The 142,890-nt window shown below is 34.1% G+C and overlaps 11 protein-coding genes and 2 long non-coding RNA genes across 26 annotated transcripts; 5 read left to right on the forward strand and 8 right to left on the reverse strand.

Annotated features, from left to right (window-relative positions):
- Nucleotides 1-10,549: 10,549 nt before the first annotated feature.
- On the reverse strand, nt 10,550-15,337 carry LOC134278801 (ATPase family gene 2 protein homolog B-like). Of its 2 annotated transcripts, none has more exons than XM_062761081.1 (9): nt 15,274-15,337; nt 13,580-14,653; nt 13,033-13,236; nt 12,778-12,936; nt 12,306-12,515; nt 11,820-12,011; nt 11,277-11,414; nt 10,851-10,973; nt 10,550-10,696 (listed from the first exon to the last, which is right to left on the reverse strand). In XM_062761081.1, exons 2-9 carry the CDS (start codon nt 14,645-14,647, stop codon nt 10,550-10,552), a joined length of 2,241 nt encoding a protein of 746 aa, XP_062617065.1. In that variant the 5' UTR covers nt 14,648-14,653; nt 15,274-15,337. The 2 variants fall into 2 exon arrangements, with proteins under 2 accessions (XP_062617065.1, XP_062617064.1); XM_062761080.1 differs by lacking the exon at nt 15,274-15,337 and adding an exon at nt 15,025-15,116.
- Nucleotides 15,338-15,563: 226 nt separating this feature from the next.
- On the forward strand, nt 15,564-17,404 carry LOC134278788 (large ribosomal subunit protein mL54-like). The gene is made up of 2 exons (XM_062761072.1): nt 15,564-15,707; nt 17,042-17,404. Exons 1-2 carry the CDS (start codon nt 15,605-15,607, stop codon nt 17,389-17,391), a joined length of 453 nt encoding a protein of 150 aa, XP_062617056.1. The 5' UTR covers nt 15,564-15,604; the 3' UTR covers nt 17,392-17,404.
- A 21,043-nt stretch (nt 17,405-38,447) lies between these two features.
- On the reverse strand, nt 38,448-53,200 carry LOC134278802 (AP-3 complex subunit beta-2-like). The gene is made up of 23 exons (XM_062761082.1): nt 53,011-53,200; nt 52,118-52,193; nt 51,826-51,900; nt 51,253-51,509; nt 50,955-51,021; nt 50,627-50,809; nt 50,184-50,354; nt 49,717-49,814; nt 49,567-49,621; nt 49,258-49,329; nt 49,105-49,167; nt 48,670-48,802; nt 48,376-48,428; nt 42,491-42,658; nt 41,975-42,224; nt 41,521-41,730; nt 40,988-41,271; nt 40,807-40,873; nt 40,527-40,648; nt 40,095-40,283; nt 39,930-39,972; nt 39,606-39,788; nt 38,448-39,124 (listed from the first exon to the last, which is right to left on the reverse strand). Exons 1-23 carry the CDS (start codon nt 53,139-53,141, stop codon nt 38,832-38,834), a joined length of 3,243 nt encoding a protein of 1,080 aa, XP_062617066.1. The 5' UTR covers nt 53,142-53,200; the 3' UTR covers nt 38,448-38,831.
- A 2,002-nt stretch (nt 53,201-55,202) lies between these two features.
- Nucleotides 55,203-66,130, forward strand: LOC134278803 (secretory carrier-associated membrane protein 1-like). Of its 8 annotated transcripts, none has more exons than XM_062761084.1 (10): nt 55,203-55,394; nt 55,765-55,869; nt 55,984-56,034; nt 56,476-56,703; nt 58,168-58,234; nt 59,050-59,178; nt 59,325-59,484; nt 60,583-60,681; nt 61,578-61,719; nt 63,269-66,130. In XM_062761084.1, exons 1-10 carry the CDS (start codon nt 55,338-55,340, stop codon nt 63,431-63,433), a joined length of 1,203 nt encoding a protein of 400 aa, XP_062617068.1. In that variant the 5' UTR covers nt 55,203-55,337; the 3' UTR covers nt 63,434-66,130. The 8 variants fall into 8 exon arrangements, with proteins under 8 accessions (XP_062617068.1, XP_062617070.1, XP_062617067.1 ...); XM_062761086.1 differs by lacking the exon at nt 61,578-61,719 and adding an exon at nt 62,697-62,814; XM_062761083.1 differs by lacking the exon at nt 60,583-60,681 and adding an exon at nt 60,817-60,915.
- Nucleotides 66,131-66,497: 367 nt separating this feature from the next.
- LOC134278805 (high-affinity choline transporter 1-like) lies at nt 66,498-72,325 on the forward strand. Of its 2 annotated transcripts, XM_062761091.1 has the most exons (8): nt 66,499-66,831; nt 68,150-68,257; nt 68,514-68,669; nt 69,254-69,402; nt 70,267-70,413; nt 70,682-70,811; nt 71,058-71,275; nt 71,762-72,325. In XM_062761091.1, exons 1-8 carry the CDS (start codon nt 66,672-66,674, stop codon nt 72,323-72,325), a joined length of 1,632 nt encoding a protein of 543 aa, XP_062617075.1. In that variant the 5' UTR covers nt 66,499-66,671. The 2 variants fall into 2 exon arrangements, with proteins under 2 accessions (XP_062617076.1, XP_062617075.1); XM_062761092.1 differs by lacking the exon at nt 68,514-68,669 and having other exon boundaries at nt 66,498-66,831.
- Nucleotides 72,326-72,343: 18 nt separating this feature from the next.
- LOC134278806 (tRNA (adenine(37)-N6)-methyltransferase-like) lies at nt 72,344-84,302 on the reverse strand. 2 transcript variants are annotated; one of them, XM_062761095.1, is made up of 4 exons: nt 84,171-84,302; nt 74,725-74,903; nt 73,337-73,494; nt 72,344-73,012 (listed from the first exon to the last, which is right to left on the reverse strand). In XM_062761095.1, exons 2-4 carry the CDS (start codon nt 74,868-74,870, stop codon nt 72,375-72,377), a joined length of 942 nt encoding a protein of 313 aa, XP_062617079.1. In that variant the 5' UTR covers nt 74,871-74,903; nt 84,171-84,302; the 3' UTR covers nt 72,344-72,374. The 2 variants fall into 2 exon arrangements, with proteins under 2 accessions (XP_062617079.1, XP_062617078.1); XM_062761094.1 differs by having other exon boundaries at nt 74,725-74,893; nt 84,171-84,296.
- Nucleotides 84,303-88,694: 4,392 nt separating this feature from the next.
- LOC134278821 (uncharacterized) lies at nt 88,695-89,426 on the reverse strand. The gene has a single exon (XM_062761120.1). It carries the CDS (start codon nt 89,424-89,426, stop codon nt 88,695-88,697), a length of 732 nt encoding a protein of 243 aa, XP_062617104.1.
- A 9,413-nt stretch (nt 89,427-98,839) lies between these two features.
- Nucleotides 98,840-99,714, reverse strand: LOC134278790 (uncharacterized). 2 transcript variants are annotated; one of them, XM_062761073.1, is made up of 4 exons: nt 99,637-99,708; nt 99,438-99,545; nt 99,107-99,166; nt 98,840-98,969 (listed from the first exon to the last, which is right to left on the reverse strand). In XM_062761073.1, exons 1-4 carry the CDS (start codon nt 99,676-99,678, stop codon nt 98,874-98,876), a joined length of 306 nt encoding a protein of 101 aa, XP_062617057.1. In that variant the 5' UTR covers nt 99,679-99,708; the 3' UTR covers nt 98,840-98,873. The 2 variants fall into 2 exon arrangements, 1 of the variants encoding a protein (XP_062617057.1); XR_009994523.1 differs by having other exon boundaries at nt 98,845-98,969; nt 99,066-99,166; nt 99,637-99,714.
- A 120-nt stretch (nt 99,715-99,834) lies between these two features.
- LOC134278791 (uncharacterized) lies at nt 99,835-100,356 on the reverse strand. The gene is made up of 3 exons (XR_009994524.1): nt 100,194-100,356; nt 100,025-100,111; nt 99,835-99,900 (listed from the first exon to the last, which is right to left on the reverse strand). It is a non-coding gene; the product is annotated as an uncharacterized LOC134278791 (long non-coding RNA).
- A 215-nt stretch (nt 100,357-100,571) lies between these two features.
- On the reverse strand, nt 100,572-101,143 carry LOC134278792 (uncharacterized). The gene is made up of 3 exons (XR_009994525.1): nt 101,044-101,143; nt 100,805-100,945; nt 100,572-100,659 (listed from the first exon to the last, which is right to left on the reverse strand). It is a non-coding gene; the product is annotated as an uncharacterized LOC134278792 (long non-coding RNA).
- A 3,604-nt stretch (nt 101,144-104,747) lies between these two features.
- On the reverse strand, nt 104,748-110,439 carry LOC134278813 (tRNA (adenine(37)-N6)-methyltransferase-like). Its single transcript, XM_062761111.1, has 4 exons — nt 110,380-110,439; nt 106,305-106,476; nt 105,853-106,010; nt 104,748-105,589 (listed from the first exon to the last, which is right to left on the reverse strand). The coding sequence occupies exons 2-4, from the start codon at nt 106,472-106,474 to the stop codon at nt 104,838-104,840; spliced, it is 1,080 nt and encodes a 359-aa protein (XP_062617095.1). The 5' UTR covers nt 106,475-106,476; nt 110,380-110,439; the 3' UTR covers nt 104,748-104,837.
- Nucleotides 107,151-128,262, forward strand: LOC134278811 (coiled-coil domain-containing protein 87-like). Of its 3 annotated transcripts, none has more exons than XM_062761106.1 (32): nt 107,151-107,302; nt 111,270-111,465; nt 111,617-111,689; nt 111,898-111,950; nt 112,193-112,306; nt 114,310-114,381; nt 114,514-114,610; nt 115,005-115,086; nt 115,333-115,486; nt 115,589-115,660; nt 115,813-115,903; nt 116,033-116,084; nt 116,358-116,400; nt 116,736-116,876; nt 117,136-117,285; nt 117,692-117,792; nt 118,051-118,111; nt 118,233-118,334; nt 118,461-118,577; nt 119,035-119,195; nt 119,288-119,339; nt 120,080-120,265; nt 122,201-122,367; nt 123,595-123,615; nt 125,055-125,179; nt 125,763-125,877; nt 126,190-126,274; nt 126,662-126,793; nt 126,913-127,027; nt 127,390-127,451; nt 127,582-127,662; nt 127,877-128,262. In XM_062761106.1, the coding sequence occupies exons 2-32, from the start codon at nt 111,277-111,279 to the stop codon at nt 128,045-128,047; spliced, it is 3,237 nt and encodes a 1,078-aa protein (XP_062617090.1). In that variant the 5' UTR covers nt 107,151-107,302; nt 111,270-111,276; the 3' UTR covers nt 128,048-128,262. The 3 variants fall into 3 exon arrangements, with proteins under 3 accessions (XP_062617090.1, XP_062617088.1, XP_062617089.1); XM_062761104.1 differs by lacking the exon at nt 107,151-107,302 and adding an exon at nt 110,750-110,870; XM_062761105.1 differs by lacking the exons at nt 107,151-107,302; nt 123,595-123,615 and adding an exon at nt 110,750-110,870.
- A 2,583-nt stretch (nt 128,263-130,845) lies between these two features.
- Nucleotides 130,846-140,669, forward strand: LOC134278793 (aquaporin-10-like). The gene is made up of 8 exons (XM_062761074.1): nt 130,846-131,095; nt 135,480-135,570; nt 135,841-135,967; nt 136,208-136,343; nt 136,739-136,859; nt 138,655-138,872; nt 139,176-139,351; nt 140,259-140,669. Exons 1-8 carry the CDS (start codon nt 131,025-131,027, stop codon nt 140,273-140,275), a joined length of 957 nt encoding a protein of 318 aa, XP_062617058.1. The 5' UTR covers nt 130,846-131,024; the 3' UTR covers nt 140,276-140,669.
- Nucleotides 140,670-142,890: the final 2,221 nt, after the last annotated feature.

Genomic DNA, 142,890 nt, shown 5'->3' on the forward strand with positions numbered 1-142,890 from the left:
TAAAAAATACTTTTAAATTTGTGCAATTTGAAATTTAAAGATACAATAAAAATTCAGATCGTACTCATCATATATTAATATAAATTGTTTACTTATTAAAAATACATATACTTGGTTAATTCTCATTTTCAGGTTTAATATGAAATATACATAGGAAGAGCAAAATCTTTCTCATTCATATAAACACTTACTACCTGTGATAAGAAGAATGTCCTGATTGTTTATTCCAGGCAACATAAGATGGATTTCAATCTGACACGTTTTTCTGAAAAATTGAGTGAACAGTCTTCTTAATGCAGGCATTCTTTGTTACAATATCTCGACTCTGCATGGTCATCAAAACTTTGGACTCTTGTGAATTATTCAACCAATAGAAACATAATTTTGTATTAAAGTAATAAAAGTATAATCAAATATTCTAGGCTTCAGTTATAATTACATTTTTTTTATCAATGTTTGTTTATTCTATCAAATGTTTGTTTATTCTATCAAATGGTGAGATTGTGCAGTATTAAAGGTGCTTAGACACAGATTTGCAGTTAATATTTTCTCAAATTTTCTGTAAAATATCACGACTTATATAACAAGAGGCTCATGAGCCACATCACTTATAATTACCTGAATAGCTTTGACCATGCAGTTCTTTACCAGATTTCCCCCTTGTTATACCTTTTGTGACCCAACCTAATCCCTGTGGTCATAATTTGAACAATTTAAAGTCCACACTACCCCAAAATGATTTTGCATAAGTTTCAGCTATGCTTGTCTAGTACACGTACCAGTAATTCCCAAGAAGAAGATTTTTGAATACATTTTTCTTGTATATTTCAGTGTAAAACTTGGGTTCCCTATTGTGGTCCCAACCTACCCCAGGGGTCATAATTTAAATAATTTAGAATCTATTAGAATCCCAGGATGCTTCTGCATAAGTTTCAACTTTTCTGGCCCAATGGTTTTCTGGAAGAAGATTACGAATGCTGAGGGGAAAATATACACTTGAAAGATTAGAGGGAAAATTGTAACATGTATGCACATCTGACAGGTGTTCAGACTCAGAGCTTCAAACAAGAGGCCCAGGGGCCACAATGCTCACCTGAGAACATCAGCTACTAAAAGTTTACTGGGGGGGGGGGGGGGCTTCAATTTCAACCCCCAGGGAATCATGATTTGAACAAACTAGAATCTACACTACCTGAGGATGATTCCATATAAATATCACTAATCATGGCTTTGAAGTACTTAAAAAGAAGATTTTAAAAGGTTTCCCTATATATTCCTATATAAAACTTTGGTCGGCCATTTTGGCCCTACCCTAGCCCTGAAGGTCATGATTTGAACAAATTTGAATCTACACTACCTGAGGTCAATTCCACATGTGTTTCATCTTTCCTGTCTCAATGGTTCTTGAGAAGAGATTTTGAAAGATTTTTCCTGTATATTCCTATGTAAAACTTCGATCGGCCATTTTGGACCCACCCTACCCCTGAGGGTCATGATTTGAACAAATTTGAATCTACACTACCTGAGGATGATTCCACATGAGTTTCAAAATCTTTCCTGGTAAAGCGGATCTCGAAAAGAAGATTTTTTTAAAATGCCATTAATTTTTCTCTAATTCATAATTATCTCCCCTTGGAAGGTGTGGCACTTTATTTGAACAAACTTGAATCCCCTTTACTCAAGGATACTTTGTAGCAAGTTTGGTTGAAATTTTCCCAGTGGTTCTTTCTAAGAAGATGAAAATGTGAAAAATTTACAACGATGATGACAACAGACAAAGGACAAATTTTGATCAGAAAAGCTCACTTGAGCCTTTGGCTCAGGTGAGCTAACAATCATTCTCAAAACATGTATTTAAAAGAGACAGGATTTTTTGAAGATCTTGAATATTATAGTAAACTTACTGCTTTTGTTATGCTTATCATCTTTACTTTAGGTTTCTGGTCTACTTCTCTCCTTATGCTGCAGTGGCTAAATCAAGCTTAACGTTGCTGAAAGAAGAGAAAGTGTCATAAAAAAGAGGACATCAATTTCATTATAAACAATAGTGTTCCAAGGAACAAATATGTCACATGCTTTTAGCTTCTTTAAAGATTATCTATAAAATCTGAGAGTTGTCAGCTACCGGTATTTTTATGCTACTAGCATATAAGTATACAAAATGCAACCCTCAACTGAATAATTAAGTTGAAATCATCATAAATAGTTATTATTTTACATGTGTTAATAAGTGTTTCAAAGCAATTGTCACATTGAAAGATCCACTTTGTGGGATTCCAACCCAATTAATGTATTTTCATAATGTTTAAGATATCAGTTTGTGTGGCTTACGGAATATCATACAGTTTAAAAGAACAGTTTTATGAGCTCATAAACATGTATAAAATTAATGTTAATTATCAACATCCGTCACTCAATATTCAAAAGTCTTTAGTTAATTTAAATTTTCTGAGGTATCTTTGTAAAGTAGGTCAAAGTTCAAGTCAACAAAATATACAGTACTAGCAAATAAAGGCAACAATGTAAACAAAATATTGTAAATATTAATAAATCTTTGAGTCTGGAATTTTTTAATGACACTTTGATATCAATTTCATCAATACTATTAAGCCAAAAAAGATACCTACCAACCCACCTTGAAAAATGTGTGTCAGAGTACATCAAACAAAAATATTTTAATTATGGCCTACGGTTTTTAAAAACAAGTACTTTAAATGAAAATCTAGGAATTTTAAAATTAAGTTCACATTTAAGCAGTATAGGACTTTACAGAAAAAAATTATGCTGTTCAGGCCATGTGCAGCTTTCAAATAGTCTTGCCCTCTCCCAACTCAGGATTAGCATGATCAGGTTGGTAGGTAGATGAGAAAATTATTCTCAGAAAAATTAATTATAAATTAATAATTTATTCTCCAGAATACAAAAAAACTTAATTGCTTCCTGGAGATTAAAAAAAAGAAGTTTTGAGTCACTAGCCAGTTGGTTGGGACAGGGCAATCAATTTTTTTTTTCGAGATGGCTAGACTGAGAATTTGAACTCTGAATATGTGCATGACAGCTGGTATGAATTACATGTAATGGAAATATATCTGATGTTACATGTATATCTATTATCAATTTTATTTTAAAGTCTGTACTCAGATGAAATGATTCAGCCTATCTTAACTTTTTATGCTGATCAAATTATACAGACATAATCTGACATGTTCTGTTTATTTATTTTTTTTTTCTGTTTTCCTTTCATGAATACTATACATATTATAATTATTTTCTCATTTAAATTGTAAGGTCAAGACAAATCATTATTTTCTGAAAAAGTATGTGCATATTCATCTACCTTATGCCTGGTTCTGCTAATTAAATCATCAATATGCATGCATGTACATAAATGACCATTATAGAACTCAATCCAAAGACTTGATGAAAAAATACATGCACATTTTAATATTGTAAAAAGTTTTGAAAAATAATTCCAAAATGTGTTATCTATTGAAAGCTCTGTTTTGATGTCCCCAGGGTGTTGATACTACACATAAATGAAAAAATAAAAATACACTTTAGATCTGTAGCTTGTTATTTATTTGCCAAATGCATGTACATGAAATGTTATAAATTGAAAATGAAAGTAGGAATAAAATTTTTAAACTCTAGTTACTAGCTATTATTTTCTTTTAGGTATTATTTCATCTAATTGTTTGACCATATTCGTGTTCCTTTATAATCATAGAAACACCCCTTTACATTTTTCAATTTTCACACATGGGCTTACATACAGACCGTTACAGAGCACGAACGGTTGACCATGAGCACTAACAAGAGAGCTGTTGTTTTAATGTCAGCAATATCACGCGTTTTGAAATATATATATTCTTAGCATTTGTAGACACTTCTTTCTTGTGTGTATATAAGCTAGTAAAACAACAACAGCTGCAAAAAATACCATAGAATAAATAAACAACTTACGTAAACACTGGGCCTGGCGAGGCTGCTTGCATCATCATGTCAACAGCCATTATCCACAAGTTGTACTTCGTTAGATTCGGACTATTTTCTCGTAGTTTATAATTAAATTTGTTAAATGCTGTTAAAATTTATTTTAATTCAAAGTAAAAGTTATATTATCAATAAAAGCAATTTAAATTAATTCCTTATATTTTTAACGATTTTTTGGAAATTTACTCTGCAAAGGACGACTACTCCCTTCGAAAACTGGTTCCCGGCCCCGTAATCTAGACGCTAATGGACGAGTTTACCATGTTAAATCTCCGTAGACTTTGAATTTGCCGCCGTGTGTATGCACTGGTTGACCTCGAGGGTTCGGATAAACGGAGGAAGGTTGGAAAAAAATGATCTATCGATCGGAACTGGGTTGAAAGCCAAGGTATTTATATATTTTGAGATATTTTGCGAAAAGTGCTTACAGTAACTTGGTGGGACAGACTATAACATATCAACAGACCTTTGCAGATGTTTTTGTATCATGTTTTTAGCGTAGCATTATTTCACACAGAAACGCGTAACTTTCACATAATGTTAACCCTTTGAGTACTTGTATTTCACAAAAATCCAAGAATCGCTTTTTCTCATCTTTAATAACTTCTCGGGTATATAAAAGTATAGATCATGTAAAATAAATAACACTATAAGACTTTTAATCAATGAAATATACGTGTTAAAACCAAATCCAATCTATAGATCGATTTTTTTTTCGTTTAAGTTGCAGATATCAATTTATTTCTAAAGGCTTTACACCTACTCTTCTATCTCTCAGTTCCCTTTTGAGTAAATATAATATTTTAGAATCGACAATAAAAGTCGGATTCCGGGATAATTTCGCATTCAAATTAGAGAATGAATTAAGAATATTTTTTTTAAAAATATAATCATAACAGACATTACAGATTTACACTACGCTGACAACTTTAAACTATGCATATACTGAAAGCAGTAACCAACGTACTCTTTCATGCAGAAGTGGATATGGAAACTCGAAGTCTAATTATTTTTTTTATGTGAAAAGTGTGGATATAGACGTCTGCGTCGTCATGGATACTACCTCCGCCTTTATCTAGAAAGTTCTATTCCCACTTACAAGTCAGAGTTATCTATCTTTGCTCATTGTCACTACGTAAATAGAGAAAATGAATTTATTGACGGAACCATAAATCTCCAAAAAGCAGAATCCGACTGAATAAATAATATGTTTAGTATTTTTGTAGAATGATTTGTATATATATCGCTGTAATGTATACTGCGTAAAATATTATTTTCTTCAAAGTGCTTAGTTGACACAGAACGGATATTTTTTTTATAGATATGAATTTGTAAATCAAAAACTTTCAATATACAGACTAACACTACACAGCCAAATTTAAATTAATATGCATATAGTGAATTAAGTAACATGCAAAAGAGAGAATATTGAATGTGTAAATATGTTGATCTGGAGAGCGTATACATGTCTCTAACGTCATCAATACTATTTCCGCCTTTATCTCGAAAGTTCTATTCTCATTCACAGGTCAGAGTTATCTTTCTTTGCCCAACTTATACATACTACGTAAATAGAGAAAACTTCGGTACCGAAAATATACAAAATACAGAATCTGATTTAAAAACAAATCATATTTTTAGTATTTGTAGAAAAATGCCTGTTTTACATAAGAATATCTTGAAAAAATATCTAAAAACAAAAAAATCAAAAATTGACCAAACACAAATTCACTTCCGGTTCGGACAGGAAGTACTGGAAACACCCGAACACAACTTCAAAACAAATAGAATATCATGATCTAATACTCCTGTAAATTTCATATCTTTACCTCAAACCGTTTCCGAGAAAACTGCCGGACAAAAGTCCATTTTAAAATTCGAAAATCGGCCATAACTTCGGACCGGAAGTGAATTTTTCAAAAAACGGAATTTTATATAAACTTCATATATCAACCTATTTACATGAGAAAAATTGTGAAAATCTATCCAGCCATCTCTGAGTAATCGCGCTCACAAAATTTGGGAGGAATAATAATAATAATAATAATAATAATAAAAAGAAACAATACAAACACTATAAGTCTTCCGTTGTGAACGGAAGACTTAAAAAGAAACAATACAAACACTATAAGTCTTCCGTTGTGAACGGAAGACTTAACTAGATGCGATCTCGTTGCAAGCAACGAGTAGGTCTTCCGTCCGATATCTGATGGAATAAGACCTGTGTTGGGATAATTCCACTGATAGGATAAAAAATGTCAAAAAGGCACAAAAATTCTTCAAAATATGTTTAGAAACACAAAAAAATGTAGGATCTATCAATTCCAATCAACTTCAGGTTCTACTTTTTCACTTCCGGTGCGACCGTATGTGCTCAAAACTACTTTCAACTCTACATCAAGCATGCAGTAATCATCCCTAAAAGCTTCGATGGAAAATACTCAGTTTTAGACAACTTCCGGTTTGAACGAACCGTTCTTCCGATGGAAATATTAAGATGCTACGCATTCTTTAAATCTCTATAATGAACAATTACATTCATTAGAAAATGAAGAAAAAAATCGCTATACATGAACATTTATTTAAATATCATGTACTTCCGGTTTACAACGGAAGTGTCGACGGAAAAAGTGAACAAATTAAATACAAAGTATGCATATTGTTGGGAACATTATTTTGACCATCTTCTGTTCAATATTGCTTATCAAAATATTCACGCTTTTCGAGATATAAAGCGTCAAAGATTTAGCATTCTAGCCCCCTGTGACCCTTTATTACGTAACATATGATCAAATTTTTAGTAGATATTGTTGCAAATAGTTAAGTTGAATATCTTTGCTTCAGTAATGTATCACAAATTATTATACCTCTGTTTATTTTTTCTATACAAAAATAAGACGAATAAACATGCTATTTTTTCTAAACAGTCTCTACCGTGAAATAGTTTTTGTGCTATTTGCCCATGGTGAATAGTCCTCAAACTATTCAACGGCAGCATTCGATTTCCCTCGCTTTTCATCTCTGAAAAACTTCTGATTTTACATGGATTGTGACGCGTATATATTATGACGTAACAAAAGTTAAGTCAGCACCGGTATAATATGGAATATCATAATTGTGTGTACCCTGGACTTCCAAAAGTTAACAAAAGTTAAGTCGGCATCGGTATAATAAAACACCTATTTACTGACTATTCGGACAATAGCAAGTTTATCGTCCCCCTCGACAGCAAACTATTTCCCTCGGCTGCGCCTCGGGAAATAGTTTGCTGTCTTGGGGAACGATAAACTTGCTATTGTCCTCATAGCCAGTAAATAGGTGTATAATATTGATCATTAAAGAGTTAAAGACGAGAGACTTTTGGCCCCTCTATGCCCCTAATTTGAAGGGCTAACCCCATTTTCTTGATATCAAATTGAAGGTCTTACTATATTGCACATTTTTTATTATATATGTTTTATAACAAAATATTAACCAGTAAAAAGATATAAAAGAAAACGTATCAATTTTTGCGAGATGCGCATGAGCCAATTTTTCGAGCCCGGGCGAGCGTCGATGCCTTTTTACCTGGAAAGCTCTATATGCAAAATGTCACATCTACTATCCTTCCTCTACCTTCACTGAAAATCTCAAGTCGATATCTTTAGTCGTTTAGGAGGAGATCTCAGGACAAGCCGACCCTCTAAAAATCAGAAAATCGACCATATCTCACGACCGGAAGTGACGTTATCAACGACGAAAATTTCCGACAAGGTTCAGATAAATATCTATCAGATTTGAAAGTTTGGTGAATATCAGGCGAGCCGTTTCCGAGAAATCGCGTGCACAAAATCGGTAAGAAAAATAATAATAGGGAAAAAGAAACCGAACGAAAACAATAAGGTCTTCCGTTGGAGACGGAAGACCTTAATAATAAGAAACAGAGTAAAAACAATATGTTCCCCAACTTCGTTTGGGGAACATAATAACTAGTGCTAATTGTAACGGGAACCGTTACAGATGTTCCCCAAACGCTCCCCAACTCCCTTTTGGTGCCATATTCTCTCTAAGCTTCATAAAAAAGTCATCTGTGCATTTCTTACTTTAACAACGTTTTCCCAGATGGATACCAATTATTATATTCAAATTTTAGAATTCATGTGCGTAATGACCATATCATTTTGTCTTCACTATCTATATATTTTAATATACTATACATTAAAATATTTAGTCCAAAAGTATTAAAATAACTCATTCAATTGTATTTTTATATTCACTCGATCCAAATGCACGCACGTGCGTGCACGTGTATGGTGACCATGCCTTCTTGTAGCAGTCCCTTATATCTATCTTTGTTCTAAATCCCATCCTGTTTGGTTGAAAACCAAGGGAGGAATAGCTATTTAAAGTTTCAGCCAATCAGATTGCAGCACACGTGTATACGCTTTATTTCATGAAATTTGTTCTATATCATATTGTAGGATATCCTAATGCATGAGTATGTATTAAATTTCAAAGCATTTCATCAAAAAACAAAGGAGATATAGCCATTTAAAGTTTCAGCCAATCAGATTGCAGCACACGTGCATGCTCTTTATTTCTTGAAATGTTTTGTATATCGTATTACAGGATATCCTAATGTATGACGATGTTTTAAATTTCAAAGCATTTCATCAAAAAACAAAGGAGATATAGCCATTTAAAGTTTCAGCCAATCAGATTGCAGCACACGTGCATGCGCTTTATTTCTTGAAATGTTTTGTATATCGTATTACAGGATATCCTAATGTATGACTATGTTTTAAATTTCAAAGCATTTCGTCAAAAAACCAAGGAGATATAGCCTTTTAAAGTTTCAGCCAATCAGATTGCAGCACACGTGCATGCGCTTTATTTCTTGAAATGTTTTGTATATCGTATTACAGGATATCCTAATGTATGACTATGTTTTAAATTTCAAAGCATTTCGTCAAAAAACCAAGGAGATATAGCCTTTTAAAGTTTCAGCCAATCAGATTGCAGCACAAGTTCATGCGCTTTATTTCTTGAAATGTTCTGCAAATCATATTACAGGATATCCTAATGTACGATTATGTTTTAAATTTCAAAGCATTTCGTCAAGAAACAAAGTAGATATTGCCTTTTAAAGTTTCAGCCAATCAGATTGCAGCACACGTGCATGCACGTGATTTCATGAATATTCTTCTATATCATATTGTAGGATATCTTAATTCGTGACTATATTTAAAATTTCAAAGGATTTCGTCAAAAAACAAAAGAGATATTGAGGTTTTTGTTTCAGCCAATCAGAGCAAAGCACACGTGCATGCGCGTGAGTTTCTTCTAATTTGACAGTGTCATATTATTAACACTATTAATATATACTTATGTAGTGAGTTTGATAGCATTTCATCAAAAAATGTAAAAGTTATGGCCATATTAAGTATACTAGTCATTTTATTCATTTCACGCGCCCGCACGTGCAGGCGTATGCGCGCAAAATGACCTTCGTTCCGCACACGTACACTACACACCTATTAACCCTAAAAAGGTTTTAGCTCAGTTGGGTGAACAGTTTCTGAGAACACTCGCGGACAAAAAAGTACCGGAGAACAAATAAGAAAAAAAATAATAATAATAATAAGAAACCGAGTAAAAACAATATGTTCCCAAACTCCGTTTGGGGAACATAATAATAATAAGAAACAGAGTAAAAACAATATGTTCCCCAACTTCGTTTGGGGAACATAATAAAGGTGATGAACACTTTAGGTCTAATTTTAAATAATGGGGACCAATGACTCATACAAGTTTCATGTACTTGTACTTCTGAAATGAAAGAAAAAGTCTCACATACCCCATGCTCCCCAAACAGTCAAAGTGCTAAAATTCCTGGAAAAAATAAAGGAATCAGAATTTCCTGGTGATATGCACATCTGCACAATGTGTCCTAAATATCTGCAAAGTGTGACGAAATTGTGTGCAGCGGTTTATGAGTAGTTGCACTGACAAACTGTTCATCTCTATATTCAAGATATAGCCAAAAATCTTAGTTGAAAATTGTGGAAATGCCAGGAAATATGAAGAAATCGGAATTTCCTGGTAATATGCACATCTACACAATGTGTCCTAAATACCTTCAAAGTTTGACGAAATTTTGTGCAGCAGTTTATAAGGAGTTGCGCTGACACACTGTCCATCTCTATATTCAAAATATGGCCAAAAATCTAGTGGAAAAGTGTGGAAATTCCCAGAAAAAATAAAGTAATCGGAATTTCCTGGTAATATGCAATCTACACCTTGTGTCCTAAATATCTGCAGAGCTTGACAAAATTGTGTACTGCAGTTTATGAGGAGTTGTGCTGACAAAAAAACAGGACTGACAGACTGACTGACTGACTAACACGCTGACTGACGGACAGTTCAAAAACATTATACCTCATGCAACTTGTTGCGTGGGGTATAATTATGCATCAAGTTAATTAAATTTTAAAATATTTTTTGCATATTAAAGAATGACAAGTACTTTAAAAAGATATTAATTTATTGAGCAAAGAAAATATTCTTTCATGTTTCGTCACAAGACAAAAAGTTTTTTCTCCTGTTTGTATTTTGACAGTAGTGAAAGAGTAATTGAGGGCTTCACTATAGACAAGGCTGTGTCCAGGTGCTCTCCTGTGATGACATCAGACGAAAAGTTCTCTGTCAATGCCAGCAAGGCAGCCTGTCAATAGAAGTCGCAGAATGTTATTGTCTGACGGTGATATTGCAAAAACATTTTGCAACTCAACCAATATTTCTTTCAATCAAATGAGTCTATATTTTATTATAAAAACATTCAAATTCTTTCAGTATCTACACATGTACTTGTAGTATACCTCACGGCAGAGATTTTTTAGATCTGCTCCTGTGTAGTTCTCAGTCTTTGTGGCAAGATCAGTCAAATTGGCATCTTTCACTGGCATGGTTTTTGTGCAGATTTTCAGAATTTCTAGCCTACCCTGTACAGAACAAAATTCAGTTTGAACAACAAAATAACAGTACATGCCTATATAAATACAGATTTAATGTCAATGGGATCTCATTTAAAGAGGGTGCAACACTTTCTGTGATAAAAATTAAATTCCCTTCACCCAATCATCCCTTTTGTCAAGTTTGGTAGAATTTGGCTGAGTGGTTCTTGAGAAAAAGTCGAAAATATGAAAAGTTAACAGACAACAGATAGTCACTTGACACTTTTTCATCAGAAAGGTCACTTGAGCCTCTGGATCAGGTGAGCTGGAAAAAAAACCATGCATCAATACCTGTATATCTGGTGGGGGTACAAACACTGATCTGTCAAATCTGCCTGGTCTGGTAAGAGCCTCATCCAACATGTCCTGTCGATTTGTAGCAGCTACTACCAGTACACTCTTATTAGCTAGGTCTATGACTGATCCATCCTGAAATTTTGTGGTCTTTTAAATACAATGAAACTGTTTATTTTAGTAATTTTTCAGATTTCATAACAAAATAAAATCTCAAAAGTAATTTTTTCACTCTCCTCACTGAGCCATTTGACTAAAAATTGAAAGCCAATATGGAGAATCAAGTTGTAAAAATTAAGTCGCAAAATAGTTGTAGGTCAATCTTTTGTCATCTCTGATTTGACGCTTGTTTTATAAAATCAATATAGAATGCCTGGCATCCATTGCTAAGTAAACTATCAAATTTCCTTGAGAAATAAAGCACACAAAGCATCGTGATTTTTATATCTACAAGCATTCAAGGTATATGTATGCTCATCACTGGGATGTTTTTATCCACCACTAAAATATTCATATCCACTAGAGATGTAAGATTTATACCTCTCCTGTTTGTAAAGAATCTGTTTTCTCATCCAATCTGATTCCAATTCCATCCATCTCATTGAGTAATGTAGACAGTACCCTCTCTTGGACCCCACGTTGTGATGTCCCATCAGACCGCTTGCCAATGATGGAGTCTATCTCATCCAAGAAAATAAGAGAAGGGGCACCAGCACGGGCTCTCTGGAATACCTAAGAGAGAAAATGATCTTTACCTGGTAATTTTCAAACCACTAAAAAATAATGCATGGTTCTTTAAGTGTAACAATTTTTTAAATGCTCTTTAAAGCATCCATGAAATTCACAATTAATAAGAATTTACTTACATTTATTTTATTTGGCAGAAGAATAATTCAGTTCAATTCATTACGGATAAGTCTAACAATTCTAAAATCTTGTATTAAAGGCTAATAGAGCAACCATTCCTGATTCTACAGATGATAAATTGTAGAATCAAGTTATCAAAACACATCTAACTTCTTATACCTCTGAGATGAGTTTCTCCGAGTCCCCAACAAAGGGAGAGAACAGCTGGGCCCCACTAATGGACAGGAATGTGGCATTAGATGAGGTAGCCACTGCCTTGACCAGTGTGGTCTTACAGCATCCTGGGGGCCCATACAATAGAACACCACGTGGGCTTGGTAGGCCCATACGACGAAAAGCTTCTGGGTGTTTAATGGGCCACTCCACTGCCTGAAAAATTTAAAGTCCTGATGAGATCAATAAATGTCATTGCAGTAATGATACATTTAGTTAACATAACGAAGTGAATTAATTTCAATACATGTACTGCAATACTGCTTATCAAACAAATGGAAAAGGAAAGGACTGCAAAATGACCTCTCAGTTTTACTAGTTATTTGACCTGGGAATGGTGACAGATTTACAGAGTTGAATCAAGATAAAAAGAAAAGTCTTGATTTCAAAATAGAATGTATTTCTAGTATATTCGAACCTGCTGAATTTTCAGTTTCACTTCCTCCAGACCTCCGATATCCTCCCAGTGTACAGGGTCAAAATCAGTGGTGCATGGTGACCCCTTCTGGGTGGAGGGCATCACTTTCCTCAGGGCTTCCTTAAAATGTTCTGTTGTTATCAATGGAGTATCCACTACCTAAAAGTAAGATTTCTGAAACTAAATTGATGTCTACAGGAGATCAGTTTTTAAAATCAGATTTTGTTGGCATTTTTAATTCTATTTTGTGGTTACCTTATTATCTGTAGAATCTGACTGAAGAAAGCTCATGGCTCTAAATGCTGCTTCATGGCTGAGAGACATCAGGTCAGCTCCTACATATCCATTGGTCATCTTGGCTATCTCATTTAGATTCAGTCCGGGATCAACTCTTAATCCAGAACACTGGTGTCTCAATATTTCTTTCCTCTGACTAAGTGTAGGAACATTTATCATAATCTAAAAGGTTTAAAAAATATTTCAATTAGAACTTCCATCTAAAAGTATAACTGGTACTGTTTATGGGGAAATTTTTGCCCCCATTTTCTTTTCACCCCTTCCGCCTTTCACGCAGCTGGGCAAATTTAAAATGGTATAAATTTAAAGAAAGCATTTCTTAAATAGAACTGTGACTGGGTGAATTTAAGACAGGCAAACATGTCTCACATTGTGTACAATTACATACTTTATGACAGTTGACTATCATAGTCACAGTTGACTTCATTCAGTTGTACCCTTTGACTTATATGATGACAAACATCCCTTATACATACATGTCTACAAAAATTAATTGACTTCTGACCTCTTTGTCCAGCCTTCCTGGTCGCCTCACACTCGGGTCAAGAGCCGCTGGTCTGTTGGTGGCCCCGATCACAGCTAAGTTTGTACAGTCACTTATTCTGTCTAGGTAATTAAGAAACACGCTAGTTGATCGAGTATTATTGGTATCGTCAGAGTCCCACCTTTTTGGACAAACAGAATCAATCTCATCCAGGAAAATAACACAAGGGCCCTCCTCACTCATGAGGAAGGCTTTCTCAAATACACTTTTTATATTCTCCTCTGTTTCCCCTGGACGTGATCCAAACACTTCTGGTCCATTAATGGAGATTAGGAAAGCATTACATTTGTTACAGATGTGTTTGACAAGGGAAGTCTTCCCTGTTCCTGGTGGGCCCCGAAGAAGAACTCCCCTGGGGAGCCTCAAGATGTTGTTTACATTAGATTTTACACTAAATGATGCAGAGAGAAATTCCATCAACTCTTCCTCAACTTTATCTAAGCCTCCTAAAGGAGTAGTCTGAGCAATAGTTTGTTTTTGCATGTAATGTTCTCTACTCTGTATATCATTCACAGTTATAGTCGTGGCATTGTCAACAATACAATAATCCTGATCAGATACACTGTCTATCATAATAATGGAAATCCCATGTAATTTTGCCAGCATACAAGTCTCCTTGTCCACAACAGCCTTAGAAGATACACAGGTTTTATATAACAGACCCCTACAGATATCCTCCAATTTACTTGCACACTCTGTCTTCATTTTCCTGTAAACTTTAACTTCTTGTGCCTTTGTCACTACAATACTCACACTAACACCTTTACCTAGTACAACATCCAGTTGTTTAATCGTACAGGACTTCCCTGTCTTCCCTTCAGTTGGCCTTGTCACTGCAGTGCCCACTTCTATCCCAGTTCCTGATAAGTGAGGCATAGACCAAACTTGACAAATGTATTCAGTGTTCTCCAGTGAAATGGCTGCAAAAGATCCTGGCTTAATCCCAAGTTGTTTGAGAGTAGGTATGTCAACTTTACATTTCTGTGTTGTAATGTCTGTATTTTTCCTCACCAACTGCTTATGCTCCATTGTTTCCTGAATACCAAAGAAGATATTCAAATTAAAATCAAGATATTTTGTTTAATGATATGTCAATCAGAAGGGTAAAATTGCTATCCGTAAGACTAAGCAGCCATGTTATATTGCATTCGGATTTAATCAGACAGAATGCCTCTTTCACTAGAATTTCAAAGCAAAAATTCAAACTATTTCTTAACAAATCTCAAAAGAGCATGTTTATTACACTGTCCCAAAATTCATTACATTGTAAATAATTTTGCCCAAAAATATTCAAGATGAAACACCTAGATCTAGGGATAGCAACTAAATAAACGGTGAAACAACTGGGACAATCAATTTCAAACAGGAGGGGAGATTTACCCCAGAAGTGAGAACTTTTCACTGACCAGAGATTCCTCTGGCTCTATCCCCCGCTTTCGTATTATGGTATGTGCTCGGGGTGTTAAGTCTGAGGAATTTCGGATCAACTTTACACCTCGGTCACCCAGGGACCTATATAGTATATAGGTCCCTGGGTCACCTAATGATTGTTTACAAACATCTCTCAACAATATAATTTTCAAGAAACAAGATAAAATATGGACTTAAAATAGAACGATCTATAATTTCCTCGAGTATTATATCATGACACCCACCAACGATGGTTTTCTCCTGGTTTTAAATCATGTGGGATGCATTCACATGGGGGCTGACATCTTGAATTTATAACGAGGTTAACGGTGTCAAGTGTAATTTTCTAGTCGTTATCAAATATGAATTTACAACTTCAAGGTGTTTTAACCTAAAATAATTTGACTAGAATTAATATCTTTTATACCGATATATTGTGTTTAAATATTTTCCCTATGTCTTTAAAATTTGTATGAAATCTATACGTCAAAAAATGTAATACAATAATTGTAAATCCAGGATAAACTACATGGGACAAAAACTCATACGACACCGCAATTACCCAAACATCCAAGAATGACACTCAGATTGTCTAAATCGTTTGCTTTTTGTAAAAGTTTTTGTTTTGCGCATAGTAGAACATTTCATATAAGTTCAGTATCATTTGCAAAGAAAGATGGTAAGTAATTTTGTAAATAGCGATATAAATGAATAAAGGTTAACAGTGAAAAAACGTTTACAAGGGGGGGGGGGGGGTGTATAAAACTGATCACTAATGGTTTAATAGTAGTAAATAGCTTTCTAGCTCACCTGAGGGTAAGGCTCAAGAGTCAGCCTTTTGACTGAAGATTGTCTGACATGTGTTGTTTATAAACTTATCACATATTTTACTTCTTCGTAAATAAGAACCACTGAACCAATTTCAACCAGACATGCCAAAAAGCATTCTTGGGTGAGATTGAAATTTAATCAAAGGAATTATGATGCCCTCTTTCAAGGAGAAGACAGTTTAGAATTTGTTTATGTATGTTATCATCATTTAAAAATCTCAAGATCCACTAAACCAGAAAAGATAAACCTTAATGTGAGACTGAGCATCACCATCGTCTCAAGCCACGGTTCGGAGTCCGCATATAGCTCTCTCCTACCCGTGGCTGCTTGATCACAGAAAGTGTCGTAATACTGAATATTTACGCCTCTCTATTGTGACGTCATATTCAGTCAATGACAAGTTTTGTTTCCATCGCAATTGAAATCAACAAATTACATCAGCAGTATTTCGTACACTGTGGTTGGGTATTGAAAGGTCGCATGAAAGGTCAATTTCCGACTATGCTTAACTCGCATTGTTCAATACTTTAATGAGCTACGAGAAAATCTCGTCTCATGCAACCACAGCCAGAATGGGAGAGGATCGTGCATTTTGGCCGTGGTTTGCGACGATGGAGCATCACTAGCCTAGTATTCACTACATGCTGTAGATTCAAAAATACAGGGTACTTATGTCTATATCATATAATAATTATATGACCCAAGGGTAGGATGGGACACAACAGGAGGTCAAATTTTAACATCAATTATATATCTTTGTAAAAACTCTCTTCTCAAGAACAGCAATGCCATTATTAGTCATATTAATAAACTCATAAAAAATGATCAAAGGATTACATATTAAGATTAGGCGGGAAAAGTATCAGCTCTTGAAGAACAGAGGGTCATTTGTTACTCAGGTGAGCATTGTGGCCCATTGGCCTCTGGTATTATTTCCATGTATAGAAGTGCAGATGCTTATGTTCGTTATATATAATTTGCTGAGCTTTACAGCTGTTTATTTTGCACATATTTTATTGACACAGTCTCAGTGGGATTAGACAAGTTTCTATATCTAGGATAGTTTTCTTTATGCAAGTAAATATATATTTTGTTCTTGTTTTTTTTTTCATAATTTGATTTATTAATATGCTTGTACTCAAATGTTGACTGATATTAATTCTTGAAAGTTTTTTTCTCTAGTAAAAGGACTAGCAAAAAAGGTGGACAAATTCTTGGATGCTGAAAAAGACCCTGAAAAACTGTGTAAATATGTATGTGGTGCAAACATAATGAACAAAGGATCTGACCCAGAAATAAAGCCAGACAATGAATATCCAGACTGGCTTTGGAATCTTAAAATAGAAAGAGGTGCTTACGAACATGAACCCGGCACTCATAAGTATTGGAGGCTAGTGCGTAGAAGAAGTATACAACAAATGAATAAAGAGAGGAGAAAAGTGTGGCCAAGCATTGTGTTTATAGCTAGAAGACTGAATTATCATATATTTTACAATTTGATGTCCCTCAGGATAACTTGTTTGCAAAAATAAATTGTGCTTATACCAAGAAGAAAAAACTTTAGTTTTTTTTTAATATTAATACACATTGCAAACAATTCAAGTACATGTCTTATGACACCTTTTGGAACAAGGTTGAATTATACCATAAATCTTGAAATTTTTACGTCAGTTTTATTTTGCGAATTCGGGTCAAAATGCTGTTGATTAATTTTTACATTTCAAAATTTTGCGAATGACCACTGCTTTGTTTACATTTTCTTATTGGTGATTAATTTTTAAGAAAAATATTTTTGCGAATGCAATGCACTAGCAAATTTGCTAAAAATTTATCTACAGCAAAAATTTCCAGATTTACTGTATTACAAATAAAAGCTTTATTTATAATTCAGTCAAAAATGCTAACTTGACCTGAGACTCAGCGAGGTAGTCTCACGTAAAAACAAAATGAGGTTGAAAACACTGATGCATCTTTATGGCAGCATATGGTGAGAGCTGAAGTTTCTCTAATGCATGTCAAACTCAAAAGGTCAAAATTGTTGGTCTTGTCATAAGAAATAAACCTGTGAAATATGACTGTTCGAAAACTAAGGTTAAAGTTTTATTAAAAGTGGGTCAAACTCTCAGGTCATGGTAAAAAGGTCAAGATTAGTTATACCCATTAAAAGATCTTGCCTCAATAAATACACCTGTGAAGTATGAAAGGCCAAGCTTTTAGTGATCAAGTGTTATGACCAAATTTAAAGTTTGGTAATTTTAGATAAAAGTGGGTCACACTACAAGGTCGAGAAGTCAAATTTGGTGGTAACCAAGGAAAGATCTTGTAACCAGGAATACATCTTTTTGATTGTAAAGTTTATTTAAAATACATGAAATAGAATTCTAAGGATAATTACCATTCGCAGTATACCAGGAACAGCCATTATATGCTTATTTTTCATGTTGTTTGCTGATGCTACTTGTAATTTGGGGTCGCCCTATACACTTCACGACCCCTTGCTGCTTTTAAATATGCTAAGATCAACAATAGCCAATTTCAAAATAAACATGTTTAAAATCATGTTTGTTTTCTTTACCTGTACCTTAAACAGATGAAAAAGATAGCAACAGTAAGGTCACCTCATTGACTGGGGTGACCAAATACAGGTAATTCAAAATAAAACTTCTCCTCTGCTTTTAAGGGCTTGGAACCTTCTGCTTTATAAAAAACATGCAAATCCTAAAGGAAGCAATGTTTTTCCAAGCAGGCAGCATTAAAAGCTTTGTGGGGTCAGTGTGGGAGGAAACCGGAGCACCTGGGGAAAACCCACGTGTCTGAGTGGGCGACCCCATACCCTCTTCTAACTCAGACACCCATAACGTTGGTGGACTGGATGTGCTTGTGTGTGCTTTACAGGACTGGCTTTCTGCTTTGTCATCTTTTGTTTACTCCAAAGGAAATGCCTCTACAATACCTTTATTTTCTGTCAATAAATAAGGAAAAAGGTAACCATAAGGACTGAAGAAGTGAAAATGAAAAACAGTCTTAAAAAATGGCATAGTCGAGGGTTCACTTTATCATTCCCATACCTGAAGGCTTTGTCATTCAAAATGTCAAGCACATCCACATAACTTCATCTGCATGAATCTTCTACTGGGAACCGTCATCAAATCATTCAAGTACTCTATAAAAATAGAAAAATAATACTTCTGAATCAGCATCTATAATATATAGTATAAGACAGAAATTAAGAAAGAAAAAGTTGTATCATAGCAAAATATTACATAACCCTAAGATGATATTCTTAGGATGTACTTTTTCAAAAAAGACAGATTATTGATTATATCACATACCTGATGAGTGACAGTTATCCACTGTGAAAAGTCTTGCTATAGGGAAGGTCAGCAATGCATTTATCAGGCTGTCTTTAACAGTTGCTTCTGCAAATTCCTGTCTTGTTGTACATGTAGCTACTCCTTTCCTCGTCTTGAAGGGTCAATATTCATCATTCTTTAATATAGCATTTCCAGTTATTGTTTCCACAAACTTCATGTCTGGCTGTACCTACTCATTTCCATGCAGAATGTGAATGCGGTCAATGTCAATTAGTCTTGCCTTTTCCAGGTTTTTCCAACCTATTCCTGTCTTGCTGTAGCCCTTTATTTCCACTTTTTTGAGGAGTATAGCATTTTTCTAATGATTCCACCAATTGTCTAACAGAAGATAATCATTTCTCCTTATTAGAGGCTAAATATCCATGAGCATTGCTTTTTTGCCAGATGATTTCATTCAATTCCTATAAGGCTACAAATGCTCTTTTCCACACTGATGAAGAATAATCCTTTTAAGTATTCTCCTAATGCAGCATATTAAGTGTCATTTTATAAAATCTGTTTTCAGGGAGAAGGTGAAAGAGGTTATTGATACTGACTCCTTTAGTTTCTGTAAGATATGAACACAATTAAGGTAATAATCTGGTCTAATGAAGTAAAAATGAAGAAAAGAGTCTTAGAGTTATACTTGGATAATTTACTTATTATCATACCTGAAGGCTCTTAAAGTCATTCAAAATGGCAAGCACATCCACATGACTTCATCTGCATCTCCTACTGGGTACTGTCATCCAATCATCAAAGCACACTATAAAATAGAAGTTAATATACTTCAGCATCTATCAGTAAGTTAAACAGAAATTTAGAGAAGCAAAATATTATTTAGCTGTAAGATATTAATCTTTTACTTTACTTCACTTAAAGAAAGATCTTGGATCATTAATTATGTCACATACCTGATCAGTGAGTTTTCCAATGTGATAAGTTCTTGCTGTTGGGAGGGTCAACCTTCACCATTCTTGTCTTTTCCACTTGTTTCCACAAATTCCTGACTGGCTGTAGCTGCCCCTTTCCACATCTGGAAGGTTAAGATCAGTCTTGGCATTTTCAGTTGTTTCCACTTATTCCTTTTCTGGCTGTGCATGCTCATTTCCACATTGTGAAGGGTCAATGTCAATCAGTCTTGTCTTCTCCAGGTTTTACCACAATATCCTGTCTGTAGCTCTTCATTTCCACATCTTGGAAGGTCAATATCCATCAGTCTGTTTTTCCACTTGTTTCCATCAATTCCTGCCTGGCTCTAACTGCTCCTTTCCTCATTTTAGAGGTCAATGTCTATAGGTCAATGCTTTTCCACTGTTTCCACCAATTCCAGCTTGCAGTAGCTCTTTGTCTCCACATCTTGGAGGATTAAGTACCATCAGTATTGAATTTTCTGACTGATTCCACCAATTGTCAAAGAGTAAATATTTCAGTGTTACTTTTTGCCAGATGATCAATTCAATTCCTGTAAGGTTGCAACTATTCTTTTCCACAATATTGAAGGAAAACTTTGTCAACGTTATCCTTTTAAGTCTCCTCCTGTTGCAGTCTGTGTCAATTTTTTTTTCACTTTTCAGGGAGGAGGTGGAAGAGGTCATTGAAATTGACTCCTTTGATTTCTGTAAGATATTGAATAAAATTAGGATAAAAATCTGGTCTATTGAAGTGAAGATGAAGAAACAAGGGTCATAGAGAATGGCTTAATAAGGGCGACTTTCACAATACCTGAGAGATCCTAATCATTCATATTGTCAAGCACACCACATGTATTCCTCTGAATCTCCTACTGGGTAATGTCACCAAATCATCAAGCAAACTATGAAATAGAAGTTAAGATACTTTAGCATTTATCTGTATGCAACAGAAATCAGGAAAAGTAAAATACATGTATTATTTAGCTATAAAATGATAATCTTTTTGCTTTAACACTTTTAAGATTTTGGAACATTTATTATGTTGATTACTTGATCAGTGACAATTATCCACCTTGGTAAGTTTTACTGTTGGGAAGGTCAATAACATCCATCAGTCTTGTCTTTTACAGTTGTTTACATATATTCATATCTGCCAGTAGCTTTTCATTTCCACACCTTGGGGGTCAAAATCCATCAGAATTTCATTTGCCAGTTGTTTCTACCAATACCTGTCTGACTAATGATCATTAGTTAATCCACAATGGGAAGGATCGATGTCAATCAGTCTTGCCCTTTCCAGGTTTTTCCACAAATTCCTGTCTTGCAATAGTTCATTTCCACTTCTTGGGGGTCAATGTCCATCAGTCTGTTTTTCCACTTGTTTCCATCAATTCCTGCCTTATTTGCTGTAAGTGCTCATTTCCACATTTTGGGGGTCAATGTTTATAAGTTTCTGCTTTTCCACTGTTTCCACCAATTCCAGTTTGCAAGAGCTCTTTGTCTCCTTTTCTCGGAGGATTAAGTGCCATCAGTATTGAATTTTCAGAATGATTCCACCAATTTTCTGACTGAAGATGATCATTTCCACATCTTTATGAGAGTAAATATCCATCGGTGTTCCTTTTTGCCAGATGATTCATTTAATTCCTGTAAGGTTTCAAATGCTCTTTTCCACAATATTGAAGGAAAACTTTGTCAACGTTATCAATTTAAATCTCCTCCTGTTGCAATTTGTGTCAATTTTTTTTTCACTTTTCAGGGAGGAGGTGGAAGAGGTCATTGAAATTGACTCCTTTGATTTCTGTAAGATATTGAATAAAATTAGGATAAAAATCTGGTCTATTGAAGTGAAGATGAAGAAACAAGGGTCATACAGAATGGCTTAATAAGGGCAACTTTCACAATACCTGAGAGATCCTCATCATTCATAATGTAAAGCACACCACATGACTTCATCTGAGTCTCCTACAGGGCGCTGTCTCCAAATCACCAAAGCACACCGTGAAATAGAAGTTAATATTCTTCAGGATCTTTCTGTATAAAACAGAATATTAAAAGAATTAAAAGTAAAAAATATTTACCTCTAATAATTAATTATTTGCTTTAATAATAAAAAAGATTTTGGATCATTATAATTACTTCGAATACCTGATTAGTGAAAGTTTTCCATTGTATAAGTCTTGTTGTTTGGAAGCCTGTCAACATCCATCAATCTGGTCTTTTCCAGTTGTCTCCACCAAGTCCTTTTGGCTGCAGGTGTTATTTCCACACCTTGGAATGTTAACACATCCACCAGCCTTGCCTTCTCCAGTTGTTTCCACCAAGTCCTCAGACCCCATGACCATAAACTGAGAGTAGGCTTGGGTCAAAATCTTATTTTCAATATCTTGAGTGTATCTCATGTATTCACTTAAAAATTTGCAGTATTGAATATGCATTTAACTTCAAACATATATTTTTGTTTCATAATCAAACTTATTCAAAAAGTTTATTTGGTTTAAAAGTTTATTCTCAGTTTATGGTCTTGGGTGTGTGTTGAGAGGAGCTGCTGTTTCCACATCTTAGAAGATGATTGTCCATCTGGTCTGCCTCAAAATCCAGAAGCCTTGCCTCCTTCAGTTGAATCCACCAAGTCCTCTTGGGTGTGGCTGCTGTTTCCAAATCTTGGAGGATCATTGTCAATCAGTTTTTGCCTTCTGCAAACGTTTTCACTATGTCCTCTAGGATGCGACTGGCATTTCTACATGTTGTTAAATCATTGTCTATCAGTTTTGCCTCCTGCAGCTGTTGGTTGCAGTTGCACTTTCTCAGAGTCAATATCCATTAACTTGTAAGTAATATCTTCCATGCTTCCAGGGCTCCTTTTGATTTGCCAGGTAGATCTTTAAGTGCCTTTTTTAGTCTCTTCTCCTAGGAAAAAGTATTATGCATACAGACAAATCTTAATGAAAAATCAACATAAAGGATAAAAAGTTAATTTATCATTCTATGTAACTGATCTAAGGTCGCAAAAAACATTTCTCTGATTAAGTGCAATTGCCATGAATTGAGCTTGAAACAGACTGGAACACAAGACAGTCTTTGATAAGAATGAAAGGACAGGGTATGATTCTTTGTTGTTTTATATAATTTATTAAAATGCCATTAAAATTTGCAATAATTATAAGATAGGTTATAAGAATGTAAAAAATAAGAAATTCTGTAATTCTAATGAAATTTCATCAGATTTCTGAGATGTCAATACATGTACATTTTGATACATTTGATAGCACTGTGAACGAAATGCATAAATCTGATTGACAGGCTTAAAAAGTAAATTGACTTTGAAATACAATTAAGTATTTTTCAACCAATTTCATAACACTTGATTTGTAGTTAAAATACATTGATTTATTCCACATTGTAGTTATAATCATAAACTTCTGTATTTTTATTATTCATTTGACACTAATTCAGAGTTAGTGTCTCATCTCATGATTCATTGCCTCTCAAAATCATAAGACAGCTAGTCAATTAAGTAATTATCAAATAAGTATTTTATTATTATGCAAAAGACCCCTAGTATATAGATAAACATCCTATTTACTGGAAGCCGCATGTTACACCAGAAGCTAATTAAATGTTCAGGTAAAGGTGTCAGTTATGTAATGCTTGCATACACATAGCCATTTTGAGATGAAGACAGTAAATTTCAATATATTATGCATGGGGGAAGGGAGTCTTTGATTTTTACTTTGAGTGATTAAGGGTTTTGAGAGAAAGAGAATCTTTGAGATCAAGAGTAAATTTGAGCATAAATTTATATTAATATATGGAAAAAATAGGGACTGCAGACTTCAAGAAGTCAGAGTTCAAGCCATCAAAAGTTACATGTTATTAAATTTATTTTCATAACAATTTACCTGTTCATGATGAAGAGATTACTTGCTAACTCCTCTTTAACATAAATAATAAGCTAAAAGGCACAAAGGGTAGAGCTTCAAAGTCCCTATTCCACCATCTCCAATGATGAAGAGCCAGCCAAATCCAAGTCCTAATTCCACTATCTCCAGCTATGAAGTGCCATCAGCTTCCAAGTCCTCATTCTACCATCTCCAACGTTGAAGTCCCGGCAAAGAGAGAACAGAGAAGATTAGACAAAGAAAAAACAACAGAACAAAACCAACCAACAAACAAACAAAACATAACTATTACAAAAGATGTGATGAGAGGAGGGGAGGGGAGGGAAATGTTAGTACTTAGTAGGAGTGCAAAAATAATAATGAAACGATCTTACCTCTTCTCTTCTTTCATGACTAACAAATACCTCCATTCCAGCGTTGTTGGCATGCTGTTCCAATCCATATGCCCAGCCAACTCCAAGTCCTTATGTCCACCATCTCCAACGTTGAAGTCCCAGCAAAGAGAGAACAGAGAAGATTAGACAAAGAAAAACAACAGAACAAAACCAACCAGCAAACAGACAAAACATAACGATTACAAAAGACATGATGAGAGGAGGGGAGGGGAGGGGAGGGGAGGGAATTGTTAGTACTTAGTAGGAGTGCAAAAATAATAATGAAACGATCTTACCTCTTCTCTTCTTAAATGACTAACAAATACCTCCATTCCAGCGTTGTTGGCATGCTGTTCCAATCCCATATGCCCAGCCAACTCCAAGTCCTTATTCCACCAACTCCAATGTTGAAGTCCCAGCAAAGAGAGAACAGAGAAGATTAGACAAAGAAAAAACAACAGAACAAAACCAACCAACAAACAGACAAAACATAACTATTATAAAAGACGTGATGAGAGGAGGGGAGGGGAGGGAAAATGTTAGTACTTAGTAGGAGTGCAGAAATAATAATGAAACGATCTTACCTCTTCTCCTCTTTAATGACTAACAAATACCTCCATTCCAGCGTTGTTGGCATGCTGTTCCAATCCTATATGCCCAGCCTTCTCCATGTCCTCATTCCACCATCTCCAATGTTGAAGTCCCGGCAAAGAGAGAACAGAGAAGATTAGACAAAGAAAAAACAACAGAACAAAACCAACCAACAAACAGACAAAACATAACTATTACAAAAGACGTGATGAGAGGAGGGGAGGGGTGGGGAGGGAATTGTTAGTACTTAGTAGGAGTGCAAAAATAATAATGAAACGATCTTACCTCTTCTCTTCTTTTCTTTAATGACTAACAAATACCTCAATTCCAGCGTTGTTGGCATGCTGTTCCAATCCCATATGCCCAGCCAACTCCAAGTTCTCATTCCACCATTTCCAATGTTGAAGTCCCGGCAAAGAGAGAACAGAGAAGATTAGACAAAGAAAAAACAACAGAACAAAACCAACCAACAAACAGACAAAAGATAACGATTACAAAAGACATGATGAGAGGAGGGGAGGGAATTGTTAGTACTTAGTAGGAGTGCAAAAATAATAATGAAACGATCTTACCTCTTCTCTCCTTTAATGACTAACAAATACCTCCATTCCAGCATTGTTGGCATGCTGTTCCAATCCCATATGCCCAGCCAACTCCAAGTCCTCATTCCACCAACTCCAACAATGAAAAGCCAGCCAACTCCAATTTCCACCAACTCCAATGTTGAATATATGGCAAAGAGAGAACAGAGAAGATTAGACAAAGAAAAAAACAACAGAACAAAACCAACCAACAAACAAACAAAACATAACTATTATAAAAGACGTGATGAGAGGAGGGGAGGGGAGGGAAATGTTAGTACTTAGTAGGAGTGCAGAAATAATAATGAAACGATCTAACCTCTTCTCCTCTTTGATGACTAACAAATACCTCCATTCCAGTGTTGTTGGCATGCTGTTCCAATCCCATATGCCCAGCCTTCTCCAAGTCCTCATTCAACCATCTCCAACGTTGAAGTCCCGGCAAAGAGAGAACAGAGAAGATTAGACAAAGAAAAAACAACAGAACAAACCCAACCAACAAACAAACAAAACATAACTATTACAAAAGACGTGATGAGAGGAGGGGAGGGGAAGGAAATGTTAGTACTTAGTAGGAGTGCAAAAATAATAATGAAACGATCTTACCTCTTCTCTTCTTTAATGACTAACAAATACCTCCATTCCAGCGTTGTTGGCATGCTGTTCCAATCCCATATGCCCAGCCTTCTCCAAGTCCTCATTCCACCATTTCCAACGTTGAAGTCCCGGCAAAGAGAGAACAGAGAAGATTAGACAAAGAAAAAACAACAGAACAAAACCAACCAACAAATAGACAAAACATAACGATTACAAAAGACGTGATGAGAGGATGGGAGGGGAGGGGAGGGAATTGTTAGTACTTAGTAGGAGTGCAAAAATAATAATGAAACGATCTTACCTCTTCTCTTCTTAAATGACTAACAAATACCTCCATTCCAGCGTTGTTGGCATGCTGTTCCAATCCCATATGCCCAGCCTTCTCCAAGTCCTCATTCCACCATTTCCAATGTTGAAGTCCCGGCAAAGAGAGAACAGAGAAGATTAGACAAAGAAAAAACAACAGAACAAAACCAACCAACAAACAGACAAAACATAACTATTATAAAAGATGTGATGAGAGGAGGGGAGGGGAGGGAAATGTTAGTACTTAGTAGGAGTGCAAAAATAATAATGAAATGATCTTACCTCTTCTCTTCTTTAATGACTAACAAATACCTCCATTCCAGCGTTGTTGGCATGCTGTTCCAATCCCATATGCCCAGCCTTCTCCAAGTCCTCATTCCACCATTTCCAACGTTGAAGTCCCGGCAAAGAGAGAACAGAGAAGATTAGACAAAGAAAAAACAACAGAACAAAACCAACCAACAATCACACAAAACATAACTATTACAAAAGATGTGATGAGAGAAGGGGAGGGGAGGGAAATGTTAGTACTTAGTAGGAGTGCAAAAATAATAATGAAACGATCTTACCTCTTCTCTTCTTTAATGACTAACAAATACCTCCATTCCAGCGTTGTTGGCATGCTGTTCCAATCCCATATGCCCAGCCTTCTCCAAGTCCTCATTCCACCATCTCCAACGTTGAAGTCCCGGCAAAGAGAGAACAGAGAAGATTAGACAAAGAAAAAACAACAGAACAAAACCAACCAACAAACAGACAAAACATTAATATTATAAAAGACGTAATGAGAGGAGGGGAGGGGAGGGGAGGGAATTGTTAGTACTTAGTAGGAGTGCAAAAATAATAGTGAAACAATCTTACCTCTTCTCTCCTTTAATGACTAACAAATACTTCCATTCCAGCGTTGTTGGCATGCTGTTCCAATCCCATATGCCCAGCCAACTCCAAGTCCTCATTCCACCAACTCCAACAATGAAAAGCCAGCCAACTCCAAGTCCTTATTCCACCAACTCCAATGTTGAAGTCCCGGCAAAGAGAGAACAGAGAAGATTAGACAAAGAAAAAACAACAGAACAAAACCAACCAACAAACAGACAAAACATAACTATTATAAAAGACGTGATGAGAGGAGGGGAGGGGAGGGAAATGCTAGTACTTAGTAGGAGTGCAGAAATAATAATGAAACGATCTTACCTCTTCTCCTCTTTAATGACTAACAAATACCTCCATTCCAGTGTTGTTGGCATGCTGTTCCAATCCCATATGCCCAGCCTTCTCCAAGTCCTCATTCAACCATCTCCAACGTTGAAGTCCCGACAAAGAGAGAACAGAGAAGATTAGACAAAGAAAAAACAACAGAACAAAACCAACCAACAATCACACAAAACATAACTATTACAAAAGATGTGATGAGAGAAGTGGAGGGGAGGGAATTGTTAGTACTTAGTAGGAGTGCAAAAATAATAATGAAACGATCTTACCTCTTCTCTTCTTTAATGACTAACAAATACCTCCATTCCAGCGTTGTTGGCATGCTGTTCCAATCCCATATCCCCAGCCTTCTCCAAATCCTCATTCCACCATTTCCAACGTTGAAGTCCCGGCAAAGAGAGAACAGAGAAGATTAGACAAAGAAAAAAAAAACAACAGAACAAATAAACAAACAAACAAACTAAACATAACTATTACAAAATATGTGCTGAGAGGAGGGGAGGGGAGGGGAGGGAAATCTTAGTACTTAGTAGGAGTGCCAAAATAATAATGAAACGATGTTATCTTCTCTCCTTTAATGACTAACAAATACTTCCATTCCAGCGTTGTTGGCATGCTGTTCCAATCCCATATGCCCAGCCAACTCCAACAATGAAAAGCCAGCCAACTCCAAGTCCTCATTCCACCATCTCCAACGTTGAAGTCCCGGCAAAGAGAGAACAGAGAAGATTAGACAAAGAAAAAACAACAGAACAAAACCAACCAACAAACAGACAAAACATAACTATTATAAAAGATGTGATGAGAGGAGGGGAGGGGAGGGAAATGTTAGTACTTAGTAGGAGTGCAAAAATAATAATGAAACGATCTTACCTCTCGTCCTCTTTAATGACTAACAAATACCTCCATTCCAGTGTTGTTGGCATGCTGTTCCAATCCCATATGCCCAACCTTCTCCAAGTCCTCATTCAACCATCTCCAACGTTGAAGTCCCGGCAAAGAGAGAACAGAGAAGATTAGACAAAGAAAAAACAACAGAACAAAACCAACCAACAATCACACAAAACATAACTATTACAAAAGATGTGATGAGAGGAGGGGAGGGGAGGGAAATGTTAGTACTTAGTAGGAGTGCAAAAATAATAATGAAACGATCTTACCTCTTCTCTTCTTTAATGACTAACAAATACCTCCATTCCATATGCCCAGCCAACTCCAAGTCCTTATACCACCAACTCCAACGATGAAAAGCCAGCCAACTCCAAGTCCTCATTCCACTATCTCCAACGTTGAAGTCCCGGCAAAGAGAGAACAGAGAAGATTAGACAAAGAAAAAACAACAGAACAAAACCAACCAACAATCAGACAAAACAGAACTATTATAAAAGACGTGATGAGAGGAGGGGAGGGGAGGGGAGGGAATTGTTAGTACTTAGTAGGAGTGCAAAAATAATAATGAAACGATCTTACCTCTTCTCTTCTTTAATGACTAACAAATACCTCCATTCCAGCGTTGTTGGCATGCTGTTCCAATCCCATATGCCCAGCCTTCTCCAAGTCCTCATTCCACCATTTCCAATGTTGAAGTCCCGGCAAAGAGAGAACAGAGAAGATTACACAAAGAAAAAACAACAGAACAAAACCAACCAACAAACAGACAAAACATAACAATTACAAAAGACATGATGAGAGGAGAAGAAGGGAGGGAATTGTTAGTACTTAGTAGGAGTGCAAAAATAATAATGAAACGATCTTACCTCTTCTCTTCTTTAATGACTAACAAATACCTCCATTCCAGCCTTGTTGGCATGCTCTTCCAATCCCATATGCCCAGCCAACTCCAAGTCCTTATTCCACCAACTCCAACGATGAAAAGCCAGCCAACTCCAAGTCATTCCACCAAAGAGAGAACAGAGAAGATTAGACAAAGAAAAAACAACAGAACAAAACCAACCAACAAACAGACAAAACATAACTTTTACAAAAGATGTGATGAGAGGAGGGGAGGGAAGGGAAATATTAGTACTTAGTAGGAGTGCAAAAATAATAATGCAACAATCTTACCTCTTCTCTTCTTTAATGACTAACAAATACCTCCATTCCAGCGTTGTTGGCATGCTCTTCCAATCCCATATGCCCAGCCTTCTCCAAGTCCTCATTCCACCATTTCCAACGTTGAAGTCCCGGCAAAGAGAGAACAGAGAAGATTAGACAAAGAAAAAACAACAGAACAAAACCAACCAACAAACAGAAAAAACATAACTATTACAAAAGATGTGATGAGAGGAGAGGAGAGGAGGGAAATGTTAGTACTTAGAAGGAGTGCAAAAATAATAATGAAACGATCTTACCTCTTCTCTTCTTTAATGACTAATAAATACCTCCATTCCAGCGTTGTTGGCATGCTCTTCCAATCCCATATGCCCAGCCTTCTCCAAGTCCTCATTCCAATGATGAAACGCCAGCCAACTCCAAGTCTTCATTTCACCATCTCCAACGTTGAAGTCCAGGCAAAGAGAGAACAGAGAAGATTAGACAAAGAAAAAATAACAGAACAAAACCAACCAACAAACAAACAAAATATAACTATTATAAAAGATGTGATGAGAGGAGGGGAGGGGAGGGAAATGTTAGTACTTAGTAGGAGTGCAAAAATAATCATGAAACGATCTTACCTCTTCTCTTCTTTAATGACTAACAAATACCTCCATTCCAGCGTTGTTGGCATGCTCTTCCAATCCCATATGCCCAGCCTTCTCCAAGTCCTCATTCCACCATTTCCAACGTTGAAGTCCTGGCAAAGAGAGAACAGAGAAGATTAGACAAAGAAAAAACAACAGAACAAAACCAACCAACAAACAGACTAAACATAACTATTATAAAAGATGTGATGAGAGGAGGGGAGGGGAAGGAAATGTTAGTACTTGGTAGGAGTGCAAAAATAATAATGAAACGATCTTACCTCTTCTCTTCTTTAATGACTAACAAATACCTCCATTCCAGCGTTGTTGGCATGCTGTTCCAATCCAATATGCCCAGCCTCCTTCAAGTCCTTATTCCACTATCTCCAACGATGAAGTGCCAGCTGCCTCCACGTCCTCATTCCACCATCTCCAATAATGTAGTTCTGTCAAAGAGAAAAGATATCAAATGTCAGGAAGGAAATAAAGAATACTTCCTCACAAACCTTCTATTTGACTGAAAGTTTGTTGTAAATTATTTACCGGTACTTAATTTACTTAAATTTTGAATTGACAGATAGATATTGTCATACTAAATTTTACATTTGGAGAATACTCTTGACTTGTGGATTTAGACAAACTAATGATCTAGTATATTATTTCACCACTACCACCAACCCAATATCTGCCAAGGACTGAGTTAAAAAATATTTAAACCATTTAAATTTTTAATCTGGTCACTCATCTACAAATGTAGGTAAGACCTATAATCAGTATTGTGTATCTTTGATGCAACAGCTACATTCAGTCATACAAACTTTAATGGTGTCTTTAAAACTGAAAGTAAAACTGATTTAAGAAAATTGAGGTCAAGGTCAAAGGAAAGGTAAAAAAATATTGATGAAGTTGAACAGCCCTCTTCAGTATGTTTCAGTGTATAAAGTTTGATTACATTATCTTGAATGGTGTCCTTAAAAATGAGCTAAACTTTATTTTATTTTAGAAAACTGAGGTCAAGTTCAAAGAAAAGGTCAAGGGCAATGAAAACACAAAAAGATAAACATGTTTTCAGAGATTATAGAGCTCACCTCAGCAAATTTGTCTATGCAGTTTTGATCTGATAGTCTTGCAGTTACTTTGGTATACATGTAGACCTATCCAAAAACTTAAAACTAGTCGCCCATCAAGAAAATAATGTCATTCAAATCCAGCATCTAGCTGAAGCAAGTTACGAGTTTTCAAAGAATCCCTTGATGCATCATTTTTGCAAGTATGGTTAATATATACCTTATAGTTTCTTGGTGATAGACCTGCACCCATAACTTAAATTTTATGGTCCATTATCTGGAAAAATGTATGTCAAATTCACCATCCAAAGCAAGTCCATTAGTGTGCATCCTTTGATGTATCATCCATGCAAGTTTGCTCAACATATGGCTCATAGTTACTTGGAAATGAAACCTGCACCAAAACATTAACATGTTCAATTATTTGGAAAATGTAGGTCAGATTCACCATTCGAAGCAAATCTGGTAGTGTGCAACCTAAGATGTATCACCCATGCAAGTTTGGTCATTATAGGGCTCATAGTAACTTGGAAAAGAAACTGCACCCAAAACATTAACCTGTTCAATCATCCAGAAAATGTATAGGTCAGATTCAGCATCCAAAGCAAATCTGGTAGTATGCAACCTAAGATGTAACATCCATGCAAGTTTGGTCATTATTGGGGGCATAGTAACTTGGAAAAGAAACCTGCTGTCCAGTCCTATTATGTTAATTCATAATAAAATATTGTTTAAATCGGAAAAGAAACCTGCACCAAAAACATTAACCTGTTCACTCATCCATAAAATTTAATGTAGATTCAGCATATGCAGCAATCCTGGTAGTGTGAATCCTTAGATGCAAGTTTGGTCAACACAGGGCTTATAGTTACTTGGAAATGAGACCTGCACCAAAAATGTTAACCTATTCCATTTAAAACATTAACCTGGTCATTCCTTTGCTGAAACTGCAGCATCTGAAACATTGACTGGTACAATGAAACACATTAGAAGCATCTTCCATGCATGTATCATATAGGACATAGAAGCACAGACACTTGGGGGCTGGACCCCCCCCCCCCCTTTCATATTTTTTCTTTTTATACATGGGGTCGACACCCCTTCTATATTTAATCCACCTCCCAACCCTTTAGAGTTAATTGTCTATACATGTGATAAACTTGCTTGATTAAAATTATTTGTTAGATTGCTGAAAATTCACTCCAAGCTAGTTTATTGCATGCCTGTAGAGGCAACTACAACGGGCTGGGAGATGGATAAAATATAAATATTGGCTACAGAATGTGTCTAGAATTAGTGAGTGAAAGGTAGTTGATTGATCGATGCTGGAAAGGGGAGAAATTTTCACGATAAAGTGCGCAAAAATCTTGTGCCGTAAATTGCACTTTTTTTTCATTACGGAATCTGTAGCGTTGTGGTCAAAACTAATACATGTATATAAAACCATAACGCTAACAGATCTGCAGCTATAAGAACCCATGACCCCCACTGGCCATGAAATTCACAATTTTGGAAGAGGCATCCTAAATATTCAACATCACTTATAATGTATTTGATTAGTTTATTCAATACCCAGGAGCAGAAAATAAGATAGTCAAAAAAATAATGCATTTTCACAATACAATCTATATAACTCCACCCTAGACCTAAGAACCCCTGACCCTGGGGCCATGAAATTCACAATTTTGGAAGAGCTAGGCATCCTTATTCAACAACTCTGTGTATTTGGTTTACTTAGTTTATTTAATGTCCAGGAGCATAAAAGAAGATTTTTAACAACTGTTCCATTTACATATACTCACATTCCAAAAGCAGTTAACAGCAGTTATTCAGCATTCTCAATTTCAGTTCTTTAGCTGCCACAGAGGCTAAAATATATCCATACTAGTTTGGTTCAATTATAGGGCTAACATTGACTTTTCTGGAAAATATCCAGATGGACTAGCTTCTAAAGAGGTTGGGTATAGTGTACATATATCCAGATGCACCATCCATAAAAGTTAAGTCCCAGTTACTGTAGATTCCTAATTAAAAGCGAGAAATTAATTAATGCATGATTTCGCAAGAAGCATTCCTCATGAAATTAAGTTAATGGCTTTTATTTTTATGATGCTAAAATCTCTGGACCAATCATTTACATTCACAAATAATTATTAAATTCTTGTGATTTGACCTTAAAGTGCCATTTCGCGATAACAAGTACTCCCAAAAAATAAAGAATTTACAGTATATTAGGCTTATACTGTCAGTAAAAGCTATAAATTAGAAATGAAGCTAGTGTTTCAAAAACTAACCTGGTTACTCATCTGAGAAATATAGGTCAGATCCAGTGGGAAGCCTGCTAATTTAATGCCCATGCATCGATCCTAATAATAAATTAATCATCCATGTATGTCTGGTACAGATATAGCACTGTAGGTTTTATAGAGCTGCCCCAAAAACTGCTCACTGTAAAATTAGATCAAAGAGTTAAAGTGCTAATGGGAGATGGACCTGTTCAAAAAAATTTAATCTATAGCCACTCATCTGGAAAATAAGGTCAAATCCAGCATTTGATGCAATTTTGATGGTGTTCGTCCCAAAGATCCATCATCCATGGAAGTTTCATCCAGATAGGGCATGTAATTAAATGGGGATGGACTTTATTCTTTCACCAATACCAGTGGGGGGAAGGGGGGTGTTACATGTAGCATAAGCTCATCTTGATTTAATTAATTCATGATGACAAAGCAAGATAATAAAAAGACATTTTTTTAACATATTATTTCAAATCAAGAGATGTACCTGTGGACACAGCAAGTAGTGGTGATTATACTTATTTCAAGCAACTTTTATAATTTCTCATCAATCTGTGGTCAGTATTCATTTTGGGGGGAGAGACTACATGTCCATATTTTCAAATAATTCAGGCCAAGCTTAAAAACTTCTTTGTTTGCAGATGCCGACCTAAAATTTTTAGATTGGGTAGGTGGGTAGGCATTCTTTTTTTTTTGGAAAAAAATGTTTCAGATTTTTGTTAGATAACAAATAATAGAGCATAGAGCTATTTTCATAGGCCTATAAATATGAATAAGCTCATGGCAACTCTTGTTATAAACCACTGATTGATAAAAACAAGTCAAAAATTGAAAATGAAACAGTTTCAATATGCTGGAAATTCGAAAAAAAAAAAAAAATGAATTTACTAGATGCTAAAGAAAAGTTTGGATCGAGTGCATTTTCAGTGGGTCTGTAGGCAACTGCAAACAAACATTTTTTTTATTTTAGGCCTAAAGAGGTTAACTTTCCTTAGCTTTTGAGCACATTTTTGCATGTCTTGGCCTCTATCTAAAAAATTCTATATAATGGTTTAATTCTTACAATAAATTTGGATCCTACAATGTTATTTTAATTTTTTTTTAAAAATTGAAGAAGTCCAGTACTATAAATTTTTTGAGAAATTTTTGATAACCTCATCTCATTATTGCCTTTCCTTTATTATCTCCCCTTAGAAGGGGAACTGGCCACTCATTTGAACGATTATAGTTTAGAACCATGACCCTTTACCCAGAAACATTTTGTGTCAGCTTTGTTTAAACTGCTCTGGTGATTCTTGTGGAAAATTTAAAATACAACAAAGTTTGGAGGTGAAAGGGCAGACAAATAGACAGATAGACAGACAACAGGTGCTCAGAAAAGCTAGCATACTAGTATTTCATCCCAGATGAACAAAAAAGATACTCTTGGGTTTTAGTGCGATATGAAAATAATATATTTTTGGTACTTCTCTGTTGCATCCTGTCTACAATTTCAAAGTATTTGCAATCAAAGTTCTCAAAGTTTTTGGGCTATCTTGAGTAAATGGTTACATCTTAACTGAAATTAATAGGTGTCCTACTTTGGTTCACAGAACACTACAAAATTGTTGATTATTAATACTTTTTCAAGCCTCACTGCATACATGGTGAACAGTACTCTTATCAATGGAAATTTACAATTTTCATTAATAAGTGTTTAAAGACACTGTTTTACATTGAACCTACAATATCTGAGGAAGCTATATTATATATTGATAAGACTAGGGACTAATTTGTTGCTCTTTGGGAGATTTTTTCCTTCACATTCCAATGTAAATCTAACTTCTATTGTCACCCTACCAGGGAGTCAAAATTAAGTTCAAATATGTTATAAAACACTAAATTGTAATTGATATTTTTGATATCAGAGGTTTAAGACAAAGCTTATCTAAAAAAAACTGACAAATATTCATACACAGTAAACTTTAACATGACCTTTAGTCTGCTTTGACCTGTTCGTTGAATGTTACCGTTGAGCCCATTTCAACGTTGGCTAAAAAAATGTTTTAACTTTAAATACAAATTAATTATTTGCAGATATACCTTCATGAGCAGCTCGGTTTTTCTAGAATCAATGAGATGGCGGGAAATGGCTATGCACCCGACCATGGTATCAAAGGTGTGTTTGAGAACACTATTCACGAAACCGGAAGTTCAAGCAATCACGCATGGGCCATGGATCAAAAGATGAAATCAAGCATGAAATTAACACTCAGTGGCGGATCTTGTGAAATGAACCAGACCCCTCGATCAGGATCTTATATCTTGGCCTGGGAAATTGAATTACGGCATTTTATACTTCTTCAGCATGTTCTGTATAAAAACAAAATCAATTGTCAAAGTTGGATCAGTCATGATTTTTTTGTCTAATTCCAGGCCACAGAGGTAAGGTTTGTAAGTTGAAGCAAAATAAATTAAAAAATACGACTTTAAGGTTATTTTTAAACGTTTCAATCTGGCAAGTTTCATTTCACAAATGATAACTAAAATGAAAGAAGTATTTTATTTAAAACACACCTCCATCCTAAAACAGATGGAAGACCTGGCATACCCGTGATTTAAACGCACAAATCTCAAATTAATTACACACACTGGACACGCAGAGAGAGAGAGAGAATACGAGGGGAGGGGGTACATGTATATATATAATTATATATATTAAATTATTGTTGTTATCAAGGTCCATTCATCCGTTCGTCTGTTACACTATCTTCTGCATCAAACCCTTCTTACATTTTTTGAAAGTAGTATTCAACTTATCTTTATGAATGGTGGTGTTCTTCAGATAATTATGTACTGAGGTTTTTGAATTTATTTATTTTTTTTTTTTGAGGTTAATTGAGTGTGCAAGGGGGGGGTAATTTTTTGAGAGAAAAAAAACCCACCTCAAGGGGTTGTAACAAAATTTCACATATCTTTTTAAGGTATTGTCCGGAAACGACAGCTAGTGCATGGGTCTTTTGGGGGACCATAGAGAGTTGTAATATAAACTTTCATTGCAAAGACTCAAAGGCCTCTTGAGATATCATTCGAAAACGAAATAGTTACTTACAGTTATCATTTATAAATTTATGACCTTGACCTTTTAACCTCAAAACTAATAGCTAGGTGACTTCTTTAGGCCATGGGGGGTTGTGATATAAAATTTCATTACATCTTCAGATGTCTCCCGGAAACGATAGTGATACACACAGACAGAAATACAGCTATTAATAAACAGTCAACTGGCAAATCCTAACAAATATCTCCCATTTTTAATGTAAGCGGGGAACACAAATCGAATTAAAAGGTGTTTCCTCTTTTCATGTGGACAAATTTGTATAAATTTTGCTCTAAATGATTTTAAAAAAAGGTCTGCTAATAATCAATGGGCAACAAGTAATACCCATGAGAATTCTAATAGATTGTTGGAAGACCTTGTTGCTGAAAACAGAATCGAAAATTTCAATCAGAAAACCAAGTATCCTGGAGTACTTATGTCTAGAATCAGAATATTTCCAGGCAAAATAATTTGCAGATGACCAATGACAAGGTACATAAAATTATGAACTCAATTATTATTAAATTATTAATCAATTATTATTAAAGAGACAGCTGTCTATGATTTCAAGAAGCCTGAACTTTAATCTATTGTGGCAAATTTTTATATAAAATGTTGTTGAGAAGTTGTTCGTCGTGATTCTGTTGATTTTGAAAAAAAAAAAAATTCAATTTCAATTTTTTTCCCCTTCTGTTCTTTTGAGTTTTAAGGTTACATGCATCCACATCTGATTGGTACCACTTCTCTAATACATAGTTGTACAGTACTTAAGGGGCTCTCCTTCACTGCATGAGGACTTGGTACGAAATTTACTATTAGTGTAGTCTTTTTTTGCATACCAAAATACTTTACCTTATGACTATGACCTTGGCGTTTGACCCAGTTAAAAAAAACGTTATCTTGGTCAAATTTCTGAAAGGTTGGTGTTAGCGCTTACGTATTTCACAAATGTAGTACTTGTGACATATTTTCACTTGGTTGCATCTGTTTTGACCTTTGTCTTTGACCTACTTTAAAGAAACTTTTAACCTTAAATGATGCTAGGACTCTCATATTTGTCTGTGTTTATCTCGTGACAAGATCTTCTCTGGGCAGCCGGCACCATTAAATGACCATTTCACTATGACCTTGATATTTGACTTAGCTAGGGAAGACTTTATCCTTTCACCGTTTTTTCAAATGTTGTTAATAGAGCAGTCACATTTCACAGATGTATAAGACAAGACCTTTCTTTGAGTACCAACATTTTTTATCCTTTGGCCAAGGAGTTTGATTTGAATTTTTAATAAAATAAACTTTAACCTTCATTATAAGCTGCCATAGGGACATCAGTGTTTCTGAAACACATCTTGATTTTGTTTGTTTGCAATCAATGGTGGCTGAATAATTAAAAGACATAAAAGTTCTAGACTTTAACTTAAATATGGTGTAATAAAAAAAAATAAACTCAAATTCTTATAAACATTTTGCAAATACATTTTCACTCTTAGCTATTTTACCATATTTCTATTTATTCAACCAGCTGATTGCAAAGAAATCAAACCATATTTTATAACAAAATTTTCTGTTAATTTCATATTTAGGCCAATAGTTCTCAAGATGTCCATCAATACATGTAATAATAAAACACAACAAATGTCATAAACACTTTATTGTATATGTGCAGTTTATATCATAATACTAACATCGACCACTTGATATAATTTAAAGTTATCAACAATGAAAACATCAGTAAATTGTCTGTATTGTAAGTAGTTAATTAACCGGTTTATGTCAGCATTTCATAAGTACAGTATTAAAGCTGGACTGCATTTAATAAGTAACTGTTAATTGATGAAAGATTCTGTTCTTACTTTATACGAAAAAAAAATCATCTGACTTGAATTTATTCTGCTGAACAGTTATGTATATCCTTACAAGATCTCTGCTTTATTTCTTTCAAATTCAAAATTGTTTCAAGATTCACATAATTTAATAATTTTAACAGATTGTCATTTAAACATCTACCAGAATTTCCTCTAGCTTTGTCCAAGTAAAGATTTGAGGTCTTTCAAAAGCATGGTTCCTATGACCATTTTCTCACAGTTAACAGTAATGTTTGCAGATTCCCCATCAACAGCTACTGACACAAGCACTAACACCCCCTCCGTCATGGTTTTTGCTGCAAATCGATAGACCGTGTCTGTTTCACTTGAAGGAACTTGTAGCATATTAGCTACAGTTATTACACTGGTGACTATTGACTTGGAGTCTGTTTTGTTCTCTGGCAGTTTCACTTTTCCTGTGTTTTCTGTCATTCCTTTCAATTTGCCTGTCGAAAAGAAAAAGTAAAATATGAATATCCATTAATCTTATCAAAATGTAATGTCATAAAACCCTTAAGTAGTTACTTTGCACTCATGAACTACTTTTAGGTCTGTAAACCTCTCACCCCCTTTCCAAGATGCCTTAACTGAACAGGTTAAAAACTAATGGTTCCAGTCCTTGTAGTCCTTATAGTGTGCCATGAATGATTCTTACAAGAAAATTCTATTACTCTCAGGACAATAGATAGATAGGTGCATGGATTGGAAATGAAAACATTTACTACACGAGTAAAAAGACCCAAAAAGACACCAATATAATACTTTATTATATCTTATAAGTAGCAGTTCTTGTGTAAAAAATAGTTATTTTATCACATCCATGTTTTTAAATCACATCATACTGTTATAAAATCATTACCTACATGCTCCTTAATCTAGCTTAGAATCTTTCATTTCATATCGTTCTAGACTTTAACTTGTCCATACCTTGTTGCTGGTTGAAATCTTGAAGCCCCATAGTATGAGGCTGTAGCAATTCTCCCACAGGTGCTGTTATGCTGACATTAAAAGTTTGTTCTAAAGTACAAATCGCAAACTTGGCTGGCTGAGTGGTATCATTGAAATTAATTGCCATCAGTACTGATGTAGACGCCCCAGTCCCTAGGGATGCTACAAAATACAATACAAACACTCCTTACAAATTGCACATATTTTTTAGAGTTATTATTTTTAGAAGGCTAGATTTATCTTATAATAATAAGGGGGCCTGAAAACAGAAAGCTAGATGATTTTCTCTGATAACAAACTTACCTATTTCTGGGAAATCCTGAATTTCCATTCCAGGTTGTAAAGTCTGAAAGAGTACAAGACAAATAAAAATCCTATCAATAAATGTCTTATTTCATACAGCAATTTCAGGATAAAAAAAATTATGTAAATTATACCAATATTTTTTGAAGCCTTATAAACCCTGACCTTTTTACCTATTTTTATGGCTGATAAGGGTTTATCCCCATGGTTTGTTAATGTCAATTCTATGGAAACCATTTTGGGTGAAAAGACAGAAATAGTCCTTGTGAACTTGTAAGTAATCCCCAGTCCATTGCCTGTCATCCTGTTGAGGAGTTCATAGGACTTCAAGGCAATGTTCATGGGCTGAACAAACTGCAAGAGAACAAAACACCATATAAATATACATACGATGTATAGTAAAACATGGTTATAGCAAACAGGCTTATAATGAATGAACTCCTACAGCAAAGTGATTTCATCCCCTGTGACTTTATCATATATCGTAAACTTGATGGATAAAACGAATTATGTTTATAATGAAACAGAAGCATGTTTTACTGTACATGTATGCAAAAGGAAATAAGTACATATATACTTTGTATCAAGAAATCTTACATTAGAGGGGCTGCCAGACTGTGTTGAACTGATGGACAAGTTACTCATGGCACTGGCCATGCTGGGGGTCAGAATATCACCTGGTGTACCCCCACCACTGGTCACTCCATTGGTGGATCCAACTTTTTTCAAAGAAAATCAAGTTTTAATGTCTCTCATATCTAAAGCATAACACTAATTCAGGTTATACAAAAAGTTTTAAAAATCTATAAGTTGGATAGAATAGTAATACTGCACTCAGAGCTAGTTTTAGTCCTTGGATAAAAATAAAATTACTTACACAAATCTAAATCCAAAAGTAAATCTGCGTTATTCTGTGATGCAGTCTCAGTAGCCTTGGTTGTTTTCTGAAAATACAGAGCAGAGTGTGATACATATACCTATAAAAGTCAACTCAATTTTATTAACTAACAGGATTGTATTCATCTTTTCTATTTAAACAAGCCCATTCCTCTACTTGCCTTTTTGCCAGGTTTGGCTTTGGGTGGAGGCTGTTTTTCCTCCTCACTTTCCTCTGAGGAGCTTTCCTCCTCTGAGGACTCCTCCTCCTCTTCCTCCGATTCACTCTTTACAACCTTGGCTGTCTTCTTAGTTACTATATTTTTCTGAGGAACATCCGATTCCTCCGACTCCTCTTCTGACTCCTCACTTTCCTCTGAATCTGATTCCTCTCCACTATCCTCTTCACTTTCCTCTTCCTCATCTTCCTCCTCAGAATCATCACTTTCCTCATCAGAGTCTTCATCTGACATTTAAAATGGTATCTTTTTATCAAATGCATTATCAGACTTACATTTTTTTCACAATTAGTATACAAATCAAAGAATATTCTAATACATTGGTATGTACTTAAATGTTTAATTCCACAAGAAAAAGGTACATACCTTTATGCGTATTATACACAGTATTAAATTTATTGTGATAACTTCATTACAAAGACAGAGATGAAACTATTTTTTTTTAAACAATAATGCAAAACAAAACCTTAACACACCCTCTGAGCTTGATTCTGTTTCTGAGTAGAACCCTTTCTCCTTTGTAGGCTTCTTTCTTTCGGTTTTCCCTTTGACCTCTGGGACGGGAAGTTCCACGTTCCTGACAGAGGCGTCGGGGGCTTCCTCTGGCCACTCTGGTAGGTCTTTGTACCCTGTGGCTCTGTTGTTCAGGATGTGTGACAGTGTTCCCAGCTGATAAACGTCCCTATCTGAAAGAATAATTTTCCCAGTGTAAATATGGCAAAGAAATTTCATTTTGGTTCACAGCTACATGACTGTGTTTTCAATTTTTCAAAGGAAAGTTCATTATTCTAAAAATCTTATACAAATCCTGTAAGAAAACTTTTGACAATGTTCTTGGTAATAAGAAAGCAAAAATGGTTTCGATGACTTCCTTATCACAGAATTTCATAATACAAACACTCAAAAGTGTAAAATTATATTGATGCTTACCTTCAAATTTAGATTGAAGTAAAGGAGCTGGTTTTGTAGCCAGCAGTATTTTCTTGGCATGCTTTGCCAGTGGTCCTTTCTCGGCTGGCATTATCAGCTGTCTCAGAAATCGTGACCGATCCCTGATATCGTAGTTTTGGTCATACTTGGCCAGGTTGAAGATGTACTGACAGAGAAGACGAGTCTGTTTGGAGTTGGTTATACAGAGTTTGGCTGCTAAGTTAAGAATCTGTAATTTGACTATATCCTCCTGCAAAAATTATGTTGAAATATGAATACATATTCAAAAAATTCAAAATATTCAAAAAAAAAATCTTGAAAGCTTCACCATCAGTTTACAATAAGAGATATTTTAAATTTTTTTATATTAAAAATTCCTACAATGTCTTTTTTCAGTTTATTTACAGTACAAAAAAAATTCCTGTCTTGCAAATAACTTTTTTGTCCACAAAAATCATACTGCTCAAGTCCTACTACTTTTAAGTTTTCAACTTTAAATCTACAACATGTATCTACCTCATTAATGAAAGTTTTAGCCATTTTTCTGAGCACATCAGGTGCTATTTTTGGCACCCTCTCACTATATTCTCCAATCAGCCACAGAATACTGGCTCTCGCCATGGGAACGGTAATCTGGTCTGCCATCTTGGCCATGTGTGTTATAATGTCCTTGTGTTCAGAGGACTGAAAAAAATAGTGTGTACATATTTACACTGAACAGCACAAAACTTCAAAGTGTCCATACCACTTAGTCAAGATAAAGGATGGAGGTAACCTCTATTTATTAAAAGTTTCCAATCCAAAGTAATTTTTACATGAAAACTGAGAGTCATACATGGCCTAGCAGTATTATTTTTCCAGGATCAACAATATTTATTTTTTAACCATATCTTTGAGCAAATGGCCTGGAAATCTTGAGTGGTTTGTATGGTGAAAAAGTCTGCATATTGACAAAGTTTTGATCCACATAAAATTGTATACGTATCAAAAATATTGAGTTTTATTCTTGCCCTTTGACAAAGTGATCACAATAATTGTGTCATCCTCTAGCTATTCTATATGTACACATAAAGTATGAAGTACATGTATATAGGATTAACACTTAACAAGTAATACTGCATCGCATATATGTGCATCGATGATATCTGTTACAATTTTCACACAATCTAAAACACAAAAAGGTGTCTTTTTTAACCATCCTCCATATGTGTAGTAAATATGAAGTCTATAACCCCAAAAAAGTACTGAAATTATATTGTAACATGAATCTACTGATATTTAGACAGACCCGGTGATTACTCTAAGGTATTTCAAGTAGTAAATATGAAGTCTATAACCACAAAAAAGTACTGAAATTATATTGTAACATGAATCTACTGATAAGAGGGGTCCTAAGGTATTTCAAATAAATGTACAATGATTTATACAATGAAACTAACTTCTTGTGTATGCAGCAAAAATATACAGAAGAGAGAATAAGATGTGTTTCATATAAGAATACTTTAAACATAATCTTGAACAATTAAAATATGATATATTGCATGCAAACACTTTGCTCCACAATTATTAAGAATGACAACTTGATTGAATTCTTATTTTTGTTGATCTGAACTAAAGCAATTTTCAAGCGTAATTAGAATGAGTTTTAATTCAAAGCAATTTACAATTAAAATCAATGAAAATCTCTCTTAAATACATTATGTATGAACCGGCCTTGCCTTCCTAAATCATCCTGTAAGCATTTAATCTACTGATAATTATATCTACTTAAACATAAGCATGACCTAATTGGGTCTGAGGTATTAATTCCAGTAATGTATATATTAATCAGTATATGTTACAATTTTCAGTATCCATAAATAAAAATGACTTTCATCATAAAAGAAGTGGGAGGAAGCATGCATGATTTTCTACCCCTCAACCACATAGACATATATGTATGTACCGTCTTGTGCTCCTTTTCTTCCGACTAAAAAAATATATATATCATTCAGACTAATGAACCATAATAAATACCAAAAATCTACATGTAAAAAGAAAAAAACGATTTTGCTCTATTCTTTATAATATTCAAGATGAATACAGACCTGCCTACCTCAAATGATTGTAATCCATAGTTTTCTACCAATATGTCCATCAAATTTCACTTTAATACGTAAAGTGTTCTACTTTCAATTCAGAAAATACAAAACAGTAACTAACTGATGTACCCAGTATATACACTTGCCTTAATATGATACTTGACATTGATTCGACAAAACAGGATATCGTCGCAGATAGAAGGGCAATTTTTTTTATCATTACTTTGTTTGGTAATTTTAGTCTTGGCATTTTTACAAATGCTTGTTCTTTGGACAGCTAAAATTGATATAACTGCATGACAATTTTCTATCTCTGAAATGTCTGTACTGCTTTGTTACAACGCGAAATGTAATAAGAACGCGAAATGTAATAAACCTGGATTAATTACATTTTGCGTTATTACAATTTGCGTTGATCTCGACGCAAAATATAATAACGCAAAATGTAACAACACATTTTGGAGAATTATTACATTTCGCGTTATTACATTTTGCGTCGAGATCAACGTTAAATGTAATAACGCAAAATGTAATAACACGATTTTTGGATTATAACATTTTGCGTTGTTACATTTTGCGTCGAGGTTAAGCAAAAGGCAGAAACGCAAAATGTAATAACACATTTTTTCGTCTGCCAGATTGAGTACAATTTTCAGTAGTGCAACCTGGCCCATTCAAAGAAAAAAACAAACGAAAAAAAAGAAAACAAAAAATATTTCAATTTTTTACATTTAATATTTTTTTAATGTATTGATTTAATTAGTAACACGGCGGTTGTGACCGTTCGGCAGGGGATGCTCACTCCTCCATGGCACCTGAACCTCTGATGATTCGGAGGTCCGAGTTTGCTCTGCTCTAATTTTGTATATTGTTTAATGGACGTTGAGATTGAATACTGTTCGTTATTTCCATATCCTTCATGTATTCTAAATCAGTTTAATAAATTTAATGCATTATAATAAAATGTGTTTCAAATTAGAAACGTGCATCTGTGGGCAAGGTTGTTTGAGGTATTGACCTGTGCGCTTTTGCTTTTTTATAGACAATTGCAATGAATTTAAAAAAAAAAATATTCATTTCTACTACCAGGATCTGGTGTAAATGTATAGCGAGAAGGGGTTTATTGACAATAATGATACCATACTGTTCCATGCAAATCTCCAGCATTGCAGACAAGCAAAATCAAAACTCTCTCTCTCTTCATCCTATATTAAAAAGGATTGCTTCTGCATGTTCACAGTAATAACATTATAAACATACGAAGTAAACATCCCCGACTTATCCCTGCCCCTCCGATCCTCGCTTGACACACACACATACACTTCTTTTCATTTGTTAGGTATACGTGCCGAATATGCATATCAAGAGCTTTTAATGAACCTATGGTCAATCTTTGTTAATCAAATATGTTTTATTGGTTAGAAATTTAATAAGACTATTAAAAATATGCCAATCAAAGTTAAATTAATTCCTTTATTATTAAGTACAATGTATTCAATAAATATAGCTAAAATCAGAGTCAGAAAAACGATCCATTTTGATGTAGTTATGTCCAGAAAAAGCCCTAACTTGGATCTCATTGTTTTAGTTCAAACTATATTTACAGCGCATTTTCCATGTTGGTAACATGTATATATTTAAATCAATTTCATAATCTTTTTCTTCAACGCAATCAAAAAATATAAATTATATTTTGTTTTATTACATATTGCTTTAATACATTTTGCGTTGTCTTCAGTGCAAAAATATAATAACGCAAAATGTAACAACGAAAAGGCACGTTATTACATTTTGCGTTGATCTCGACGCAAAATGTAATAACGCAAAATGTAATAATCTAAAAGTTGCGTTATTACATTTTGCGTTATTACATTTTGCGTTGATCTCGACACAAAATGTAATAACGCAAAATGTAATAATCCAGGTTTATTACATTTCGCGTTGTTATTACATTTCGCGTTGTAACACTGCTTTGTTTTTCTTAGCAATAACTTACAAGAGGCCCAGGGGCCACAGCGCTCATCTGAGCACACCGGCTAGGAAAAAGCAAATATCAGATCAGAAATGAAAGTTTACTGAGTTTGGAGGGGGGCTTAAATCTTAACCCCCCAGGGGGTCATGATTTGAACAAACTTGAATCTACACTACCTGAGGATGATTTCATATAAATATCACTAATCATGGCTTTGAAGTACTTGAGAAGGAGATTTTAAAAGATTTTTCCTATATATTCCTATGTAAAACTTTTAACTGCCATTATGGCCCCATCCTAGCCCCGGGGGTCATGATTTGAACAAATTTGAATCTATACTACCTGAGAATGATTTCACATGAGTTTTATCTTTCCTGTCTTAATGGTTCTTGAGAAGAAGATTTTAAAAGATTTTCCCTATATATTCCAATGTAAAACTTTGATCGGCCATTTTGGCCCCACCCTACCCCCAGGGGTCAAGATTTGAATAAACTTGAATCTACACTACCTGAGGATGATTCCACTTGAGTTTCATCTTTCCTGGCCCAGTGGTTATTGAGAAGAAGATTTTTAAAGATTTTTCCTATGCCAACTTTCCCGATTTAGGCGGGATCCTCCCGATTTTACCCTTTCATCCCGCCTTCCCGATCGGGAGAGAAAAATTACCCTAATTTCCCGATTTGAAAAAAAAAAAATCACCTTAAAATTTCAGATTTTAAAAGTTTCCCTACCGCTGAATTTTGACAATCGGGATAACAATGTCAGACTTGTATATTCAATGCACACAGATAAGTTTCATTGTTTATTTAACCAGATGTTAATTACTAATTAGCCACAGGAAATCACTTCACGCATGAACGCACGCAGTTGTCCAGGTACGAGTAGCTTATAGCTTGGGGCAATTTGGGTATTATCTTGTCAGTTTTAAGGGGTATGCAAGGTGAAACACATCTAGATTAACGTGATAACTTTAGTCATTTTATTAAAAACATAAATTAAAGACAATAAAATACTAATTAAACCATAAAATCGGAATCCAAAGAGATCGTTTTTTTTGAAAACGAAAGTAGAAAACTACAAAGCATAGCTGATGATTTTATCTACCTATAATGAAAAATATTTCTAAGTTGCCAATTAAAATATTATGAAAAAATTAAGATGAAACAATCAAGTGTATTTCAATTAGAATTTCTTTTCCCTCCCTTCTCCCAAAAGTAATGTGCATGACTGAAGGAAATACCCAAATGGCAACATCAAGCCTGACGAATTTCATGACTGTAAAAAAAAAAAAATTTTCTTTTACATAGGTGGTATAAATTTCTGTATATTTAATATCTAATTAGAATTTCTAATATATATATAAAAAATCTCAAAAATGTTTCCAGAAACAGGATTTTAAAGTATCAAAACCTCATATTTTTTAGCCTTTGAAAAAATGATTTAAAAGTTGTAAAATTTTCAATTTTTCACTAAATTATGTGTTCTGGTAGAAAAAAATGTCGTTTACATATGTAACTAAATACCCCTTCTTAAGTGAAAGAGGCACCTATTTTAGCAGAAATATTTCAATTTTGGAAAGAAAAGCATTATTTTTGTGTTAAATTAATTCTTAAGTTGTATTGATAAGTAATATCAATATTATAAATTAAAAAAAAAATCATTTCATAATCATTTAATTTCACGACAAAATGTCGCGAATTTAAACTTTGAAAATTGTCGTCACGCGCTAAATCCCCCATGGGAATTTTCAAAAGTTGGCATGTATGTATATATTCCTATGTAAAAATTTGATCGGCCATTTTGGCCCCACCCTACCCCTGGGGGTCATGATTTGAACAAACTTGAATCTACACTACCTGAGGATGATTCAACATGAGTTTCATCTTTCCTGGCCCAGTGGTTCGTGAGAAGAAGATTTTTTTAAAATGCCATTAATTTTTCTCCAATTCATAATTATCTCCCCATAGAAAAGGGTGTGACCCTTTATTTGAACAAACTTAATTCCCCTTCACTCAAGGATACTTTGTGCCAAGTTTGGTTGAAATTGGTCCAGTGGTTCTTGAGAAGAAGATGAAAATGTGAAAAGTTTACAACAACAACGACTACGACAACAACGACAGACAACGGACAAATTTTGATCAGAAAAGCTCACTTGAGCCTTCGGCTCAGGTGAGCTAAAAATTAATATAGTTACTGTGGATATTCCAAAATAGGAGGATTTGGCTTTTAAATCCTAGGACATATTAAATTGAGGAGACAAAAATGGTAAAAACTAAGGATAAATCGGTAAAGTAGGCAGGTCTGCAAATTGACTGCAAATTGCAAATAGACTGTTAAAGCTCTCTCACCTGCATCTGCAGCAACTTCTTGATCACTACAACACTTTCTGCAACAACGCTTTCTGAAGAATAAAATCAAGCTTACAGTTGTACATAACAATAATATCTTGTTACAGAAATGGCAATTAATCTCTCTCCAAAATTTCAATCAAACAGAGAAAAGTTAATAACGTAATCTATAACAATATTTATATATATTTTTTGTCTTGCTTCTGTTATTACAGTGAAATACAAATACATTGAACATGAAGGATAAAGAAATCCTGTTACTCCCTCAATATAGAATCATCCAATAAGCCTTACCATCCCTGTTGGACATTAAGTGGACTAATCCATTGAGGCAGGTATCAGTAACTTCTGCAATATTGCTGGCACATCGGCCAATGGCTTGGATAGTGGCAGCAGCAAACTCCTTGTCAGTACTTGTTACGTAAGTCTAAAATAAGCACAAGATTCAGTTGAAATTAAGATCTGTAAAATTGAAATGTACATGTATGAATTAAATAACTACTTGGAAAATAAAATCATTTTGCTGACTTTCTTCATAAATCACATACTTGCAACATATCTACGACACTTTACCTGACCACAATCAACACTCATCACAGTAAATTTGCATGAACATGTAACTTGTTGGATATTCATGTACATGTACATATAGTTAGAAGGTAAAAACTGAAAGGGATATTCACTAAATGTAGAAAAGAAATTATACAAAAGAAAAAAATGAAATCTGACCTGAAGCTCTCTGAGGATGATTGAAATGTTGGTCTCTGTGGCTAAGCTGGTCAAAATTTCCAGCTGTAAAAATAAAATAAAAAGGGTTTTATACTCCCTTTGTGAATGAAATCTCAGGTGAGCACAGACAATAAATTTTGACTTTTTATTTACCTTGAGCAGTTTAATATGGGTTGGATCACTTGACCTCACATAAAAACTCTTTAGAAATGGTTCAAACATGTCCTAGAATTCAACAACATCAAAATGTAGGTTATCAAATAAATATAAACAGCTAGATGATAAAGCAAAACAGTGAAGACAATCAATAAGTCAATATTTTGATATTTATCATCCTTTTGTAAAATCACAGTATAAGAAAATTCAAGTAAATAAAGACAAAATTTTTCTATACTGCAATGGTCCCATTCAATTTCTACAGCAAATAACATACCATATTGTAAAATATTTGAAAGAGCTTACTTTTCTTGCAACTGTCATTGTGGCAATGTTGCTCAAAACAATATACTGGACCTCCCTGTCAAAAAAGAAAAAAAGAAATGTGTTTAAAAAGATATAGAAAAGCAAGATTTAAGGTTGTGATTCAATAAAGTGATATTGTTGAAATCATACTTGTGTCCCCTTAAAAGACGAATCAATGCCTTGGCAACCACTCCGACCTCTGACCTTGGTGCACAGTGATAGTACAGCTGGGCTACAGACATCACAACCTTAAGAAAATTATATTAATAATACAATTCAGATTATCTTCACACTTTCCAATTACAATGCAAAAAATTTGATGAAGTACAATGCAAGTCATCAAATAGGTTCAATTTTGCTAAGTTTGTAATGATAGGTAAAAGACTTAAGAATAAAAATAGAAATGAAAGAGATAGGAACCATAGACTACATTTCATTTTTTTCACATGGGATTAAGTTAAACTATGAATGCGGTCACATATAAAAGATACCTTAAGTATCCTTAAAGCATCCTTAAAGCAAAAGATGTCATAAAATTGCATTTAAAAAAGCCTGCAGATGGAAAAATTCTGCAGAATTATGACTCGTAACAGTAATTTATTAAGCCAGTGACCTACAGAAGCATTGCGGCTATTGAGTAATGGCTTGGCCTGTCTGAGGAGGAGGCGATGATCGGGGTCCATCATGTAGGGCTTTTTCTTGGGATCTTTTTCATTGTCCTCTTCATCCTTTTTCTCATCCTCATCCTCCTCCGATTCATAAAAATTCTTACTTTCTTCTCCAGTCCCCTGAAAATGAGAAAGGTGTACTTTAATTGTTGAAGTAAAGGCAATGCACAGAAATCATTTGACAGAAAAATTGGGCATTTACAAATTCACAGAGATATTATTCAAGTATACATAATTCTACACAATGTAAATGCAGTTTCTCCACATTTGTGTAGAATTTAACTTTCCCAACACTTGGGAAATTTCTTAACACTTTCCCCACACTTGTAAGAAGTCTTAACAATTTCTCATATTAACGCCCCACTTATACCTAGACTGGATGAAATACATACATCCTGATTGGGCGAGACAAACTGGGTCCTTGCGTAGCGGGTCATCATACCAACAATGACCACCTGACCCCACTCCTCAACATCCACCAACAGGTTGCACAGCTTTCGAAAGTTTTTGTGAATCAGGTCAATCCTCTCTGGACACACCTCCTCAAAGGCCTGAATGGCACTCCCAGCAACAAGCTATAAAAAGAAAGAGCTCAGCTAAATTAACTCAATAAAATGTCTATATATAGTTACATGTATACGCAAGACTTTTAGATTAAAAAATTGTAAATTTGAAACATAATGACATTTCTATACATGCAGATATACATGTAATACTTACTGTTGTTTTGTCTGCCAGTAATTTCTCAATGACCTCCACAAGTTGTTCCTTACTCTCAGGGTCAAGGCTAAATAGAAATTACAGCTTAAAACACATGTACATGTAAGTGTGACTGATTTGCAATATTCAGTGCAGCTAACAATTGTCTAATAAAATACTTAATAAAAAGAATGCTTCCTGAGCTCAAAATGAACCTTTTAAAAAATTCTACTGACAGACTTTCTTAAACCTCACTCTTAATTTACAACAACAAAAAATTATTCATAGAGAAAACTAAGCTAGTAATGCTATCCAGTACCTGTAAAGCTTTGGTATTGCATGGGCTGCTGTCTTTCTGACATATGGCGACATGTCCATTACAGCTTCCTTGATAGCCAGCATCATAATCGGGGAGATCATGAGGACACGAATGCTGGAAAGGACCCTCAAAGCGCTGGCCCTAATCAGCTGATTAGGGTCTTTTAAGGCTCGCTGGAATGTGCTGATGGACAGGAGGGCCAAGTCTTGCTGCTCCTCGGCGTATCTTGTCAGGTAGACATAAACAAGTTTCTTGACCTGCAATAAGAAAAGAGGACCATGGGTCACAATCAACTCTCATCTAAACTATGTTTTCCTTCCTAATAAATGATTTTGTGAATGAATGTCCTTACTGTAGCCCAAAACTAATGCATGTTTGCTATATCTACAGAATATCGACTGATTGCACGTTTAGAAATTTAAGTTTTCTTGATATTAGGGAAATTTGTACATGCATTCATAAAAATTTAAAGAAAATCTCAACAGAACCTTTGTCTAAGGTGAACTGAAAATATGGCTGAAATTTCTTGAAACTAAAATCCTATTTTCATAAAAAATTATCATATTTCCTTACCTCCAAGTTTTTTGAGACTACATTTTTCACTACTGCAGGGAACAAATCTGATGCATCTTTTCCTTTTGCTACCATCTGTCAAAGTATTACATTTAAGAAGTCATACTATTTGGAAAATGAAACCAATAATAGAAATTACTTTTAGGAATAACACCTATGATTGCGACAATTCCCACTGCATGCATTTGACTTTTTGGTAATATAAACATTTCTGTCTTCTGACACATGTCAAATGACCAAAAATATCAAATTAGTCTTACAAAAGATGTAAACATAATGATGTAAACAATACCCCAATGATTCTTTTCATGGCATCTAACTTTAAGTTGTCCTTATTTCCATCTAACATTGCTTTAAGATCTTCATGCCTGAAAAAAAAAACCCCTTATTATATACACTTCATTAACATAGTTTACTGCATGGAGTTGAATGTAGGAGTCAACATTTTCTTCCCATATCCTTCAGTACTACTCTTGTAATATTTGATGTCCATTATATTGTACCAAAAATTGGTTCATTTCTATACCACATCATAGAACAAATTATTTGAAGCAGACAATTTATGACCTTGAGTGACTGGTCCTCTTTGGCATCAGAGGTTCACACACACATATTTATGAATTTCTAAAATTTTATGACTTGATATTTTAGTTGGATTTCAAACTTTTCAGTGGGTAAAAATGATGTTTATATAATGGGAAAAAGTGAATCCGGCAGAGAATTCAGTTGATCGTAACAACTGGTTCAAGGCCTCCAATCACTTTGTGTGGCATTGGTCTGAGTTTCAGAAGAAATCGTCAACACAAAAAAATTAGTCTCGAAAAAGCTCACCAAGATAAGGGATAACTGTGCAAACTCAAAACATTGGATAAATGATTTCAAGTGGTACCAAGAAACCATTTTGGAAATATTTGCTGAATTGGCTTTGAACAATACTTTTAGTAACACTGTTTGTATCTAATGCTGCATTTGTCTCATTAGTCAAACCAATCCATAAATGATTAATCAACATATTTTATCCTTGGTTTTCGACACCATAAATGAGATATTTATAACTAAATACTCTGATTCTCTTGAGTTTGACGTCTAATACTAGGAACAACTGTTAGAAATGCCAGAAGACCAATTAAAGTGACTGTCATGTGAGGCTGACAGTGACAGGTCATGTTTCTGCAATTTCTGTACCGTTTAAAATTCTCATTGAAAAAGCTGTTGCTTGCAGGATCATTAGAAAAATCTCCCTCTCCGCTGCCAGTAGATGGGGGTTTGTCATTACCAAACCCAGTACCACCCAACTGAAAGCTGTTGGACGTCATCTTTCAGAAAGCCGCAGCCGTGGCAGGTGTTCCCAGTTTTTTCAATGGCTTCTGCTACAACTTCCGGTTAAGAGGTGCGCTTGATTTGATGACGACGATTGGCCAGTTCGAGGGTCTTTTTATAGCAATTTTTATCCCCCGTATTACGGTAATTGAAGATTCGGGGATATATTTCTTTGCCCTGTCATTTCGTCTGTCTAACGTTGTAGTTTGATCCACTTTTGCAAAAAATTACCAGACTTTTAAACATGCTTAATCCATGGCCATGGGAATATAGGGGCTTTTCTTCCGGATTGATAAGTAATTTAATAAACTAATAAAACTTTGAATCTGCTTTTTTAAATAAATACACTTAAAAGTGTAAAAATGTTAATGTAAAGATTGTGAAACTTGCAGGCAAGAAAACCACGTTTAAAAAAGACGTACCATACCTATACACATAAACTCTTACTCTACTTTTTTTTTCTTGCCTGAACTTGAGTGTCAGAATCTTTATATGAACAACTTTAAAAGAGTATTTATAGAAGATTAATTTTTTTATTTAATTCATTTTACATTTAACAATCCGGAAGAATGCTATGCTTTTGCATGAACAGTGCGTTGGGGATAGAGCTTCATATTCATTGTGTCAAGACCTTTCAATGCATGGTTAAATTCATTTTTGAGCAGATCACCCTGACCTTGGAGTTTGACCCACTTAAAAAAAATTAAACTTAGACATAACTTTTGAAAGTTAGTACTAGGGCTTTCACATTTACTAGTGACACGAACGTTCCTTAGGATACCAACATTTCACAGGTACTTGTGGACAGGACCCCCCCCCCTGATATTCAACCCCGGGGCTTATTTGACAATTTTTTCACAACTGATATTTAGTACACTTATTCAACATGTTTGCAAAAGGAACAAATCGTCAAAACCCCAAAATAATCGCTCCACAAAAAAATATCCCCCTATACATTATCTCTTATAATGTATGGTATTTTTTTTTTTTTTTTTTTGTGGAGCGATTATTTATTATTATTATTAACAGGTAAATTTTTCTTCATACGGCATTTCATCCCACATACTTGTAGTTTGGCAACCATGATCAGTTCACTGCGTTTACAAATTGAAAATATTTCTAGTACCACAACGTTTACAAATTGAAAATATCTCTAGTACTAGATCATCTGTAATTCCTAACCAGAGGCGGATCCAGGAATCCTGAACTGTTGAAAAGGGGGGACCCGACCAGTTTTGGGTGGGGGTAGGGTCCCAAAGTCACATCCAAATAATTATGTATAGTTTGGACATCATAGGGACTCCGTCCCCTCTGAATCCCCATGATCAGTTCACTGAATCATGGTTGCCAAACTACAAGTATGTGGGATGAAATGCCGTATGAAGAAAAATTTACCTGTCCTGCTTTGCGTTGGTTGCTACACCCCCCCCCCCACACACACACACACACCCCATTTGGGGAAAGGGAATCTATTTGAAACAACATCAAAAGCTCATTTTTCAAGTTAAAGGAAAACAAAGAATAACGCTAGAGTTGTAATAATATTCTTCTCTGGACATTTAACAAAGAAGTTCTTTTCTGTCTTATATATCATGTTGTTGTTTGGAAAAGTATTTTTCAGTTTTCAAGATGTGAGTTTCCTTTGAAACTTTTTTGAATAATTAGAACACGTGAAGTTTGAAAAGCCAGGAACATGGGGAAGAAATATATATTTAGTTATTTACAAAAATATATATAACCCACTCTTTCTCCACTGATGTTCACTAAATATCGACATGTATGCATGGGAGCTTTTAGTTTTGACTGATCAGACTGTTGAGTGTGGCATGACATGGAGAATCCATACGTTTCTGGATAACTAAAAACTTAATCATGATAATGGTGTTTAGCTATTTTTAATTCACATAAAAAAAGAGTGACATAGTGTCATAATCATATTTCTTTGATGAGTAATCAAACGCACCAGGTATTTCTCTAACGTTTTCTTTCCAGTACAATGACAACTCTAGAGATTCACGAATGTATTCAAATGATGTAATTTCATGTGACTTTTCTTATTGCGCATGCTTCATTTATGCGGAAGCCGGGATTCTGCCATATCTCGAAGACCAAGTCATCCCCCAAAACAAAAATTACAACGCATGTCTAAACACTAAGGATAAAACGTCTTTGTTTTCATTAATTTGTGAACCATGTCGGAAATAGATAGCAACCCCTTTGCTGATCCAGAGGCAGCAAATCCTTTTGCGGTAATTTATTCAAATGACATATTGATTATGCTTGAACACGTAATAAACAAAATCATAGATTTTAAAACTCTTTCTGGATAAACTTAAGTATACTTACAATAGTGTGATTATCGACTTCTATATCTATTGGATATATTTATTGGTAACTGCAATAAAGAAACAAAACAATGTCTGGGTTCCTGAATCAATTAACAATAATCAGTGGGCGTGCTTGTAGATTTTAATTTTTATTTAGGCCTATTTATGATAATATTAACAGATTTCCTGCTAGGTAAAAGCATCCTTAATCTCTTTAACTATTGTATTCAATTCAAGCTGTTTATGTGAACTGTTCATCGCAGCGGTTTAATGTAATTTTTGAATTCAAAAGGATCCCTCTGTCCAGCAAGCAAGAGGCGGTCAGCAGACAGGAGCCGGGGCTGTTGATGACTACAATCCATTTGCCGAGGGAAACCAGACAAGACCCACAGCAGGGGTGTGTATTGTTTGATTTGGATTCTGTAGTGGACATGTCTATAAATTAATGCAATTATGTACACATCACTAAATGTCTTTAAAGTGAAAGATTATTTCTTGTTTCTCCTTACAGTCAATGAGTGATGAACCACTAATAAAAGGATCATATAATTCTTACTCTTCGGTATACAATTCAAACACAACCATGGTTTTTCCTTACTTATTTTCTGACTTATTCCATGCAGTTTTTCTTAATTTTTACCTTGTCAATCTCATTCCCAATTAAGTTTTAAAGAAGCTTAAGGAGGAAAATTGTTTTTTCAAAACATTTATTGACTCAACATTGACATTGTTTCAGTCAATACTGTATTAATCAGGAAGTCAGGAAAACCAGTTAACCCAAACTCCACTTTTGTATAGTCTGAAGCAGAAATGTGTTTTTGCTTTTAAAATCTATTACAGACTCTTGCAAAGAACCATACCCATACACACAAACACATAAATTATATCTGATGCACAAAATAGCACTTGCACAGTTAATAAAGTATTTCAACAGTTTTTGAATGAAAAGTCAAACTAGCTGCTTTATTAGTTAACTCATCAGAAGATTTTAATATTTTCCCAGGCAACAATACCACCCCCACAACCAGCTCAGACCCAACCAGCAATAATGCAGCCTTCAAATGAACCTCCTCCTTACACAGAGAGCTCAGCCCAGAGAGTTGACACAGCAGACCTACAGAAAAGACAAGAGGTAATGGGATATGCTTTAAACACTTCAAATGAACCTCCTCCATACTCAGAGGTTTCAGCCCAGAGTGTTGACACAGCAGATTTACAGAAAAGACAAGAGGTAATGGAATATGATTGAACCCCCCCCCCCTAAAAAAAAAATGAATCAAAGCAATAAGGTAAAAGTGGCCATACACACACAAAATTTAAGCAGGTTTTACAATATTCAACATAAAAGCCACGCTCAGATATTTTTGAGAGGAGTTTTCTTAGAATACAATTCATAATCTATATTTTTGAAACAGAATCACAACTTACATTTTAAATTTGTTGGCCCTCTAACATTATGTTTAAATTGACATGTTGAGGCCCTTTTTTCTATGCACTTGGTTAATAAAAATTCAGTCATTTCATATCTTTATCTCAAGAAAGTATAATTTGCAGTCTACTGAATTCCATTTACCCACTAATTTTGACATACATTTGCATTGAATAAAATTCTATCTTTTCCTTCACTTTGAGACTTTAACATATCATAACATTGAAACAGTTTGGTCCAAAAAAGGTTTTATTGGAAGGAAACAGTAAAATTCACTGAATAGTCATTTAATAGTAGAATACGCAGGTTTCGAGATTGTAACTCTACTACGACAGAGGTGCAAAAAGTATCTATTTCAGCATGGAGGTGGGACAGGTTGTTTCTGTAAACAAATGTGTGTAAATAAATGAACGATGTTTATGGCTTTTAAAACTTATTTAATGTTATAGAAAGATAATAATGTTAAGCAGTGATGCATTTGTTGATTTTATCAAGCTCAACTATGTCTATTTACAAATCTACTTTCAATTATAGGGTACTTGAAAACGGAGTAAACTTCGTGGTCTTTATAAAAAAAAAAGGATTTTCTTAATTGTACTAACCTTTTCTAAAAAGGTAGTGGTTTTAGGTTATAATAAGGAAAAGAAACAATTTGTCATATATAGAAAATTCTTTAAAAATCTTCTCAAGAACAGCAAAGCCATAATGTGTACCGTATTTATATGGAGGTCCTCAGGTATAGATTCAAGTTTGTTGAAAAGTCTAACATTCACTGATATTTTCTTTTTTGATTTGATTATTTTGCTTTAAAAAATTACGCCTTTACATTGATTCAGTTATTTTCGAGTTGAAGATTGCATCCTGACAATTATGTAGTTACAATAAACCAGTATATCGATGATGCAGTATATCCAATATATAATTTGCAGTATACTGAATTCCATTCCTATCTAATTTTGACATACATGTGCATTGAATATAACGTAACATAAATTGATACAATTTGATCAAAAAAAGGTGTTATTGGAAGAAAACAGTAAAATTCACTTAAAGTGTCATTTAATAGTAGAATTAAACCATGACTTGGTTTTTGAAAAAATTGAGTAAAAATACATGTATACTCACCATATATGCAATGAGATCCTTTAAGAGTTTATCTCCCTGGAATAAATTAAATTTTGAGTTGGTAAGGTGTTACTGAGTATATATTTGGAGCTCTGAGACATACACCTTGCCATTTTGTAATACATTTGGAATGTTTTGTAGGAATTAGAGAAAAAAGCTGCAGAGCTGCAAAGGAAAGAACAAGAAATGAGAAATATGCAGTACAATGGCAAGTATTAACTGTTTGAAATCATGTTTGGCCCAATACCATATGCCAGTGACTTTTCAGTAGAACCCAGCAAATTACATAGGGCTATTCCAGTAAATAAAACATCTAAAGAAGAACATTTTTATTTTAAAGGAGAGTTGTATCTTGAGAACTATGCTTGTTAAACATCAAAATTTGGACATGTTTCCCCTAAGAAGTAGTTCTCCCTGTAGATTTTTAGGTCACAAGGTCAAAGGTCATATTATTCAAAAAAACCTATAGGAAGATGTCTGTTCAATATTTTGAGGATACCTTGTTTGGCAGTCATTAAACTTGGCACATTAGTTCCTTTTTAAGGAATTAATCCCTACTGAATTTAAGGTCACAAGAACAAAGGTCAAGGTCAAATTATATAAGGAAGATATTGACCTTATCTTTAGAATTGTTTGTTTGATTGACCATAAACATGGTGCGCCGGTTTCTCCCTTGGGAAAAAATAACCCATGTTAAATTTTAGTTTACAAACTCAAAGATCAAAGGTAAACAACATGATTATTAGACACAGAGACTTTGTCAGCTCAGTTTCTTGAGATTTAGTTTCTTTTAAAACATCACTTTTTGTATACTGGTGTTCTATAAGATTTAGCAGTATATTATCCCTAATGATATTGAGTTTTGAAAGAGATCAAATTTAGTATTATATTTGCCCATAACTAGAAGATGAACAGCTATTTTCAATATCATAACAGACATTTGAAATTGAAAGTGTTTCCTATATAAAATTGCTTCATGGGGGCATATGTGTTTGTCAATCATTTCTTGTTTTGACATTCTAGAGCGAGCAAACAACTGGCCACCACTTCCCAAGTTTTGTCCTGTTGGACCCTGTTTCTACCAAGACTTCAATGTAGATATTCCTATGGAATTCCAAAGGACAGTTAAAATTGTATATTATTTATGGTTATGTAAGTTGATTTCAGTGTGTTTATTTTTGGAATATTGTGATAAAAGCTGTTAGTATGAAAGAAATTATTAATTCTACCTGCTAAGGTATATGTACATTCATTGTTTTTTGTCTGTGAAAGGTAACATATTTTTTATTATGTTTCAGTTTACGTAATTGTTCTCTTTCTCAACATCTGGGCCAGTTTGGCGTTTTTCATTGCTGATCCTGATGGAGGAGCCACATTTGGCATGTCAATAGTGTGGTTCGTCCTGTTCACACCTTGTTCATTTATATGTTGGTATAGACCACTGTACAAAGCATTCAGGTAAGAATTGTTTACTTTTCCAAGATTATTCACACATTCATATATTTTCCAAAAAAAAAAACAACAACAGAAATGCACATTCCATATTTCAAAAAGGACTTCTATAAAACTTTTTCTGTTACAAATTGTTTTACAACATAAAATTTACAATATCAGAATTGATTTTTGGGGAATTGGGGTGATAGACATGCTTAGCATGAACTTCAAAGGTAGATTGTACGTGTATTAAGTGATCAATATCTGGCAGGGGAATAAAGTTGATACACAATAACTTTGTGAGCTCAATATTGGGGTTAACTATGTTCACTGACACTAAAACCTGTTATTTTTGTTCCATTTCATCAAAAAAAAAAAATAATAAATTGTGCAAATATCATGTAGAATGAAACAAGAAAACAAAAAATCTGTTTTCATAGCATTATACCTGTATTTGAATGAAAAATTATGAAGTGTAGATATGAAGTAAAAAAGTTATGGAGTTAGTAAAAAAACATAATAAAATTTTCTTGTAAAAATGTCATGATATTAATGAAAAAAAAATGGTGGGGGGGGGGGGGAAGTATAAAATCTGAGTGATATCCATCCCTAGCATAGACCACATATTGTACCACATATACATGTACCACATTTTGGTAAAGGCATTTATCATTTTATATGTATTTTTGAAATTGATTTGTCTTCTAGTATGGGTTCAGTGATATAACTTATACAATGCAACACTCCAAAAATGTTTCAGTGTTGATGGCTTTAAATGTTTCTATATACAATATATCTTGCACTGCTGAAATCTGCATACTTTCCCAAATCCTTCCACCACAATTATCAATTTTTGTCACAATTCATCGAAATACATGTAGCTGCACAATATGAAATCAAAGCATTAATTCTTTCTATCAGTTGTAACTTGGTATGTTTTTGAATTTTTAAGACGTTCACTTTTCCAACTTGGATTTTTTTTTAGTTTGGATGCTAGGAAAGCATACTTTTAAATAAAAACTTGAATATTTTGATATACAAAATTATTTTTGATAATTATTTTTTAATTATTGAAAAACGTTCTCTTTGGAATTTTGCTAAGGCTTTCATTCTGTTTTCCAGATCAGACAGTTCATTCAGCTTTTTTGTATTTTTCTTCAATTTCTTCTTCCAAGCCATTTGTTGTGTAGTCATGTTAATAGGGATAACAGATTTCACAGTGTAAGTATTCCAATTCATCTGAAAGCTCTAGATCCTGCACCCCATCTAGAACCACCCCCCCCCCCCCCATGGTGCAGGATCTAGGGAAAATACTGACCACCACAGTAACCCTTTGTCCTTTGTTTTTATTTTCAGAAGTGACAGCTCCTTCAACTTCTTTGTGTTTTTCTTTATATTTTTTTTCCAATTTATCTGTACGATAATTCAGTGTCTAGGAGTAACGGGCTACACAGTGTAAGTATGAGACTAGCATAGTGTTAAACACATTCAGGATTGTAATTTAATTTGAAAAAAGAGCAATGCAACTCTGAGGGTTTGTATTATTCCACAATAGGAATTCAAACTCCCGAATAAAAAAAAAAAACTGGTTGTTGATTGCTCTCAATAAGGAGTCCTAACTTTTATGAAATGATAAAAGAAATACAATATAAAACTAAATGTGAACAACACCAGGGTCGAAGAGACTTCGGTGAGCATTGTCATTTGTTGCACATAGGTTTGTAATTTGGAAACTGTTATGAGTAAAAAAAAAAAATGTTCATTCTTCTAAATGTGAATATTGAGTGAGAGTCAGTATTTTTTCCCCTTATTAAAACATCAATGCATTTTTTAAATGAATTTTTATTTTATGATTATCATATTACTGTAAACCAACTTTTATTCACAAGCAAGAATTATTTTTTTACTTGCAAATATTCCTTGTCATAAACCAATTATTCACTTACATGTATGTATTTATGTAGAATGTCGCCCCATTTGCCAAAAAAAAAAAATAGTATTTGCAGATGGAGTCCAGATTGAAGAATTGAGAATAAAAGATGTCATGAATAATGATTGGTTTACAGTATATTAATAATGTCCATTTTTGCTTCGCTGACACCTGATTTCAATTTCAGTGGCATCATCAATGGCCTGACCATGACCGGCTACAAAAACGATGGGAAGGGGGTCAGCCACATAGGGGTGGCGCTGGTCATGATATTTATTGGTCTGATGTTTGGCATTCTAGCCTTGTTAGATTTTATCATGCTGGTCAAGGTATAGCATCCCACATCATATGTTTTCTCTTTATTTCTGCATGTTCCTATTATTTTGCTTGAGAGGGCTACTTGTGGAGGTTTGCCTTATTGCAAGAAATAAATAATTTGCAAAGAAATATAACCCTCTACTGCACTCTTGATGTAAAACTGCTTGTATTAAAGAATCGTTATGTGTTAATATTCTCAAATGAATGTTCATGGGTGCATATCATACATATTCAGCCTTGAATTTCTTGATAATAAGAAATCCTAGCTATTTTATTTCTAAAATTTCTATTAGCTTCTTCTGTGGCCCAGTTTATAACTGGCAGCATTATAATGTACTATATTAAGGTTAGCATGTAAATTTATAAAAAGCAGAAACTACTGTAACTATTTCAACAGGTTTGTGTAGTTTTGTTTTAGCACATGTATTAGCATATGAATATATACCAGTATTTATATTTGTATGCACTGGATTAAAAAGAAACGGCTTTAAAGGTGAAAAGATGTTAATTCTGGTTTAAATCAATCAAAAACAAAATTTGTGTATTAGCATATGATAACCCACATTTATTTGAGTTGACCCTGTTAAACAGTATATCATTACTTATTTAAATTTTTTAAAAAACCAAGAAAGTAGATGCATTCATTATTTTCCTAGTACCCGGTAGTTATTATCCCTGCATGTCTCTACATATATCATTATTATTAAGTTATGGGTTGAAGGTGGACAGGAATGGGTTTAACCTTTGTCCTGTGTTTTTGTTCAGCTGCCATTGAATGTTGCCATTGGATGTAATCAGGCTGCCAGCAAATCGGTCAAATGAGGCCATCTGATCTGACAATTAACACTCAGCCAATCAGATTTAAAAAAAAAAAAAAAAAGAAAATCTCAAAAAGGTCAAGATTGTTGGCATCAGTTGGAATCATTTGAAGTGATGTGTTGCCTAGTTTAGTGATTGTACAAATATGTCTTGAATGCCTACTTTGTAGGGGATGGATTAATTCTCTGTCGACTATTGGGAAGAGCACTGGAGCTGGGGCTTTCATGCTCTTCATCTCCCTGTTCTTTTCAGTCTGTGCTGTGGGTATGATAGTCATGTTACTTAAGGTTTGTATCTTAGAGAACAAATTTATGGTTGTGCTACTTGTAATTTAAAGTTAATACATGAAATGGTAAGAAACTATACTACATGTGTAATTGTAATTTAGATTATAAGCATTAGAGAATTCACACAGAGGATAGTTCTGTTGTAGATAGAAGAATTAGGTCCATAGATTTTAGTCTTCAAATAACAATCTGAAATGTAATTGTATTAAAGACAGATTCTTGACCATTATTTAATTAAACTTTTTGGACTCGTACGTATTCCATACTAAACTAACCCTTGATTTTCAAATATGCCTATTAAGATATTTCTCCATTTGCATGCAAAATATTTTTTTGCTTTATTGAAATTGGCTCTTTTTATATTTTATCAACCAAGTTATATTTTTTTTTACATTTCTATGATATTGGAATTTTCCCTTTGATATCTAAGTACAGAGGTACCTTATTTTTTCAGGTGCACAAAATCTATAGGAGCACGGGGGCCAGTTTTGACAAAGCTAAGCAGGAATTCTCCACTGGTGTGATGAAGAATGAGACTGTTCAGGGGGTAGCTGCCAATGCGGCCCAGGGCGCCGTCAAGGGCATGGCCAGTCAGTACGGATCCAACAACAAGTACTGAAGGGACCACGTATGCCCCCCGCCAAGGGACGTGTAGGAATTGTAGGAGATTACATGTAGAGGTGTCAATGGAAGACTCGTTCAACCTGTATGAACTTTATGTGGTAATGAAGTATTTTAAGTTATGAAATTACAATTATTTATATTATGATTTATTGTTGAATGGCAAAGACTTGATGTAGTCACATGTTTGAATGTCTGAGTCATTTTTAGTAGGAGCCTGTGTTTATGTAAGGGAAGTCACCATGTGCTTGTTCAGATAAAGGGAGAAAGTTGTGTATTAATGGATGTTGCTTATGCTTGCACAGATGTAGAAAGAGAGAGAAAGGAGAATAGCTTTAGTTTTATCATTACCATTACATTTTTATGCCCCCCTTCGAAGAAGGGAGGGCATATTGCTTTGCTGCTGTCTGTCGGTCCGTCGGTCTGTCGGTCCGTCGGTCCGTCGGTCTGTCGGTCCATTCAGTTTCCGTTCATTTTCTTCATAACCCTTGCCCATACTGAAATGAAATTTGGTATACAGATATATCACATGAATATCTAGGCCAAGTTCTGTTTTGGGTACGATCGCACCATTTTTGAGAGAGTTATGCCCCTTGGACTTGGAAAAATTTCAATTATTTGCAGTTTCCGCTCATTTTCTTTGCAACCGTTGCACATACTGAATTAAAATTTGGTATACAGATAAATCACGTGAATATCTAGGCCAAGTTCTGTTTTGGGTACGATTGCACCATTTTTGAGAGAGTTATGCCCCTTGGACTTGGAAAAATTTCAATTATTTGCAGTTTCCGCTCATTTTCTTTGCAACCGTTGCACATACTGAAATCAAATTTGGTATACAGATATATCACACTAATATCTAGGCCAAGTTCTGTTTTGGGTACGATTGCACCATTTTTGACAGAGTTATGCCCCTTGGAGTTTGAAAAAATTTCAATTATTTGCAGTTTCCGTTCATTTTCTTTGCAACCGTTGCACATACTGAGATGAAATTTAATATACAGATTAATCAGATGAATATCTAGGTCAAGTTTTGTTTTGGATACAATCGTGCCATTTTTGACAGAGTTATGCCCCCTTGGACTTACAAAAAAATTCAAATTTGGGGGGAGGGGGGCATAAGTGTTTTACAAACATCTCTTGTTTAAAAAGAATTCCAGCACAGATGAATAATTTCACTGATATTGTCATGATTGGGTATTTTGATTAAAGGAATTCCATTTCAAGCAAATGACCATTGATGTAAAAATGTGTAATATCAAGATTGCTTTATCTGCATCATTCAACAGAAAATGACTTCATTCAAATTGTCAGTTTGATTTTATATAAATATTTGTGTAAAATAGAGGTGTGCATATCTATGTTTTTGCCAGCTTATGTAAGCAATACAGTGCTTCATTCCCCTACAAATTCATTGGTTTGTAAAAATGATAGAGAAGTCCAATTGTAATTTAACAATTTGTATGTATATGTTGGTTCTAGTTCCTGGAAAACACTTGAGTGATTGATGAATGCTTAGGTAGGGGTTATCTACATTAACAGTTTACGCTATAGCTAATGGTACATGTATATTTTGTGGGTGGGTATTAAGTCGTAGCATAGTCAAGAAAGTGTGCACTCAACATATTGGAGAAATAATTGTTTCTCTTAGTCATATTTTATCAATTCCATGTTTATAGGATAAAGATATTATATAATAAAAAGCATTTTGCTTATATGAAGTTTATAGTTTAAAAAGGCAAGCTTCTTTTCATGATGTATGTTATTCAAATTATGAAGCCCCAATAATTGCCAAACAATTTGTCAAATATAAATAATCTGATTCATGATTGTGATTCAACAAAATTTGGATAATAAGATGTTACTGTGTATCTGTGTTTGCCATTCTGATTGGGTTTGGTAGATCTTTGCCTGTGTTATTGTTTTCTCCCAGCTCTCGTTGTGCAGGGAAAACTTCAACAATCATATCATCAAGATTCTGTACATAACACATATATTTGTTATACTTTGTTAATGATATTTCTTTTCCTTTTTTTGTCACTTCTCTTCTTTGTTGTACAACTTTTTCATTTCTATTTTCTTACTCCACAAAACAAAGCAATGTTACATTTGATTCATACAGAGATTGAGTTTACTAGTATGCATTACTGACATATTTAATTGATTTAACAATTGTTGTTTATTGGTCACAAAATACTATCATTGAATTTCACTGATTTATGATCACTTTAAAACTTTTTAATTTTGCACTAATTTTGATTAGTCACTTTCCCCTAAAGACATGTTTAAAGAAATAAAATGTGTGTTTGTGTAGAAATTATGACTTGGAATGTGTTTAAAAATTTTTATGTACAGTCTCTATGGCTACTTGGTGTTTAAATGACACATTCTCTGAATTTTACCCAAGTCACTAGTAAGTGCTATGTAGTTTGTTTAAAAATTATATTTGTGTCCATTGAAAGTTTTCAGATTTCTCTAGAATTATGTTAATGAACTAAAATAATGTCAATCCAACCACATTCCAGTAGGAATATATTGTAAATGAAACATGCCTAGTACAAATGACGGGAAAATTTAAATGAGTTTTAGTCAGTCATCAGTAGCTGCATGTAATTGTTGTTGTTTTGTGGGTTAAAACCTGTAAAAGATTTACGTACACTTTCTGTTACTAAGAATAAATATATTTAAAGCTGCACATCTTTTTATGTTTTATTCAGCAGGTGTTTTCAATCTTATGAAACTAGGGGGAGGGGGAGGGGGGCAGGAGAGGAGTTTTGTTTTTGTTGGAACTTGCAGTAATACACAAAACTGGTCCTCATTTGAAGTATACAGTAAACAAAGTGTTTGTTCATTAGTTGGACATGAATCTAGGAACTATTTTACAAATAAGCTGACCAGAAGGTCAAAGGTTGACAAAACGGCCCCAAGTATCATTTTCGTCTACTCATGCATGTCGTTAAGAATTTTGTAACTTGTGGACAGAAATGACAAGGGCATTGTCCGCATTGTCCCAGTCTCTTATCTTATGATAACAGGTTAACAAAAGGCATTTAGATTTACAAGTCCAAAATCACCCGATGGAGTGTACAACAAACAGCCTAATCCTATGTATTACATTACACCTAGCAAAGGTTGATAAAAAAAAATCGCTAGGTAAAATGAGGTCGAAAGGCAGACGACAGTTCTGCATCAAGTTGCCCGCAGAGCAGAAGTAAAACTCTTTTATCAAAATAAACATGGCAGTGTTCATCGCCGGTCTCATTGGTACTATCGTCTTCTATATCGTCATTCTGGTCATTGGACTGATCGCTGGAAGGAAAAAATCGACGAGTTCAGATTCTCAATTTCTTGCCAACAGGGACTTAGGACTTTTTGTCAGCAGCTTTACGCTCTCTGGTAAGTCTTCGCCAAATGAACAGTATTTTTTTTATATAATAAAGATAGCAAAATCGGTCGTGATAATTTGGCGTAAGATGCACAAGAATTTTTGAAAATGCAGACGATTTTATGTGCATCAAAATTGGGTTTGCATATCCTTTGTTAATAAGAAAACAGAAAACCTCCTTTTATGTATGAAAAAAGAAATATTTCAACCCAACCAATATCATTAAAATATCAAATAGCTTAGTATCTTGAGACGCGCTCAAGCTGAAATTGTTCACTGCAGAGGAAGGTGAGAAAAAAGAATATTTAATGAAGTACCAGAAAACGATTTAAAATTCAAGAAGAAACATCGCTAGTACATGTACTTGTAAATTTTGACACTACAAATATTTCTTTTATTAATTAATTTCACTTGACGATGAACGTGTTAAAAACTCAATATAAAAGAAACTAATCACGATATCTTCACCAAAATTCAAACACTAATATTTCATTAAAACATTATCTATGAACCTAGGGTTGGGTATTCGTATCTGATGGACATGTATCTATTTGTTTTTTATGCCCCCGTATAATATTTTCCGCTGTCCTGTCTGTCCACAAAAACTTTGAACTTGATTGGTTAAAGCTATGGCTTTGATATGTAATTTGCGTATTTCTTGTGACGGGGCCCATTTTGGATTACAGTTGTACCAACAAATTTGACCTCTTGACCTTGGATGTTGACCCACTTTTGCAACAATTTACCAAACTTTAATCTTGGTCATAACTTGTAACTGTTAGTACTAGGGCTTCATACTTCAAATCTTTTACTTATTCATTGTGACAAGACCTTTCATTGCTCTTGGCATTTTACCATTTGACCTTGACCTTAAAGTTTGACCTACTACTAAAAAACGTTAACCTTGGCCATAACTTCTGAACAATTGGTACAAAGGCTTTTGTATTTCACATCCTTTGGATACAAACAATCTTAACCATTAACCTACTTTTGAAAAAATTGATTTGTATTGCATTTAATATCATAATTGATTTGTATTTTATGCAACATCATAATTCTTAACTAATTGGTAATTTATAACTCCAATGGAGAAGGGACTGCATTTATTTGTTATAACATTAAGAATCCACTTACACTCCTTTTACGGGGTCAATGAGGTCAATTCTTGGAATAAGGACCAAATCATGCACTAGAGTTACAGTCTCTTCACAGATATATCCGTGTGAATATTATTAAAATGGTTTGGGGGAGGGAATTAAACCAGAAATATTTGATCGAAAAAAAAAATAATTGTAAGCACCAATGGTGAATAATAATTCTTTATTTTAGCTACGATGGTAGGTGGCGCTTATATTAGTGGAACAGCCTCAGAAATCGCAACAAGGGGATTGGTGAACACTGTGGCGCCCATTGGATACAACATCGGAATAGCCATAGGTAATTCGTAATTAATGGAAGATTAGGATAGCTTGTTTTTTTCCTCTTCTTTTTTTTTTTTTTGAGTAAAAGCGTTTTTAAATGGTTTTCTTTTCTTTTTTTTTTTTTTTTTTACAATATTGCTAATTAAACGTATATGATCCTAAAGTTTTTTTTTTTTCAATTTTGATATATATATATGGTGGCTTTTTCACGTATTCTTGATTCAATTTAAAAACTCGCAAATATGACTCGATTCGCTGTTTGTGTTTTGCAGCCGGAGTGGTTTTTGCACCGAAAGTTCGACGGGGGAATTACACCACCATCTTTGATCTTTTCCAGATCAAATTCGGCAAAAGGATGGGAGCCGTTTTGTTCTTCAACGAACTTTTTGCAAACATTTTCTGGGAGGCCGCTATACTTGGAGCATTAGGTTTCAACCATTATAAATTTCCATAATTTCTTGAATCAGAAAATTCTCACTAGACATCAAATAGATTAAATTTCACATGATGCCACCAGTCAACTATTCTGTTAACAACCTTTAAAACCTCCGTAATTGCCTCATTTTAAAAATTGTTAGATTCTTTTCAATGTTATGTGATATATTATGGAGTGTATTGGATGGGGCTAGAACGTTCTCATAAATTAATTTCCTTGCTCCAAAATTTAGACCATTTACATGTACCGTACAAGAGAATTCACATCTAATTTGACAAACGTTTATATGTAAATTGAGAACAATTTTACACGAATTAAATAAAAATTACCCTCACCCCTTTTCCGTATTTCGAACTACTTCGATCAGGGTGGTTCTTTAATGATTTATTTAATAAATTTAGTTTCATGTTTGTTGGAGAATCTCGTTGCTGTCTGTCTCTTTGCTAAAAAGTTATTGCTGTAGCCCCCCACCGCACCCCCTTTACGCTAAGCGCATGGTATTCATCTTTCTCGGGGGAAGCCCTTTAAATACCAGACCAACTATAAAATATACACAATATTTGTTTTTCTTTCCAGGAGCCTCTTTAAAGTCGATTATCGGACTTGATATGAACGTGGCTGTAATATCGTCTGCTTGTGTAGCCGTGGTCTATACTTTCTTCGGTGGACTCTATTCTGTCGCATACACGGACGTGATTCAGCTCATTTTCATTGGAGTTGGTTTGGCAAGTCAAATTATAATATACTTAAAGTGTACAAGAAATATGTAACTAACAAATTTAGTATAGGTATCATATTTTTAACAAGAGGGGAAAAAGATTTATGTTTGTGAAACACTGAAACCCCTGAATAGCAGATTATTGCAAGGGTTGAAGTCTCTCAAATGCATGTCAAACTCCAAAGGTTAAGGTTAAAATTGTTGGTATCCAAAGGAAGGTCTTGCCATAAGGAATGTACCGTGAAATATGAAAGTCCTATTTTTAACTGTTCAAAAGTTACGGTCAAGGTTCAAGTTTTGTTAAAAGTGGGTCAACATCTAAGGTCAAAAATATTTATATCCATTGAAATTAAGGCCTTGTCACAATGAATATACATGTGAAGTATGAAAAGCAAGAGCACCAACTTTTTAAAAGTTATGGCTAAGATTAAGATGTGAAAAATTTTGGTAAAAGGGGCCAAACTTCAAGGTAAAGAGGTCAAATTTGGCGAAACCCAAAGAAAGGTATCATCATATATAAAGAATATAAAAGGAATATATGAAATCCATTGCTCCACCCACTCAAAAGTTATCGTCAAATCTATATACTCCCAAATCTTCAATTACAGGGGCATGAAAACCCATTGGCTAGTTTTATATAATATATAAGCTGTCTGTAATGTAATAAACACATGACATGTTTTATATACAAGTATAGTATGTACATGTAAGTCAAATTAACACTTGACCTGTACTTCGGACGCTAGTTAGAATATAGAGAAATGAATGCATGTACATATAAGGAGTCTTTTTTAAAAAATATTTAACAGAAAATTTATTGACTTTTATTGAATATAAATAATTATTTAAAATCATCATTATTCACATGTAGACAATAGCTTTGCCTTTCGTATTCACGAACGACTCCGTAGACCTGTCTAGAGTTGAGGGCAAATGGCTAGGAACTGTGCCCATAGAACACATAGGAAACTACATCGATACTTTTGCTGTCGTTGTATTTGGTGGAATCCCATGGCAGGTATAGTCTTTTTTAATTAACTCATCATAGGCTGCAAAATTCATCTTGTTTGAATAAAGAGGTTGCCTGAAATATTTCTTTTTAGTAATTTTTTGGAAGTAATTGTGATCTCAAGCGATTTTAAGAAATTCAAAATATATTTGTACCAATTCAAGGTAACTTTGATTTCCCACAGCTTTTACGACCTTTTTGGAAATTTGTAACACTTCTTTAAAAGAGGCAATAACAAACAAGAACATGATAGAAATACCTTTCAATTTTTATACAGTCATATTACCAGCGTGTCTTGGCCTGTAATTCGCCATCTTTGGCCCGGAACGCCACCTTAGTCTCCATCATCTATTCCATGCTTCTGTTTCTCCCACCGGCTTTCTTGGGACTTGCAGGTGCCTCGGCAGGTAGAGTAATAATGACGTCATATTCTTATAATATTATGGAAAAGTATAAATTTCTATTTCAAACATGTATTAATTAAGACAAAGCTTCAGATGAGCATTGAATCCTCGAAAATGAAGTACGTACATGTGAAATAATATTTTTTTTCTATTTGTCTTCATATATAATATTTTCCAAACATACGGGAGTACTCTAGTAGTAGAACAAAAATGCTGAATATCTTTTATTAAGTAAAAAAATCTCAACAGATTGGAATTCCACGAGCTATGAAGGTAATCTCCCACTAAGTGGCACAGACTGGGAGTCCATTCTTCCCATGGTTCTTCAGCATCTTTGTCCCACAGCGGTAGCAGTTATTGCCCTTGGTGCACTCAGTGCTGCTGTCATGTCGTCTGCAGATTCCATTATTTTGGCAGTTGGCAGTGTAGTGGCGAGAAACATTTACCAGAACATTCTGAGACCTAATGTGAGTGAACATGTAATCGAGATATAAAAAGCTAAATTAAATTCAAGCCATTCCCCTCCTTAAAGGACAGAAGTAGTTACTTGAGAAATAATACATGTAATATTATAATTATAAAAAGTCTGTGATTTTTACCTTTAAACGATCGAAAGGTTTCTTTAGTTATCGCATAGATCTGTTCACCTTAGGTCTATGGTTATAGTCAATATCTTAAGTTCATTGCATTAACTAAAAGGAAACTGATCTTTTGTCCTCAGATGAAAGTGTTCGATACAGATAGAATTATATGGAAAGAATGAGGAATAATCCCAGAATAATATCGTCCTCTTTTAAGTGGGTCAGAACTAATATATCACTTCCATGCACCTATAATAATTTATGCTTAAACCATTATATTTTTTAAATTCTTAAATTTAATATAATCGTATGTATAAATTGTTATATCCTACTTATATTTTAAAAGTAACATTAATATTGCTCTGGTTTCAGGCATCAGACAGGGAGGTTGTTTGGGTGTTCCGTATTTGCGTAGTCATTGTTGGCATTCTGGGAACTGTTTTCGCTTTAACAGTACAGAGTGTATACGGCTTACTGATATTATGTGGAGACCTTATGGCGGTGTCACAATTCCCACAGCTGATTTGTGCCCTGTGGTTGGAGGTTGGAAACACCTACGGAAGCCTGGTGGGGCTTATCGTCGGTTTATTACTAAGAGTCCTCGGGGGAGAACAAGTGCTTGGAATCGATGCTGTTATTAAGTATCCGTTTTATGATGTAAAACACAATCAACAAAAATTCCCTTTCAAAGTCGTCGCTATGCTTTGTTCCTTGGGAGCAATAATTCTGACATCTTACGTCACTCATTTCCTTTTTACACGTCATTACCTTTCAAAAAAGTTTGACATTTTCCGTTGCTTTCCTGTTATCGAGAAAGAAATTGGTATCGAACACGAAAACGACTTAATGCTTCAAAACAAAAATAAAAATTCTTACCCAAACCTTGAAAATTCTGATGAAAAGGCTACCCTTACAACGGATCAAAAGTGTAATTAGCAGAGAAAAAAACAACAATTGGTAAAATAAACATTTATGTTTAATGTGCCTATATCAAATGCTTGCCACGGGATATAGGTAATATTCGAAAGACTTCTGCGACGCCATCATAAAACCAACAGGTGACGTGCATTGTGTCAACAGTGAAATAATAAAAATCCTCCTTTTCTTGGTTTCGAACGTGAACTGGGCGCGGATCCTCGCTGAGTATAGAAGCAGTTGTTTCCATGGCTTCTGTGGAAGTTCGAAGGAATTTTAAAGTAAAATCTGGGTCATCTGATTCCCGCGAAAACATATTCAATTGATGTACAGCTCTATCAGTAAAAGAAACTTGGAGTTTCGGAGAAGATGGCTGATCTATCCAATTAGGAGTTCTGACACAAACACCTTTTGGTGAGGTATTTTCCCATTCCTCCTCACATAGACAACCTTCAATACAACTCTCCCGAGATATGTTTTTGTCTTTGCATTTTGTATTGGAAGTCGAACGAGGATTTAATCCCTTCTCATTGTGAATATTTTTTGGATAAATGTTATTATTTAAATATGACTGTCTTCTTTCTATTTCTTTCACATCAGAATTATCTAACAAAGACTGCGGGGTATCGTACTCAGGAATAAAAGGCTTGATGTCCAGTATCGGGGTACCATCTAATAGATCGACTCCATTCAGATACAGAGTTCTGTCTGTAAAATAATATAATTATACAAACGTGCAGTCTGTATATGTTTTAAGTTTACTTTCATGTATTATCATTTTTTAAAAGGACACCCATTGACAGTTGATTAATTGGTGCAAACGTGAATGTTTTATTTCATATTTTATCGATATCGATGATTATGATTTAGCGCACTAAAGACGGTTTCAAATGAACCTGAACAGGGGCCTTTGAATATTAATTCCGCTTATACAAGACTAAGTACTCGTATACAGTATCATTCTATGCTTTTTTCATTTCAAAAGAAAATACACAAATAAAAATGTCTTAAATAGAGTTCCCTGCATTATACCTTGAACGCAATCAAGTTTGGCTAGCGATAGTCCTATTGGATTAGGTCGATGTGGTGATCTGGTTGAGAACAATCCGACCTTTCTGCCATGTAACCTTGGAGGGCTAACCTTAGAACGGACAAATTCTTTTTCGTTCTTATGGAATATAAATATTAACCTGTAATTTAAAAAAATGAAATCTTCTTTAATTATCGACCTATTGATACAAGATAATTTTACAGTGAAAAACCCGGAATAGACCTCAATAGACCTGCAGCACTACTGGTTTGAATTTACAGTAATTAAAGTGATTTTTCTCTATCACTGCCCTAATCATAATAAAATCCAAACTGCATCCAGAAAATCACAAGTAGGGTTTTAAATATTAAAATCAAAAGCCTGAAAGGCTTCAATGGCGTCGAACAAGAAAAACAATTTTTAAAGATCTGCAAATAGGTCAAGTGAGTGACTCCGGTAACATAATAATAAAATTTTAAAAAAAACAGTCTTAACACAAATACAGTATAGGGCCTGATAACGTTGTGTCCTGGTCCGAATGAGTCAGGGTTCGAATTGACCAGACATCGTCAGAAATGTCCATCCTCTATATCAATCTAATTTCTTTTCAGTCAATCGAAGACATACGAAGGGTTTCATAAATTATTTTAATTAATTGCCATTTTCAGAGTGTTGTTCTGTTGTATAGTGATTTCATCTTAACTACATCCATGACTCTAATGTTACAAGTACGATCGACTTACGATAGGGCGCGGTAAACAAATGGAGGAAATGGATAAATACAGTAATACTGGCATTACTGGTCAATATCGTGAGTTGTTCGGCTAAAATTGGATTGAAGATCGTAAAAGTAAAGCTAAGATTAAGAAATTCAATCTTTATAGTCGTGTTGTATTCGTGTTTATTTTGTAATTATTTTACCGTATTTAAGATTATTTGTGTTATAGTAATCGGTCCCTAAATGTGATTCATGTCATTCGACGCACCCTCTCAGTAGAAATTCATCCGCAACAACCATAACGTTTTTCTTGCGTAAAAATTAAACATAATATCGTTGTTTTGTAGTAGTATTAATTGAAAATACAATTGATTTGATTTTATATTCAAGCTATTATTCATAGTGAACGTTTTAAAAGAAATTGGTTTACAGCTGTTGCTATTTTCTATTGCGGATGCATCCACTGACACGTGCGGTCGCGTAAACCTGACTGATCCCTAGATGCCGATCGGGCAAGCCCAACGCCATAAAAAAACCGTTTACGAAGATTTACACTGACTGCATATTTAAAAGTGTCATCGATCGCGTGTTCGAATGCTAAGACACAGCCTTTAATCGAGAAAGATCTTAACAATTACTATGTTTTGTAAAAAAATTAAAGGATGAACATACCAGACATGAGAGAATTTATCCAGACCTTCTAACATATACTGGGGATTGTTGACCTCATGATGGTCCAGTGTCAGTACGCCTCGTGCGTGGTGACAGATCGTGGGCTGGCGCGGGGTCCCTCTCTTGTGGCAGAATAAGGAACTCATATATCCGATCGGCTTTATTTCACCTGCAAAATTCTAAATATAGTCTACAAAAAAGCCATGTGACCCATGTCATGATCGGATAAACGGAAAAAAAACACAGACAAAACGGTGTGAAAATAATTACTTAATAATTTGTATGAAAATTATCGATCAACATTCCACTAACGATAAATTGCATTTGCTCACAAGGTCACTATATTGACATAGCATTTGTAAAATGTTCACTTTAAACAAGACAGCTGATATCCTTGTTTAATCAACTTCTTTATCAGCTCCATGCCTCGTTTTGAACAGTAGTTGTGTGAACGTAAAGCATGCTCTAGCTCATGATACATATGGAGAGATATAACGAACAATAATCAAGCAAAAAAGTCCATGAAACAATACACATTGGGAGCAGGGCAAAAAGTAATTAATATATCTAATCAACAGAAAGATTACTCTAAATACAGGTGATTGTGGTATACTGCTTTTTAAATGAATATGAAACAAGTGCCAGACTCTGTCGTATCTTTTGCAAGTATCTCGATTTCATATACAATAGGAATAAATGAAACACATAGGAATGAAAATGCAAAAATGTTCTGAATTCATTTGATTCGCGCAAAATTTCTACAAAAGATATTTCAATTATTAATGATATTCAGTTGAAATTCGGTATCTCGAATACCATGGATATGTCGAGTTGATTTGAAAATCCCCTTTCGGGTTGTACTTCATTTGTTGATTTTGTAGAATAAATTTATCGATAATTACTGTTCAAATTATCTCATCGACAGGTCCTGTGTTTTCTTCAGCGGTCCGACATCGACTTTTTGTGCCCAGTATGACATAAGAAATGTTAACTGTTTTATTACAGAGTTGTATCGGTAATACTTTTCAAGTTTTGTAAGTAAATGATAATTGTTATTGCTTTAATTTTTTAAAAATTTTAATTAAAAAGCTTTAAAAATGAAATACACAAAATTTATCGCAAGCACTTTCCAAAGTTTTGGTGGCATAAAAAAAGAGAACTATTTTCCCTACCCCGCAAAGGGATGCATCTTCACAAAATGTGGCTTTTATGAGTAAAAAGCGCAATTAGCGCATTAAGTGCCCGCCATAATACGCAAGTTTCGAGATTATATTGAATATTTTTACCTTTGCCATTGCAACCAGTGCCCCAATATGAGTCCGCAACATTATGCATCAGTACCCTTTTGTTTGTGCTAAGAAGGTATTTTTTGAACTCAGCACATTGGTTGAATTTAATAGCCAAAACTTTTAGCATAATTTTGTTTTTGATTGAATGCCAATGAGAGGTGGTATTTACAAGTTTTGAAATTTGTTTACTTATTTTAGCTGTCGGAGCGTTTTGAATTTGGTTTGCCAAATAGGGGTCAGAGTGCTCGACAGCTTTTAAGTACTGATACAAATGTTCCGAACTCTGAAATATAAGACCCTGGTACATTAGAACACATGGATAGAAGTTTGAGAGGATATGGTGCTCTCCCTTGAAGTAGATGGGAGAGCTGGGAGTTGGATTTGGAACAGGAGAGGAGCTTGCAGTTGGATGTTTAATAGATGCTGTGACAGGAGGAGGAGATGCTGAGCGAGGAGGAGGAGAGGGAGGAGAAGCAGTGCGAGGAGGAGGAGAGGGAGGAGATGAACAGAGTAACAAAAGACAAAACAAAAGAACCCCCAATCTTTCTTGGACCTTTATTTATTCATGACAATAGTGACTTTGAGTCATACAGTAATTTCTTCTTTCATTTGAGGACAAAACTTTCAGACACTGATAAGTCAAAATTAATCTTTGGGTCAGATGAAGAAAAGGCACTAGTAAAAGCAATTACTGAATGTTTTCCTGAATCAAACCATCTTTTGTGTAAGAGACATCTTTATCAAAATACAAAACAAAAACTTGTTGATGATAGTGTAGACAAGGCAGACAGACAAAAAATATTGGACCTCATTTTCAGTGATGACGGGTTGATAAATTCTGACGACAGTATTTGTTTTGATCACATTTCGGAGCAAATAGAAGACCTATCAAAGGACCTTTCAGGAAAATTTCTAAAATATTTCAAAAAAATTCAACCAAATCTCAAAGAAAAAGTCAACAACCCCATCAGGCATGACATTGTTGATAAACCGTGGACAAATAATAATTCTGAGTCATTAAATCATGTCTTAAAACAAGCAATTGATTGGAAATCAAAACCACTCCTTGATTTGGTTAATATACTGACAACACTTATAGAATCACAATTTAAGACAGATTATTTTATTAACATATTAAATAATCTCATTTAATTGACGAAAAGTCTTGTTGTTGATATACTTATACTAAGTACGAGTTAATTTGGTCGCAACATTACTTGGTACGACTTATCTAATACAATCAACTTCCGTTTCCGTTGTTGGTAAAATTGAGGAGGACCTGCAAAACAAAATTTTCTATCACAATAATTATCTGCTGCCATCCGAGGTGCTTTCCTAAAAAATGCCACCCGTACGCACACGTACATCGACTAGAGGGAGGAAGGAGTATGCAAGGAGTTTTGTGACACCGTCCAGGGGCAGGGGGAGAAGACGGAGGCGAGAGGGCGAGATGTCGCAGACCACTCGACCACATGGCGATCTGAACGTTGACGACAGCCAAACACCAACGGGGGCCATCATTAATGTGGCCAGTCAGAGTCATAGTCAGAGTCAGAGTCAGCTTGACGTTCAGCCCCTTGAGGAAGCTACTAATCAGGAAATTGTGGGGGAGATTCAGGGATCTGGCGCCGGACGCAGACGCTTGGCCAACTCCAATACCCGTCCAGATTTGGCAGATCTAACCACAGAATCCAGAAAGTTAATTTACAATTCCCTAGCTCCTAGCACACACAAGACTTACCAAACTGCTCTCGAAAAATTCCAAAATTTTGTCAAAATTCATTATAATCAATTAGTTGTAACTTGGCCCATAACAACACCTGTTTTACTTAATTTTATAGCTTATTTGTCAATCCATGAGCATGCCGCTAGCACTGTACAATCGTACGTAAGTGCAGTTGCCTTTTTTCATAAAATTCGAGGGCTCCAGGACCCATCAAACAATTTTCTTGTCAGAAAAGCATTACAGGGTCTAAAGCGCACTAGGGGTACAACACCGGACTTGCGTTGTCCTATTACTTTTTCAATCTTGCGCCACATCATAGCTTCACTACCAACAATTTGTCCACCATATGAAGTTAAGCTGTTTACATGTGCTTTTAGTTTGGCATATACTGCATTACTCAGAGTAGGGGAATGCACGGCCACAGGTTGCAACACTAACTCACATTTTATTCAGTTTCAAGGAATCGAAGTTAAGCATCGCACCAATGAAGTTCGAATAACAATCCCACATTCAAAATCTCAACAAACAAGCGGACAAACTCTCATTCTTCAGGGTCAACCACATTCTCCGATATGTCCAGTTAGATGCATTAGGGAATTTTTAAAAGTCAGACCAACCACACCTGCATCTCATATTTTCTTAGTTCACAGTGACACGGCACCTCTTACTAGGTTTCAGTTTAATGCAGTATTACAAAAAGCTCTCAAAATTTCGGGAACACAAGGATACTTTGGCACACACAGTTTCAGGATTGGGCGGGCTACCGATATGGCACTACAGGGGGTTTCTTACGATGCCATTCAGAAAGCAGGCAGGTGGAGATCACCTGTTTTTCTAAAGTATATTAGGATTCAAAATCAGTAGAACTGTAAAATAATTTTTCAAAAAGTATAACATTCAAATTTTTGCAAGATTACACTAACCCAACCCAAGAATTGTAGGTTCCCCAACACAGATATGGATACTTGGATCTTCCATACCTTATTGGGCTGGACAGTTTGCCAGATCGACTCGCCTCGGAAAAGATCTGGACTTACCGGTTAACATCCTATGGCATGCTAAAAGAGGGATGCAGTGGCACCAATTAGATCCAGAGGTCATGAGACTCCTCAAACACCATGCACCGCCAAATATCCTCATTATCCATTTAGGGTCAAATGACCTTGTTACAGAAGGTTTAACAAGTAAAAAGTTTGTGGAAGAAATAACATGTAGCTTACTTCGATACAATGCACTTTTACCAAAAACAAAATTAGTATGGTCTTCTATTCTTCCTCGCTTATATTGGCATGGTGCACCTTTAAAAAGTGGCCACAAGATTGACAAAAAACGCAGGAAAATAAACAAGCAGGTCAACAAGTTCATTACAGAATTGGGGGGTAGTTTTATTCTGCATGATAATATATCGGTCAACAACATAGGTCTGTTCCGTTACGACGGGACACACCTCTCTGATGAGGGCAATCAGCTGATGTTAAATAACCTTAGGTCGGGTGTGCTTAAAATAATTAATGAGTAAATGATGGGTGGTTTTTGTTGGCATGGGGTATGGAGGAACATTATATCAATGTATGTGGCGGGTCTGGGGGGATATAATTGGGAAGTTTTCAAATTATCTGGCCTTGTGGTTTCCCCCCATCTGCCATTTAAGACAGAGGGTGGTTTGTAAAAAGCAAAATTTACATATGTATGTGTTTGGAAAGTTATAGATTGGGGTCACTCAAGTTCAACAGTCTTGGTGCCCACTCCACCTCTATACACAGGAGGGGAGGCTCAGTCCTGGAGTACATGGTATAGTACTAACAACCAGGTGCAATCACTGGGAAACGGGGTAAACGGATATTTTGAAAACTCTTCCAATCCCAAATGGGTGGTATTTTCATAGTTTGGGATTTTGGTACTGGCGCTCAAAGCCAGGCCACCAGTTTGCCCGTTATACTTGCTAGGTTGGTATACTGGATATCCCCTCGGACCCTGGGTTAACACAATGTGGCCATTTACTTCCATTGTCCATTTTTGTCAAATCGTAAATTGTAATTGTGTGATGTTTTGTCTGTTGATTTAATAAATTTGAAAAAAGAAACATGTGTTGTCACTGTTGTCAGGAGAACAGTTGAGAGAGTAGAGGAAGAACAAAACTCATATGAAATACAAGAGTCTGTGGTGTCAAATGCGTTTATTTTGAATGTTCAATTAAGACAGATTATTTTATTAACATATTAAATAATCTCATTTAATTGACGAAAAGTCTATTGTTGTTGATATGCTTATACTAAGTACGAGTTAATTTGGTCGCAACATTACTTGGTACGACTTATCTAATACAATCAACTTCCGTTTCCGTTGTTGGTAAAATTGAGGAGGACCTGCAAAACAAAATTTTCCCCTCCCACCCTTCCCTATAAAGCAATATATAGATAAATATGGGTAATATAGATATAATTTCAAAATACCCTTAAATTCAATAATCTGCCGTAAGAATTTTATTTTTCAGAAACAACAGACTTCACCTTCAATAGGAGCAGTCCAAGCCGTGTGTGATACAATGGATCGTGGGCGCTTCCCTAAGCAGATGGCTTATTGAGGGATATACATGACTTTAACTGTGAATTATAGACTTCAGGAACTTTTTATTAAAGTTTTACCCTTAATCTCTTCATTCGTCGCATTGTGTTAGGGGGGCGGGTCTGCGGGGATATAATTGGGAAGTTTTCAAATTATCTGGCCTTGTGGTTTCCCCCCATCTGCCATTTAAGACAGAGGGTGGTTTGTAAAAAGCAAAATTTACATATGTATGTGTTTGGAAAGTTATAGATTGGGGTCACTCAAGTTCAACAGTCTTGGTGCCCACTCCACCTCTATACACAGGAGGGGAGGCTCAGTCCTGGAGTACATGGTATAGTACTAACAACCAGGTGCAATCACTGGGAAACGGGGTAAACGGATATTTTGAAAACTCTTCCAATCCCAAATGGGTGGTATTTTCATAGTTTGGGATTTTGGTACTGGCGCTCAAAGCCAGGCCACCAGTTTGCCCGTTATACTTGCTAGGTTGGTATACTGGATATCCCCTCGGACCCTGGGTTAACACAATGTGGCCATTTACTTCCATTGTCCATTTTTGTCAAATCGTAAATTGTAATTGTGTGATGTTTTGTCTGTTGATTTAATAAATTTGAAAAAAGAAACATGTGTTGTCACTGTTGTCAGGAGAACAGTTGAGAGAGTAGAGGAAGAACAAAACTCATATGAAATACAAGAGTCTGTGGTGTCAAATGCGTTTATTTTGAATGTTCAATTAAAGACCTTAGAAAATCACTTGTTGGCGTAGGACAATTAAAACTAGTAGACACACATGAACATTTCAGAGTTTCAAAATCAGTGTGGGTGACCAAAACGACGGACGAACGCGATAGGTTGTACAAAAGATTCAAACTTTTTATTCCGCCAGATAAAACGACGCTTACATCAACTGACGGTACTACCACTATAGTTAGACCACGTACCTTAGGTAAAAAGATTGGACAACAAAAACGTAAAAAAGTGGACAGGACTACAACTTTCAAAAAATCTAAAATACAGTAGATCAAAGGCCAATAATCAGTCAGTTTTAAACCAGGAACCCAAAAATGTTTTTAAAATTGTATAATTATTATTTTTTCTAGAGTAGGGTTAGTATCAGGCAGTATTTCCCCCCCCCCCCCCCCCCCGCCAGACGGGTGCAGACCAGTGAATACTGTTTGGTGTTGTGTTAGGTTAGAACTTAGCATAGGGTTAGTATCAGGCAGTATTCCTCCCCCGCCAGACGGGTGCAGACCAGTGAATACTGTTTGGTGTTGTGTTAGGTTAGAACTTAGAATAGGGTTAGGATCAGGCAGTATTCCTCCCCCACCAGACGGGTGCAGACCAGTGAATACTGTTTGGTGTTGTGTTAGGTTAGAACTTAGCATAGGGTTAGTATCAGGCAGTATTCCTCCCCCGCCAGACGGGTGCAGACCAGTGAATACTGTTTGGTGTTGTGTTAGGTTAGAACTTAGCATAGGGTTAGTATCAGGCAGTATTCCTCCCCCGCCAGATGGGTGCTGACCAGTGAATACTGTTTGGTGTTGTGTTAGGTTAGAACTTAGAATAGGGTTAGTATCAGGCAGTATTCCTCCCCCGCCAGACGGGTGCTGACCAGTGAATACTGTTTGGTGTTGTGTTAGGTTAAGTTAGGTTAGGAACATAATTTTTTTTATAAATGTTGCTAATTGAATTATAAATTCCTTTCTATTAATTTTTTTTATAATTATTAATTTATTGTCAATTACTTTCATTTGGCTGTAATTATGTTTTTACATGAACAAAAGATTGACTAGGAATAATGATAAAGTGTGTTTTTTTTTTAAAGTTTTTAATTTTCTTTTTATCTTTCGGTCATCTTTCGGTCCTTTGGCTTTAATATTTTTGTTTCAAAGTTCAAATCATGGCTCTACAATTAAGGAGGCCTCCACGTGGCTAGAGCTGGGAACATAGGGAAACTATGAATATTATTCAGGTACTAATTGAAAAGGTCTTTATTAATTTATCATTATTATTAGTATCAAAATTATCAAAATTCATATTTTCCTTATGTGTGTGCTAACGTCCTTAAAATGAAATTTATATTTAAAACATATCACCAGGTTTTAAAAAGAAGATCATATTACAAAATCATTTATTTTACAATTCAATAATGAAAGTCAAGAACAATGATCAGTGTATATACACATGCCCTGCCAGAGGGGGGTTGGTCAGACTAGCTGAGAACAGGTGTTTGAACAAAAGGAGTTTATTGTCAACTTGATCCAAGTGTCAACAGCTGTGTATATAGTGCATGTACACACACACACAGGGGTGCCTCTCTATCCCAGTACAAAACAACACAGCTAGCTGATGTTTAAATAATATTCTCACCATATTCTCATAATACCCACTTTACAAGTGCTTAGCAATTATGCACATCTTTTAATTTTTATGAAACTTTTTCATTTCATAAACCTGGATTCTAATAATTTCATTCTAATGGATACATATTGCTTTCTAATATCAATGAATATAATTATTTCTATTGCACACACACACACACAAAAAAAAAAAATAATTAAAAAAAAAAGAACTCCCCCAAATAAAACAGAACCAATAAAAAACAAATCTAAGTAACTGGAAAATAATAATGAATGCATGAATACTGAATTTCAAATTTAAAAAAAAAATAGAAAGACAAAAAAAATTATACCTTAGAAATTAATTAAATTAACAACTTGATTAATTAATTATTTTAACTTAATTATATATTATAAATGATTGGAATTAGAAAAAAGGAACTTTATTAATTGATTAATTGCCTAGTTAAATTCATTAAAAAAATCAATCAATTAGTATTTTCACTGTAATGTCTATCAACAGGTTAAATCACAACGTTTTTATGTAACAGTACACATCATCAGCTATACAAATATTTTCATATTTTCCATAATGATTTTCGATATAAAATTATCTTTGGTATGTACAAACAAGTGTGTATAAAAGTATTCAAGTAGGCAATGAAATATGTTCATATTAAATCATAATTCATATTTTATTTCATTTAGGAAATATGTAAATATTTAATGCTTCGTTTATAGTCTTAACTTTCCTTTCATATTTTTTTTGAACATAAAAATCATATATTATATTATTCACTTTTGATCAAGATTACGCTAATGATTTACTCGAAACGACTTCAGCGATCGCGATTTTAGATCGGGCGTGGTGTACGGTATATGAAGAATAGAAGAAGTGACGCCCGATTTCTGTCGACTCGGAGGTAAGATTGACTATAAAAGTTTACGGATATCAATATCAGTCATTTAAACATCACCATAGGGTTTTATGTACCCCAAATCATTCAATTTTATGGGGCTTCTACCACTTTATTGGGGCTTCTACCCTCCTGTATGGGTATTCTCCAAAAAACGGGGGGCTTCTGGAATTTCCAGTTACCGCTATAATTTAAAGTAGATTTGTAAATATGCATAGTTGAACTTGATAAAATCATCAATTAAATGCATCACTGCTTAATATCATTATCTTTTTATAACATTTAATAAATTTTAAAAGCCATAAATATCGTTCATTTACTTATGCACGTTTGTGTACAGAAACAACCTGTCCCGCCTCCCTGCCGAAATGGATACTTTTTGCGCCTCTATCGTAGGAGAGTTACAATCTCGAAACTGGCGTATTGGGTTTACATTATTTACGAAGGTAGTTCTGAGTTCACAAATCATCAATTTTGAATATAGCTTTAACAATTCTAAAAAATAGAACGTTTAAACTTTGAATGTATTTCACAAGCACTTCTTCTGCACAAATTAGCACATGATCTAAAGACAGTGATCGACATTTTACGTGTATTAGGCCTACCTTACCTAAGCTTTTAGTGAAGTAGAATCGCAGATTATGTTTTCGTAAAGCTATCCATTGCACACACAATTGTCTAACGTCTGTTGTTCTAATTAATGAAACTGAAGACATTCCTTCCTTTTAAATTCATTGAAAACATGTAATCATGTCTTCAAACTTGGACCATGTGTAAAGGTACGGAAGCCTACAATTGTCAATTTTCCATAAAATCGATTCATTCAATATCGTTTTCAAATTATTCTTAGTCTTCTACCAATCACATAGGAAACAAGAACAAATTTTTGCCCCCCCCCCCCCCCCTTTCACGGAAAGAAGGGTATATCATTTGTTGTCTGTCTACTTGTCTGTCCGTGTAGCAATCTTAATTACTGTCTGTTCGCCAAAAACTTGAACCTTGCCCACCTTAACCTTAACCTTGCCCACAACTTTTTTTCTGGGTGGGACTAGGGCTTTCGTATTTCACAGGTGTATAGACGACTTTCACATTCCTCAATAATATGTTGTAAGCGGCCCGTGTCAAAGGTCAATCGGCGTAAAGTCTTTAACCTAAGCGGCCTTATTGCTAAAACAATACTGAGCGGGTATTATTTCGACTTGTTTATTTATCGAATTACTGTATTTTGAGCCATTTTACGTATACACAATTTGATATAGACTTACACTATGGATCCTGGAGATCAGATTTACACCCTGCAAGAATTCCAAACGTGGAAAACGGAAAATTTGAAGGCCTATTTAACCAAGAGGGGTCTGTCTAAAGAAGGTACTAAAGAAGAACTTGTAGCTCTTTGTTTTTCTGCTTCCAAGTTAAATCTACCTATTATTCCAACAGCTCGTGATATTTTAGAACATAATGCTAAGTGCTATGAAAGTATTTTATCTGCTTGTGGAATCCAAGACCCCCTGAAAACATACGAAGGATGGATGGACGAGAAGAGTGCAATAGATAAGTGGCCACCGACATTTTTGTCTGACATTACTCAGTTTTTATTAAAGCATGGAGATGTCTCCCTTACAAATTCACTTCTCAAAGATTACAAGGTTGGCAAAGCATATGAATATTTTACAAGTGGCTGGCTCCAAGAAGTTTTTTATTACCGTTTGACAAGCGAAAAGAAATGCATCTTAAGAGCAAAGTGCACCCTCTCCCAACGAATTCGAGATGATTTACATGACTGCTGGGCAGCAATTTCGGAAGAGGATGGTGAGGTTTTGGGAGCCTACTGTACATGTACTGCAGGGTATGAAAATTTACATTTCAGTTGACTAATTATGTAATGGTCAAATTTGATTTAATAAGATAAAGTGTGTCATACATGTTTTAAATTATATGTTTGACATTGATCAATATTGTAGATTAGGGCAAACATGCAACCATGTTGCTGCATTACTTTTTCGCATCGAGGCTGCTAATCAGTTTGGGCAGACATCATGTACTATGGCCAGATGTGGTTGGGTGCAGCCAAAGGTGATGAAAGATTTGGAGCCACAGAAAATATCAGCCTTATGTACCAGCCTGAAGAAATCTTCTCGAGCTAAATATGGTATATCATTTAAACTATGATTTCATAACATACTTCCATATTGTTGTTTACTTAAATATTCTGTAGTACCGGGGTATTATACAGTGTCCTTGAAATAGGCTACATAAATTTTTTAAAATTTCTTTAGTTGTTTTTTTTTTCATTTCATGTACAACAAAAACACTAATGAAAGGCTAAATATATATCTTTTTTGAAAGAGATTATGAATCAATTTTGTGTTTATTTAAGAAATAAGGTATCATTTTTTGAGTTTTATTGAGATGTAAAACGGGTTGGTCACGTGATCAAATCCCATAAAGCCCGAAGGGCTTTATGGAAGATTTGATCATGTGCCAACCCGTTTTACATCTCAATAAAACTCAAAAAATGATACCTTATTACTTATATTTACATTTGTGACTTATTCATACTTTATATTTGCCTGATTGTTACTTTTAACGTGTAAAATGCGTTAATTTTTCAAACCCAACGGCATGTATGTAATCCACTAAACGCGCGTCGACCCTTTATGACGTCACAGAGAAATTACGTCGAACGTTTATCCAAACGCACATCTATGACCTCTTGACCCCATACCTGTATTTACACAGTTATAAAAACGCTTGCCTTCAGTAGTGTTATATAAAGGAAAACATTTGCAAATGTAAATATATATAATTTAATTTTATAGCTAAAAGCAGACCACTAGTGGCCACTGAAAAGAAAAAGTACAACCCTCTTGAAATTGAGGAGTCCAACACCGCCATACTTGACAGTTTGAGCATTGCACTTCGTGGTGTTGTCCCCGAGGCCTGTTTATTCAAAGGTAAATTATAACTAATCTAACATTATGGACTCTTTATAACAGGGGATTGAGACATATCATAAGTCTGAGTACAGTTGACACCTGAGAGCCCTTGTGCCAAAGGGCAACAACCCTACTCGGACCTGATAATTAGTGATGGTCCCCTTCTGAACAGTCCATGATTGTTTTATTATTATAAAGAATCTTATATTAAGATAGCATAAGATTAGAAAACATTAGTCAAATCATGTTTTCTTCTATCGACTGCTCAAATTCCATACTTTCAAAGTATCTTCAATATAACCATGATAACTTTGTCCTCACTGTTAAAATTAATTGTTTACCAATCCGTAAACAAATTTAATTATGTAATTATAAATATGAGTCATCTTGTTTATGACACCTATTTTAAACTTAGTGAAGACAACAGAGTTGTCATACTAATTGCTCACTTGAGCTATTTTATTGTCATTTGAAGGGAGGCAACACAGGTGTCACCCTGCAGAGCATGAATAAGACTTCACAAATTGTCTCCTCACATTTGACAACCTTTAAACCAATTAGCATGACTGTATAATTCTGAAATGTATTATTACTAATTAATTAATAAAAAAAATCTATATAAGTTATATAACATAGTTATAAAATTTGTAAGATGGAAATACTGTAAAAATGTTTTCACATGTAATGATGTTCGCTGAGTAGTCTGGCACATTACTATGTTGCTTATCGATACTTTCCCGTGAGGTGTTTCCTGGTTTGCCCAGTTTGTTGGCTTGGTACATCATATAATATACAACATATCTAGTTTGACAAGACGTGGATAAATTTTACACCAGTCAAAGACTTATTGTGATTAGTTTTGTTTATTTACTTCAAGGTTTACCTCGGACTGGTGATGTTCCAACTTCAGCTCAGGAAGCAGAGGGAGCCGTAGGATTAAACGAAGAAGATACAGGCCATGAAGACCTTTCTGTTATTGATAAATTTGATCTATCAACCATATCAAAGTCTTATGGTTCTCAAAATACTTGTTATGAATTTTTAAATTTTTTACCAAAAATTGATGATTATGAAATTTCAACTATTGAGAAATTTACTGTTGGACAACATGAAAATGAAAATTGGCACCGCTTGCGTAAAGGACGGATAACTGCTTCTAAATTTTATCAAGTATATACAAAAGTGAACTCTGTTCTGGATGGTCGTAGAAAAGATGTACAAGTAGATTGTTCTTCACTTACCAAGTCTATCATGTGCTATACAAAGATTAATCCCAATATCAAATCTTTAAAATATGGTAGAGAAACTGAGCCATTAGCAATCTGTTCTTATTTAAATACTTATAAAAAACAACATGTCAATGTGTCATCAAGAAAGTGTGGTCTGTTTATAGACAAGAGAAATATTTTTCTTAGTGCTACACCAGATTTACTGGTTTCTTGTTCATGTTGTGGAGATGGTCTTCTTGAAGTTAAGTGTCCTCTTGTACCGGAGTGTAAAAAATGTAAATCTTTTTGTGTTTGTCATCTTCCAGAATATGTAAAAATTTGTAATGATGGTTTTTGTGTTAAAAAAAATCATGCATATTTTACCCAGATTCAGGGTCAGCTAGGCATAACAGGTCGCAATTGGTGTGATTTATATATATACACAAAAAAATGGCCCATTACAATGTAGAATCAAATTTGATCAGGATGCATATTCAAAATTTTTGTTACCAAATTTAGTTATATTTTTCACTGATTACATTGTACCTGAACTATTACAAGGTAAACTTAATGAATGTCAAGAGAATATAGAACCTATGGATGTTGATGTGGGTACAAGTAACAGTTCTCGATATTTTTGTCCAGTGTGTAGAAACATCATAAAAGAAACAGGGTCTATTACATCCTATAGTGACAGAAGCATTGCTTGTGATGAATGCAATTTGTGGTTTCATTTTAAGTGTGTAAATGTAACACAAACAGTACTAAAACAGAAAGATAAGTGGTTTTGTTCGAAATGTTCAACATCCAAGTAAATTATGAGTATTTATTGACGGAGAAAAACTGTTTATTCATAGGGAGTGTTAAATATTATTTCATTGTTAGTTTGTCTGTTTGTTGTTTAATTCATTAAAAAATGTTACTGTGAATTGAAAAAATGTTTTACTTGTTCTTGTAGGTGCTATACATAAAAGAAAATTTTGGAATAATTTATTTGTATTTAGGCAAGGGAGGATACAAGTTGCAAATGCCAGCAACAGTTTTAATTATATCATCTAAATGCTGAAATAAAGTAGCAGGGACTTCATGCTTCAGAATTCTGAAATACTTCATTCTGCGAATGGCTTGCTCAACATATATACGCCTGTTTGCTATTTGCTTTGTTTGCTGTACTTCGTCAGCTGACATTTGGCAAGCTCCTCTACGTCCTGGTGGAACCATCAAATTGGCATGAAGAAGGGTAACCTCTTCTTTGATTTGGAATCCTCTGTCAGCCATGATGACATCATAGGGTTCAATCAAACTGTAGAAACCAGATCTATTTGTGATGTATTTATCGCTGGTTCTACCTCCCCAGCAGTCTGATATAAAATTAATCATCCCGGATGGGTTGATGCTGATCAGAAACTTAGCAGTATGATGGTGTTTATAATCTGACCACGTTTTTGTCTGCACCTCTAGATTTTGCGGTTTCTCTAAAAATACCTCAGTACAGTCAATGATATGGCGCACAGATGAATATTTTTTGCTTCTGAAGGATGGTGGTAGATTTTCACGCACTACTTCTTTGGATGGATTGAACACCAAGGTTCCAAGAAATTTGGATAGAATCTTGATCCATGTAGTGAAGATTTTTGAGATATGGGGAGCACTGATGTTGAATCTTGTAGCTAAGTCTTCATTCAAAAGACCTAATCTTAATTTCATAAGAGTCAATGCCATCTCCTCTTTTAATGACAGAAATCTTCGTGGCCCTGACTTCTTTAAAACCTTGTGTTTAAGGGTGTGGAACACATGCTTAGGACCTCTCCAGTACTTGGTTTTCTTTATCTTTGGCTCAATAACCTTGTAGATGGTGTGAAAAGCACTTAACGAAGGCAAACCAGTATGGAATCTTACAGATTTGTTACTTTTTAAGACTGTGTCTGTAATGGAAAGTGGTTTTTGCTTTAGCTTCTTTTGCTTTATTAACTCAATTTGGAGTTCATTGATTTTTGATTTGAGTGCTGAAATCTCTTTTGATTTTTCAATACATGTGATACAAGGATTTGCATAGTCATGATCAAGTTTGCACACATAAACAGGGTCATCTTGGTTTTCAGATATTTTCCTTTTTTTTTGGTGTTTCTTTACTTAATTCTCTTTTAGTTGGAGGTAAGCGACCCTTGGAGACAATAGATGACATATGCCCCAGATTTATGGTGGGATAAGGATGAAGCAGTGAGGGTGCACCATCAACAAAATGCTTAGAACAAACTCGCGAATTGTCATTTGGTGACCAGATGTTCTTCCCATCTGTTGAGGTCCTGTTTATGTTCTTTCTCCATACAGACCGTGCATGGGGATCGCGAAGTTCAGTTGGAAAGGGAAATAACTGAAAGGGTGGTGCGCATATGCACCTTGATGTGCCAAAATTGCAAAAGTGCATTTCGCAAAACTGTTCTCGCCATTTTTTCAAATGATATCCACTGCTGTTGCAGTCTTTGACACAACAAACTCTCTGGGTCATAATGTTTAAAAACAAACCAAAAATAATTGGAACTCCTAAACTGAAAATTAGAAACTCAACAAAATTTTGCAACATACCCATCACCAAATGCTGAAATTTAAAACAAAATCATAAAGATTTTTCAATATTTAATTTTGACAATGAAAAATTTAAAGAATGTAATTAACATCTTCACTGAAAGTTAGGGGAGAACAGTCCAAGAGCACTCTGCATTGTATATTTGTTTAAACAAGGTATCTTAAATTTGAATCAAATTTTCTTCTTTAATCATTCTTTCTTAAGACTTACTATTCAAATTTAATACTTATGGCAATTACTTATAATTACATGATTAAGACAACATCTCTTTTTGTGTTTGTTTGGTTTGTGTGTGTGTGTTTTTTTTTTTTTTTTTTTTTTTGTTATACTCTGCTTGAAAAGCAGGAGGGTATATAGTAATTGGTATATCCGTCTGTACATCCACCTGTTACACTTTGGGGTACCCATCTCTTATCCGCATCATACCACTGAATGAAATTTTATCAGACTTTCACAGAATCTTTATTATGTTCCCCAAACGGAGTTTGGGAACATATTGTTTTTACTCTGTTTCTTATTATGTTCCCCAAACGGAGTTTGGGAACATATTGTTTTTACTCTGTTTCTTATTATGTTCCCCAAACGAAGTTGGGGAACATATTGTTTTTACTCTGTTTCTTATTATTATTATTATTATTATTATTATTATTATTTTTCTTCTTCCTGGGAAAATTTTGTCCACGAGTGATCTTGTAAACTACACATCCGACTTAGGTGAAACCTTTTTAGGGTTAGTAGGCATGTTATGTAGAGTTGCCAAACAAAGGTCATTTTGCGCGCACGTGCTTGCAAGAGCGCGCACGTGCATTAAGTGAAATTACCAATATAATGGATATTGCCGTAACTTTTCTATTTTTTGATGAAATTTTTTGAAACTCATAATGTAAGGATACATTAGTAGTATAGACAAGATAGCATGGTCAAAATAGCAAGATTTCACGCGCATGCACGTGCGCTTTGCTCTGATTGGCTGAAACTAAAGAATCAATAACTTTCTTGTTTCTTGTCATAATCCTTTGAAATTTTGAAGATAGTCCTACATTATAATGATCTACCGCAAGATATATAAGAATTTTCATGAAAGCATGCGCATGTGCGTGTGCTGCAAGCTGATTGGCTGAAACTTTAAATGGCTATATCTCCTTTGTTTTTTGACGAAATTCTTTGAAATTTAAAATATAGTCATGCATTGGGATATCCTACAAAATGATATAGAAAAAAAATCATGAAATCACGCGCATGCACGTGTGCTGCAATTTGATTGGCTGAAACTTTAAATTGCTATTTCTCCTTTGTTTTTTGACGAAATTCTTTGAAATTTAAAATATAGTCATGCATTAGGATATCCTACAAAATGATATTAAAAAAATCATGAAATTACGCGCATGCACGTGTGCTGCAATCTGATTGGCTGAAACTTTAAATGGCTATAAGTCCCTTGTTTTTCAACCAAACAGGATAGGATTTAGAACATAGATAGATGTAAGGGACTCCTACAAGAAGGTATGATCATGATGCACGTGCACGCACGTGTGTGCATTTGAAACGAGTATATCTAAAAATACTCTTGAAATACAAGATGATATGGTCATAACGCACATGCATTCACATGCGCTTGGGTGCAATGCTAAAAATTGAATATAACTGGTATCCTTCTGGAAAAAACGTTGTAAAATTAAAAAATGCACAGAGTTTGTCTTATTTAATGAAGCTTACAGGGAATATGGCACCGAAATGGAGTTGGGGAGCGTTTGGGGAACATCTGTAACGGTTCCCGTTACAATTAGCACTAGTTATTATTATTATTTTTTTTCTTATTTCTTCTCCGGTACTTTTTTTGTCCGCGAGTGTTCTCAGAAACTGTTCACCCAACTGAGCTAAAACCTTTTTAGGGTTAATAGGTGTGTAGTGTAGGTGTGCGGAACGAAGGTCATTTTGCGCGCATACGCCTGCACGTGCGTGCGCGTGAAATGAGTGAATTGACTGATATAATTAATATAGCTATAACTTTTACATTTTTTGATGAAATGATTTGAAACTCATTATATAAAGATATATTAATACTGTAGATAATGTGACACTGTCAAATTAGCATGAACTCACGCGCATGCACGTGCGCTTCACTCTGATTGGCTGAAACAAAAATCTCAATATCTTTTCTGTTTTTTGACAAAATGCTATGAAATTTAAAACATAGGCATACTTCAGGATGTACTACAATATGACATATAACAATTGTCATGTAAACACGCGCATGCACGTGCGCTGCAATCTGATTGGCTAAAATTTTAAATGGCTATAACTCCCTTGTTTTTCAACCAAACAGAATGGGATTTGGAGCATAGATAGATATAATGGACTTCTACAAGAAGGTATGGTCACCATGCACATTCATACGCGTGCCTGTACGTGCGCTGCAATCTGATTGGCTGAAACTTTAAATAGCTATAACTCCCTTAATTTTCAACCAAACAGGATGAGATTTGGAACATAGATAGATATAATGGTCTTCTACAAGAAGGTATGATCACCATGCACATCAATACACGTGCGTGAATGTACGCTGCAATCTGATTGGCTGAAACTTTAATCAGCTATAACTCCCTTGGTTTTCAACTAAACTGAGTGGGATTTAGAACATAGATAGATGTAATGGACTTCCACAAGTAGGTATGTCACCATGTTCATGTATGCACGTGCGTGCACGTGGAATGAGTAAAATCAAAAATACACTTGAATGAGCGTATTTTTTAATACTTTTGGATTAAATATTTTAATATTTAGTATATCAAAGTATATAGATTGTGTAGATAAGATGATATGGGCATTACGCACACGCATTCACATGCGCAAGCGTGCAAAAATTTGAATGAACTTGGTACCCTTCTGGGTAAACGTTGTTAAAGTCTCAAATCCATAAAGTTTGTCTTATTTAATGAAGCTTACAGGGAATATGGCACCAAAATGGAGATGGGGAGCGTTTGGGGAACATCTGTAACGGTCCCCGTTACAATTAGCACTAGTTATTATTATTATTATTATTTTTCTTCTCGGGAAAATTTTGTCCGCGAATGATCTTGTAAAGTACACATCCGATTAAGGGGAAATCTTTTTAGGGTAAGTAGGCATGTTATGTAGATTTGCGGAACGAAGGTCATTTTGCGCGCACGTGCTTGCAAGAGCGCGCACGTGCAACACGTGAAATGACCAATATACTTGAAATTGCCGTAACTTTTACATTTTTCGATGTAATGCTTTGATATTTAGAATATGTAGACATATTATAAATGTAGATAAGATGACATTGTCAACATGCCATTTTGTGTGCACGTGCTTGCAAGAGCGCGCACGAGCAACACGTGAAATGACCGATTTAATTGATATAGACGTAAATCTTTACTGTTTTGATGAAATGCTTTGAAACTCATAATATAAGGATATAGTAGTAGCATAGACAATATGACATGGGCAAAATAGCAAGATCTCACGCGCATGCACGTGCGCTTCGCTCTGATTGGCTGAAACTAAAGTCTCAATATCTTTCTTGGTTTTTGATGAAATCCTTTGAAATTTTGAACATAGCCATGCATTAGGATATCATACAGCATGATATATAGCAATTATCAAGAAAACACGTGTATGCACGTGTGCTGCAATCTGATTGGCTGAAACTTTAAATAGCTGTAACTCCCTTGGTTTTCAACCAAACAGGATGGGATTTGGAACATAGATAGATATAATAGACTTCTACAAGAAGGTATGGTCACCATGCACATGCATACACGTGCGTGTACGTGTGCTGCAATCTGATTGGCTGAAACTTTAAATAGCTATAAATCCTTTAATTTTCAACCAAACAGGATGAGATTTGGAACATTGATAGATATAATGGACTTCTACAAGAAGGTATGATCACCATGCACATCAAAACACGTGCGTGAACGTACGCTGCAATCTGATTGGCTGAAACTTTAATCAACTAGAACTCCCTTGGTTTTCAACCAAACGGGGTGGGATTTAGAACATAGATAGATGTAATGGACTTCTACAAGAGTATGTTACCATGCTCATGTATGCACGTGCGTGCACGTGAAATGAGTAAAACCAAAAATACACTTGAATGAGCCTATTTTTTAATACTTTTGAATTAAATACTTTAATATTTAGTATATTAAAGTATATAGATAGTGTAGACAAGATGATATGGTCATTACGCACGTACATTCATATGCGCACGCGTGCAATGCTAAAATTTGAATGAACTTGGTACCCTTCTGGGTAAACGTTGTTAAAGTCTCAAATGCATAAAGTTTGTCTTATTTAATGAAGCTTACAGGGAATATGGCACCAAAAGGGAGATGGGGAGCGTTTGGGGAACATCTGTAACGGTCCCCGTTACAATTAGCACTAGTTATTATTATTATTATTATTCCTGGGAAAATTTTGTCCTTGAGTGATCTTGTAAACTACACATCCGACTAAGGTAAAATGTTTTTAGGGTCTATGGACATGTTATGTAGATTTGCCGAACAAAGGTCATTTTGCGCGCACGTGCTTGCAAGAGCGCGCACGTGCAACATGTAAAATGACCGATTTGATTGATATAGGAGTAACTTTTTTAATTTTTGATGAAATGCTTTGAAACTCATAATGTAAGGATATATTAGTAATATAGACAATATGACATGGTCAAAATAGCAAGATCTCACGCGCATGCACGTGCGCTTTGCTCTGATTGGCTGAAACTAAAGTCTCAATATCTTTCTTGTTTTTTGAGGAGATCCTTTGAAATTTTGAACATAGCCATGCATTAGGATATCCTACAACATGATATATAGAAATTATCATGAAAACACGTGCATGCACGTGCGCTGCAATCTGATTGGCTGAAACTTTAAATAGCTATAACTCCCTTGATTTTTAACCAAACAGGATGGGATTTGGAACATAGATATATAAAATGGACTTTTAAAAAAAGGTATGGTCACCATGCACATGCATACACGTTCGTGTACGTGAGCTGCAATCTGATTGGCTGAAACTTTAAAAAGCTATAACTCCCTTGGTTTTCAACCAAACAGGATGGGATTTGGAACATAGATATATTAAATGGACCTCTACAATAAGGTATGGTCACCATGCACATGCATACACGTGCGTGTATGTGAGCTGCAATCTGATTGGCTGAAACTTTAAACAGTTATAACTTCCTTGGTTTTCAACCAAACAGGATGGAATTTGGAACATATATATATATATATATATATATATATATATATATATATATATATATATATATATATATATATATATATATATATAATGGACATCTACAAGAAGGTATGGTCTCCATGCACATGCATACATGTGCGTGTACGTACGCTGCACTCTGATTGGCTGAAACTTTAAACAGTTTTAACTCCCTTGGTTTTCAACCAAACGGGATGGGATTTAGAACATAGATAGATTTAATGAACTTCTGCAAGAAGGTATGGTCACCATGTTCATGTATGCACGTGCGTGCACGTGCAATGGGTAAAATCAGAAATACACTTGAATGAGCGAATTTTTTAATACTTTTGGATTAAATACTTTAATATTTAGTATATTGAAATATATAGATTGTGTAGACAAGATGATATGGTCATTACGTATATGCCTTCACATGTGCACACATGCAATGCTAAAATTTGAATGAGCATGGTACATTTCTGGGTAAACATTGTTAAAATTTCAAATGCATAGAGTTTGTTAATAAATGAAGCTTACAGGGAATATGGCACCAAAAGGGAGTTGGGGAGCGTTTGGGGAACATCTGTAACGGTCCCCGTTACAATTAGCACTAGTTACATATTGCCATTGTAACATCCTATTTTACTTTTTGATCTGACACATTAGTTTGGGTTTCCCACAGCAAACATGGACACTACCATTATATTCTTATGGGAGGCGGGGGCATCATTTAGTGAGCTCATTGCTCACAGTACCTCTAGTTTGTTTTTGTTGTTTTTTTTTTTTTGACACATAAATTTTATCTTAGATATACATCTACATGTACAATATTATGTATATTACTAAATGGGGAACTGCAGGCAGTTGGGATTGTTGTCCATAACTGCATACAGTGTTCTACCTATGAGACGTATGTCTCTTGGTTTAAATAAAATCTTATATCTACTGTAGTATTATAGATCATTAGATCTAAAATACTGCAATTATATAAATATATATGACATATCCGTTGAAAAAACAAAACAAAACATTTTTGTAGGATGAAACAAAGTGATATCAATAATTAAGGCTATGATTAAAAATATTATCCTGTATGAAACGGTATTCATTGATTTTAAATACTAGTTTATAATGTCTCTCGTCATGAGTGTTTACATAGGGAGAAACGCTATGCGACTACATTAATGTCCGATTCGCACGAATTTTGAATGAAAGTAATGGCAATTTATTGTTATTTAATAATTTCAGTAATAAAGAATTTTGATTTTCTTACGTGTATGGATCTTTGCTACAGAATAAAAACAATAAACGTCAGATTGAACGACCCTCTGGACTGATGTATTACATGTAGCCATTTTGTTTCTACTGACGCGATGGCATGTTTACGCCGATTGACCTTTGACCTAAAATGGCGACGGTAATGTGAAAGTCGACTATTCTGTATTTCTTATGACAAGATCTGACCTTGGAGTTTGACACAATTTTACACCAAAATTCAAAACTATTACTTTGGCTATAACGTTTAAATGGTTGGTGCTAGGCCTTTCATACTTATATATACACTAGTATATGTAATCTTTTTGACAAGACTTTCCATTGCATACCAAAAACTTTGACCCTTTGACCCATTTTCTTAAAACTTTAACCCTGGCAATGACTTTTGAACGGTTAGGACTAGGGCTTTCAAACTTCCAATATGTATATTATATATATATGTTCGGAGTTATGGGGGCTTTTTGACCCAACAACCTCTAAATTTAAGAGAAATCCAAATATAACACTAGACAAAATATACCAAAGCTTAGAAGGCGAAATTCTAAATCTTAAATTTTACAAACATTTACTAATGGTTCATGGTAAAAGCAGCAATTTTGCTGTAAGATCTGAGCGTTTGAATTTACATTTTGATGTCATTAAAAATATGTTGTTATACTGGCATAGATTAGAGAATCTAGATGGTGAATTTCCCTTGCTTAGTGAGGCTTTTAACTGCTCTAAAACACTACACCAAAATGGTTTTACTTCATGGTATTCTTGTGTTAACTTCTTACTTAACCATATTGATATTAAAATTAGTGATTTCCTAGGTATGTCAACCCCACAATTTAAAACCAATTTGAAAAGAATATTACTGAATTTCTATAAATTAAAATGGGAAAAAGACAGGAATTTACATAAAGATGGCAAATTGTCTACCTTTACCAGCATAAAGACTAAATTTTGTTTTGAACCTTATCTAGATATTCTTACAAACAATCAACATAGATCAGTTTTAACAAAGTTAAGAATATCGGCTCACAGGCTTAAAATTGAAATTGGACGTTACCAAAAAATACCTAGAGAGGAACGAATTTGTTCACTTTGTCATCACAACGAGATTCAGGATGAAATTCATTTTCTCCTTGTATGTCCTCATCTTAATGTACAAAGACTTGAACTCATAAATATTTGTAAAATTAAATGTAAAAATTTTCAATCTCTATCTTATGATAATCAATTTTATTGGCTCATGACTAATGAAGACCCAGACATCCTTAGATCACTTGCTGCATTCCTTAGTAATTTACCTTAATTGAAGATATTGTGATAAGCATAAAAAATTATATACCTCTTTCCCAGTTTCTTGCCCTTAACTATATATATATATATATATATATATATATATATATATATATATATATATATATATATATATATATATATATATATATATGTATAAATTATATATATTTGTATGTAACTTACAATACAATACATGTATGTATATTCAGTATATCTCTTATATACTTTTTTTTGTTTTTTTTGAACAATTGCTCTTTATTTGTAATATCATCATCATGTTTGTTCTATCATTTGGATCCTCCTCCTTCTATTTGTAAATCTTTTTGCTCCTCCGGGGGCCCAAATTGGATTAATAAAATCTTGTATCTTGTATCTTGTATCTTGTAATCCTTTTGACAAGACTTTTCATTGGATACCAACAACTTCGACCCTTTGACCTTGACCCCAGAGTTTGACCTACCTTAAAAACGCTAACCTTGGTCGTACCTTTGAACAGGTGGGCGGAGCTAGGGTATTATATTTCCCATTTGTATTTCTTGTGAGAAGGCCTTACTTTGGGTATCAACATGACTTGTCTGATTTGCATTTGAAAAAAAAAATCGCTATAAGTTGCCATACACGGGCATCGGTGTTTCACAAACACATCTTGTTAATGTTAAAAGTAATCAATCATAACAAATGCAATACAGAAATACATTTTTATGTTCAATCAAGTGATATGTATTATAAAAAATTAAATAATACTATGAATAATTTAACAATTCTCTGTATATAGTTTGTCTCAGGCATCAACCAAACACACGACGAAAAAATGAAAACTTCGTCTTCTTAGTCTTTTTCTTTGATTTCTTCTCATCTGTAAAATGATCTCGCTTCTCCTTATTCTGAAATAATAAAAGCACATTGTTATAATCTTAATAATTGGTAACAACAAATATTTCAGTCTTAACAAATAGATTGTTTTTCCCGTAACGACATACCATTTATTTTAACATGTCATTTGATATCGAACATAACTTACTTTCTTCTGTAGAAATGGGTGGAGCCTAGATTGGATTTTTGCTATTGTGACACCACTCAACTAAAAATAATACAAAAAAAATTATTCGTTGATTTTTTTTGCAAAAATTCTTGTTATACCATAAGTTTGAAAAGGATTGATTGATAAAACCTTGAAATGAAAATTCCTGCGCGAGAAGATTTCAATTTTAGGCTTATGATTTTTTTTATAAAGTGAAATAGAATTAAAAATGATTCTTTATGGCTGAGGACCGGATATGCTTTACTGGGCACAAGTGACCACTGAAATATCTATCTACTTTGAATATAAATTTATGTATCATGTATATTACCATTTTTTCATCAATCAGAGAATCGCTTCCATTCGTAAACTGCATCATAAGTGTACCCTTCTCCTTGATAGCATTTTTTGAGGTGTCATCTCCATGTGGCTCAGATTTCTAGGGGAAAAGAAAACTTTTTTTTAACAATGAACTTTAAATTTCTGGTAAGACATATTTCAAAGTTTAAGACAATCAGTTCATTATTTACCTTAAAATTAAATCCTTCCAGAACCAAAGGGCTAGCCATCATTTTGATATATGGATTTCTGTCATCTTTGTTCTAAAAATAAGATACAGAAGATTTAAATAAAAAACAATGCTAACAATGAACGGAATATTGATTTTATATACATTGTAAATTCATAAAGTATAGGAAAATGAAATTCAGATTAATATGCGGACTCAACTCCAAGCTTTTGTCATCCCCATGGCAGTGGTCAGTTGTTTCATTCTCGTTCTCATTGTCTTCTTCCTTGAATAAAATCGACAAAATTGTAAACATAGACATAAAACTTCTTAAAGGAAATCTACAAATTTATCCCAGTGTTCATTAGAAAAGCTAAAAAAAAAAAAAACAGATATGTATATACACTTACAACTAATACTTCGAGTTTAAGTTCAGATTTTTGCCGACTCCACTGTCTGTTGAAATAGTAATGCACGGCGTCTTTTGGAGCAAATGGCTGAAAATAAAATATAAGTAAAAATGTGGTCATGATTAACTACAATGTCACCTTATATATGTGTTTTTGTACTTTCAAGTACCTCCAGATATGGTAATTTTATTTCGAGCCATTCCACGAGTTATCTCCCGTCTTTGAATTCTGGCTTTGTTCCAATTTCCCACACCTTTTCAGAATTCTTCACTGCTCCATTAGCATAGTCATCTGTCAAACCTACACTATCTTCCTCTTCAGTTTCTTTTTCCTGTAAAATAAATGAGAGATTTGTTTTTATCACAGGAGTCTGAAGTTTTTATCGTCAAAAAAAAATCCCACCCTCAACTAAAAAAACACTTTAGTTGAGGGTGGGAATTTTTTTCCAGGTTTTTATTTATGTGTAAAAATATTATATATTTCTCTATACTTGTACTAAGAAATAGGCATCGAATAAATTTTCAAATGATAAGAAAATAACTTGCAATTAAAGGTTCCATCTCGGGAAAGTATGATGTGTGTTTGCTCCAGCTCCGAAAAAAGTAGTAATGAACCGCATCACTGTCTTCAAATTCCTTAAAAAAAAATGATATTATATAAATTATGATGTAAATCATGAAATAAAAAAAATAAACGCAATAAAAATCACTCACTCGCTTTAAAATGTAACATTTAATGTTCGTTTTATATAGGTACAATGAAATGTGCATTTTCCTATACCTCTAGATATGGAAGTTGTCGCTCCAACCATTCTAGGTATTCGGTACCGTCTTTGAATTCTGACCAAGTATTGTTTACCCAATCACTTTCTGAGTCTCCCAAACTTCCAAAATATTCCTTACTCTTCTTGTACTTAGGTTCCTGTGAATCATGAAAAAATAAGCAAACCAATAATGAACTGTTAATTATAGAAATAATTTAAATCGAGTGTATATAGTTTAACCAAAATTCTAAATTACCATAATGGTTTCAATGCTCACGACTTCAATGTTTTGCCTCCGTTGTGAAGGATGTTATAATTGTGACGTCATAATACAAAGACGTCACCGTAATTGTGACGTATTTCATTATGACGTCTAAGTATTCTCGGCTGACTCCGCTATGCTCCATTCGCCGAATGCGCTCTTCAGACCTCGAGGCATCGTAGCAAACCACGGCCAAAATGTACGATCCACTCCTATTCTGGAGAGAGCTATATGCGGACTCCGGGCCGTGGTTTGAGACGGTCGATGACCTCGAGGTTATGTTAGAGAAGCGAGTATGCTAATTCTATGCACATTATTTAACCAATCTGTATATTTTATCCATCTCCCAACCCTTTATAATCGTCTCTACAAGTGACAAACTAGCTTGATTAAAATTTTTTGTTAGATTGCTGAAAATTCACTTCAAGCGAGTTTATTGCCTGTAGAGACAACTATAAATGGTTTGGAGGTGGATAAAATATACATATTGGCTACAGAATGTGTCTAGAATTAGGGAGTGAAAGGTAGTTGATTGACCAATGCTGTATAGTGGAGAAATTCTCCCCATAAGTGCTCAAAAAATATTGCGCCGTATATTGCCAGTTTTTAGCCGGGCTTATTGCTCAAAGAGCAGTTGCCGGCTTATGTGATCCTGTTCAAGGCAGGATGTTAACCCAATAGTCGCCATTGTAAAGTTACGTGCAAAAATATAGTTCTTACTCTCAACCGCTTTTGAGATAATACAAACGCTAAACAAAGCAACAAAAATAAAACGAAGTTTCATCTATATAAAATAAACATTTGTAGTAATGACTTTGAAAACTTCATTAGTCAAAGAACATAGTTCATTAGCATAAGGATTTTTGATAATCAGTGTTACCGTAGTTCTCTACACGTACGAGGTAAAGCAGGAGAGGGAACCAGACTGGCCTGTTTGTTTACATTCAGCTGCGGTACCAGGTTAATTCTGATTCTGACAAAATCGGACCGTGGTATTAGGATTGTAAAACTCACTGTCAGTGTCTTATCATTTATATCAGTGATAGTTTTAAAATAATTTTTTCATCAGAATATAAACGTGATTCATGTAAGAAATCCATTCTACTCTGTAAATGAGCCCGGCTCTCTGTACTTCTGAGTACTTTGATTTACATTACAGGGTCTGTAGCGTTATGGTCAAAGACAAATACATAAAAACTTAAACCATAACGCTACAGAACTGCAGCTTTCGCAAAAGCAAGGGGACATTAAATCTCATTCGGCTGTCCGTTAGTCTGTCTAGCAGTCCGTCTGTCCGTCCGTCACAAAAAAACTTTAACCTTGCCCATAACTTTTGATTTAGTGGAGGTATGGCTTTCATATTGCAAATGTTTATTCCTTGTGACAAGACCTTTCTTTGGGTACCACAAAATTTGACCTTTTGACCTTGGAGTTTGACCCACTTTTACACAAAATTTCCAAACTTTTACTTTGGCGATATCTTTTGAATGATAGAAACTAGGACTTTCATATTTCAGATATATATTCTTTGGGGCAAGGCCTTTCATTTGATACCAACAATTTTGACCATTTGACCTTGACCATGGAGATTTCTGCACTTATGAAAAAACTTTAACCTTGAATATAACTTTTGAACGGTAAGGGCTGGGGCTTTCGTACTTCATATATGTAATCCTTGAGAGAAGACCTTTTATTGGATACCAAGAACTTTGACCCTTTGACCTTGACCTACTTTTCAAAAACTTTGATCTTGGTCACAACTTATGAACGGTAGATACTAAGACTTTCATATTTCACATATATATTTTTTGTGGCAAGGCCTTTTAATACCAACAATATTGACCTTTTGTCCTTGACCATGGAGATTTCTGCACTTATGAAAAAACTTTAACCTTGACTATAACTTTTGAACAGTAAGGGCTAGGGCTTTCGTACTTCAAATACCTAATCCTTGTGAGAAGACCTTTCATCGAATACAAAGAACTTTGACCCTTTGACCTTGACTTTGAAGATTGACCTACTTTTTAATAACTTTTATCTTGGCTATAACTATTGAACAGTAAGGGTTAGGGTTTTCATCCTTCACATATATATTACTTGTGACCTTTCTTAAGAAATCAACAACTCAGATCCGTTCACCTTGGAGTTTGACCTACCTTTCAAAAATTTATCCTTGGCCATAACTTTTGAACAGGTGGTGCTAGGGATTTTGTATTTCACAATCGTATTTCTTGTCTGAAAACCCAACTTTGGGTAATATTACATATATTTCATTTGTATTTAAGAAAAGTTAAATCTTCGTTATGTTGCCATACGGGGTCATCAGTGTTTCACAAACACATCTTGTTCCTTATATTGAGAAGAGATAGGGCTTTCGTATTTGACATGTGCATTACCTGTGACAAGATATTTCCGAGCATGCTATAATTTCTTACCCCTTGACCTTGACCTTCACGATTGACCTTATTTTTAAAAAAAATCAACTTCGTGATAATTTCTAAATAAATGACATATGATAGGATGTTTTTATTAGACACAATATGTAGGGATGTGCGATTTTATCGGTATACCGGTATATCGCGATTTTTTGTTGCGTGATACGTATCGTGATACGGAGACCTAAATATCGGTCTATAGGTACATACCCCGGTATTATAAAGTCCAGAAATTATTCATTTATTTGTTCAATCTTTCAAATTACAATTACAGAAAGTATAAAAAATGTTATAAAAGTGAAAAGAACGGAATCTTACGATCCAAACATAATTGATTTTATATACATAAAAATTTCAAGAAAGTAAAATCTTGTTTTTCTGGCATATTTTTTAAGAAAAATTATGACTTTTCATATCAAATCAATGTAAAAACTACTTTTAAAAATATATTATCGTGATATTGTGGGAAAAAATCGTGATATATCGTGATACAGAATTTTTGGCAATATGTCATAAAAAAAATTACATCTCATCCAGAAAGACACCTAATTGACATCTCAAGAAGCCTTTAAGCTTTTGCTAAATCAAATCCCTATTAACTAAAAAAGATCCCTATTGATTTTGAGGTCAAGGTCATAAATTCATACATTTTTTTTAACACCTTTGTTTTCAGACAATGTCTCAAAAAGGTTTTGAGCTTTTGCAATAAAATTTTATATCACAACTCCTAATGACCTAAATATGACCCCTTTTGGTTTTGAGGGCAAAAAGATCAAAGGTCACTTCAAGTCATAAATTCATACATTTTGTCTTTCAGTAACACTTCTTTTCCATGCAGAATCTCGGTACACATCTGCGTTGTTGAAATGAAAATTTATGACATTTGTTAATTCTGTTTTTGTTTTAAACATTCATTTTTCATCAATATCATTAAAAGTCTTGAGCTTCTGCAATGGTTAATTTATACCACAACCCCATTTGGACTTAAAAAAAAGACTTCTTTTGATTTTGAGGTGTCAAATGTCATGAAGGTAAAAAATCATACTTTATCAATAAAAACATTTTCAAGTTCTTTGAGCTTTCTTCAATAAAATTAAATATCTTAATATGAAAACCCCTAATATAATGTAATATGATTAAAATGATTAGATGTCAATCCCATAAACTCATAATATTCATGTATTTTGTCAACAATCAATACATCTTCAGGTTGTACAAGACATGAAGTTACCAACAACAACAAAAATCACCAACACTGACCCCAAGAAATAACAGCTTTAATTATGAAGTATTTAAAATAGTGATTACACACTGTATTTGAGTATATATAAGAAATATTTAACATCAATATATTTATGAAAGTTTAAGATGTTGAGCATGTGAAATAGGTTGTACTCTGACTATTTCCACTAAGTCGTCATCAAACCAGCAAGTTACATGCAGCACATCAACTGTGAAGTAATACAGATTGTCCTCACACTTCTGACGTCTGTAGATTGAACGTGGATCTTCACTGAGAATGGCACGGATAGCCTCTAAAGCTTCATCCGCAGAGTCTAGGAATTTTAGTCTAAAGTCATTATTTATTGCACTTTTTGAAAACCTATGCAACTGAGAACTAGCCCTTTCTGTGATTGTTACACACAACTTCGTAACAGGTGCATCTGAAATCCACTTTGCAGATTTAACTTCAGGACTGCTGAAAGACTGAGTTTGAGATTCACAGTTTGAAGATATTTCATTGCTACAGTCATGGTTCTCGGGAGCTTGATTAAAAGCTTTTCCATCAAACATATGTTTATTTTCATCCAAGTGCTCTACCTGAGGTACTTTAATTTTTTCTTTCACATATTCTGAATTGTTTGTATGATCATCCCCTGAAGATGTTGCGATACATTCATTTTCTTGATCTACATCAGAGGGCAGTGACTCTAATTCTTGATTCTCACTACCAGGATCATCCAAAGTCTCCTTTAAGTCTTTCTCATCAGAAGAATTATTTTTACAAGAGGATGGTGGTGAGTCATACTCTGGGATATAAGGTTTGACATCTAACACTGGTGTACCGTCTAATAAGTCTATACCACTGAGATGCAATGTGCTTCCTAACAGAAAAAAAAAATAATGAAGATATTTTAATGTGTAGTATGTATTTTCTATTTTAACATGCATTAGTTCATTCTTCAGGCCTACTGATTTAGAGACAGGTCCAAATCTCCCTTATTTTCAAACCTAATATTTCTTTGTGTGCAACTTTTATTTCATCTTTCTAGAAATCACTGATGAAAGGAAATATTTGGACTACAGCCTATGTAAAATTGTTATAAGAAATAGCTCTAATGAAAAAATACAAGCAATCTTCAAGTACCTGAAACAGTGTCTAGTTTTGCTAGTGTAAGTCCAATAGCATTGGGTCGATACGGAGATCGTGTTGAAAACAGTCCAACTCTTTTTCCATTTAGTCTTGGAGGTTTAACTTTAGCTTTCACATATTCTGCATTGTTTTTATGAAAGACAAATATCAACCTAAAAAGGCAACAAAAAAGCATGTACATGCATGTAGATGAATATAAGTGAAATATATTTTAATTACTTAATAAATGGATATAAAGATTTGCTTTCATAAACATCTCTATCAAAGGACATCTTTGCTAGCAAAGGGTTTATGATCCATTCCACTCCTCAGAAGTGGAGCAATTTTTAAACCCTTGGCTAGTGAAGAAGCTAAAAGAAAAAGAAAATTTTCTCTTAATGCTTTAGCAATAACAATTGTTTAAAAAAAGTTTATATGATATGAATAATTGTAAACAAGATATTAACCATATATGAGAAAACTCCTCCAAGCCCTCTAATGAATGCTCTGGGTTTGTGAAGATGGACTTTTCTATTTTTAGTGAGCCACGGGCAAATGGGCATACCGATGGTTGTCGAGGGGTTCCATTTTTAAATGTAAACAAGGAATTTATATAACCAATTGGTTTCATCTCCATATCTGAAAAACATGTACAAAATAGAATCGAAAAGAAAACTGAATAAAAATAATAACATAAGGAACTTTAAAACAGAAGCATATTTTGGTGCCATGACCAGGATCCTCTAAAGACATCGATGACATATAACAAATGAATCAGATTGATACATGGAAACTTCAGGCTCAGTTACTAAGCATATGGACTTCATAAAAAACTCTGGAAATTGTATATTTAAAATTTACTACTATAAAATAATCACTTTAATCTATCTATTTTAATCTGTTTTTTTTTTTAAATTGGAAACTAAACCTAAGTACACAATCATAGATAAGAGAAAATAATTTCGGTAATCTTTGCTAAAAATAGTAAGATTTACTTTTATACTTTCCAAATAAATCTGAAAAGTACTCATTCATTGCTTAAATCTTCCTTCTCAGTTCAGTTTTATTCACTGACATTAGCAAAACCTTCATTGGATTCAGCATTCGGAATTTTTTTCATATTTGGATATTATGGATTTAGATTTCATTGAAGATCAGGATAATAAGATCATTAGTTTTGAGTTCCATCGCCGATGACTATCTTTTTTTTTTCAAATGAAGAACTCACCTTTTCTCAACTTTTTCTAACCTTTTCGCCTATTAACCAAACGTTCTTGTGAAAGCGATTATGGTATGAATCCGGGTCAGAAAAGTGCATAGCAACAAAGCATCAAAAAATCAAAAATGACGTTATATTAGTTTTTATTTTACCCCTTTCTGTATAATTTAGTGCATAATTGTGGTTATTTTTTCTTCAGAGAACCAAAAAACACACCATGTGAACAAGTGACAAAGATTTTATCAGGTATTTAATTAAAAAAAGGGTTTGTTTATATTATAGTTCGAATTTCCTCTGTCTTTCATTCGGGGCACTTACCAAAGACATATAAAACCATATGTCTCTGCACTTACCAAGTTGTGTTACTTGTGTATTTATTTTAAATGTATGAAATTCCAGAAATCTTTTGCAATAAATGTGTTTTGTTTTTTAATAATTCCAAACACAGTGAAAAATACTTTGAAATCACACAAAATATGGTATTTACATATTTTATATACCAATTAATTGATTAAATTATTGTCCCATTGTAACATCATCCTCATCAGTATAAAGTAGAATATATAAAGAATAAAAGGTTTCTTTAGAAAGTCCAGATAACCATTACCAAATTGCCCCATTGGCCTTGTAATAAATGGATTTCCTTTGACATATTTTGCCTCGAAGTTATTTCCTTTAGCCGACATCTTGCAGGGCAAAGCAGTGAATTTTCCTCTTTAAGCAACCAAATTTAAACATGCATGCCAGAAATATATGGGGGAAAATATTTACAATCTCAAGATTATGAATTATTAGAGGCTTTAACAAACATATTTTCATAAGAAAATAGTGTTAAATTTACCTCAGTAACCAGTATAACACATTGAACTTGGTTGGATAATGAAGGGATCTGGGGACGTTGCCCTACAACATGACGGTCATGGGGAATAACTCTTGCTTAAATTACCTCAATGGAAAACCATCTATATTGAAATGTTCTTGGTTTTTCTGAAAACATATTTATCTGAGTACCTTCAGTATAGATGTAAAAAAAAATTGTAAACAAAAATATGATCACGTCCCTTCATGAAAATAAAAATGCTGCTTTTTTTATAATCTTATCACACAGTTCTTTGATTGAAAAGTAATACCTTTCAGATCAAAGGTTGTGCTCTTCAAGTCTTACAATCTTGAATAAAAGTTCTATTTAATAGAATATGATTGAAAATAAAAAGAAACTTAGGCTTTCCTATGCTCTATAAAATTTACAAAATATTGAAGAAAAAAGAGAGTGAAATATTGGCCATTTTGAAAGAATTTTTATCTGCACTACTCCTATACAACTGAATGAATAGATTTTATAATGAAACTTTCACAACAGAGCCATTATGACCCTTTATTTTACTTTTTGGTTTGACATATTTATGGGGATTCTCGATTTTTGCAAAAAATATACACACTGCCATTCTTTCTATAAAGTTCAAGGGCACCCATTCTTATCCTCAACCCCCCTTTACCTCTCAATAAAATATGATACTTTCATGGAATCTTTTATTACATATTTCCTCTGTTACCTTCTAAATTTACAAATTGATTGCAGATATTGATTGAATACTCATATACATGGACACTACCATGTTCCGGGTATTATTGGGGGAACCAGTACAGTATCTTATTTGCAATTAATCCTATTCCACTGGCACAGAATAAGATCTATGATACTTTTGCAGAATCTTATTACATATAAATGACATTGTTCTGTTCCTGTTATGTTTTGATCAGATAGATATTTGTTGTTTCCCATAGAAAAAAAATGAACTTTGCAATTAATTTATACACACATCTAGTTTTTTTTTTTTATTTTAGGTACATGTAAACATGATTTTGAGGCCAAAGGGTCAGTAACCAAACTTAGAAATGAGCACATAATTTTACATATACAGTAAAACTTGGTTATGACGAAGTAACTGGGACCTATGAAATTACTTTGTTATATACGTAATTTGTTATAATATCAGTATATAATTTGTTAAATTTATACAGTTGGGGATCCAAGACATCCTCACTTTATCTGTGAATTCGCAATATCCGTATTCATACTAAACAAGTTTTACTGTATACATAATAAAGACTTCGTTATTATAAATAAGTAAACTTTAGTTTTTGAATTCAACAAAAACTTGAAAGCTTTTGAACTGACCTGAACATAAAAGACATAATTCAAATATATTACCAGTATACAATGAAGCGCATTGAAGTGGTAAAATTTTCCTTTGGATGGAACGTTTTGAGCTATCTTTAGACACGCCCATTTCTTTAGAAAGTGTAGAAGTTCGGGCTTTACGGACGGTGGATATCGGCCTGGATAGCTCAGTGGTAAGATCACCTGACTTTTTTGTAACCTTACAGGGGTATACGATTGAAAAGTAATACCTTTCAGCCATATGTTTTTCTTCGTGCATTTCTCCTTTCCTACTACATTTGGTGGCCAGTGTGGGGGGCCTTGTTCAGGTTACAGTGTATGTGTAAAGAGAGTGAAATTCCTGGCAGGGCCCTACAACTTGTGTCTTCGAGGTCGAAGACTGTTTAAGGAGGGAGGAATGACCCTTTATTTTACTTTTTGGCTTTACACCGTGGATATCGGCCTGGATAGCTCAGTGGTTAGAGCACCTGACTAGTAATACAGGGGTCCCGGGTTCGATTCCTGGTCCAGCCATATGTTTTTCTTCGTGCATTTCTCCTTTCCTACTACAGAAAGGAAAAATCGGTCAAATGAATACCTGTAGAACAGGTATTCCATAAATATAGTAGCGAATCAAATTGACGGTCTATTTACACAACGAGTAAGCACGTGTTCGACCGATACATGTGTTATGCTAACTCCAATAAGCATGATAACATCATAATTATGCACAAATTCGTTTCAATGTGTGTTTTACAGAAGCGGGGACTCTATATATAGCTCTTTCTTATTTAAAAATCTTCATTTCAGTGTAACTCATGTCGCTTGTCGCGGAAAGTGGGGTGTCCTAAAACATAACGACGAATATTTCTTTCTCTTTTCTAAAAGAAATGGGCGTGTCGTTATGTTATAATTGACGTTTTAAACATGACTCAGAACGTTTCATCCAAATGGAAAATTTTACCACTTCAATGCGCTTCATTGTATCAGTATACACAGAGACACATGTATGGGTACAGTTTGTAAACAGAAGACAATTGACCAGAATAGGGGAAAACATTTCATTCAATTCTAAGTATTTAACTTAATACCTAAAAACCAAGAAATAAAGGTATTTCCTATCGAATGAAATTAAAAATTGAGACTTGTAATTGGTACATACCTAAACATTTCAAGATTTGTAGTGAATTCCATGCAGAATTTCACGAAGAAACAAAGACAAAATGGCTTGAGAATTTACAGAGATGTTACTAGTACAATGTATTTCCTAACTGATACCAACCTAAGTCTCTTTGTAAAAGATTTTTTCACACAGTATCTGTTTTTATACGCTTAAAATAAAGATAATGCATCTAAACTGAAACAATAGAAAGAACAATGATTTAAATAACCACTAATTGTTGTAGTGCATGGTTACTTAGAGGCAGTACCTTGAAGGAACTTTAACTGATGTATCCCAGTTCATTTACATTTAAATGTCAAAGTATTTATTTATGACTAACAGAGCATTTGTTTTATGTGAAATGTTTAGTTAAATTTTCTAAACTTAGGATTTGTATTTGTTCCCATCATGTCTTATATTGGAGGCTCTAAAAGAAAGGGAATTCTTAAAAATAGTGATGAAAAGCCAAAATTTAGGTTCAAAAAGTTGGGGTAAGTTTGACTTTGCTGGTCTGAAAGCTTGGGTATTTTGTGTTATCATGGCCAGGAGCTCAGATGTAGCAGAACTTTTAAACATAGAATGCTGTTTAAAAATCTGAAAAGTTAAATTCTGGGCTATCTTCTACAATATAGAAAATGAAATGAGTCTTCTAACAAGTACATACTATAGAGATGTGTCACCTTTTTCTCATGAGAATTGTTTGGTATACATCTACTGAGACAATTTTTTTCACAATTTTTGGTAATTGTTGTGTTATAAAACAAATATAAGACATTCTCACACATACCAGTAATTGAATGAAAATAAAGTTCTTGCAAATAAAAAGTAATTTATTGTAATCAACAAGTATTAAAGAAAAATGAAGAATAATGTTTGTCCAATTTTTTCAGGTTAAGCATGCCTACATCTGAGAACACTGCAGTGAAGTTTACGGGTTACCATGCCGACCCCATCCAGGTGCAGGTTAGATTGCCCAAGCGGCACCCCATCCCCGGCAAGGACATCATTCCCGAACCCCCTCCAGAGCAGGACAAGGTTCAAATGGAGGGGGATATGTATCCTCTGAAGTGGCCTGCATACACTCATGTAAGTTTCAAGAGCCAAAGTCATGTTGGATGTGAATATAGTTCAATATACATAGGAACAAATTGGTATCATGACAATTCAATAAATCATAACTACAAATTACTTTTTTTACTTTGTAAATTTTATCTACTGAGGTATTTTGATTTTACAGAGTGATGTAGAGAAGAAAATTAAAAGTGTATTAGAACCTCTGTCACTGTTCACAGCTTATGGGGATGATGAAGGTGAGAGGACATAAATAAATTAAGATTTAATTGTTCATTTAAAAAAAAGAAGAATATATCAAAATTCAGTCATCAGTAAACTGTATCATGTGGTTTACCAAAAGTTTCTGTAAGTTGTATTTTTTTTGTGCATACAAAGTACCGGTTATTAATCTGATCAAATGTACTACATGACTTTTTTCTATAATGTTGAAATTTCATTTTTCAGATGCAGAAGGGAAACCCAGAGTTGAACTTGAAAGACCAAATACTCCAATAAATGTATGCTACGTGTATTAACTAGGGCATATTAATAAGACTGAGTGTTGGAAGTTTTGTACGGGAAAGAAATTATAAATGTGTTTGATCTATGCTATAAATTATAGCTTTATCATGACATTACCTAGAAGTATATAAAAATGCAAATAATGTTTGCTGGGATATGAGAATTTTAAGTGTTAGTGGCTGAATGCTTGACAAATTTAACATTGACTTTAAAAGAATTTTTGATTTTCTCACCGCAGGAAGAAATCAGACAACAACCCACAAGTTTAGAACAACTGGCCAAATTTGTAAGAAGGAGGATAAAAGCCAGACCTGACGATCCTTACCTTTCCACTGATGATCAGCAGAATTTAGTGAGTCTTCTCTTTTTAGCTCTACTGGTCAGAGACCAGAAGAGCTTATGCGATAGTAATGCGTCCGGCGTCCGTCCGTCTGTCTGTCTGTCTGTCTGTCTGTCCGTCTGTCTGTCCGTCTGTCTGTAAACAATTTTTCAAAACGCTACTCCTCCTACAATTTTAGTCTGATTTCAGTATTACTTGGCACACAAGTAGACTACACTAAGATACATAGAATAGTGCATCGGTTTTTAATTTCAATGAACGATGTTGCCATGGTTACTAAAAATAGAATTTTCTGTGAAATTCCTTTAAAACGCTACTCCTTCTACAATTTTGGTCTGATTTCAATATAACTTGGCACACAAGTAGACTACACTAAGATACATGGAATAGTGCATCGGTTTTTAATTTCGATGAACGGTGTTGCCATGGTTACTAAAAATAGAATTTTCTGTGAAATTCCTTTAAAACGCTACTCCTCCTACAGTTTTGGTCTGATTTCAATATAACTTGGCACACAAGTAGACTACACTAAGATACATAGAACAGTGCATCGGTTTTTGATTTCGATGAACGGTGTTGCCATGGGTACTAAAAATACAAATTTAAGACAAAAACATTTAATACTCTACTCATACTACAGTTTTGGTCTGATTTCAAAATAACTTGGCACACAAGTAGACTACACTAAGATACATAGAATAGTGCATCGGTTTTTAATTTCGATGAACGGTGTTGCCATGGTTACTATAAATAGAATTTTCTGTGAAATTCCTTAAAAACGCTACTCCTTCTACAGTTTTGGTCTGATTTCAATATAACTTGGCACACAAGTAAACTACACTAAGATACATAGAATAGTGCATCAGTTTTTAATTTCGATGAACGATGTTGCCATGGTTACTAAAAATAGAATTTTCTGTGAAATTCTTTAAAAACGCTACTCCTTCTACAGTTTTGGTCTGATTTCAAAATAACTTGGCACACAAGTAGACTACACTAAGATACATAGAATAGTGCATCGGTTTTTGATTTCAATGTACGGTGTTGCCATGGTTACTAAAAATAGAATTTTCTGTGAAATTCCTTCTACAGTTTGGGTCTGATTTCAATATAACTTGGCACACTGGTAAACTACACTCAGATACATAGAATAGTGCATCGGTTTTTAATTTCGATGAACGGTGTTGCCATGGTTACTATAAATAGAATTTTCTGTGAAATTCCTTAAAAACGCTACTCCTTCTACAGTTTGGGTCTGATTTCAATATAACTTGGCACACAAGTAAACTACACTAAGATACATAGAATAGTGCATCAGTTTTTAATTTCGATGAATAATGTTGCCATGGTTACTAAAAATAGAATTTTCTGTGAAATTCTTTAAAAACGCTACTCCTTCTACAGTTTTGGTCTGATTTCAATGTAACTTTGCACACAAGTAGACTACACTAAGATACATGGAATATTGCATCGGTTTCTAATTTCGATGAACGGTGTTACCATGGTTACTAAAAATAGAATTTTCTGTGAAATTCCTTAAAAACGCTACTCCTTCTACAGTTCTAGTTTGATTTCAAAATAAGTTGGCACACAAGTAGACTACACAAAGATACATAAAATAGTGCAATGGTTTTTGATAAGTACAAACCAGTAGAGCTACAGTCTCGACAGAGACTTCTGGTTTTTAAACAGTCTGCATGCCGGCAGTGGACTATTCACCATCTTATTAATGTCCCTTTTATCTGGGACTGAATCTCTGGGTGGAACAGTTTTGGTAATACATGATGTTGAAAGAGCATTGAGTCTTTGAAATCTAATGAAATCCTAGACATAATTTTTTTTTTACCTTGGATGAGCTTAAAAAAATGAAAAGCAATCATTGAAGCTATTAAATTCAAGTCAGATGGGACCAGAGTTCTAGTCCTCTAAGTTGGTCAAAGATCAAGCAATTGTCAAGGTCTATGGACCTTCTATTTTCCAGTGATATACCAAGATTTTTGCATTTTTCATTCCAGGCTGGAATTTTGATGGGTGAAATCAATTTGATATGGCCAGAAATCAGAAAACAAATCGATGACCCATTCCTGGTAAGCTTGGATATTTACTTGTTCTTGCAAAACTTTACTTTCATCTTGAAGCTTGTTTCATTCAGATTTTGTTGGAAGAATTTAGAGATTTTAAAAACACACAAATGATACTTTCAATTTTGATTTACTCAGAGTCCAGAACAAAACAAAGAACTAAACAGAAGGATAGCTGTGCACATAGTAACTGTCTGTGAAGAATTATTCAACCACTACACCAAAAAAGCACAAGGTTTGAAAAAAATTACAGATATGGTTGTAATAAGTACAGTACTGAGTACTGTAGAAGTACTTTTTTTCCATGTGGTATTAATTTACGCTATATACGCGGTCACAGATTTTCCACGGAAATTTGTCCAAGCATACTTACCTGGTAATATAAATGTAAGGCATATAGTAACAGTCTGAAAAATCCGCGTAATTTTCAACCCGCGGATTAAACGGAAATTGAAATTCCTCGGAATCGTGACCCCGTGGAAAAAAGTATGTCTACAGTATTTAAATACATGTAGTATATTTTCACAATATATGTATATAATATTTATGTGCAGTTTTCATGTTGTGAAATGACATAGATTTAAAGTGAAAAACTGTTATACATCTGTACATATTAATTTCTTTTCAAGTTTTGAATCAGCGAGGGATTTTCAGTGGCCCTGCTAATATGAGCAGATTGAAGGCCCAGTTAGCTTTAGATGCAAATAAATTGTGAGTTATAAGAGTTAATTTTTTCTAATATATTGACTGCCAAGCTTTTCTTTGTAAAGGAAGTAATGTTCTCTAATACATGTACATATGTGTTAATCAAATAATAAATATTTTTGCTCATTCTAGCATTGAATTTTGTTTTATACCGTAACATTTTGAATTCTCTTTATTGGTAACTTTCCTTGGCCACCACCATAAGGACAAATTTAGACAAAACTTTTTAAAAAAAATTTGTTTTCTGCACAGCTTCAATATTTTGACAATACGGAGATACATCGTGGAGGACATTCGTAAACAAGCTAAAGATGGAGATACGGGGGAGGATGTTGTCTACTCGGCATCACCCGAGAAACCAGTACGAACCAAATCAGACGTCCCAGTTCTGTCATTTAAAGGAATGGTCAGTACATAAACTTATTGATTTTTTTGTTCAAGGATGATTTTTTTGTTCAAGGGTTGGTATTTCGAATTAATGTATCAAATGCAATATTTATTTTTCCAGATCCAAACCAGTCGTCCAAAGTCTAAAGTGAAGAGGTACAGGTTCCATACTCCTGAGCAAGAAGCGAAACAGGTACGTCTAAGAATATATATGCTAAAATGTGCATAAAACTGTATTCTTCTCTTTAATTTGCTCTTAAGGAATTCATGACTTTCTTAGAATATTATGTTAGAAACTGAAGTGTACATGTATGAAAAATGTGAAATTGTTTTGATTCTGTACAGATTGTGGAGAACATGCCCTCCTTGGACACCAATAAAGTACTGGGTCTGTTGACAGATCTACCTGAGAGAGATCTAGAAACACCATCGGAGGGTCAGTATTAAAATCTGGATAAGTACATATATTTACAAAAGTGTCCATTTTTCCATTTAAATTTCCATTTAAGCTTTTAAGCATACTGTGTATTAATCTTACATTGGTGTTTGATATTATACCTTCCAGCATCAGAAGGGAAAGCATCCAGAATCTCTGACAGAGGAAAGCACACTTCAGGGTAGGTTTATAATTCATTGTTAAATATATAACAAATTGTTCCTTTGGTTTTCTTCACAGTGAAGAAGATGGCAGTACACTGATTAACAGAATGTAGAACATTTTCTTTAGTCATCTTATTCAGATTAGATTTTGGTAAAGACTTGGTTTCATATTTTAGCTTTGGTTTGTAAAATAAAACCTTTTTTTTCATGAAAACTTGAATGCATCTTGGAGGATGAAACTCATTTTGTCTTATATCACAGGTATATGTGTATTTTCACTTTGATTACAGTGTGTCAAAAGAGGATCTTTCAAGGAGGAAGGTTCTTTTAAAGGTAAGATTTCTTTCATTTAAATCACCAAATTGTTTTCTATCTTTAAAAATGACATGTATACACCTACAATGTACTTAAAAAAAACACAGATTTTACTGTTATGTTTATTGGTTAGATATGAAAGTACTTCTTTGCCATATTTACAATGCCTCCAACATTGTCATAGAAATTGGATTTTTTTATTCAGTCGCAAAGTTTACACTGAGTAGCAAATCATAGATTTACCATTCCATTTAACTTCATTTAATTTCCTCTCAAGAAAATGCATGAATTCAGAATTACATGTAGATATCATATTTGTTGTAAAACTATAGAATCTTACTTTTTTTGTACAGCGGTCCCGCTCTCTGCCAGATATTCAGTTTGGGGAGACACTTCTAGAAGAACTTGGAATTGATCGATCCATCAAAAAAGATGTACTGGCTCAGCATGAAATAGACATCCTCAAACGTCAAATGGCTCAGCAGAAAGTGCAGGTAACGAGAAAACAAGTACACCCTTACATACAGATAAAGCATTTCCAACAAATACATGTAGATCTATTTCCTTGCCATTCTACATAATTGCTTTAAATTTTTTTTATTTGTTAGTTGGATGCATTAAAATTTATAATATAATGGATATAACCATCACTTTTGCCAAGGTTGTTGAATTCTTAGCAATGTTACAATATTTTTATACTTAAAAGGAGCATAATCAGGAAGTTTAGATATTGATTATTAATTTATTTTACAGCAGAGCAAGCAGAAAATTGCAGTAGATACCAGTAAGAAACCTCAGCCGGGAACACGAGAGTACGCTGCTCAGGATTTACAGCGCCTCGTCAAACGTCCACAAGACACAGAGGATCCCAAGATCAAGGAGGACCTTCCACCATTGTTACAGGTTCTTATTTTTGTTTCTAAAAATCTTTACAGCGTTTAGAATATTTTTAACACAGTGAAAACTGTCTAATCCGACACCTTTGTAATCCAACACACTGTGAATTCAGACATTTAATTTCATTCCCATTTTTACTGTTTTCCATGTGCAATCTGACACCCAGTCTATTCCAACACAAAATTTTTCTCCCAGTGCATGTCAGAATAGACAGGTTTCACTGTATTAGTCAACTGTACTACTTGTATATTTGTATAGTCATTGATCAAATGAATATTCAATAATGGCAAAAAAAAATTCCTCTAATTTCTTCCGATAGTAAAATTAATGTAAAGCTTCCTTGAGACAATTCAGACCATCAGTCAGTGTTTATATGATTTACATGTACATCAAGTACTTGTCACTTTTGTAGGCTATCACAAGAAGTGCTAAACATGATGGCCTAAAAGAGAGATTGGAACAGAGAATGAAAGAACTGGAAGAGAAAGAAAGACAAGATATCATTGACTCCAAGTGAGTGATTCTTCTTGATTATTTTGTCTTGTGGTCTGAAATAAGAAGGATTGGTACATGTCAACATCATTGATTCAAGCTTTCTTTCAGATCACAGATCAGCAGCTGTATCTTTGCTGGCTTTGAAAATTCTAAATATTCTCTCTGAAAAGAGTGATCAGAATGAAATGTTATGTTGTTAATTGTTCGTCCGAACCATTTCACTGAATTTATAATTTAAGTACATTTGATTCTACATCTTATATTTTTTTATTTCAGTGTGAATATTAGGGAACCAACACACCCACAACCTTCAACTGTCAGTGCCAGACTCCCAGGGGTAAGACAATTGCAATATTTTGAGAAATTTATGGCAATGTGATGCTGTGCACCAATTTCTCTTGTTTGTCTTGTTTTCTCATTTTTGTGTGTTTCTTATGTGAAATTTTCCCCCATTTCAGATGGAAGTCAGGGCATCAGATATCCGGGTGTCAGAGAGAGTCTGTATGTCTTCAATCACCATTGATGGTTACACAACAGTGTACAACGAACTCACGGATGAGGTAATTATTATATTATACTTTAGATTTCTTTTCAATAAAGCTTTTCTTAATTAAAAGTTGAACAGTCATTTCCATGAAGAGTACAGTTTGGTTAGATAAGAAAAATGACATTGTGTCCCTTTGTAGATTGATCCAGCCACTGTAAAGAGTCTAGATAAGAACTTGTTCCTCAGTGATGAGATTAAGGAGGTGTACAGAGAAATCATGAAGACTGTCCCTACAGATCACCTCAGACTGGATGATGTAAGCTACTGAAAAGCTCAGATTTAATCTTGAATCTACTTGCGTGCTGTATATACAAAAGCTATTTACTATATAAATTCCATAGTTGTTGCAAGTTTTAGTAGAAAAAAATAAGGCTTACAAACATACAACCAAAAATCAAACTTACCAGTTGAGTTCCAAATTTATTATTATTTTTTTCTTATTAAGTCTTTACATGCATGTTATTTATTGTATCAAGACAGAACATACATGTATCAATTTATTAAAACAAAATTTATGTCTAGAAACCATTACATGTTAATACCAGTATTAAGCCATGGTATTGTCAAAATGATATTACAAAAACCTCAAATTAAAACAAAGCTGCAGAAAGGGGTACACACTTCTGGTTTACCACATGTATTTATATATGCTCTAGCTATGATAGATACTGTGCAAACTTAAATGTAGTATGAAACTAATTTTCTTTTCATAGGATGAAATGGTTCAGAAAGCTGCTGATGATGTTAATTTATCAGGCACCATGGCTTCCTCCACACTGGCAAAGAGGCGGAGTCAACGAGTGATTAACCCCGCCCTGAACCGGGGTCAGAAGGCCCCCTGGGGGGAAATGGACCCCAAACAGTGGGTCAGAACGTAAGTCATTTATGATTATAACTCGAGGGGTGTAAAGCAAAAACAAAACTTATCAAGATGATGATGATAAAATTCAACTTTCTCTATTTCAGACCCCATAACCCTCCAAAGAATTTCTTAGGAGAAGATACATTCCACCCCACTGTAAGTACATTTTATTCATGTGTAATTGTAACTTAACTGTTTACATAATTTGTTTTTTACCCTAATATATAGATTTACATGAAATTTTAGTAGGAAAATTTCAAGTATGTTTTTGCCTAATTAACAAGTATTTTTTATCCCTCCAGAAAATAAGGTACCTGTATAAGAAGTATTCATTGTCATATACATATGTATTTTGTCTAGGCATGCACTATTGTTTTCAGCATTTTTTTTTTTTTTTACAAAAAATGATGAGCACATATCAATTTATACATATGCTTGTTACCACAGTTCTTTCCAAAATATAAGGTAATCTCAGATGTATTCATTTCAGGAAATGTTTCACTTGACACTTCACTTTTATTGAATGAATTTTAGTTGTTGTTCAATTGTTGAAGCAATTATTTAGAATTATTTTTATAATTAGCATTACATGTATATTGAAAATTCAGTTTACATTTATATATGAAAAATAGCTATTGAAGTAAATGTTTTCTTTAAAGATATAATTAATTTTTAAAATGAATGTTACTTTACAAATGAAATTATATTAACCCTTATAAAACACACAAAAAAGTAGATGGATAGAAAACTATGGTCATTTAAACATAAAATTTAGGTGAAGAAAACCCAGATTATTGCGTGTGACTATCTTATTGTATTAATCACATAGTTGATGAATCCACACCATAATAATCAAGGTAATACATTTTAAGAATTCTATCTTTATAACTTGTCAGACACCAAACATGGAAAAGATTCACGACTTTATGCACAATCCTCGAAAAATGGCCCAGATCAAGGAACAGACAGAAAATATGCCCAAATTTGTGGCCGAGAAAATGTCAAGGACGTACGCTTCCTGGCTCCAATGGTGGAGAAGTACGATTACCAGTGATGACTACATGAAATATCTGTCAACCACGGTACAGCTCCATATCCATAGATGTGTTGCTTGGTTGCCTCAGCTCAGCACTAACTATTTCTCTCATCTCTGCACTTGCATGCATATAATGTCTTATTTTTCAATTTGCTAGATTCTTAATAAGCACTCTCGTTTAGTATTTTAATCTTGTTAAGTGCTTTTTAATAGAATGAAAAATGTCTTTTTATGATAAAATGGAAGTATTAGAGAAAATCTATAATTTTGATCAGTGATCATTGCTACTTTAAATCTTGCTTGATTCTCTGCTTTCTATATTGGCACTCACATGTATGCCTGCAACTCAAAACCTTGCAGGCAGCATTTTTTGCACATTTACTGAATAGTGTTATATTCTTTAGAGTAGAAGATATCAATATTTATGAAAGATTATTTTCACCAAGTTTAAAAATCATTTCACATAAAAATTGGAATTTCACTCACAAGACTTTGAACATATTGGCAGTCGGAGGTACAAGAGAACAAAAGGCAGACTATCTAAATCTTATACATGTACTACTTTAGAAAAAAAAAACTGTATTTATAATTTGCAAACCATTCAATCACAATTTATTTTTTGTTTACTTCTAAGAGATCATTAACATTGAAGAATTGGAGATATATGCAACTGTCTTTTCCTCAGGGATTAATTTATAGGTTTGCTGCACAAGATTCAGAGCATTATTTGTCTTGGTAATGTGAACTGTCAAATTAAATGCCAATTTATTGTCATATCTGCAAGCAATACCTTAAGCATTAATTATTTCTTTTCTGTAATAGATGTTTTTTAATGGCTAATTGAATAACAAGTTCCATAATCTACTATTTATACATGTTTTACTTAATTTAATCATATTTTAGAGAATTTATAAACCAAAAGAGAGATTGCATTTATTTGTCTCAAATGATTAGTTGTGTAGCCTGCTGTAGCAAGAACTAGAATCTAGTGATCTGTCACATTACAAGTCAATATCATGAGGAAGCCATTCTGTTTACTAGCATAGGAGTATGCATGGTTTGCCTGAATAAAGTTTTATGTAGAAAGACTATACCAAGTTAGGTCGAGGAATAATTATTTGGTCACTTGTTTTTTTATGTGTGTTTTGATTGTTTTATTTCAGTTTGTTTTGTTTAAATTTGTTTCCTATTTTAGGAATGTGGCATTCGGTTTTCTAACTATAAACACTGTTACATGTACAGTTGTATATGCCTAAATTCAAGTTTATATGATCTGCCAGCTCAAGCAGGGTATTTTGCCAGGTCTTATTTATATATTCATCTCTCTTATATCTGAGACATTGAAGGTTTGAACAGAGAAAAATATCTCCGTCCATTTATCATATTTATCTGAGATGGAACAAAAATCAAATTTAATCTTGTATTCACTGATATGAATGATAAGATGGATCAAAGATTTTTTTTAATCAAAAGAGAACAACCATTCTAGGCCATCCTTAAAAAATTGTTTGTTTGGATTGCCGCCTGAAGGGTTTCAGACACAGGAGGGAGGGAAATTATTTTTTTTTAATTGAAAACCTAATTTTACATAGATCTGACACTATATTTCAGTGTTTTGTATGGTGCATTTGATACATGTAATGGGCAAAAAAATTGATTAAATGAAGAAAAAAAATCTTCCTATTTTTTGGTCAATAAAATTTTTTCAGGAGGGGGCATTTCAATGAGGCGGGAGGCAATTCCAAACAAACTATAATTTTATTTTGGCCCTATTATAAAGACAACTTTCTTAACACTGATTTACCAAGCATAACAAAGTAATCTTTTCTTTTACATTTTTATATCAATAAAAAAAAATGAATAAGTATTACTTTAATTGAAATTTGTTATGATCTTTTGAAAGATGGTGAACTACATGCAGTATACTTTAAAAAAAAATAATTAGGTTTCTAAGTAATCTAGATTTGATGATTATTTATAGGAGTCGGATTATATGGGGGTGGTGTTCCATTTCTACGACTCTGAGGATGAGGATGAGGATGATGAGGAGGAACCTACCCCCCGGGGCTACACCATTCCCAGGATGGGGGTCTCTCCATTCAAACCTCACTCCAGGGCAGGCCAGCCCAGTAAACTGGCAGAACTCAAGTAAGTCTGTCATAATTTACTGTGATGCTAATGTTAGCAAAGTCTTATGGGTAAATATCCATGTAATATGTGATATTTCACAAGAATATTAGGCAACAGCATTGATGATTTTTAAATTAAGATGTGTGTTTTTTTATTTTTTGGCTAGAGTAAATTATTGGCAAATCTACAAGTGGTCATTTCATGTCATGTTTTTAGAAAATTTTGAAATAATAATTATTTTGAAAAAAAATTAACTAAGTTACCAATTTGTGTAAGTGTCTCAGGAGATAAATGCCCTTTTCAGTTCTCCATCTTTAAGTAGCAAATCACACAGGTATATGTAACTTAAACTTTATGGGACAGGGAAGGTGAAATAATCAGATGGTGATTAAGGTTTACAGACTTGAGTTTTAAAAAAACTTATAACATTGATGTTTTAAAGATTTAATTAATCCAAAACTCAATTTGATGAGGACATGGAATTTTTGATTAATTGGGATATTTTTTCATGAATAAACTTATGTTTTTAAATGAATTTTTAATGGTCATTTTTAAAGGTTATTTAATGGTAAAGGGTAGCGAGTACTTTAATCCTGTTTTATTCATGCAGACAAAGATTTATTGATAATTATGTACTAATTGCATTAAAGAATTGAGAGGCTTTGGACATGCATCCTTGTTTTCATCTCTACACTTCTCGACTGCAGAATTATCAAGGGAGATAACACATATCTCATCATCATGTCCATCTGTCTATCTGTTTCTCTCTCTGTGAAGATGAAAATCTAGGATTTGTTTATTTTTAGTGTATCCACACATGGTATATCTAGGGATGTTTTGGGTAATGCATGGAACTACAAATCTTGCTTTCTTCAGACCCTGGCTTTAAGGACATAAATGGAACCCAAACAAACTGAAACAATTGGCAATTTCTTTGTAAAATTCCTGCATAATGAACTCAATATTACGAACAATGTCCACTGATGACAACTGCTTTTAAACCATCATTGCATTCAGTGCATCTATATGCATGAGTATTGTGCCTGATGGATGATTCAGTAATCAAACCTGCATTGGGGATAGGAGAATTTCCAAACTCTGGAATGACCTCTTCAAATATGCTTTTCCTCCCAGAATATTTAAGTTGATATGCAAACCAAATTCCCATAGCATTACTACCAAGTCTCCCTTCAAAACATGATTATGTTAGATATATTGTTAAATTGGATAGTGACTTAATTTCAGAAAGCAGCAGAGGTTGCAGCTGTAAGTATTCAGGTGGACTCAGTGTTGTGAATTACTCAGTAGTTGTGATAGCTCGGTACACAAGAAAGGGAAGAAGGCACTTAAATTCATAATGTTTTAAAAATTTTCTTCATCCCCCCTCTAATGGCCCTAACTTTAAAGAACAACAAAATAGTTCCCCAAGTTTGAAAAAACTGTAAAGTTTATAACTTTAAAAGCTCAAATAACTTTTCTATATTTTTATTGAGACATATATCCATTAAAATATAAGAAACCATTGAATTGTTAAAAAAAATCACCTGTTTACCGGTAGTAAACTAAATATTTCTCTCATGATTTTTGAAGAATTTTCTTGTACATGTATAATTTTGTTGCTATGCACATGACATATCTGAGAGAAGTATTTTTGAAGGTGATAGACTTTGCTCATTTACATGGAACAAATGGCTTAATAGTTAAAACATTTAGGCAATAGTTGTTTACCCGTTGAACCTGGAGGTGGAAAAAGAGATATTTCTTCCATTTTAGCTCATTATCTTAGCATTGCACAATTAGTTTTAAATGCTGTATTTAAGCATGCATATATGCATTTGTAGTGACATCTTTAAAATGCTTTTAAATGTACAAGTAATAGAATTTGATTCAGACATTGAATTGGTAGTGTGAATATGTACTTGCTATCACAACTAAATTGTTTTTCCTTGGCATGCAAGCTATAAATTTAAGTTGTTATGATTTGCAAATTTTTCTTTGATTTTATTTTGTGTAGTTTGAAAGAAAAATTTGAAATGTAAATTTTATTCCATTTCATTATATAAAAACGTGTAATAATTAAGAAGACATTTAATTGTCAAGATTTAAGCAACAAGTAATATACTACATGGCTATATAGTATGTGGATAAGAGAATCAATCACTTTGAAGCTTCTAAAGAGATGAATTTATTTTCTTTAATTCATTCTTCTTGTTGTATTATGTTGACACAAGACTATAAATTAGCTAGATGAAAGAAATTTAGATGTAATAAAGAATGTTGTGCATGTAACCGGTGTAATTTTTTCTGCTGGTTTTTTTAAAAAAACATTTTTTAAAAAAATAAATAAAATGAAACTATTCTTGTATTCAGTACATGTGTTCATCCTAATTAAAGCATGTCCTTGACTAATGCATGAATGTTGTCCGAAGAAGATAGATTTTTAATTTGTACTTAATTTGATTTTTATTAATTTGGCCATGCATTATCCATTGGAACTCCGTAACTTCATAAAATTCTTGATATGCTTTAAACCATGCTTTTCTAAGTGTAGTGATCTTAAATCATGAAATAAGAATCTTGGAAAGAATACTGATGAAGAATCAGCTTTCTTGATTATCTTTAAATTTTTTCCTTAATTTTTTTCCCTCATCAATAACCTGTCCAATTTAGCTTAAGCATCCTCTCACAGCTGTGTGTTTTTTCAGGGAGAGAGAGAAGAAAATAGAGGAATTAAAACAGGAAAAGAATAAGTATGAAGAGGGCATGTGGAATGTGAACTCCATCTTAATGGGTGGACTGGGCAAGGACCCCATCCTTACAGAACCACAGGGTTTGTTTTCTCATATCACACAATTTTCATGACTCATAACTTATACAGTTGAACTTTGATATCTGAAAACCAGATATATCAAAATAATTTGGAAGTCCCAGTTACTTTTTCTTTCTGTATTTTACCCTCAATATCTCGAATCTTTGGATATCTCAATGTTTTTATCAATCTCATTGAGTTCTAGATAACAAGGTTTGACTGTATTTAATATTGTATTAGACTATATACACGTATATACTTAATTCGAACAAAGTTGAAATTTTGATCTAGGTTATTAGATTTTCATCTTAAAGAACTAATGATCTGTGTTCATTGCCAATTTTAAATTTATATATTTCCATGCAATTCCACAAGACAGTGTGCTTGCGAAAATTTAATTATCGCGAATAATATTATGTCTTAGAATTATATAGAGCAATGACCACAATTCATGAAAATTTTGTCTCGCTTATCAAGAATCAGTGACTTATCTTGCGAAATTAAGGTGTCATGAAAATAAAGTGATCTACAGTATGATATAAAGTACTTGATTAAAAGTACAATTTTATCTCTTGACATTTGAGTTGTTTGTATTTCGTTACAGATGATGACGATGCCTCGTCCACCAGGAAGAAGTCAGCTGACACGACAAAATCGGCTAAAACTCTGCAGGAAAGAGCTGCTGCCCGGCACTCGGCAAAACTAGAAAAAGCAGGAAGGTAAGGAAATCAATCAATAAGCTGCATGCCTGTAAAAAGACTTAAAAGATAAACAATTTCTGTGTCAATTATCAATAGAAACCCCTGCTTCCCATTTTGTCCTGCAACTGTTTCGTACTTAGCACCTCTAACAAACATGTTTTATTTAAAAATTACATGCTGGCATACTGGAAAATAACATCTTCTCTTTTATTTGATAATTAATTCAATGTAAAATCTTATTTCTACACCACATTAGTACAAACTAGGATAGTGACAATTCTCAAGGAGAAAATGTGTTTTAAAAATTATTTCCTTTGAATTCTTTGATAGAGAGATTGCTACAACATCGCGAGCCTCTAAAGTGACAACAATGACTGGCACCATTAGTAAGCTGGAGACAGATTGCACAGAGGAGGTCAGGGTCAAATTTATAACAATCTGTCTATAAACAAAATTCTAAACTGTTTGTAAACAAAATTCTAAACTGTTTGTAAACAAAATTCCAAACTTTTTTTCCTCCTACAATATTAGTGGTTCAAGTCCGTGTGGAAATTTTTTTTTCATTTTAAGTACAAACCAAATTCATAACAATATGTCTGTCTGTAAATAAAATTCCAAACTTTTTTTCCTCCTTCAATATTGGTGATTCAAGTCCTTGTGAAACTTTTTTTTTTACATTTAAAGTACAAACCAAATAAACCTATATTTTCATCAGAGCTAGACTCTCAATTCATTGGCCTTGGATGGTCATTTAGAATTAAGACTGAGTAACCTTAACTTGTATGTAATGTTTATTTTATAGAGTGGGGAGGTGACCCTGACCCCCCAGGAGAGACTGGAGAAGGTGTGGGGGTCACTAGAGATGCCAGACAACCTGAAACTGGACATGGCCATTAAATACAGCACCAATGACTACTATGTTAAACTCTACGAGGTACTCGCACTGAAGTGTAATATATGATAGGGAATTAAAAGATGTGAGATATTCCAAAACTTTATTTAATCTTGCACTTATATCCAATGGGTTTTTAATATTTTCTACTTTCTCTTTAGGCTATTGAGCACTGGGAGAAGGTGACAGATCTCATACTGAAGAGAGAAGACCTCCTGGCAAAGCTGGAAAAATTCGAGAGGGCTGCTTCAGATCCAAACAGGTTCTTTGAGAAAGGTAATTTTTCTGTTTGATAAAAATGGTTTCCATCTGGCATGAATATGTTTCAAAAAAGCTCTTTTTGAATTAAATTGATATATGAATAATAACTCCTAACATGTGTACAATACACATATCTTCTGTCTTGCTAGATTTAACTGATTTATCCTTTCTTTAACCTATAAAAAATAACTCTTGAAAACAGGTGATTTTGATAAATAATTGGGAATGGAAATACCTTTAAACATACCTTTAAAGGTGAAGATAATTATTTTATCTTTTTATCCAATGTAGGAAAATGAACATTTTGGGAAGCTGAAATTTGTTTATTATTGCTATCATGGTGTATGTGTTTCTAATCTATTAATCTATCAAATTAGGAAATAAAGGAAGTTCAGTGAAAAGATTACAGGAAGCAAAACAAAGAAGTTACTTGTACAAGGTAAGTCATCCGCATCATATGCTCACTGCAGTAACTCTTACAACCTTCAAACACAAGAGAGCTCAATTTTTTTCAAATCAAATCATATTTTCAATATGTGTAATATAATTAAATTTTCTGTTGATTTCAGAGGATAGAGTACTATGATCAGGAAATAAAGGTGGAACTGAGTGTGATAAAGAAACACTTCAAAGATGAAGTATCTCATAAAGTAAGTCATTAGTTCAATCTCTTCAATGATATTTTTTATTACTTGGAATTAAATTCTTTTAAACATCATAAATCTTTCTAATCAAGTATCTTCTCTATACAAATTGCTAACAGTAATATACAGTATATGGGAGAAAAAAATCAATTCTGTACAATATATAAAAACTGGAAAACATTACAAAAGATCAACAAATTAAATGAGATTTTTCTTGCAGGGACGTCCATATGAAGAGAAAATAAAATGGGACAGAATCGAGATGTTGTACTGGCTGCAGGAAGAAAGAAAAAGCAGTGCCATCAAATATGAATCCATGATGAAACCATTCCAAGTGGGCACTGCCCGGTTAGAGCCCATTCCAAATCTTCCCCAGGAGGGATGGGTATAACAACCTGAATGCCTATTCTGAGAGTCCATTAAGGATTTTGGAATTTGATGTTGTAACTTCTGTGATAGAACTGTTATAGACCCTACAGCTGATATATGTACTGCTGTGTGATGGTATGTGATATAATTGACATGGAAGCTATACACGTATGTTTTATCTGATTATATCCGTCCAGTATCTTACTGCTGATAAATAAAATACATATTTTGAATCAATTTTCTGGCTGATTTAAAACTGAAGATTATGGGCTGCTCTTTTTATGATGGGCTGCAGCCAGTCAAAGGTGATTCCCTTTTATAGTGTAACTATGATCTACATGCATATGTGACATAGGTATTTCCTTGCTCTGAAAAATCAAGGAAATAATTTTGTATCATTTGAATGAAAAGGATATTGTTATATACTGTATTTAGTTTACCTTGCGATACATACTGGTACATGTGTATATGCTACATGGGGTACAAGGTTTCATTTTTCTTTCGTAATTGCCTCAGGAAAAAAATATGAATTTAATATGAGAAAAACTAATTTTTAACTTTTTCCAAATTCCTGTTCTACTTTTTTGGCAAATAAATTGCTAAAAGTCGTTGTTATTAGGCAATATATATATATCTGAATTTCTCATTTGGACCTACTCATTTCCTCTGGAAAGGAAAATTTGTTAGATCTGTCTGTTATACAACTCAGTATTTAGTTGTCACTTTTGAACTCGAAAAGTCAGAGAATTCGTAGCCAAGGTAAAGGATTGTATTAGGCCCTATACAATCAGAATCAGCTTTTTGCTGAGTAATTTAGTATTTTCCAAGATATCATATATACGGAATATCAGAGCAAACAAGCAAAGAAGGTGAATGAACATTATATTGGACTGCTCTGATTGTATTCCTTTTATATTCTAATCAACTGCTTTAAGAAATGGTGTATGCATGATTAACATTTGATTATTTTTACCTGCATCAGGTCACACCCCAAGGTAACTTCAGGGATATGTCGTGCAGGTCAAAGGTCAAGGAGCTTTTTGCGTCGTTAGCATCAGAGAAAGGGGTTTCTTAAAGACGTTTCGTTAGGAAATGTTAATTAAGATAACATAAAAACTGAAATAACTGTCAGATCAAAAAAGTAAAATAGGAGGTACACAATTGCATTGTGTAATAGAAAATATGTGAGAGGATCATTCAAATTTATTCACTGGCATAGAAAGAGTTGCGGCTGAGAGATGGATATATCTTCAATATTACAGAAAGAATGGCTGTGTCCATGTTTTACTCTGGGAAACCCAAAAGATCTGTCCGATCGAAAAGTAAAATAGGAGGTGCACAATGGCACTGTGTAACAAAGATTCTTTGAAAGTCTTATAATTAAATTTCATTCACTGGTAAAAGAGCAGTTGCTGATAAAAGATGGATACCCCAAAGCGTAACTGACGGACGGAAGGACAGCTAGACATACGGGCGGACATCCCGATCACTATATACTCTCCCACTTTTCAAGCGAGGGAGGGGGGATATAATGATAATGACTTTAGACACGATCCCTTACATCGTCTCAGAAAATGCAGTGTTTCATAAAGTCATCGTGATGTCCCGTGTTTAATTCCGATTATAGATTGAAAACAAGCTATATTATATCAATCCTTTACTTATCTTCAACCCCACCCCCACCCCCTTCAAAAAAAATCGAAAGAATTGTTTTTCTAGTTTTTCTCATTTTGAAATTCGCCTATGATATGAAATTTTTAACAAATATAGCTGGAAAATGAACTCTGCAAGCTGTGTTTTTCAAGATAACGGCCTATTTGTTCCAGTAAAATGTTCAAATTGCAAGTATTTGCAGTGGTGACATATTTGCATCTTCCTAAATTATGAATAACTCTTGAATTTTCTTCCATCAAGATTTCTAAAATTTCTAATCGAACACTATTGCTTTATCAGAAAAAATATCATGTCACGAATTTAAATTTAAGAACCACGGCTCATTACCATGTCTCAGAATTTAACAGTGTCTTTTTTATGCATATATTTCAATTTGAATCTCCTCTCGTGGGAATCCTTTGATATACGCCTGTGGAAAAGTCATTTAGTGAGTTTGTATAAATTGTATATCTACGTTTATCTTTGAAGTTTCTGGGTAAGGAGAAATGAATTCATATAAGCAACTAGATTAATAAAATTGAGTTGGACTTGTTTGCTGTCAAAAATTGATTTTTCCCCAGAAGATAATAATCCTTTATCGAATTTTCTAAGACGTTTGAAGTCGAGTTCTTCCAGATAAGTATATACAAAATGCTTTGTTTTCAAAAAAACTGGACGTATACGATTTAGGAGATCCGAGTTACCTTTAGCAATCATTTATCGTTCTTTATTTCGCCGAGCAATCATGAATGATCACCTAGATGTGCATTTTCCGCTATGCACTACAATTAATTTTTTCAGCTTTTCTAAAAGAACATTTTTGCACCATCTGTATAATATACGTTGAATTTGAAAACATGTAAATGCTGAAACATTTCTCATGAAAGTGCACAAACAAAACAACTGAATTGCTATTCATATTGTTATCTTGATTAAAGCTTTAAAATTCAGGTGTTTTGTTAAAAACTTACTATAACAGTCTTTGATTAAATTCATATTATATTGCATATGATTATGCATTTGCACATGAAACTGCACAGTTACAAACGTTCTGAATCAATACATTAAAAACAATAAATTCTGCATACAAAAGGGGATATGGTACAGAAATGAGATAATGCACATGCACACTTCATATCAAGACATTCTTCTCTTAAATATCCAAGGCTAGATGCTCACACTTAAAGTTAGTTGTACTGTTTATAAATATTGCCTGCCCCATATTTCGGTTCCATAAGCAATGTGTTGGCTAAGGAAATGGTGAGTATGCGTGGAGAGGAACTCGATTTCAGAGATAACGGGTCCAGAGGCTGAAAGTTGAGGGGAAATAGTAAAAATTGGACAAAATGGAGGAGGAGGATGTACGGAAAAGGAGGGGTAATAGTGATACAAGGGACACGTGTCCCTGCTTCGCCAGGTAAGATTTCAAGTGCCTCTAAAACTCAAATACTTTGACATACTTTTGTTATCAGAGCGCACTTTTGAAAATAAAAGTTGTGCGTATCATAAACAGTAAACTGACGGCTTACATTTAATCTCTCTCTCTCTCAGAAAGAGAGAAAGAGACAGGGAATAAAAATCGACGACCCCTATTCATTTGACCAATAGTCTATATTGTTCGTAGAACAATTCGAGAAGGAAGCACCATTAATTAAAAAAATAAATAAAAGAAAGAAAAACGAAACAACATTGTCACACAGGAAAAGAACATGTAAAAAAAAATGATATGACTTTTACTATTGATTTAAAAATTAGCAGTTGGCATGCATTTACAGATTACTTAAAGCTGCATGCATGTCCAAGTAATTTACGTAACAATTAGAAGGAATTTAAAAGATTGATAATGCCCGATTTGCTTAGTTTCACCGCTGCTGACTTACATCAATAAATAAAATGTTGTGTGCAGAGATTTCAGGCAACTGTACCCAAGCATTGAGAGAATGTCTCAAGCGTCGGATAATCATTTAGTCTAAAGCCTCCGTTCGATTAGGTTTCTAGTGGCCGTCAACTATTGCCCCCCTCGTTATCAATACGGCTACTACTCTACCACAAGTGTGATTGATAACTTGTGTGTTTTAGGGAATTTCATTCAAAAAGGTAAGATTTCATGTCGACAACTTCTTATCAGCGGAACTGTTTTATGAAATTTTGTAGGTCAAGATAACCAGTTATCCCAATTTTAAAAATTTACCTGCATTTATATATTTTTTAAAATTTTATTTATTTACATGTGTTTATTTTAGTTAAATCGGTGGAATAATGCATTTGTAATTTTTCTTCTTATTTATATAAAAAAAAATTGTACACTTCGTTTCAAAGAAATTTGGAACATTATCTCTTGGTCATTAAATGTATTTATCAGTTAAACTTCATGTGGAATAGTACATTAGATGGATTTCTTACCAGAATATTGCGCATCTGAGTCTTCCTTTTGAGAGGTTAGTAAATAAAACCATATGCGGGTCATTTGTTTTATTCAGTGTTAGTGCCAACTATCATTGCCATATACTAACCGTATACGTGAACTGACTGACAGTTTTGTTCTAATCAAGATTTAGCTTAAGTCAAATTAATTGACCATGTCTTGATAGTTCTAGTGTATTCTTTAACTTATAGAAGATTAGAAATAAAGTACATGTAGGTAGGTAGGTAAAAAGCGACATTTTCATGTACATTTTTCATATAACTGTCATGCATACATTTTGATATTTTTATGCAAAATTTGAATATTTCAATTAATGGTCATGTAAAAATATTGCATAAGAAGTATAAAAATTTTTGTGAAGAATAATACTGTTATTAATAATATTTTTTTCCTATCGAATTTCAATGGTTTATGCTCTAATTCAATCAGAACCCTACCCATTTTCTGTGTTACTAGAATCTTTCCTATTTCTTATGTCTCCAAACGTTTATCGTCAATTATAGATAACAGATTTGCTAAGGTTTGAACAATACAATGATAGGTACTATTTCACGTTGCTTTGAAGTTGCCCACCATCTGTAAATTCTATTGAAGACTGGTGACCTTTTAATTTTTTATGTAGCGATATAGATGAAACAGTTCTTTCATTCAGAGCGTTAATTCATTACAGAAACAATTTTTTGCATAAATAAAGTGACATGTGACACGAAAAAAGGAGCAAATAGTACAAGCCCCCTCTCCCCCTTGATCATTTATGATTTTCAAATCTATTTTACATTTGGTATACTTAGTTTCTTTGATAAGATATAAGATCGCAATAGCAGATGTTAAATTTGAATTTTAAAATTCATTCTCTTTGTATTCACCCACCCACCCCTTCATAGGAAAAAATATCGAAAGAATCCTTCGCGTCGTTTTTCGAGACAATCCTTATATGGAAAAAAAACAAGTGAATATATATTTTCTACGGGAGCACTCAGAGTATATATCATTTTTCTGTAACTGAGGGAAAGGGTGGGAATCAGACATCCAATTTATACATACTAGGTCCTGAATAATTCAAATTAGTGTCACTGAATGAAAACTATACAATAGTTTTGCATGAGCCAGTATAATGATTTTGATAGATCGATATACAGTGAAGATGTTCCATAGTATTTCTAATTATTATAGTTACCCACGTAAGTTTAAATAAATAAATTGATATAATAAATTCCAAACATAACTGCGCATTTGCTCCATCTGATTTTGCCTGGGACCGCCATGGGTTAAATCTATATTGTTATGCAGATTTGAACTTTAAAGAAATACACGATATATGATCTGCATTTGAACGTGTGACTGCATAATGATGCTGAATGGTTACACATTCTCATCTGAAGCACTGGTCTCCACGTCACTTTTCTAGTATTCGAACCCCCGACGTTAGAGTAAACTCTCTAACCACCACACCATGCGGCTCTGTAGTGAGTTTAGAGCAGCATGTTTGACACGTCTGTGGCAACCACACGTCTCTTTCATAGATCCTTTGTCGAAAGCATGAAATTTGGGGAAAAGAAATAAAATAACATATTGTCCTCTTAAAATAATCTCACTAATATTAATTTTCACAGGTACACTACTTGCCCCACCCCTCCCCAAAAATCATCAACCTTACATTTTAAACATATATACAAGTAGATGACCGTGCATTCGTCTCCCTTTTAATCCTCATCTTTTTTGTCACGTTCTACTCTAACTCCGGACCAGTCAAATTAAAAAAAAAATGATTCAAATTAATTACAATAATGAAATCTTAATTCCCAATAATCTTTTAATCCCTTGTGACTTTGCAATTATATGCACGTTTCCGATAGGGTCAACGCCCGTCCGAGAAACCCCCCGCAGAATTAAGGAATTCATTTACCGATAGGTCAGTTCTGGTCTGTATGAAATAATAGAATTCGTCAGTTCCAAACAAACGATTTCAAAACATAATGATTGCATAATTTTGCACTACAAATTACAAATTCCGTCATTTATGTTTTAATTAACACGGAAACGATAAAGAAAGTCGTTGAATCTAATGCATTAAGATTTTGATGTGTATTCAACGCCGAGGAAAAACCGTCTGTATTGTTTCGTTCTGGTAACCATGAGAAAGCTCTTTGACGTCAGATCAATAGGACCACCTGGAAGATATTAAAAAAATAAGCAAACGTCCTCGACAAATTAATAATTATTGTACGATTTGTGTAATGACAAGGCAGAAGGAAATGAGAAATCAATACCTCTTCAGCTAACCCTATACTAATTAAATCCCCCCCCCCCCCTCCAGCACACATTACATGTATCATCTCTAAAATGCTTTTTTAATCAAATATTCCATCTAAATAGTGAAAAATACCAAAAAAAAACCCCATATATTTCAGATTTTTTTCAGATTTCAAGTAACTGTATATTTTTGGAAAGCAAGGCTTGATTTAAGGTTCCTCCAGAAGTTTTACACGTACAATGTTGGATTTTTTTTGGCACCATTTTAAATGTCTGGTAATTTTTAGAATACTGTTCCTACGGAAAGAACATAATTTTACTCTGTAGCTATTTTCTTGTGTTGCCAATCAATTGGTTTAAAAGCAGGGGCGGATCCAGCCATTTTTGAAAGGGGGTTCCAGGGTGGTGTCCCTTTAACCCCCCCCCCCCTACGCACTCTCAAACAAAGATTCACACACACGTATGGAAAGATCTAAGGTTGTGGTAAATAATATCTTTGTTTCCCTTTTTTTTTTGAAAAGGTACCCCTAGTCCGAATAAAAAAAGAATCACATTTCAAAAACTACCAAAACCTGAAAATTGAATGGATTTGCAGCATTTCGAAAGATTACAAAGAATTTTCTTTTAGAATTTGAAAAACATTTTGGGGTGGGGTGTGGTTGAGGTTTAAAATAAAGAGTTACGTATTAGTTCCTTCGAAAGATATATTAATCAAAAAACGGTACATATCCAACACATGCAGCTAAAGATCGCGGGAATCTAATATCAAATTAAACCTCGCATGTTACATATCATATATATGATAAACCCAGTACTATGATAAAAAATAAGTAGAATATTTTCTACCATTCTCTCATAAAAAAAAGTGATAGTGAAGGTGAATGGAGGAAGATAATATGTGTGAGAATATATATCTATTCAATACATAAGTTGACGTATAAATAGTTATTCTCTGAAAACGTTTATCCTCTCCCCCCTCTCTCTCTCTCCACTTGGCCAAAAATAAAGGGGGGGGGGGTTCCAACCCCCGGAAGCCCCCCTCTGGATCCGCCAATGAAAAGAAAGATGCAAATTCTACACCAGGACATTTTTATTTTTACTAACTGTATCATCTGTATTTCAGGATGGGCTATCGCCTGGCTAATAAGCTACGGATTCGTAATCAGCTGATCAGAGAATTCTTGGCGGAATTTCTTGGAACATTCATTCTTATCGTAAGATAAAGAAGCATTTTAAAAAGTTTTATAATTTTTTAAAGCTAATTATTGCTAATAGACAGATGAAGTGCTTGAAAAAATGTATTTCTGCGAGAATTTGAAATGTTAATTTTGCTTATTTTGATACTGTTATAGTGATGTTGTAGCAAAATCAAAAACAAAAACCAAAACAACAACAAACAAACAAACAAATAAAAAAGGAAAAGAAAAAGTAAAAAAGATATCAAGGAAGCTCCGTAAGTTCAAAAATGATATTTTTTAAACCAGGCATTTGGAGACGGTTCTGTTGCTCAGTTTGTTCTAAGTAAAGGAGAAGTTGGATCCGCCCATTCTATTCACTGGTCATGGGGCGTGGCCGTCATGATGGGTGTCTATGCATCAGGGGGCGTGTCAGGTACGTTTCATGAAGTCTTTTAACAATCAATTTGTTTTTAAGTATACAAGTGTTAAATTTTAGGTTTTAAATTATTGATGATAAAATATTGCGCTCAATTAGACCTTAGAGACTATTCCTTTATACTATAATGAAAATTCTGGTATTGTTAAAATTTGCCAGAAATAAAAACTATAAAATTTTAGTATTTTTTATTACCCTCAAGGGCAGGTCACTCTCACTTGACTTGATTTCTTACAGGGGGTCACATTAATCCATCAGTAACATTAGCAATGGCAGTAATAGGTCGCCTCCCTTGGCACAAAGTTCCTGTCTACATGCTGGGGCAATACTGTGGAGCATTTATATATATATATATATATATATATATATATATATATATATATATATATATATATATATATATATATATATATATATTGGTAAAGTGAGTTGAATATAATTCCACGCTGTTTTTGGTATTGAGATGGTATCATATTTCATATAAATGTATTTTTAACTCTCAAAATAACTAATAATTAAATTTATTGTCCAGTTTCATTATTAATCCTATTTATTTTTTTCGCAAAGTGTATAACTATTGCATTAGAGGTATCGTACTTTACATATCTAAAATTTTAAAATGCAATTCATCATCGAAACCCAATGGATTTCTCTAAGTTGTCAGTGAACCTAATGCAACGGATAGAAACCCCATGTGTTCCAACAAAGGCTACACTTAAAAAAATAAATTAAATTGTGCAATATTTCATTAAAATTCATTTTTATTAAAGATGCCCTAGACCACTTTGACGGAGGCACAAGGATGGTCGTCGGTGTAAATGGTACAGCTGGAATCTGGGCCACGTACCCCCAAGATTTTGTGTCTATCCCCACAGCACTGGGGGATCAAGTAAGATTCTCCTTCCAATAGAGTTTAATTAATATTTCTTATTCTGAATCAGTCATCTATATCTTAATTGACAGCTCGGTCTCTTAGGATGTAAATGCAGATATTTTTGCCATCAAGAACAAAATCGTGACCATCACTGGAATGACAAGATATTTATCTTTTTTAAATAAAGGGGTAATACAAGTCTTTTTCTCCTAGGGATCGTAAAATGGGTCCCTATTGGTAACATCTCATCGCTAGAATCGAATGGATATCTTAAAAACATTACAATTGAGACTTTAATCAACATAAGCAAACACGTAGTTTGCCAGTTAAGCAATGTTTTTAGTATTATCATAAAAGAAAATTGATTATAAGATCCTTGGCGATTTTTTGTGAACTTATACATATTAATTAATTGATATTGAACGACTATAACTACACCGGAGACTATATAATTTTAAAAATGAATATTATGAATCTATTCAGCCTCAATAATCTTGAGTCGAGAATGTGATTTTTCAATATTTGTTTTGTGAAAAGAGACTGGAAGTATATTATTTTTATGAAAGCCCTTGAATACATGTGATGTAAATTTAAAGTTGAAATACTGTTATAAAGAGGCCCGTAAATTACTGATGATATTGCCCCTGATAAATCGGTAGTCGGCTATGATAATTATCTTTCCCAGAAGAGATGTCTTTTAATTAGGACCGTGCATGGACCAATCCTAAAAAATCACATAAATAAGTATCTATAAAATTATAGTTTATTAATAAGAAAAAAAAGGATGAAAACACAGATAAGAATCTGCTATCCTAGCGAATATTGATCAGATTTCGTTGCGCATTTGCTGTAACCACCATTAATTTAACTGTTCACGTCTGTACCAGTACCAGGAGACCTCTTTTAACCACAGTATTTGCACCAGTAGAACTGTGGGGAAACCTCTGTGTATAAAATGAATTAAAGTTTGTTGAAATGGCCCAAGAGCCAAAATGCCATGATGAGCCTAATATAGCTGCAATAATGTAGCTGATCTGATATTTTCTGGAGAAGGATATCCTCCCCCTCCCTTCAAAAAAGGAGAGGACTACATTATTGCAGCTAGGCCTAATAGGGTGTAAAGAGAGTTTAAATTGAAATATATTTTCAAAATCCATAAGAATCTTTTCAAGATATAGCCAAACTATAGCATGAAAAAATTCTCTGAAATCAAATTTAAAAAATACGAAGAAGCTGAAGTCTTTTGTTTTGGGAACTAGAGTATTTACTAGAAGAGTTGTACTTACTATTTTTTGCCAAAGTCCTGAGTTCTTGCGTTTCAAAACATAGTTCATCAACAAGGACGGAACCATGAAGAGGGCAATAAGTTAAACATAGGCAAAATAACTTTCCAAGAAATGTATACAGTAAAACTCGGTTATAACGAAGTCACTGGGACCTATTGTAATCAACAAACTACTTCGCTATATCCGTAATTCGTTATATCCGTATATATTATAAAAGGGTTAAAATGCGAGTTAGAGCGAAAATCTTTTCTTATATAAAGTAAATTTTCACATTATTGCCGTTTTGACCGAGCGAGAATATGTTCAGACTCTCTAGTTCTGCAAATAAAAAGTAAAGGCAAATAAACATAATGTGGTCTAGAAAATAGTTGAAACGTAGGCAGATTTCGAATTTTCATAGCTATTGGACCTCATAAGACTCAATCTTTCACCAGAGGGCGCGCTCCGCAAGCTTCACTTGTTGGAGCGGAGCGTAAAATTCCTCTGGTGAGAGGTTGCATAAGGCTCTGATTGACTTATTTCAGATTTTTGGTACAGCACTTCTTCTGATTTGTGTTATGGCTATCACAGATGAACGAAACATGAACCCCAGTAAAGGCCTGGTACCGATCTGTATAGGGCTGGCCGTATTCGTCATTGGAATGACCTACCACCTTAACTGTGGTTATGCCATCAACCCTGCTCGAGATTTAGCGCCTAGATTGTTCACATTGGCAGCTGGATGGGGTGACGGTACTTTTTCGTAAGTTGTGATATCGGAGTTAAGAAATATGAAAATCCCCTTAACCGTTCATTTTTGAAATCTGTGTTATACTTGTTATTGCCTCAGTAAACACTTATTAAATTATTTTTTTTTCCAAATCATCAAAAAAGTTTTATAAATGAAACGAGTATTTTTAAAATGGTGAGCATATTTCAAGTATTTCACACACAAAAAAAAAAAACAGGAAAAAAAATCTTAATTTCAAACTTTTCTCTAAAATGTTATAAATTTTATATTTCTGATATTGCTTTAAACCATATTTCATTAAAATTTTGTTTGTAGCCACCGAGATTACGGGTACTTCTGGATCCCAATACTTGGTCCACACCTTGGTGCTATCATAGGATGTGTTCTCTATACAATACTTGTTGGTCTCCATTGGCCTCCAGAATATGAAATTTCCAGCGGAGATATAGAAATGTCCAAGAAGAAACAAGACGAAAACAAAGAATTCACAGGTAAGAATCATTGGAGCTGGACCTATAGGAAACAATTTTTTAAGGTCCCAAACATTATTCTTTAAATGTATGGAGGTGTGTTGGTAGGTGGAAGGGGGAGGGGGCTATGCTTCGAGTCAGTTTTCCAAGGGAAAGTCTTTAACATGGAAGGAATCTACTTTAAATACTTTCTATCATTGAACTGGATTTCCGTCGTTGTACTTAATATCCTTTAACAGAAAGTTCATTCTATATATGGATAAATGCACATGACAAAAGAAAGTGTGACATGCTTATGGGATACTTGTAATTGAAAATTACAGAACATTACTATACTTTTGAGTTTAAATGTTTGTCATAATGCAAAGCAATTCGAAATTTCGTTCAGCAAATTTGATTAATTCATTCCTACAAATTAATCTTAATGGAAAGGATTACAGAATTGATATGCTTGTCTAACTAGTTGAATGCAGTAATAATTTAGTTTCTTTGTTGAATATTATTGTAATAAATGAAACCGATATGGTATAATGGGTTTAATATCAAGCTTTGTTAAAATCAATTAAATATGAATTCGAAAACATGATTGAGAACATATTCAAGAAAATTAATAAATTTTTTTTTGCGATCAAGATGATAGAACCTGATAAGAACCTGATAAGTATTATTCAATAAATGAAAAATAAAGATGATTTCGAATTTTGAATTTGAATTAAATTAATCAATTCAATTAAATTAATCTTATTTTCACTGAATTCTGATTTTTAACTCCCGCATCCATTCTTTTGTTCGTGAAATATCTATAATGATTAAAAGTTTTTGTCTTGAATGATTAAAATAAATAGTCTTTGGAGGAAAAAAAATATTTTGCGTGAAAAAAAGTTAAATCATGCATGGTAATGTACGTTATTGGTGGTTTTCGTTTCAGATTTAAGAGAGGCGTAGAAAGTATAGCTGTAACACGTGTTTGTAAGGATGGCAGCATAAGATGATACTTCAGTAACGGAGAGACAATATATTACCACAGAACGACGATAATTTATATAAACCACCAAGCATGAAATGTACAGTACTGGAGAACGTGTATACCCTATACACACGGATCAAAGACGACCTAAAATTATCTGATCGATGTTTCTGTTTAAAGAAATCTTGCTCACTCCTCCTTACTGAAAGTACTCACATAAATTGATTATTTCAGCAAAGAGTTGTAAAATATGTTTTCAAATATTCATTTTCATTTGTTTTTCTTTAATATATGCTGTGATGACTATTTAATGAACAGAAAGAAAACATAATATTTTTTTATATGTTAGTCCTTTTACATTTACTCATTAAAAAAGCTTTTGCTCAGCGGTTTGAAATTTTGTTTCTAAAAAATCTGTTGACTTATTTAAAAGTGCCTAGACAGAGTATATCCATTTTGAAGGTTAAATTTGGAAAGATTTCAGATCAACTGGATTGAAACGCACTGCAAAAAAGGATAATTCCATTCACAGCAATTTCTTGAGAAATATTCACATCGATCTAATTTATATACTGAAAAATTAGAAGAGATATGATAATAAAAATTAATGTGTGAAATATCCCGTAATCCGTAGTATTTCAAAAATATTCTATTCATATTCTCCACATCTCAAGACATCCCTTAAATCAATCCTTAGATATTCTTAAAACACGCATAGAGCTTATGGTTTTCTATAAATGATCGATGAAGTTTTTTTTTGGATAGACTTAATTATTCTTTCTTCTACCAGATACATATCCTTCATCTATAGAAATCATGAAACATTTATTGATATTTAAAACAATCCATCTATATTCCCCTTTCATGCCAAGCTATAGGTATAATTTTCTTCCTTGTAATTCAGATCTCTGGCCCGTGAATGATTTTCATATCTGTAGAATTTTCAGAGTGTTTAATGCGAGATGCCAATCAATTGTACACGTAGTTTATTGATGCATACGGTTTTCAATTTTGCAAGTTTTGAATGATCATCCGGTGAAATGTTGAAGATTTATATTCATAATTTTATGCTTATGATTTTTTTTAATCTAAAGGCATTTTCAGTATAAACATACAGTGAAATAAATTTATTAAATTACACCCTGAGGTTTGGTTGATACGATTCTCTATAGAAAGAATAATTTAAAAAGATTGTATATATGATTGGCTTAATCCTTCATGCAGACCGAGATCTATTTTCCTCCTTCCTCGCCTCCTCTTCTCTATAGTCGCATGGCACAGTAGTGGATCGTCTGCTCTAGTTCATCCTTAAGTCGCGGGGTCGAATCCCATTGTGGGACGTGGAGACCGGTCCTTCGACACTTCCTTAAACACTTTTGATAAAATCTAAAAACTTAAACGTATATCTAACAGACATATGCACCAAGCATTTTCTCTGTGTTAGTTTACTGTAGGTGTTGGCACGATAAGACCCCTCCCTGCTCAATGGCCATGAGTGCCGACTATAAAACAAAATGTGTAGCTCTCCACCGTAAGTGGTGGCGCATCCATATGAGGGAACAATTCTCGAGAGGGACGTGAAACAACAAACAAACAACCAACCCCTCTCTCTCTCTTCAATAATTATTATATTATGTTTTGGAAGGGAAGCCGACATTTCCTCAAAACACTTATGATAAAATCTAAAAACTTATAACGTATACCCAACAGACATGTGCAACGTTCATTTTCTCTGTGTTGCTGCAATTTAAAGTCATCGATAAAGAAATGAAATCTTCGTGAAAATCATAACTAATAATTTGATAAATATATTTTTTCCTTAGGTACTCATATCTATACATGGATAAATTGTACTGGAAAAAGAAGTACACTTCCCAATGAAATCAGTTTTTAAATAAAATATAATCATCTAATTCTCACTCAACCCACATAAACAGATTTCTATTTATGTCCAATTCAAGTTAAGGAAGTAGAACACAGTGGGGGAAGATAAATTTATTTGTCATAAAATTTTGTGTGTCAATAAATACGTCCCTCTATAAAGATCTTCTAGGTATTAGTAAAATGTTTATAGACATATTAAAAATGTTGTTACTATTGTGAATAATTTATGTAATAATCAACATAGGATACCAGTAGTCATTTCTCTTTTGGGGGAAAATGATATTGAACAGAAACCATTCATACTTGCGGTGCTGAAATGGAGTAAATACATCAAAATAGATTATTTAATTCATTTAAAATTTTAATTAAAATTGTTTATATTTAATCAAAATTGAGTAAAATTATATACATGTACTATAGATTTCAATCTACTTGTTTTAGATAAGAGGGCAGATTGGTTTTTACTGAAAAAAACCTCACAAAAATTGAACTGGATCATTAGAATATAGACAAGTGTATAATTTTCCTTGTTATTTATAATTGAAAAAAAAAGCTTGATGTCAAGATTCTGAGATTTTTTAGCTAGTTGTAAGGTAAATTGAATATGAAAACGATGAAATTGATAATGGAAAACAGGCGTAAAAATAAGATTATTTATCAAGATATACGAAAGGGGGGTAACGGTCGTATCTGTGCAGTCATGCGTGGA

This window comes from Saccostrea cucullata, unplaced genomic scaffold, assembly GCF_032062105.1.
Source record: "Saccostrea cucullata isolate Sc308-1 unplaced genomic scaffold, CSIRO_AGI_Scuc_v1 ctg491, whole genome shotgun sequence".
NCBI lineage: Eukaryota > Metazoa > Mollusca > Bivalvia > Ostreida > Ostreidae > Saccostrea > Saccostrea cuccullata.

What these genes read in the sequence shown, in the direction of transcription:
- LOC134278803 (XM_062761084.1), top strand. Translation starts at nt 55,338, where the DNA reads ATGTCGGAAATAGATAGCAACCCCTTTGCTGATCCAGAGGCAGCAAAT. An exon ending in AGGCAGCAAATCCTTTTGCG is followed by an intron (nt 55,395 to 55,764) that starts GTAATTTATTCA and finishes TGAATTCAAAAG; the next exon opens with GATCCCTCTGTCCAGCAAGC. An exon ending in ATTTTATCATGCTGGTCAAG is followed by an intron (nt 61,720 to 63,268) that starts GTATAGCATCCC and finishes TTATTTTTTCAG; the next exon opens with GTGCACAAAATCTATAGGAG.
- LOC134278821 (XM_062761120.1), bottom strand. Translation starts at nt 89,426, where the DNA reads ATGGCATTGACTCTTATGAAATTAAGATTAGGTCTTTTGAATGAAGAC.
- LOC134278788 (XM_062761072.1), top strand. Translation starts at nt 15,605, where the DNA reads ATGACACTCAGATTGTCTAAATCGTTTGCTTTTTGTAAAAGTTTTTGT. An exon ending in ATCATTTGCAAAGAAAGATG is followed by an intron (nt 15,708 to 17,041) that starts GTAAGTAATTTT and finishes TTTTTTCTCTAG; the next exon opens with TAAAAGGACTAGCAAAAAAG.
- LOC134278811 (XM_062761104.1), top strand. Translation starts at nt 110,788, where the DNA reads ATGTCTTATATTGGAGGCTCTAAAAGAAAGGGAATTCTTAAAAATAGT. An exon ending in GGAGGAAGGTTCTTTTAAAG is followed by an intron (nt 116,401 to 116,735) that starts GTAAGATTTCTT and finishes TTTTTTGTACAG; the next exon opens with CGGTCCCGCTCTCTGCCAGA. An exon ending in ATCACCTCAGACTGGATGAT is followed by an intron (nt 118,578 to 119,034) that starts GTAAGCTACTGA and finishes TTCTTTTCATAG; the next exon opens with GATGAAATGGTTCAGAAAGC.
- LOC134278802 (XM_062761082.1), bottom strand. Translation starts at nt 53,141, where the DNA reads ATGACGTCCAACAGCTTTCAGTTGGGTGGTACTGGGTTTGGTAATGAC. An exon ending in AGTCTGGCAGCCCCTCTAAT is followed by an intron (nt 40,284 to 40,526) that starts GTAAGATTTCTT and finishes GTTCTCTTGCAG; the next exon opens with TTTGTTCAGCCCATGAACAT. An exon ending in CCATAAAAATAGGTAAAAAG is followed by an intron (nt 39,973 to 40,094) that starts GTCAGGGTTTAT and finishes GTACTCTTTCAG; the next exon opens with ACTTTACAACCTGGAATGGA.
- LOC134278805 (XM_062761091.1), top strand. Translation starts at nt 66,672, where the DNA reads ATGGCAGTGTTCATCGCCGGTCTCATTGGTACTATCGTCTTCTATATC. An exon ending in TTGGTGGAATCCCATGGCAG is followed by an intron (nt 70,414 to 70,681) that starts GTATAGTCTTTT and finishes ATTTTTATACAG; the next exon opens with TCATATTACCAGCGTGTCTT. An exon ending in ACTTGCAGGTGCCTCGGCAG is followed by an intron (nt 70,812 to 71,057) that starts GTAGAGTAATAA and finishes AAATCTCAACAG; the next exon opens with ATTGGAATTCCACGAGCTAT.
- LOC134278790 (XM_062761073.1), bottom strand. Translation starts at nt 99,678, where the DNA reads ATGATGGCTAGCCCTTTGGTTCTGGAAGGATTTAATTTTAAG. An exon ending in CTCTGATTGATGAAAAAATG is followed by an intron (nt 99,167 to 99,437) that starts GTAATATACATG and finishes TATTATTTTTAG; the next exon opens with TTGAGTGGTGTCACAATAGC. An exon ending in ACCCATTTCTACAGAAGAAA is followed by an intron (nt 98,970 to 99,106) that starts GTAAGTTATGTT and finishes TTATTATTTCAG; the next exon opens with AATAAGGAGAAGCGAGATCA.
- LOC134278793 (XM_062761074.1), top strand. Translation starts at nt 131,025, where the DNA reads ATGGAGGAGGAGGATGTACGGAAAAGGAGGGGTAATAGTGATACAAGG. An exon ending in TTGGAACATTCATTCTTATC is followed by an intron (nt 135,571 to 135,840) that starts GTAAGATAAAGA and finishes TTTTTAAACCAG; the next exon opens with GCATTTGGAGACGGTTCTGT. An exon ending in CCACAGCACTGGGGGATCAA is followed by an intron (nt 136,860 to 138,654) that starts GTAAGATTCTCC and finishes GACTTATTTCAG; the next exon opens with ATTTTTGGTACAGCACTTCT.
- LOC134278806 (XM_062761094.1), bottom strand. Translation starts at nt 84,276, where the DNA reads ATGTCTTCAGTTTCATTAATTAGAACAACAGACGTTAGACAATTGTGT. An exon ending in CTACTTCACTAAAAGCTTAG is followed by an intron (nt 74,894 to 84,170) that starts GTAAGGTAGGCC and finishes AGAATTTTGCAG; the next exon opens with GTGAAATAAAGCCGATCGGA. An exon ending in GATAAATTCTCTCATGTCTG is followed by an intron (nt 73,495 to 74,724) that starts GTATGTTCATCC and finishes TTTAAATTACAG; the next exon opens with GTTAATATTTATATTCCATA.
- LOC134278801 (XM_062761081.1), bottom strand. Translation starts at nt 14,647, where the DNA reads ATGGAGCATAAGCAGTTGGTGAGGAAAAATACAGACATTACAACACAG. An exon ending in CAGGAAGGCTGGACAAAGAG is followed by an intron (nt 13,237 to 13,579) that starts GTCAGAAGTCAA and finishes TAAACCTTTTAG; the next exon opens with ATTATGATAAATGTTCCTAC. An exon ending in CAGATTCTACAGATAATAAG is followed by an intron (nt 12,937 to 13,032) that starts GTAACCACAAAA and finishes TCTTACTTTTAG; the next exon opens with GTAGTGGATACTCCATTGAT.
- LOC134278813 (XM_062761111.1), bottom strand. Translation starts at nt 106,474, where the DNA reads ATGGAGATGAAACCAATTGGTTATATAAATTCCTTGTTTACATTTAAA. An exon ending in GAGGAGTTTTCTCATATATG is followed by an intron (nt 106,011 to 106,304) that starts GTTAATATCTTG and finishes TTGCCTTTTTAG; the next exon opens with GTTGATATTTGTCTTTCATA. An exon ending in AAAACTAGACACTGTTTCAG is followed by an intron (nt 105,590 to 105,852) that starts GTACTTGAAGAT and finishes TTTTTCTGTTAG; the next exon opens with GAAGCACATTGCATCTCAGT.